This window comes from Miniopterus natalensis, chromosome 14 (genome assembly GCF_054644295.1).
Source record: "Miniopterus natalensis isolate mMinNat1 chromosome 14, mMinNat1.hap1, whole genome shotgun sequence".
NCBI classification, from domain to species: Eukaryota; Metazoa; Chordata; class Mammalia; order Chiroptera; family Miniopteridae; genus Miniopterus; species Miniopterus natalensis.
The window spans coordinates 22,465,089-22,606,455 of NC_142094.1; the positions used below are offsets into that span (position 1 = coordinate 22,465,089).

Genomic DNA, 141,367 nt, shown 5'->3' on the forward strand with positions numbered 1-141,367 from the left:
TATAGCAGATTGCTCACTGCAGAGGAGTTCATTATAGAATGGGTTATTGTTATTATTTTAAAAGTTACAAATTTCAGCCAGTCTTTGCTTTTAACTATTGTGAAATTTCATTTCTCTTTGTAGCACCTTTTTCATTTTCAGTTACAAAAAGCAACTTTTGCCTCATAAAAGAGTTGAGAACATCTCTCATGCTGTCATATACTGCCTGTGTGTCAGTTGCTTTTGTACAGATTTTAAGGGGGATTTTTCTGAATAGGAGAGTCACACAGGACAAAGTTAACAGCTTAAGGGCTCTTAATTCTGTGGTTTAAGAACTTAAAAATCTGGTATTGTAGCAACTGGTTGAATCTGGAAAAGATTTACTCAGTGGACTTTAAATTTTCCACTTGCAGAATTTGGTCTCTGATTGGACTGTTCGTAAGCTTTTTTAAAAATCAGTTATCAATTTTTTTGGTGTTTAAAGGTTAACATCTGTATCTTTTCCAGAGTTTTTGTGTGTTTTTTGGCATGGAATTGCCTTTCTCCATTCCAGAAGTAAGTTGGGGAAACTCTAATCCAAGAACTTTTTGTATAGAGCTATCTGTTTTGCCAGTGTCACTTGTCAGTAAGCACTGAGTATAAAAGCCACCACATCCCCAGCAGTGTGATGAGGATTATTTTTATAGCTTTCCATTTTCTTAATGCCATGTGTGAAATTCGATTTTCATCATCTTAACCAATTTTCTACCCTTGCAGTGAAAGATGATGAGATGGGAGGTGGTCTTAAGATGGGAGAATATCTTCATTCATTTTTCCTTTAATGAAAAATTAGGGGTAGTTTCCTCAAAATTGAAAACAATTGTGATGATGATGGATGCCAATATGCAGAGGATTGAATTCAGTGGATTCTTGCTTCTAATGTGAGGGTAGGGAAAATGTGGATAGCACATATTTGGGGTGAGAGTCTCTTATTCTTTAGTTGGATTTCTCATTGTTAGGAATGTCTTCAGTACTATTAGGAAAGCATACTTTTTCACTGCCAGGTACCAAATGCAGAGGCTCGGTGGAGTGTAAGTCTGGGATGAGCATGACTTTCGTTTATGAGCAGGCATAGCTGGATTAGGTAGTTGTTGGTTTGGAAAGGGGTTAAAGCCTTAAGTGAACAGATCTAATGGTGAATTAGTTAACTTCATACTTTTAATTTCCTTTGGCTAAAGGTAATCCACACTCTCTGTCCAGAGACATGAGAAGTGTGACTGCTTCAGTGTTAGTTTTCTTGTTTTTCTCTTCCCTGTCTCCCCAGTCACTTTGTAGCAAGCTGGAAAACTACGGATTCTGCACAGGGCAGCTCTTTGTGAAAGTGGCTTATTTTCGCCACTGGAGAAAGAGGGGATTGAAAAGTCAAGCGGCACCAGTCTTATTTCTTGCCCCACATAAAACACTGTTCCTGTAATAATAGCAGAAAGAAGCAGCTGTGAGGAGCTTGGCTGCTAATAGTGAGGATCAGAGCTATTACAGGAACTCCCATCAATTGAGACTTTTCATTCTGTTTTATCAGAGTGCATATATGTCCTATTTCAGGAAAAGTAAAACAGTCATTTACAAAAGAAACTCAATCTGTAACCTAAGCATTTTAATAAAAAGTTAAAACAAACTTGTCATCTTGCTATTTTTTGGCATTGGTTCTGAGTTTGAACATATCATGGCATTTGTGCTGGGGAAGGCAAAAATTCTTTCCTACTTATGGGAAGAAATACATCCAATGGATGTGAGAGACTTAAATTTTGCTACCGGGGAAAAAAGGCTAAGCCAATTACACATCCACTATAAATAGTAACTTTAGTACTGTTTGAGAGCCTCGGTCCGAGGATTGGCGGTCGTTACTGTGACAGGATAGGGCAGACTTGAACAAAATCTTATATTAATATGTAGCTGTGTTTCATAATTTTATACAAAATGGGAGAGAGCCAGTTGAATGCTACATTTGGTAAAATAGAAGGAATGAAACCTGTGCTCGTGCATTTACTACACTTGTAGGAAGACCTGCTTTTAGAAAGTCCCAAAGGAGATTCTAAAACCAAAGTACCTGGGTGAATAGAATGGGAAGCAAAATGCAACAGGTTCTTTTTTACTGAATATTAAAATTCCTGGAGGCATCCTGTGATTGAAACTAATATCCATGTTACTATGACAGGAGGCCATGGGTTCTATGTTCACATGCGTTTGTGTTAGAGTTGGAGTAGAACATGAGAATTAAAGGCTGAGTCATTGAGCCCAAATATTCGAGGGGGTCTCATCTTGGCTGTTGGCTGTGACTGGGGACTCTGTACTGTGATGTGCCATAAACATAGGAAAACCTGACATGTAACATGCTGGAGGCTTAAGCATCATTAAGGGAGAATCACAGGACTAGAGTCTTTAATTGCTAGGAAGTTGGGATAGTTGAGAGATTCTACTGTGCTCAAGCTATGTGTGTCACAGAACCAAAACAAAACTAGTGCTTGCTATGGGAAGACTGCTAATTTCAGTCCTGCCTCGTACTAAACTGGATCACTGTTTCCCTTTCTCAAACAGCTTTGTTACTGGGAACACTGTGAGCATTACCCTGTGTTGTACTGGGGATAAATCAACCAGCATTAATTTTATTCAAAAATTTGAGGCACAGAAGTAGTATTTTAGTAGTTGAATATTTTTCATCAATGCTGACAAATATGTACAAAAATAATCTTATTAAAAATGTGTATTTTAGTGATACAGTGATAAATGTCTAGTTTGTGGTGACTGCTTTGGGTGTGTTCTGAACCACCCCCAAAACACTTATTCATGTTCTTCTATCCTCAAGGATACTAATTTTGGAAAAGCAGGGATATTTTGTGTTTGCTTAGATCAAGGATGGCAAACTATAGCTCCTGAACTAAATCTGGCTTGCTGCCTGTTTATGGCCTATGAGGGGGAAAAAGTTATTTTATGACATGACAATCACATGGAATTCAAATTTTAGTGTCCGTAAAGTTTTGTTGAAACTGCCACCCTATTCCTTTGGCTTTTGCATGCAACAACTGCAGAGCTGAGTATTTGAGGCAATGTATGGCCTATAAAAACAACTATACCCTGGCTCTTTACAGAAAAAGCATTTGGCCCCTGACCTAGATAAATCCGGGGTGGGGGGGTGGAGGGAGGTTATTATGTGAAATGTGCATACTGCAAAATATTAACTTCAACTACTGTTCATAGCCCATTTTAAATGGCAATTTTATTCTTAGCAAATTCAGTTTTCATGGGATTTGTAGTGTTAGGCTTTGGCATCAAAAGACCCGAGGTGTAATCTTGTGAGCCATGCCCCCTAGTGGATTGCTGTAGGGTTTACTTAACAAAATTTAAAAACATTTAAATGGCCAAGGATTTCTTTGCCTTATCCCGTCAGAGGTCGAACGTTGCCCGGACCTAGGCAGGCGCTGACAGGTGCTGTCATGCCCTAGGTAAGCCTAGCCACGTTAGCGCTTGTTTCTATTCCTTTTTCTGCAGCCCAAAGAACAGAGAGGAGACGAAGGCTCCTAAGAATCCTCGTCCTGCCCCTCCCCCAATCTCCCGGTCCAGCTGCTGGCCGGCCACTGTCCTTTTGGCTCACCTTCGGGGACTGTTGCGCCCCCTACGCCGCCCAGGTGGCATGACCAACAGAGGAGGAGAAAGGAGGGGTCAGCCTCAGCAGCCAATCAGGGCGTGGCAGGTCCAGCCAATCCCGCCGGGCCAGTCGGGCTTAGCCAATCGCGCCGGATGAGGAAGACCGGAGGAGCGATTGCGCCTCTCGCTCCCGCTGTGGGTGGCGTTGTGCGGGGTCCGCAGGCGGTGGTTGGGGTTCTCGCTAGCTCCCCAGTTCTCCGGGACCCCGGGCGTACCGTCCTGGAGGCATGGGGCGACAGTGGGGGCCCGCCATGAAGGTAGCCGAGCAGGCGGGCTGCGTGGTGAGTGCCTCCCGGGCCGGGCAGCCCGAGGCGGGCTCGTGGAGCTGCAGCGGGGTGATCCTGAGCCGCAGCCCGGGTCTTGTGCTGTGCCACGGGGGCATCTTCACCCCCTTTCTGCGGGCCGGCAGTGGGACGCTGACCGCGGCCGGCGTCGCCTTCCTGCCGGGCGACAGTTGCAACGACGACCTGCGCCTGCACGTGCAGTGGAGCCCAACGGCCCCGAGTCCCGTAGGCCGCGCGGAGCGGGGCCGCCCCGGGCTGTGCACGCCCCAGTGCGCCGGCCTGGAGCCTGGCCCGCCCGCCCGGCCCCGCGGGCGGCCCCTGCAGCCCCCGTGCCCCGCGGAGCTGCTGCTGCTGCTGAGCTGCCCGGCCTTCCGGGCCCACTTCGCGCGCCTCTTCGGGAGCGAGCCGGCCGAGCAGTGGCGCTTCGCGAGCGCGGCGCCGGACGACGAGCTGTCTGAGGACGAGGAGGAGGATCAGCTGAGAGCGCTGGGCTGGTTCGCGCTGCTGCGTGTGAGACTCGACCCGGAGGAGCAGGCGGACGAGCTGGGGCCGGCCGTGGCCGTGGCGCCTCTCGGGGCCGTGCCCAAGGGTGCGCCGCTGCTGGCCTGCGGCTCCCCGTTCGGCTCCTTCTGCCCGGACATCTTTCTCAACACGCTCAGCCGCGGCGTGCTCAGCAACACCGCGGGCCCGCTGCTGCTCACCGATGCGCGCTGCCTGCCCGGCACCGAGGGCGGCGGCGTGTTCGCCGTGCGACCCGCGGGGGCGCTGGTGGCGCTGGTGGCGGCGCCCCTCTGCTGGAAGGCCCGGGAGTGGGTGGGCCTCACGCTGCTCTGCGCCGCCGCCCCGCTCCTCCGCGCCGCCCGTGCGGGGCTCGGCCGCCTGTGCCCCAGCGCGGCTTCCCTGGCCGCCCTCCTGCCGCCTGAGGTGGGCTCCCCGTGGGGCCTGCCCCTCCGAGACCCTGGGCCCCCGTGGGCAGCCGCGGCCGTGCTGGTGGAGTGTGGCACGGTTTGGGGCTCCGGAGTGGTCGTGGCGCCTCGCCTCGTGGTGACCTGCCGGCATGTGGCCCCCCGAGAGACGGCTAGAGTCCTGGTGCGCCCCACTACTCCCAAGTAAGACCCGCAAGGATGCTCCCACTCCACCCCCTCACCAGGTCTAAGGTCAGGATCTTACGTCTCAGGTCTTACTCCTCAGGATCATGGAGGCCTCTTAGCATCACGCTGATGATTTGGGACCCTCCCCTCATCCTTGGCATCCAAAACTCCAGTGTAGGGGTTTCTGGGCCTCCTGGCACGGACTGAATAGGGCTTGAGCAAGATGCCAAGCAATTCTAGATTTGGGAACTATGGGGCGCCCCTGCATCCCTGCCTGGGCATCTTTGATCTTCCTCTCCTGGTATGATTTAGTTCTGGGCAACTCTCTGCACTCACACACCATTAGGCCCTTTGAATGGAGACGTCCTGACCCTGCTCCCATTTCCCTCATAGTGGTATTGAAGCCCCAGCGCCCCAGGATGCTGCCCCCCCCCCCCCAATGAGTTGGGCCTGTTCACCTTATTTATCTTGTAGACCTTAACCAGAGCTTCCCTCTGGATCAAAATTATAGGTGTGGAGTTCCACCTAATTAGAATGCGGGAGTGGAGCCCAGGCAGATAGATTCTGAACAATCTTTGGGTGATCCAGCCAGGTTGGGACTTTAGACAGTCATTTGTTTCCTCTCTGCAGGGAAAACTACCCTTGCCCTCCCACCTGCTCTGGCAGTGGAGACAGTGGCCTTGGCTTCCTGGCTTGATTTTCCACTACATGTTCTTTCTATTTCCTCTGTAGTTTCAGGTGCTTAACTTAGGCCAAAACAAAGCAGGATAGCACCTTGGTGTTAATGCGTGATGTTCTCCTGTATCTGGCTCTATGCAGCCTGGCAGCCCAGGCCTTTCAAAATCCTTCTACTCAGTTTCCCAGGTTAACCCAGCCTGGCTTTGCCATAGAGGTACCCACTGGCAGCCAACAGGACAGCCATGACTGATGAGAAATTCCCTGTCTGTGTGGTCCCAGTTACCTCAACCCCCACCCCACTCTTGCGCCTAAGAAAACACCAGGTCTGCTGGAAGCAACCCTTGCAGAGTGTGCAGCTGGAAGCCCCTGTGTGATCTTGGGCAAGTCACTTAATCTGTCTAAGCTGCCTCACCTTGAGTTGACATGTATAGTCTTGGAACAGAGCCTGGCACATAGTAAGTGCTGTTGAAGTGCTGCATTTATGTAAACAAGGACCCAGAGGGTTGAAATTATATCATGCCTGCCCCACCAATTGACAGGATTGTCCATATCAAATGAGTCTGAAGGAAATTGCTGGACATTTTGCTCTGACTTCTACCACTTATGTGATCTTGGGAACGTTATTCAGCCTCTCTGGGTCTTAAATGCACCATCTAAAATGGAGATAATATCAGTGCCTAGTTCATAGGGATGCTGTGAATGAATGATGTCTATAGAGTGTTAACACTAGGCCTGGCCCACCATGCTTGCTAGGTATCAGGTGTCTGTGATCATGGTGACATGCAGGAAGCTTTGCAGTTGGTAAAGTATGTTTGGAAACCTGCAGAAGAGATAAATGGCGTGCCCAGAGTTGCTGGCCTGGTAGGTTTCAGGGCTGACACCAGATCTTTTGACTCCTAAATCCATGGCTTTTACTGTCACTCATCCCCTAGCTTCTTCCCAGCACTGCAGGGTCAGAAAGCTAGCCTGAAATTTTGTTTCCATTGCTCCTAGGAGTGCCAAGATCTGGGGACATGTAGTGTTTGCCACTCAGGAGACATCTCCATATGACATAGCTGTGGTGAGCCTGGAGGAAGAACTAGAAGGTGTCCACGTGCCTGTGCCCACTAAACATTTCCATGAAGGTAAAGGACAGAGGGCCTGCTGATCTGGGGTGGACCTTAGGAAGGAAAGTCAGTGTTGGACACTCAAACCCTGCAGATGAGGGAGCCAGTCCCCCAGGCCAACTTCCCACTCCTGCTAGACTGATAAGTCAGGGTGGCATCAAGTTGGCATGAAATCCTGGTAGAGTGCTTTGAGCAGGGATGTTCTTGGAGGCTTCCCTTGTGCCCTGCATGCCCAAGGTGCTGGGAGGCAGGTGGAATTCCCAGTGAAGCATAAGGTGTGCCTCCATCCTGTACTTTGAAGCTGTGTAGCATGGGGGTGCTGAGCCTTGGAGCTTCCTTATAACTGCAGGCTGGCCAGAGAGGTGTGCTCTTTCAAGGCTGCAGTGGCGTGATATGAATAAAAGGCTTTGTGATGCTGCCATATAGGTACCAGAGGTCCCACTTTGTGTATGCAGTGTGATATAACTACAAAGCACAAGCTCTCTGAGCTGGCATCTCTTGCCACTTACTAGCCCTGTGTCCTTGGACAGGCAATCTAATGTTCTCTGCCTCAGTTTCCACATCTGTAAATGGGGATAGCTTTCTACTCCTGGACATTGTGAGGCTTGAGTGAGATGTTGCCTGTAGAACACTCGGCCCCATGCCCTGTGTGCTCAGACAGTTGGTAAAGGAAGGTTTCACCAAGAGACTTCTTAGTCCCAGGAGGAGGTGGATGTTAATTCTACAAACATTTATTGAGCACCCAGTAGGTGCTAGAAACTCCAAAAAGCGACTACCCAGTCTAGCAGGGGATGGAGGGCTGGGGAACAGCCTGACGCTGAGAAATAGTTGAGTGGGTGCAGTGCTGGGAGCTCAGTGGAGGTCCCAGCCTCTTCCTGTGGGGACCTAGGGAAGGCTCTCTGATGGCAGTATCTGAGCAGAGACTCCAGGGCCGAGTGTTGGGAACTTTGGGGAGGGCAGGGATGGGGTTGGGGAGGGTGAGTCCTTCCAGACAGGAGGAGGCTTTGCAGCTTCACCCTCCTTCCCTCTCCGGCAGGCGAGGCTGTCAGCGTGGTGGGCTTCGGCGTTTTTGGCCAGGTTTGCGGGCCCTCGGTGACCTCAGGCATCCTGTCAGCTGTGGTGCAGGTGGATGACACACCAGTGATGCTGCAGACCACATGTGCTGTGCATGGCGGCTCTAGTGGGGGACCCCTCTTCTCTACCTGCTCAGGGGACCTCCTGGGTAAGCAGCTCCTTGGCCTTCTCCCAGTCTTCCCCTTGCCAGAGCCTCAGTCCCATTTAGTGAGTGCTTGGTGTCACCCCATGTCTGGGAAGATGGTGTCATTATGCCTGGGAAGTAATTAGCCAAGGTTTTCAGGCGATTCTGCTCCTGAGGGTAGAAAGGGACAGATGCTGAGCTGCGAGGGAAGACATCTGGGTTCTGGTTCCTTCTCTGCCACTAAGCCACAGTGTGACTTTGGGTAAATCATCTAATCTCATTCAATCTGTGAGACTCAGGAGTTGGATTAGTCCCAGGGTGACAAACTCCAAAGCTTACAGAGGCTGGGCAGGTAAAGAGAATGAATAAGTGAGTGAAGACAATATGGAGTGGAAGGTCAAGGGTGAATCGCGGTAAACACCACTCAGCTCCAACACATTGTTTTCACATTATGAAGGAATGGGAGCTAACACTGGCTGACCTCCAAGTTTTCACAAGAAGCTGTGAACCTTTTTAAAAATATATGGTTGTTAAATAAATTTTAAATTTTTGGTAACTAATTCAGGTTTTTAAGAAAAGGTCTGTTTATTTAAAAAAACCAGCCAATATGAATCCATATAGATACTCCCAACTGCCCAACACAGGGTTCATGCATGCTTCCCCCTCTCTTCTTCCTGGCTGCTTTCTGCCAAAGTGAGGGACCTTGCTCTTGCTAGCTACAACAGATTTACTTATTTCTTCAGCCGTAGTATACAAATAAAAGTCAAGCAACCATGACTTTTAAAAAATATATACAGATAAGTGCATACAGAAATAGACATATATGTGTATGTATGCATGGGTTAATATAAATATATATATCCCAGCTCTGCTCACTCACTATGACACCCCAGTTGCAATGAGCACACCAAGAGCCCAGATCTTGGTTTCTAAGAGCCATTCTCTAATAAGAGGAACTGGGAGCTGGCTGATACCAGGACTGGGACAAGGAAAATCTAAGATGAGCCTCGTGTGCCTTATGGTGCTGGAAAGGAAGGAATTGCTAACAAAATTATATGATGGGGAATGTCAAATGTTGAAGGAACCAAGAGCCGACTTGAAGGAGCTCCTAGGGAACAACTGGAGCAACAAAACAAATAGCAGTAGTACTGGATTATAACCCAAAGAAAAGAATGAATACCCATGTGTCCACACTGCTATAAATAAATAACCAAATAAAATGGAGACAAGCAACAGATCTGCAATTAACAAATGCAGAAGAAATGAGGGAAATAGGAAATCACTTGGATCACCACAGTAGGAATTGCTGCAGACAGGATCTACTGATGGATGCTAAAAATCAGTGGGCAATGGTTTAAACAGAAACAGGATATCTGCCTAACCCTAAAATATTTAGTACTTTACACAGGGGAATATAGTGAGTCTACAGTGGAGGAACCTGGGAGATAACCCTTAGCCAAGTGATCAAGGTTAACATCACAAGTCATTCTTACAGACATCATACACCTCCTGATAGGAAGCACTGAGGACATGTTGATTCTCTGGTATTTTCAATAATGTATAACCTCAGTCTTATCCTGAGAAAACATCAGGTAAACCCAAATTGAGGAACATTCTACAAAATAAATGACCTGTGCTCTTCAAAGTGCCAAGGCCAGGAAAGATAAGGAAAGACTGTGGAACTGGCTCAGATTGGAGGAGACTTAGGAGAGGTGACAACTAGATGCTGTGTGGGATACTCAGTTACATCCTAGAACAGAAAAAGCATTAATGAAAACATTGGTACAATCCAAATGAGTTCTGTGCTTCAGTTAATAGCATTGGTTAATTTGTTGGTTTTGATCTATATTTTATGGTGACGTAAGATATTAACAGAAGGGAAAGCTGGAGGAAGGATATACAGGAACTCTACTATTTTGGCAAGGCTTCTGTAAGTCTAAAGTTGTTTGAAAAATACATGCACACACATATGTGCACTAAGCAGGCCAAACAGTGTGTTTGGGTTTGATCATTGATTCATCCACTCAGCAAGATTTTTGTGAGTGCCGCCTCTGTGCTGGGCACTAGTCTAGGTCTGGGAGGCTGCGTGAACAAAACAGGAAAGTTTTGCTCTTGTAGACCTGACACTAGTTGGAGAGAGAGAGAACAAAATAAGTGAAATATACAGCAAGTGAGATACTGATAGTGTTAAGGAGAAAGTTAAGGCAGGAAGGGGGACCAGGGTTTGGGGAGCTGGTGTCCATGAAAGAAAGTCTGGCATCTGTCACTATGAGGGGGCTTCAAGCCCCCAGTAGGCCTAGGGTTTCCAAGGTAGAGATGGGCCTTGCTTCCCACCCATCTGTCTCTGTCCTGGCTCACACCCTCTTTTCCTCTCTGACTCAACAGGGATTGTCGCCAGCAACACCCGGGACAATAACACAGGGGCCACCTACCCGCACCTGAACTTCAGCATTCCGATCACGGTGCTCCAGCCGGCCCTGCAGCGGTACAGCCAGATGGGCGACCTTGGCGGCCTCCGAGAGCTGGACCATGCTGCTGAGCCAGTGAGGGTGGTATGGCGGCTGCAGCGGCCCCTGGCGAAGGCCCCTCGGAGCAAGCTCTGAGTCTGTGTCACCCTCTGGAGAGAAGAGCGACCATTTTATGCCATGGGAAGTGCTAAGGCGATGGCAGCCTCAGGATCCCGCCCCAGCGGTGCGCCCCAGCCGGGCAGTCTCCTCGTCACCACCTGCCTTGTTTGGCTCTGGAGTCCAGATCAGATATGTCTTCAGCCTCAGGGGCCTCTAAGCCGGTAGCCCCTTTCGGGGTGCTTTCTTCAGCCCCCACCTCCCTCTGCCCCTGGCAGTAGACTCAGCTCTGTTATTCCCCATCTGGGGAGCCCAGCACAACTGCACAACAGCCCTGGTCCTGACAGACATGTTGGCTGGAAGGCAGGCTCAGCCCTGGGTTCTAGTGTGTGCCCTTTCTCCCGATGGCCACTGGCCACCTGGAGCAGCTGCTTCACTGGGCTCTGGCTCTTCCACTCTCCGTCAGGATTAGCAGGTGACAGCACTGGCGCCTCCTCAGGAAACCTCGGCAGAGGCCCCGCTCTGAAGACCAGAGAGAAGGGAAGGAATACCTCCCTGCCCTGCCAGACCTACGGGGCGCAGAGTCCTGAGAGGCAGGGCTCCCGGGTCTGCATATGTCAGGTGTCGCTGACCCACAGGGGCACTCTGACACAGTGCCTTAATTTTCCAGCTCAGACAGTGGGTCTCGGGGATCTTGGCAGGGGTGGGGGTGGGGTTAGCATGTGTCTGTTTGGGGTCTGGGAATAAACGGGACCTATGGCAGGAACTCGTGTAAATCAGAGTCTTTTTCTTCCTCTTTTTTTTGAGACTTGAATCCAGACTAAACAGGCACCAGGCACAGAAACACCTTTTCTGTCCCACTTTCTCAGTGCAGTGTGATCTCACAGGATGTTCTCACACCAACTGGTCCTTCCACGACCTCTGGCTCCTGGAGATTCAGACAAAAGTCCTTTGGCCCTAGTGGGTTTGGCCCAGTGGTTCAAGTGTCGGCCCGTGGACCAAAGGGTCCCAGGTTTAATTCCGGCCAAGGGCACTTACCTTGGTTGTAGGCTCGATCCCCGGCCCTGGTTGGGGTGCATGCAGAGGCAACCAATCGATGTGTCTCTCACATCGATGTTTCTCTCTCTCTCTCTCCCCACCTTCCACTCTGAAAAGCAAAGGAAAAAATATCCTCGGGTGAGGAATAAAAAGAAAAAGTCCTTTGTTAGGCAAGGAGCCCTGAAGTTAAGTTCCAAAGCCATGGGCACCGTTGAGTGCAAGGAGAGGAGTGACGTGGAGTGACCTGCCTCAGAAAGCACACAAGAGGGGTGCACCAAGCCCCTCTTCCCTCTCTTGGATCAAGGTGTCCTCTGGTGGCCAAGGTGTTGAGAGACAGACATCTCCCCTGATTTTCATGGCTTGGGGTAGGTCTTTGGAGATGGCTAGCAGCTCTGACATGCTGTGCCCCAAGCCTGCCATGGGGCCACTGCACACCTCTGCTCTCTCCTGGCTTCAGGTTTGTGCTGTGATTTTTAGTCCTGCCTTTGCATCCTGCCCATTGGAATCCGTTTCATCTGTTGAGGCCCAGAGCTTCCAAGAAATATTCCTTGACTTTCCCAAGCCCCAGGGCAGGCTGTAGCCCTCTGTGTAGCTCTGTCTCCCACAGGGCCAGGGCATATGTCCAGTTAAATTTCCAATGCTTGCTTGACTCACAGTTGAGACTCTCTTTTGCCTGCTCAGTGACCTCTGGCTCCCTTGGGAATGATGCCCTGCTGAGGGATTTTCTGGCTTTAGGGTCAAAGCCCAGCTCCTTGGCTTTACCAGCTGCGTGAATTTGCCTAAGTTCTTAGCCTGTGAGCCTCAGTTTGCTTATCTGTGAAATGCAGAAGAATAAAACCTTGGAGGACCCGTGGGAAAATAAATTTCAGAAGCTATCCAAAACACTTTGTTTTCAATAAATATTAGCTATTATTTTTCTAGACTACTGGTAGGATTGTTTCATCAGAAATGCAGGGACAAATCCCCGGGGAGTGATGTCCTGGAGTTAGAAATTGGTGATGGGTGCACCACCTTCACATTACTGAGCTGCACAATTTAGAAGAGTGAATTTTCTGATAAGTAAACATTAGTGACCTCCTAGGGCCCCAGGTGCTGGGTGAGGGCCAGATGCTAGAGACCAAAGTCCAGCAGAGTGAGAGGTCTTTGCCCCAAAGAGCTAGTCAAGGGAGGTTGTTGGCTGTTCTCGGTGTCAGAGTTTAATCCCCACCCTACTTTCATGTAGGAGTTTCAGGAGGAAAAAAAAGATAAAAACTATCTGGAAGTTTGCAAAGTCCAGGGAAAATGCAAGACTTGCTGTGCCTGAAGCATCAAATCCAATCTCTGGCTCTCTGATGCTTTCCTAGGAGATGGTTTAGGATGATAAGGGCCCACAGGCTCTCCGCACCCACACTCTGGCCATTGCTCTTCTGGATCCCCATAGGGCTGAGAGAAGGAGGTGGAGACTCCCGCACCTATCACTGTACTCCCTCTATCAGTCTGCATTCATGGGGCAGAGTGTCAGCTGGGATAGGAGGAGAGGCAAAGATTCCAGAGAAGTGGAAGATGCAGCCTGGGCTTCGTAGGTTAATACTGTGGTGCTCACAGTACGCCAGCTTGTCTCCCAGCTCGAGATAATTCTGGGCACCACCTTCTAGATGGAATTGATTGCAATGCTCCCTATGCCAAGGTCTTTGACCACAGCTTTTGGAAGAGGTACAGAAAGAGCCACTTCTAGTATAAACATTTGTGAAAACTTGAAGAGGTGAAGGGCAGTATTCAAAAGAACATTAGGGTGGGAGCCAGGAAGCTGCCAATGCAGTGTGTAGCCTCGGGCTAGCTGACTGCTGTTCATTCCTTGCTGCTATGTGCCAGACACCACACTAAAACACTTCACATACATGATTTCATTGAATCTTTTACAAAACTCTTAGGGTAGGTGTTACTTATCTGCATTCAATAGAAGGTGAGTTATCTGTCACCTAATTAGCTTGATCCTACTGCCAGGTTGTAGTTTGCATCAGTTCATTTCTTTACATTTCCTACTTGGTCCAAGCTCCTTTTTTTGGTGTGTTTTGCTTCCTAACTAGTTCCCCCAATTTCAGGCAGCCCTCCCACTCTCCCATCCTTTGACCACAGAACATAACTCAGACCTGTCACTCTTCTGCTTAAAATCCTGCAGCGGCGAATCCCACTGCCCTGGGGCTGACGGTCTTCACCAGGGCCTGCAGCCTGTACGCCCTGCCCGCCCTGGCCTCTGCAGCGCCCCGCTCTCAGCAACAAGTCCTGCCTCCGGGTCTCTGCACACGCAGAGCACACGTGCCTCCTCTCTGCTCAGGGCTCTCTCCTTCTCATCCTTGGAGAAAGGCCTTAGCACCCTTCCTTTGCCCCCAGTTTTTCTTACTTCCATGAGCGATACACGTTTAATATATTGTCTCTCCCCAGACTATCATCCAATCGGAGGGAAAGCAGAATTCGTGCCAGTGTTGTTGCCCATTTTATCCCCCAGCTCCCAGCACGGGGCCAGGCACACAGACGTGCTCTCCCGGGTTTGCGGGATTGTTACTTATGTGCACGAAGCAAGAGGCTGGTGATGCGCTCGAGGCGGCACAGCCAGGGCCCGAGAGCCCGCGCCCCGGAGCCCCGGCGCTTCCGGCGGGAAGTCGCGACAAACTTTTAACAGGGTCCGAGGGGCCAGCGCAGGGCCCTGGCGACACCGATCCCGGGGGCCGTCTGCTCCACGGTGCGGGGGCGGGCGGGGCGCGCCCGCCCCGCGGCCTCCCCTCGCCGCCGGGGGCGTGGCGGGGGCGAGGCCACAGGTCCCGCCGAGTCACGTGGGCCAGGAGGGGCCGGAGGGGCCCGGATGCGACGCGGCGCCGGCCCGAGCCGGGCGGCGGCGGGAGGCTAACGGGGCGCGAGCGGAGCGCCGGCCGTGCCCTCCCGGGTCCCCCGCGTCTGCAGAGCCCCGCAGACGCCCCGAACGGGGACCGCGGGCGCCTGGAAAACGCGACGGACTGCGACGGAGGTCGGTGCGCTCGAGTTTGTGACCTTGGGCGGAGGGGACGATCGTCTGGGACACGGGCTCCCGCACCATCCCACTTGCCCCAAAACACAACGGGGAGGTTTACCCCCGGCGAGGGCGAGGCAAAGTCACCCCCTTCCCGTCCGCCCCCGAAATCACGGCAAAGTCTTCGCTGGTAAGACGGGTTCCCTCACTCACCCCGCCCCCCCCTCACCCCGCCCCCCCTCACCCACCGGCCCAGAGGGTCGCTGCTGGTTGGAAGCTGGCGTCACCGGGCGGGAAGAAAGCCTCCGTCCCCGGGAGGGAAACCGTGGGTTTCTCAGTGCCCACGGGCTCTGGGTTGCCCGAGGAGGTCCACTTCTCCCCTCCACGAAGCCCCCGTTTCCGCGGGGCCCGAGGCCAGCGGGCGCCGAACTAACTGATGGGTCTGGGGAAGCCCAGGAGCCTGATCCACCGGGAGCTGCTTCTAGCGGGTGATCGTGGGCGCCTTCCTTCCAACGCCACCCACTAGACACAGCCGCCTGTCCCCTCAGCAAGAGCCCCTTTGACCCCCGGATGGTGAGGGCGGGGAAGGGAGAGGCGCTGGGGAGCTGACGCTCTCACAGGAGGCCGGCCCAGGACGGGGGGCAGACATAGTTTGGGGGTAGTGTGTCTTGTGTTCAGAGGCCGTTTGTAAAATATGTAAATGTGTAAACTATCAAGGAGGCCTGCTCAGATTGGGGTGTGTGTGTGTGTACTGGAGTATGCCCCTGTGCAAGCCCCAAGCTCTCAGACCCCACCCACCCTCAACCCCCCTCACCCCAGAACCTAGAGAAAAGCCCTGTAAGGGCACTGTGTGTAACTGCAGATCTGGAGGGCCTCTATTTCAGGGGGAAGACTGCCGCCCATTTGGGCCTGGCCTTGCTCAGGACACCCAGCAGTTAAGCAGTAGAGCTCACCAGGGCTGGTGTGCTCCAGGGCCAGACTGGTCTTTGGCTGGTGGTCAAATAAGAAAGCCAAGCCTCAGCGAGTTTGGCTCAGTGGTTGGAGTGTCAGCCTCTGGACTGTAGGGTCTTAGGTTCGGGTGGTCAAGGGGACGCACCTCCGTTGCAGGCTGGATCCATACCCCCGTCAGAGGGCCTGCGGGAGGCAACCAAGTGATACGTCTCTACCACATTGATGTTTCTCTCTTTCTCTCTCTCTCTCTCCTTTCCACTCTAAAAAGCAATGGAAAAAATATTCACTGGTGAGGATTAAAAAAAAAAAAAAAAAAAGAAAGCCAGGATCCAGACAGGGGCAGCTAGCAGACTGAGAGTGTTCTGGGAATCACAAAGTGACTGGCTCCCAAGAGGAGGTACAAGTTTTGTGGCCTCCGTTTTGGGTACAGGAGTGTGTATGACACTGGAATGAGCCTGTCTGCCCAGAGCTGTCCTCTCCTGGGACATGAAAGGATAGCCCCTTTATAAGATTTTTGAGTCCTTTTCAGAAATTGGTCTTTTTTTGGGTTATATTCAGCATGTGTTCCATGGGGAATGGGCCATGGAATGCCTACTTTAAAAAAAAAAAAATTGTATTGATTTCAGAGAGAGGAAGGGAGAGGGAGAGAGAGATAGGAACATCAGTGATGAGAGAGAGTCATTGATCAGCTGCTTCCTACACACCCCCCACCAGGGATCGAGCCTGCAGCCTGGGCATGTGCCCTGACTGGGAATCGAACCTCAAATCTCCTGGATCCTAGGTCAATGCTCAATCTCTGAGCCACGCCGGGGCGAGGAGTGCCGACTCTTAACCTGCCCCTAGTGTCCAGTGAGTGAGGCTGATGGCCCCTCTCCCTCCCCCAGGTGGATAAGGGACATTCATGGTGCTTGGAGTCACACCCTAGTGGCCCTCTCATCCAGGATGGCGCCTGTGGAAACATGGCTGTAGAAATCTATCCTGGGCATAACCAGTGAGGACTCGGAAAGTTGCGTGTTTTATTTGTAATCTCTGTGAAGCAATCCTGGACAGTGTTCTTGCATTGATCAGAATCCATGTGGTTCCTGCGGTATGTTTTCTGAGGCACGACCTCTCTACAACGTTGGCATAAATGTAACTTGCTTGTTTTTCAGTAGATTCCTGAAAGCCTCAGTATTATTAGAGAAGAATCCCCCTGGGGTCACGCTGGGTATCTTTGGTAGAGAAAACAAGATTTACTGAGAAAAGTCCAGTGTAAACCAGATTTGTGTATGTGTGTATGTATGCATATTTGTGTGTGTGCGTGTGTTTTGGGGGAAGGGCAGAGGTAAATTTCCTTGGGAGTTGCTGGACAATTAGAATTTGTTCTCTTGGACCTTCTCTTATTCTAATCTTCCTGAATCTAGGCAGATTTAGTTAAGATTTTCTGTGCTCTCTCCTTTGGCTTGATGTTCAGTTCAGAATCAGATGGTGGGTTTGGCAGTTCCTCAAAAAGTTAAATCCAGAGTTACCACAGGACCCAGCAATTCCGCTCCTAGGTACATACTCAAGAGAATTAAAAACATATGTTCAGCCCAGCCGGGCGTGGCTCAGTGGTTGAGTGTTTGACCTAGGATCCAGGCGATCAGGGTTTGATTCCTGGTCAGGGCACATGCCTGCGTTTTGGGCTCGATCCCCAGTTGGGGGCGTGCAGGAGGCAGCCGATCAACGACTCTCTCATCATTGATGTTTCTATCTCTCTCTCCCTCTCCTTTCCTCTCTCTGAAATCAATAAAGATATATTTTTAAAAAACCCCATATATGTTCACAGAAAAACTCGTGCATGAGTGCTCATAGCAGCTCTATTCACAACAGCCAAAAGGTGGAAACAACCCAAATGCGCATCGGCTGATAGATGGATAAACAAAATGGTGTCTCCATACAGTGGAATATTAATCTTAAAAAGGAATGAAATACTGATACATGCTACAGCTTGGGTGAATCTTGAAAACATTATGTTAAGTGAAAGAAACCAGACAAAAGGCATGGAATGGGCAGATCTGTAGAGACAGGTAGAAGATTAGTGGTTGCCAGGGCCACAGCGGCGATTAGTGGTTGCCAGGCCCACTAGGGAGTGACTGCTATGGGTGTGGGTTTGTTTCGTTTTTTTCCTTTAGGGTAATGAACATGTTCTGGTATTAAACCGTGGGGATGGTTGTACAACTTTATGAGTGTACTAGGAACCCCTGAATTGTACACTTTAAAGTAGTGAATTTTATATGAATAATATTTCATTTTAAAAAATTAGACGGTAGGAGGTCTGCCTTGTTTTAAAGATTTTATTATTTCTGTAAAAAGGACACAATTTAAAAATATTCAGACAACACCTAAAAAAAGCTCAAAGAAGAAAGTGAAAACATCATCTGGGACCACTGTGAGCATTTTTTTTAGAGTGCCGATCTATCAGACTATGAGGATTGAACTTGGGGAAGTTAGTGACTTTCTTTCCAAAATGGGAAGAACAACTCCCACCTGTTCAATGCACAGATATAGGTAAAAGTGCAGTGAATGCTAGCTGTTGTGATCATTACATGTATGTGTATATATGTAGCTAGGTACGCTTGTCTGATTGCCTGTAAGTAGGATTAGGCTGTTCTATTACCTTTTTCATGGATAAAGTTTCTTTTTTAAGGGCTTTATTTTTTAGAATAGTTTTAGTTCACAGCAAAATTGAGGGGAAGGGTCAGAGGTTTTTCATATACCCCTTGTCCTCACACGCACGTGGCCTCCCCCATTATCAACAGTCCCCACCAGAGTGGTGAACCTGCTACAGATGATGAACATGCATTGACACAATCACCCAAAGACCATAATTTACATTAAGATTCGCCCTTGGTCTTGTACATTCTATGGGTGGGGACAAATCATGGACAGACTTTTCATGTAAAAATTATCCGCTCCAAAAATGAATGGCTCCAGAATATCACCCATTGTATGGGTGTATAACAGTGTATCCTGTAGTCTTCCACTGATGGAGTCTTCCATTGATGAGGCTGCGTTAGAACATATAGTTCAACATCGTCAATTGCGCATGTGCTTTTTGAGCACCTGCAGGGTATGTGGCTGGGAAGCAGGTCTATGGCTTAAGTCCGTGGTTTAGGTAACTGGCAAAGTGGGTCACCGCCGAGCAGAGGGGAGTTCAGCTATCCTCACGGGTCAAGCAAGAATTGGCACTGGGCCCTGGCCGGGTGGTCGGTTCGTTGGAGCATTACGCTGTACACCAAAAGGTTGTGGGTTTGATTTCTGGTCAGGGCACATACCTAGGTTGTGGATTCGATCCTCGGTTGGGGCGAGTATGGGAGGCAAGAGATCAATATTTCTCTCTCACATTGATGTTTCTCTCCCCCTTCCTCTCTCTCTAAAATCAGTAAACATACCCTCAGGAGAGGATAAAGAAAAAATAAAGAATTGGCACTGGAAAAGCCAAGGAAGAGTAGGCGTGTGCAAGAGTATTGGGTAAGGGAGGCTGCTGAGGAGGAAGGGTGGAATTGGCTGGAGAGCCACCTGCCCACCATTCCCCAAGTGGGAGTGTTAGAGGTCAGTAGAGGAGAGAGAAAAACAGATTCTAGGAGAGGCTTCAGGCCCTCCCCTCAGTCAGCCCCTCATTGGCCTGGGTGTGCCCTCAGGCCCCAGGTCCCCCACTGGAACTCCAGAGAAGCACTTTGCCTTCATTGAGGGTGTGCCTGGTTGAGTAGGCCAGGGTTTGCCCTTTGGGGAAGCCCGCTGATCCTGGGTCAGTTCACTGCCCCCAGGCCTTACTGGGCTAACTTTCCTTCCCAAGAGAGTAAGGGGCCCAGGGCAGGCCTGGTGGTTAGAACTGGTGAGCATGTGGGCCAGAACACTGCCCTGGTGTGACAGGCACTCTACCCTGTGTGTGCTGGCCCCTGTCACCTGCCCTCCTAGCCAACCCACCTTGTTCCCTGAACGTGTCTTAAGCCCTCCTTTCTGCCACTGGACTTCTTGGCCCAAGCTAGGTCCTCTGTGGAGAAGGTCCTTGGCCCCAGGTATTTCCTAAGGCTCCTCCTTAAGCTTCCTTGGGTGGTCCAGTGTGACCTGACCCATGTGGACTCCCTCTCTCCAACAAGCTGTGTAGCTTTTCTGGGTGTGTGCCCAGCCAGCTTGGAAGTGGAGCTCTGGGTTTTTCCCTGACCTCCTTGCTGGCTGCTGGACCCAAAAGCAGGTTGGCACAGAGGGAGCCCTGCTGAGAGCAGCAGGTGAAACATACCCCTTCCATAGCCTGCCTCACTGCCTGCCACATTCCCAGCCTCTGTTGAGCTCTTGGTGTTTACTCCTGACCTCTGGCTGGGCCCCTGTGCCCTCTCAGGTTTTAGCCCCCAGGAGACATTCTCCTTCTGGCCCAGTTGGCAGATTCAGCCTGACACTGGGGGGCGGGGGCGGGGAGCGCCTCTGGACAACCTTTCTGAGCGCCTGGAGCCGTGAAGGTGGCACTGCCTGCTGGGGACTCGTCCTTGTTCCAGCCCTGCTGAGGGCTGTTTCCTCATCTGTAAATGGGTAGAATGCACAAGCCTCAAGGAGGTGGGGACCATTTAGCCACTGAGAAACAAAGTTAAACCCCCTCCAACCTTCTCTGCCAGATCTTCCTCCCCCACCGTGTTCTCCCACCCCCACCATGTTCTCCCTCCCTCAGCAGATCCTCCCTCCCTCACTACATTTTCCCTCCTCCAGGGGAGAAATTAGGCAGTGGGCATCTGAATACCAACGAGAACGGTGCTTGAAGGTCCAACCATAAGCTGCCCCCATACGTGTGGGGACCATCTTGGGGGCCACCATGTCTTGGAAACCTTTGTGTGCAAGGACATCTTAGGGTACCCATTATAGGGGATAAGTGGAGGCCTAAAGAGGAGAGGGGTTGTGCAGTAGGCCACACAGGGTGCAGGACAGAGTGGTGGTCTTCTAGCTGCTGCGGTGCCGCTGCCTGAGAGGGTCCCCGATGGGCTGGAACACGCTTCCTCCTCAAGCCTTTGGGCAGCTTGCTGTCCGTCCTTCAAGGATGACCTGAGCCCACTTCCTCCTTCCTCACCACCCCCTGTGCCCCCCGTGAACTGCCCGTCCCTGAAGCCCACAGCCGCTGCTGGGCCTCTCTTGCTGTTTTCTGTGCAGTGTAAGCTTTGTGTCGTCCTTCAGCGTCTCTCCTTGGCAGCCTGGTTTATTTCTGCCTCTCAGAGCCGGGCACAGGCAAGGAAGAAGTTCAGTCACCAGTTGCCTCTAGCCCCCGTTCCCAACAACCCCTCCCTGCTCCCAGGGTCTCAGCAGTAGTCGAGATTGCTCCTCACATAGCTGGGCTCCACGCTGGAGACCCTGAGGCCCTGCACCGTGAGCATCCTCTGGGGTTAAGCTGGGCTGGGGCAGGCCTCTGACTGCAGGCCCGGGCCAGCCTCTCAGCCCTCGAAAGGGACAGACTGGGATGCACCAGATGACCTGGGCTCCTTGGAGGGCTAGCCTGGCAGGTAGCTTCCCAGGCTGGCTGGAGGAGCCCAGGAAGCTGCCTCGTCTTCCTTTTCCCTCTGTGCTCGGCAGTCCCACTCTAGTGACCCAGCCCAATGCTGTCCTCTGCCTCAAATGTCCGCCAGTGTCCAGCTCAGGGCCAAGGGTTTTGAATTTCAGCTCCTCAGGAACTCAACCAAAGTTTGTTCAGTTTGCTGGGCACCTGTCCAGCTGTACCAGTCCATGTGTGAGCCTGAGCCTGGGGCACACTTGGCCTGCAGTCCTGGCCCTCCACCCTCTGCAGACACTGTCATCGGTGGCAGCTTCCCTGTCCGTGGGGTCAAGCGAGACCTTGCTCCCCGCCCCCCCGGAGCCTGCATGATCAGCACTGCTCCCCACCATCTTTCTTACCAGCGAGCATTCCTTCTACATCTTTAACCAGCACTCTTTCTCCTCACAGCAGACGTTTCTTCTTGCCCCATGCCTCCTGGAGGATGTCGCCCAGCAGTTCCAGTGTATATCCACTGGCCCAGGAATGCTCAGGGGAATGACCTGCCCACTGCAGGCCTCTCCTCCCCACCCCACTGTCATGGCCTCGGTCACACTGCCTCCTGTTTTGCAGGTTGATCGTGATAACCTGTCCATTTATCTCCTTAGACTTGGGGCTCAAGCTGATGACCTGTGAGTGGGCAGAATCTGGTCATAGTGTTTGCTTAGTGTGGGGCTTAAAGAATTTTGTTTAGTTCCTCTGATGCTCACAGTTCCCTGCAGGTGTGCCCACCATTCCTGTTACTATGCATCTGACCAGCTTCCCATGTACATGCCCGTGTCCTCCAGCTGGCCCTTTCAGTTTGTCAGCCTCTTCTTTACAAGGACAGGGGCTGTATCTGTCTGTCTGTCTGTCTGTCTGTCTTTGACCCCAGGATCCATGGCACAGGGCGCTCTGAAGAGCAAGTGTTCATTTAAGTTATGTTGATGAGTAAGCAAATACACTGAGTGGGACAAAAGTGCAGAACAGTTTAATGTGCGCAAAAACAGTTATGATCGTAGGTGCACAGAATATCTCTGAAGGATTCATATAAGCTTGGTAACAGTGATGCGGTGGAGAATGGAACTGGGTGGTTGGGCGATGGGTTGGAATCATGATACCCCTGTTCTTTGGAATTCAGGTTTTACAATTAAAATCTTAATGATGACATTAATGTAAAAGATCAAGTCTTGGCATTTGAGACCTTTCTTGCTGTGGGCTCATCTCTGTCCTCCCAGCCTTGAGCCGCCTCTAACTCTGATATGGTCTCTCCTCTATTCCTGCAGTGCCTGGTTTGAGATGGGGTCCCAGGTCTCCATGGAAGTGAGAGGTGTGCATGTGGTGATCGTAGGTGGAGGCTTTGGTGGGATTGCAGCCGCCAGCCAGTTGCAGGCACTGAATGTCTCCTTCACGCTGGTGGACATGAAGGACTCCTTCCACCACAACGTGGCAGCCCTCCGGGCCTCCGTGGAGAGTGGTAACAGGCTCCTTTCTGGGACTTTCTTGGTGGGAGTGGGCTTTTCATGCTGTGGGGGTGGGGGTGGTCTTCTCAGCTTAGGGTGAGGTGCCTAAATTCTACCACTAGACAAATTCTGGAGAATCTTAAGGTTACTGGCCTTAAGCAGCTTCCATATCAAGGCCCCAGAAGAGCCTGAGCTTCCTTGAACACCCGAGGCCCAGACTGGCACCTTAGGGGATAGTGGGTACCTCGGGTATACCACTGGCCCGGCTGTTTGGGCAGAGGTACCCTGTTGGTATGTAGCTCAGGAGAGGTTCTGAGTTATTCTGGCTTCCTGTGGGGCACCCAGTTTTACACTGTGATCTCCTCTGTGTCCGTTCCCCAGGGTTTGCCAAAAAGACATTCATTTCCTACTCGAAGAGCTTCAAGGATAGCTTCCGGCAGGGTCGGGTGGTTGAGATCGATCTAAAGCATCAGAAGGTGCTGCTGGAGCATGGTGAGGTGAGCAAGGGCTGCCAGGATGCCCTTGGGGGAGACCTGGGCAGGTTGCCTCAAGAGTGGAGCACCGCCTCTGGCCCCCAAGCCCTGCCTGGTGCTGATAGCAGCTTTCTCATAAGCAGAGGCCTGACTACAGCAGCCACAAGAGTGGTGGCAGACATTTCATGAGCCTTCCCTGTATGCCGGGCATTGTCTTCAGCCCTCCATAGTCTCATTTAACTCCCACCATGACTCTGAGGGAGGTGGTGTAGCCTCATTTTACAGAGGATAAGTGGCTTGCCCAGGATCCCACAGCTGGGAAGAGATTCAGCTGGGACTTGACCTCAGGCAGTTTCACCCCAGAGCCCATGCTCTGAAAGCCACTGTCCTGGACCAGCCCCAGGCCTGGCCAGCCAAGAGGGCCTCCTCACCTGCTAGAATGAAAGGCTTAGGCACGTCCAGGACCCATGTCTCTGGATTGGGAGGTCATGGGGGCAGAGGTTTTCTTCATTCCTTGAGTTCCTCAGCCCGGTATATAGCGCGGTACCTGGTACACACCTGCAGCGACACGAGCTCCACCCATGAGCAGCCACTAGCCCACTCGTCATGTTGAGAGTTACCTCCAGCCTTCCCCTCTGCTGTATTCAAAGTTAAAGGGGGATTAGAAAAAGGGGACATAATTTTCTGTTCTCAATGAGTATGTGATTTAGTGTGGATCAGTCCTCCTTGAATTGATTTTAAGGCTGGGAATCTCTCAGTTGGAAAGATTGCTGAGAGTCTCCTTGTTCTGTGGTTTTGGGCCAAACTTTTCAGAGCCCTGGAAGGGTCCATGCGGGCATCTCAGGCCTCCACAGGAAGTGGGGGCTGAGTGGGACACAGACCTCCCGCTCCCGGTCTTCTTCCCATCAGAGCAGCACTGATTTTGTCAACTTGATATATGTAGGCTGCAAACAGGACCTGTCCTCTCCCTTCTTTCCTTTCTGTCTTTGTGGGCACAGGGGGTAGTTCTGTCTAAAATGCCTAGGAGAGCCTGAGCTAGTTCCATGTCAGAAGCTGGAATCCTGCTTATTTCCCACAAGTAGTTTCCTGTTTCCTGCTTACCTGCCTCCCACTGCAGGGAGCTCACCCCTCTCATTTCCATGTTGGGTGGCTCTGGGAGGAAGTAAATCTGCTTCCTTAGGTATTCTAGTGCTGGATTCTAGTGCTGTCCCTTGGCCTAACCATGTGATGGTTTTGCTCCCCTCCAAGGAGGGCTCCCTCAGAAAGACCAGAGGGCCTCACTACCAGGTGCTCCTTGCCCTGTGGGCCTAGAGTTGGATGAAGAACCCAAGCCTGTCCTCACCCTTCTTTTCCTTGCCCCTCACAGGCACTGTCCTTCTCACATCTTATCCTGGCCACGGGTAGCACTGGGTTCTTCCCTGGCAAGTTGAACCAGATTTTCAGCCAGCAGGATGCCATTCAGGCCTATGAGGACATGGTGAAGCAGGTGAGCCACCCCCTGGCCAGGGGCCGGGCAATGAGAGCAGACTGGGTGGCCCCGGGAGAGCGGAACAGCTGTGGGGACAGTTGGGGCTGCAGTAAGGAGATCCTAGGAGGTGCTTGGCTGTGACAGTGGCTACAAAGATGGAGAGTTATTAGAGAGACTTTTGGGAGGGAACCTTTGGATCTGTCATCAAAGTCTGGACATGAACACCCAGACCTGCTCACGTAGTGGTTGGTGAGTACCCAGCTCCTCTCTCAGGGCTCCTGGCTGCACAGGGCCTTGTGATTTATAGAGCAGGCTTGGATCCATGACCTCAGCCAGCTTTCCCAGGGACCCTGAGAGATGGGTGGGATTGGGTCAGTCCCCTTTGAACTGATGAGGAGTGGAGATCAGAGGAAGATTGTTAGGTGAGTGCTGCTCCATGGTTCAGCCAGTCCTTTCCTTCTCTGCAAAGCTTCTGAGAAGCCAGGGAGAACAGACATTAGTGTATAGGTTAGGAGCCCAGCTTTGAACTCAGACAGATCTGGGCTTTAGTCATCTGAAGGGTGGGCAGGTATGATACCTGCCTTTTGGGGCTGTTGTGAGAATCAAATGAGAAAATGCAGGAAGACACCCAGCAAGTGCCATGCCCCAAGGAAGCACATCTGGACCCCAAATTTGGAGAGTTCTCTACTTTTTTGGCAAGCCCTCCCCCCAGTGCTGCCCAATGAGGCAGGGTGAATTTGAGGGCGCGCTTTCACATTTGCTTCTGCTCTAGGTCCAGCGCTCCCAGTCCATCGTGGTGGTGGGCGGAGGCTCTGCAGGAGTGGAGATGGCAGCGGAGATTAAAACAGAATACCCCGAGAAGGAGGTGGGCAAACGGCCTTGGCTTTGAGCTCTCGGTGGCTGGCTTCTTTCTGTGTTGTCTAAGGATAATCAGGAATCTGTTCAGGTCCTGGGTGGCAGAGCTCCCTTAACATAAAGTGGGAGCCTGGGGGCTCTCTGCACTGAGGGGTCCCCTAAAGTCCCTTTCTGCTGGGAATTTTTCTGGAGAACCAGGGTGTGTCCTAGTTCAGTGAGGGGTCCTGTCTTCTGGTCCAACCAGGAAGATTAAGCCTAGGGGAGACACCTTACAAAAGATGAACTACTGTGTCCTAACACAAAGCGTCCCAGCTTTGTGATCTAAGCCGAGACTTTGATTGCCTCTTTTTGCTGACACCTAACTTGGTCAAAGGCACCCTTGGTTGGTTTTCTGTCTGGGGCAAGCTGTGGCTTTTTTGGTCTTTAAGAGAGGTAGCCCTTGCCCTGGACAGCCCCATGGGGAGCCAGCAGTGCAGCCTCTCATTAAGGACTGGCTGGCACTGCCTTCTGCCCACGGGAGGGTGTCCCTGTTCCCTTTTAATGATGGAGGGATAGAGCATCTGCCTGGCACCCTGGAGAGAACAAACACATCCTGGCAGCTGCAAGGGCTCAGCTGAGGGCTGAGTGATGATTGGTAATTATGGAGGCAAGAGCATGTTTGCAGCTGATGCCAGATCAGCCTCTGAGAGCCACATGGAGCCTGTGGCTGGTTCTTTTTCCCTTGGGAAAGGCACGTAGGTTTTGAAAAGTGAGATCGATATGGGCTAATTTAATTATACGGTTGTTCTCTGACAAATTGTTGGAAATTATTATGAGTAACTGACATAAAAGTTCATTAATTTTGATTTATGGGGTAAAGACCAGTCTGAAGTAGGAAATGACTCAGTATAACTTCCGTATGTTTATGATTAATAGACAAATAAGAGTAATAGTAGCCACCGTGCTGAGTCATGTGCTTTATACACATGTGCTCACTTCATCATTACAACATTTCTCTGAGTGGGACTGTATCCCATCTTACTGAGTTGTCAGGCAGTGTCCGAGTGAGTATCCGAGATGGGATTTCAACCCAGGCTGTCTGATTTGAAAGTCCAAGCTTTAAACATCACTCCAGGCTGCCTCCCACTTTCCTGTGCTGACCCAGGCAGCAAGTAGACATGCCTGGAAGCTCCAATTTTAGAACCAGCTTTAATGTAAATGTGAGGTTGATTTACAGTTAGAATGTCAATGAGTTACATATATAGACTGTACAACCATAAGTGCCTGAGGATGCTTGAAAATAATTTTCCACGTGGTGCTCCGTGTGGTGATGGTGCGCTGGCACATCCTGAGCGTCCTAGACTAGGTGACGTGCATTCCAGCCCAGCTTGCTGTTAACTGGTTCCAGTGTTGGGCAAATTGCTTTACTTGGGCCTCAGTTCCCAAACCTGTAAACTGGAGGTAGGGGAGGAGGTGGGGGAGACAGACTGGTGTGTCTTAAGCCTCTTCTTGTGAGCAGAAGCCTCAGTGGCTCCTTCTATGTCCTATGGTTGTTTGTCCCCAGGTCACTCTTATTCACTCACAAATGGCCCTGGCTGACAAGGAGCTCCTGCCCTGCGTCCGGCAGGAAGCGAAGGAGATCCTGCTCCAGAAAGGGGTGCAGCTGCTTCTGAGTATGTGCCAGTTCCCCTCTGCCCTGCCCCTCTCCCTGGCCTGGTGAGATTGGGCTCAGAGACTTGGTCACTGCCCCCAGCTCTAGGGTGGCCATGCTCTGAGGCTTGGGTTGAGCATCAAAGCCCATTTGAGGCCTGCTGTCCAGTTGGAGGTTGTGTCTGTCCTCGGGCAGGGCAGAGGCCCTAGTACTTACGGGATTTCCATGTGACAGAGGTGGCACTGTCCTGGCTATGGGTTTGGATAAAGTGCACATGGTACTTATTTGTTGAATGATTTAAAAAAATCACCTAAAGGATTTGACCTGAATTATGATGTCTCTGTGGTGGAGAGAATAGGGTTGTTTGGTTTCTGTTTTGAGGGTGGTGAGGAGTGTGAGTTTTGTCCAGAGCAAGAGAGAAGAGAACCCCCCAGCGTGCTAGACAGTGGGGCTCTAACCCCAGTGGTGTCCTACATACTTCACAGGGCTCAGCCTCTTTGTTTTTTTCAGGGAGGTGTGAGGCATCTGCTCTGTGAAAGCCCGCCTTGGCTCTTGGTCTTCTTGTACCTGCCTTCCAGTACTGTGGTCATCTTTACTTTTAGGCAGAGGGGACTTTTAGGCAAGGGGCTGGCTCCTTGACTGTTCTTGCTTCACCTTTGTCGGTGTGTCTGGAGGGCTCATCCTGCCTGGTCAGGTTGGCATAGCTGACAGTCAGGGAGGCATGTTGGAGGTCTTCCTCAAATAGCTTTCCCCACAACTTGAAAAACTCAGCTCCAAACTGCATCTTGGAACTTCCCTTCCATTGTATCCCTTGGGGCCCGATATCCAGGTTATACTTCTTGGGGCAGCGAATGGACTGGAGAAGAGCAGGGAGGTAAGTGGGGAGTGGAGTCATTGCCTACTTGAGCCACAGTGTCCAGGCCTTTCCTGGGGCCTTTATAGATTTCCAGATTTCCCCAGTTCAGCCTTGGCCCAGACCTTGGCCTTGATGACCCTCTGCCAGCCTCCTGGTCACAGACCTCCCTTGACAGGTGAGCGGGTGAGCAACCTGGCGGAGTTGCCTTTCAGCCAGTATCGAGAGTGCATCAGTGTACAGACTGACAAAGGCACCGAGGTGGCCACCAACCTGGTGATTGTCTGCAATGGTATCAAGATCAACAGCTTTGCCTACCACAGTGCATTTGGTAAGTAGGAGGTGGAGCCATTGTCCTTTCCCCAGATTGTGTCCAAAAGGCCCCTCAGGCCTTTTCCCCAGGAATCAGCACCACCCTACCTTTTTCCTCCATCCCAGCAGCTCATTTGTGTCTTCTGAATGATGACTTCAAACTTTAAATTCAGGTTCAGGCTCACTTTTGCTGTCCTTTCCTCAGCTGTGATGATGACGACTTAGCCCAAGATGTCCAAAATGACGAGAATCTTCCAAAATTGGGGCTGCCCCCAAGGGGTGAGAGATGAGAACAGTTTTCAGAGAGCCAAAAAAGATCTATTTTCTGTTCCTTTCCTTGGGTCACAGATGCAGAGGAAATTCTGGGGTCAAGCCTTTCTCTATTCACAGGTGTGCTGCTCCCCAAACCATGATCCAGATGTTTAGCCACTGGAGCTTGGAATGACCATTTGGGGAGTGGGAGCAGTATTGTGGCTTCATGTTCTTAAAGCTCAATATTGAACTGTCTAGCTAACTGAAACGTGGAGCAGGTGGACTGATGACCTCCATGTGTGAACTGGAGACTCAGTGGCTCCTTGTCATCCCTGTGATTGCTGTGTCCCCAGGTCCCCATCATTTATTCCTGAGTACCATTCCTGCATAGGGAGCTCCTACTTTGTGCTCTGCAGGAAAGACTTATCTGATCCCAGAGGAAGGAGGCTAGTCCAGGCCAGGCATGGGGGGTGGAATCAAGGGCATACAATGGACAGAGATCCCAAAAATTTAACACCTAATTGTTCTAATGTTATATTTCAAAGATAAACTCTTTTAAGTCCCTTAAAGTGAAAAAATTATCATTTATTAAAGCCCTGCATTTATTTTAAAAATCTGATCCACATTCAAAAGAAGATCCAAGACTTTGCAAGTTGTGAACTTAAGCACTGTCAGTCAGTCATGGTAACGTATCGAGTTATGCACATTACATACCATGACACTTGCTGTCTTTCTAACCACTTTCCACCCTGGAATAATAACCTTGCCTTTGCAGGAAGAATTCTAAAGCAGGGACTTCAAGCAGAAATTAGGTGGGAGGCTTGCCTCTGGAGGATGTGCCTTTGCAGGGTGGCTTGATCAGCACCAGAGCCACCCAGCACTGTTCTGGAGGCCACTTAACATGTCAGCTTAGCATCTTGGTTTTGCCTGGCAGATAGTCGACTGGCCAGCAATGGTGCCCTGAGGGTGAACGAGTACCTCCAGGTGGAGGGCTGCAGCCACATCTATGCCATCGGCGACTGTGCGGATGTGAAGGAGCCCAAGATGGCCTATCACGCCGGCCTCCATGCCAACATTGCTGTGGCCAACATCATCAACTCTATGAAACAAAGACCCCTCAAAGCCTATAAACCAGGTAAGGGAGCCTCACATGCTTCACAGTTTTAAGAGTTGGGGTTAGACATGGTGAAGCCTTTGAGGTGACTGATCCATTAGCACAAATTTTCTTTTTTTAAAAAACACGTATTTTTATTGATTTTGGGAGAGGGAGAGAAACATTGATGTGAGAGCAAAACATCAGTCAGCTGCCTCTGCAATCCCCCTACTGGGAATTTAGCCTGTAATCTGGGCATGCGCCCTGACTGGAAATCGAACCAGCAACCTTTCGGTGCACAGGACGATGCCCAGCCAACTGAGCTGTAGCAGCCAGGGCCAGGACAAGCTTTCAAAGCTGGCTATAGACACACTCCCTAGATTGCTTTAATAATTGGGAATTAATAAATAAATCTGAGAATTGCAGGCCCACAGATGGTGAGCAGGATTCTAGTTTGTGCCTCTGCTCCACAGGTGCACTGACGTTCCTCTTGGCCATGGGGAGAAATGACGGTGTGGGCCAGATCAGTGGCTTCTACGTGGGGCGGTTCATGGTCCGGCTGGCCAAGAGCCGGGACCTCTTTGTCTCCACAAGCTGGAAAACCATGCGGCAGTCTCCACCCTGATGAGGAGACTGGGCGGGAGACGAGGTACCACCATCGCCTGGTGAATGGATTGCTTGACAAGTGGTACCTGCCTGACAAATGCCAAAGGGCACTCTTTCTGGAGTAAGATGCCAGTGATGTACTCACCAGAGACAACTTACAGAAAATCAAAAATGGAGAGGAGAGGAGAGAGGGAAAGTGAGAGAGGACAAAGGGAGAGCGAGAGGAGAGGGAGAGTGAGAGAGGAGAGAGGGAGTGAGAGGAGAGGAAGTTAGAGAGAGAGAAAAAGAGAGAGAGAGATACATTAAAAAGACACCTCCCCAGAGGGTTCCTTCTGGGTTTGGCAAGGCCTGCTTGCCATGTGCTGGCCAAATGCTTCGCTTGGTCCTGGGGAAGGCAAAGTGGCCTTCTCTGCCGTAGACTCCTCTTGGATGTGTAACCATGAGCACCTGGGGTGTGGCATTCAGAGCTCGGAATGGCGGGGGGGAGCTGGGTCTCCTGATGGCTGGTACCCTGTCTGTAAGGGCAGGAAGGAGGGCCTGCAAAGTGAGACCAGCAAAGGAAGGGGATCTGTACCCGTCTTACCCGTCGTTCAGAGAGGGGGAAGCACACGCATCCTGTAATACTGTGGTTGTTAATAGGAGCCTGATTTTAAACTGTTAGTCCCTACAGCCTTTAATCTTAATGAAACTTTCTATATTTCCATTTTTAGACCCTGATTATATATCATAGGTTACATTTAAGAAAAGATAAAAATATCCCTGTTGGTTAGTCCATTCTAACAGTGAGTTTTTACAAAGCTAACAGAAGTGAAGACCGAAACCAGGGCTGCCAGCCGCTGGAGGAGTTTAAGGACAGGCAGCCGAGCTATGTGACCTTTGGATGGGTCACTGGCTGGTGAACATTCAAGGAGCAGACGGGGGTCAGCAGGCGAACCCGTGTGCTTCCAGGTTGCTGTCAGGGGCAAATTTCTAAGTGACAAAACTGATGCTAGGGGACCCTTTGAGGTTTTGTGCTTCTGGTTTCTTGGCCAATCCTAATGTCACTTACCTGGAGACCCAGCCATGTGGCAATAATGCCTGCAAGCAGCTGGATTAAGGTACATACATGACTCCTCTACTTGGGAGAGAACTTCAATCTGGAGGAGCCAATATTAGACCATGTAGGTTAACTCTCTACAGCAGAAGTGGTTGATGAATTCATCTGAATAAACTCAGGTTCTGCCCCTGCCCACCCTGTCCCTCCCTGCTTACTTTGGATGGTGGCTTCTGGATACTTGGCCAGAATCCCTGGACACCAGCCTCCCTGGGGCTGTCACTCCATCATGTCTGGGTTGTGGCCTGGGCCTAATGAAATATGCCTCTCTCCCAAAGCATGGCCGCCCCACTGGAGCTTCGCCCCGGGCTGCATTCTTGGGGACCAAGGCCAACTAGGTCCCCCTTCTGGAAGCAGGACCTGATGCCTGAGAAACACAGGCCAGTTGTGCTATCTGACCTGGGCCTAGCATGGCAGGAGTCAAAGCCCATTAGAGACAGGACTTGTTCCATTTATAACATTCTAGACGTGTCCACCACACCCACGGGGACGGTTTTCCAAACAGGAAAATGTTGCAATAAAAGAATATGTTGTAAGAAAGACACTGGATCTTTTATTTTTTTCTTTCATTTTCTTTTTCTTTAAAAAACAAAACAAAACAGAAAAAAGCCTGAAGCAAAACCTTTTTAGGAGTAGAGATATTATAGGGGTGCGGCGGGGGCACTAAAACAAGAGAAAGCACCGGTGAGATGCCTAAGTTTCTCTTCTCCGGCACTGAACACAGCCAGCCAGCAAAGCCCGGGTCACTCGGTTGCCATCCTTCCTTGCAAAAGGAGAAACAGAAGACTTAAGAATTTTGAAAGGATTTTCTTTGTGTGTGTAAAAGTCAATGCTATAAATCTAAAATGAAGTCTGTTTTTTTTAAAAAGTTCTAAAACAACAGGAAGAAAACACAAGGAAAGAACCCCTCGCGGAGACCTGGTTTTTGGGACTGAGGCTCTTTTTAAGGAGAATATAAAATGCAGAGGGCTCCTTCCGCGGGCGGGACCTGCTCCCGAGGCCGCCCAACACTCCCCTGGTCCCCCTTCCTCTCTCCTTTTGAAAAATAAAACCCGCTCCTGGGACGATCCTCCCGCAACTCCGGGCCGGCAGCGGCGGCTACTTGGTGTCGAGCTTGGCCATCTCCTGCACGTAGATGCCGATGCTCTCGCTGTCGAACAGCAGGAAGTAGACGTTCTTCAGTGAGGACGCGCTCGAGTCGTCGAAGTGGGCCGAGATGGCTTTGAGGGTCACCTGAGCGGCCGTCTGTTTGGGGAAGCAGTTTCTGTGCCAAAGGGAAAAAAACCCATGTCACTTTGGTCCCCAGGACCATGGAATAACAGCCCGGGGTGAGGGCAATGCTGGCCCTTCTTATCTTGGCGCTGGGCCCTGGTTTCTATGGCATGGGGTCTCACCATGTGCAGGCTGGCCCACATAGGATCTCCTTTGATGCTAGTCAGAGGGACAGCCTGGGGGATGGGGGGGCGACAAGCAGGGGACTGGCATCCTCACATTACAGGTGCCACACTGGCTCAGAGGCACAGTGGTTTTAGCCAGGGTCATAGGGCTGGCCAGCGGGTGGCGCCCTGTGCTTGAATATGTAGCCTGACTTAAGCCAAACTTGGCTTTAAAAACTACCAATTCAGCATTTCAAATACCTGGTCTTTAGAAAAGCACATATAGTTTTCTTTTTTTTTGGCGGCCTCGAAACTGGTTTACATGGTAAATTGTTTATTAAAGGGAAAATACATGCTTAAAAGCTTGTCTTCATGATTCCTTTTCATGCACTTAATGTTCCTCTCATCAGCCCATATAGATGTGCTGTGTCATTTCAGCAGCAGTGACTCTGGGCTGGGCCCCAAGCACCAGGAAGCTGAGACAGCACTGTCTGCCAGGGCGAGCCATGGCACCAGCCTCTAGGGCCTAAGCCATTGTGGGCATGTGGGTCACCAAGCCCCCCTGGGTGATCCCAGGATAGGCCTGTCTAATGAATTCTGACTGATATGTAGTGTCTGTCCAGAACATCATGGCATGTGGTCCGCTATGCAAAGAATTCAGCCTGCAGCCTCTGGGCTGGGCTGGGCTTTGGAGACCAGCGCCTCTTGCTTAGGTTGGGATAGGATTACAGCAGCAGGAAGCTAGGCCTCTTATTTCCCTCTTAGCCTTCCCAGAACCCAGATTAACAGAATGTCTTTAGAGTGTAAGTCATATCTGTGTCATCAGGGCATCTCCCAAGAGACGAGTTCAAAATTAAGGCAATAACTTGCTTTGGCTCCAAGCGTGAAGAGAGGGGACATGCTGCATGTGAGGACAGATATCCTTGTTATTTACCCAAAATACTGTTCTCCCCCCCAGCTGGGGTCTCTGACAATTAGAACAGTCTGTTCTCCAACCCACCAAAAGCAAACCCTAGGTGACAGCCTCTCAGTTCTCTGGGTGTGCATGTCAGAGCCTCAGCCTTCTGGGCCTCCTGCCTCCCAGAGCCCAGGAGTCCCCTGGGGATTCTGAGGCAGTAGGCCTGGAGCGGGTCTGAGGTTCTGAATTCTAACACAGTGGGGTTGCTGCTGCTGAGCTGTGGACCACACTATGAGCAGCAGGGCCTTCAAAGCCTGGTGTTTTCTGATCACGTGTCCTAGACAGGGACAGCTGGTGGGAACCTGGCCTTCGAACTCTCAAAAAAGAAGTCTGCCTCTCGATACTCCCCGCTGCCCCCTCCGAGTGTTCTGAAGGATGGAAACTGGGTTTCTTGCCCTATTGCCCAGTCAGCATGCTTGGCTGCGCTGGCAGCCTTTGGTCATGTCATCTGGAACTGCCAGAGTGGAGGAGCACTGGGTCCCAGGGAGAAGGCTGGCCTCCAACCTCCCCTGCCCGCCCGCCTGGAGAGCGCCTCTCACCTGCCACTGGGGAAGGGTGGGAAGGCCACAGACTTTAGCTTCTTGTCCTCTGCCGCCGACAGGCAGTTTTTGATGGTCTCTTCAAGCTGCTCTTCACATTTGTCGGATCCCCACTGAGGGATGTGACAGTGGATGACAAATTTGGCTGCAAGTCCGCTGGTTTGGCTGACAGCGGCTGGGACATGGGAGAGAAACGCTGCAGGTTATGTCCTAGTCTCTACCTTTAACCAGGGGGTTAGGCTGAACCCCACATGTCCCTATGAGATGTGTGGGGGACAAGGAGGTGACAGAGAAGTTGGCCAGAAAGCATTCATTCCATGCTTTTGATGGGGACTACATTTACAGAGCAGGCGCTGTGCTGGAATTGCTCTGGATAGTCGGCACAAGCTTTTTTCAAGGCTGATGTGACAGCATGTGACTTTCATGTGGTCTGCCAACTAGTCACGCGGTGAGGCTGCCTACTTACCATGGTTCCTGATGGAGGTACACACCAGAATCATCTGGGAGGCTGTAGGAGGCTGAGGAGTGGCCTCCCCACGTGTCCATGCCCTAACTCCTGGACCCTGTGAGTATTGCCTTGCATGGCATAAGGGGCTCTGCAGATGTGATTCAGTGAGCGATTTTGAGATGGGGACATAGTCCTTTTAAGAGGGAGGCAAGAAGGTCAAGGTGGGAGATGATGATGTGACAAAGCAGAGATGGGAGAGAGGCGTCCCGGAGCCAAGGAACATTGCAGCCGAGGATTGGCAGAGGCAAGGAACAGCCCCCCTGGGAAGGAACCAGCCCTGCCATCATCTTAAGTTTAGTTTTTTAAACACTGCTTGTGAACTTCTGACCTCCCGAACTCATGAGAATAAATCTGTGTTGTCTGAAGTCACAAAATTTGTGGTACTTTGTTACAGCAGTGATAGGAAGCTAATACAATGGCTTTTAGACTTTTAACAAGCAGATGTGCCTACCCCCCACCCCGAGATCCTGACTCAGCAGGTCTGCTGTGAGAGCCACTGCACTTGGCCATACACTCCCCCAGATAGTGACTGTCTTTCTGATCATCGCTGAGGAGCCTGCAGGGCGCAGGGAGCAGGCGTTCACACTGTTTGTGACATGTGCCCCAGGCCCAACATGTGCTCAACAAAATCACTCATCCTGGAAACCAGATTCCTTTCTCCCTCTGTCCTTGGAACACCGGTCAGTTTTCTGAGACTTGTCTCATTCCAGGACCATCTTCCTCATCTCCACCGCCACCTCCCACTCATCCCATCCAGCCTTCAGGCTGATTAGGACTCACTGTCAGCCCGGACTGAGCTGAGCTTTCAGAGAGAAGGTGCATTTGCTTCTGTGTCACCTGGGGACACTACCAAACCAAGGTCATGTCCCACTAACTTCCCGGCCTGAGGTGATTGGGCCACCCTGGACTTGGCTGCAAGTCTGCAGCAGTACCGGCTTATGGTTCAGATTCTCTAGTGAGGCTTTTCCCTCTTGGTCAACACAATGCCAAGGTCAAGGCACACACCTACTGCCCTCGGTGCTCAGTGGGTCCATGCCTTGCTTGCCCTTAAACTGAAGGTGTCCTGGCTTTACATGGGGTCTCCTACTAGATACCCATCTTGGAAATCTATTCTTTCTTAGTGGAATATAGAACAGGGCATATCTTACAAGTGGTGGTGTTTTTAAACTAAATGAAATACGATGTTAGAACTTGATGAACTGCCTCCCCATTCCAGACTCACCCTCGCCAGTCCCTTCTTCTCAGGGAAATCCCATCCCAGGCCATAGAGACTTGGACCTAACAGATCTGTACTGGTTTCTGAGCTCAGGACTGTGCTCTGCAGCCCTCTCCTGGGTTCACTCGTTTCTCACAGTGAGGCCTCCAGCAGTTCTTTCAGGGAGCAGCTGCGGATTTCTAACAACTCCTGAATGTCTGACATTGTGCATCCTTCGCCTTCCCTTTTGAATAATAACAAAGTAACCTGTGGAATTCTCCATCAACAGATTTCCCCCTCAGGGCTTGGAAGATATTTCTTTCCCATCTCCAGCATCCTTTGTTTCCGAGAAAAATCCGCTCTCAGGAGAACTGTCTACAAACCATCTGCCTTTCCTCTTGGGTTGCTTTTCAGGTTTCTCTTCAGTTTTGAACTTCTGAAGTGTCACCACGATTTTCATTGATTATACTCAACGTTTTCAACCTGAGGACTCATGGGTTTCATTCTGGAAATGTCTCAGCCATGATCTTTAAAAATCCTGCTTCTTGCCCAGTGGTTGAGCATCAACCCATGAACCAAGAGGTCACCAGTTTAATTTCTGCAAACTCTCCTATCCCTGCCCACATGAATATTTGTCTTATATTTCAGTGCGGTTCTGTCTTAAAATTTAAAAAAAGAAATTCTATCATTGCTATATGTATGGGGAATGGTATGTGCAGACTGTAAAGTGTGGATTCATGTTCTTTCTTGACTTGAAACCTCCATTACTTTTCCAGCGATCTGATCTGATCGTGACAGTCCCCGGCTTTAACTTTCAAAGGTGCCCCTCTCATCTACCAGGGTCTCCTTCTATCTGCTGCTCCCTGTTGGCTCATGACCAAGCCTTCCTACGCACAACGCCCTTAAGGCCATGATGACCTGCCCTCAAGTGGGTCTTATACCCTCACGGGGCCTCCCCTTCTCCCTCAAGCAGAGGGCGAGCGCTGCAGTCCTGTTCCCATCTGTCTGTGCCCCACTCTTGTGGCTGTCTTTCCTCCTAGGCTGTCCAGTGCTTGAGGGCAGGAGTGGGATTTATTGTCTTTAGAGCCTGAGCATCGGGGCAGCACCTGGCACTGACTAGACAGATGATCACTGCGGTGGCGTGGGTGGGGACACAGATCTGAAGTTGGACACACCCATCAAAAAAATTACCCAGTAGTCTCAAAAACAGGTGTTCAAACAAAAACTTGTGCACAAATGTTTCTAGCAGCTCTGTCCACAATAGCTAAAGGTGGAAACAACCCAGTGATGAATGGATAAACAAAATGGAATATTATTCAGCCATCAAAAGGAATGAAGTTCTGATATATGCTACATGATGAACCATGAAGAAACTATTATGTGAAAGAAGTCAGACGCAAAAGGTCACATATTGTAGGACTCCGTTTATATGACAAGTCCAGAAGAGGCAAATCCATAGGCACAGTGGTTACCAGGGACTGAGGGAAGAGAATGACTTAAAGTTACCCAGTAGCTCCAGGCCATTTTTGGGTGATCTGATGCAAATTCACTTGAACTATCCAGATACTTTATAGCCCCCAAAGCACATGAAATGATCTACCTAGTTTAGGATCTGGGCCGCTCAAACTAAAAACTAGCTTTCTGATCAGGCATGGCATCTTTTGCTTTGCACAGAGTATGTGGGAAGCATGCAATGCTGGAGAGGGAGGTGGCAAGGCTGTGCTGGGAATATGGGCCCAGTTCCACACTTACCTTCAGCGACTTCCAAAGGGCCTTGGGATTTGCGGAGCTCCTTTACTGTTTCCAAGAACTCTTTCCCCCCAGCCTTTTCCAAGGCTTTACCTGTGAAGGAGAACAAGCGGAAGCCACCACAGTTGCTCTTTTCAATGTCATTAATTACACTGCTTGACATACTTTTACTAGGCCAGAAAAAACAAACAAACGAACCATACCCAGAAAGTCAGAATAAAACTTTGCAACTGAAATCCTGGTTTGCCAGTGGTCACCCATGACAGGCGTCTCTGGCTTCTGTCCATCAGGACTTAGATTCTAACAAACACTTAAAGGACCTTTTCTGAGGAGGTGATGTGGCCATAAAGTGTCTCATGACATGAATCCTGAAGGTGGTGCTTTTGGGTTTTTTTAAATTGAGGTTCCAGTGTCCTGTTCTCTGGGCTCAGTACCTATTGTGTTGATTTAATTTGATGCCTTGATTTGATGGCAGCACCCTGTACCGGGGGCATCTCACTGACCCTCTTGTCACCAGCTTCTAAGCCTGGTTCCAGAGCCACCCTTGGGGATATAGCCACAATGGCCAGCCCAGGCCTGAAGTGACCGATGGTGCAGCAGAAACCTCTGGGTGGAGTACTGGGGTCTTGTTCCCCTCTCACCTCCATCAGTGTGCTGTAAGTCCTTGGCATCAAAGGACAGACAGGCCCAGACAGCCTGGAATGTTACTCCCCAATGTGGGCCTTGATTTTCAATGGAAAAATGCAGGTTTCTGCTGAGAGATCCTTCAAGTCTTTGATGTTAGGACAATTCCCTACTCAATATTTCAGGGTTGTGCTTCTATGACAAGCCAAGTAGAACCCCCGGGAGATGGCAGGACTCTACCTTCTGCTATTTTTGTGTATACTTGACTTTTCTGCAATAGCAGACAATGTTTTAAAAAGGATAAATCAGGGTTTTATTTGCACTGGGTTATTGGTTCGGGTGATGCTAATGGAGAATGGAACATGATGAGAGGGACCCCTTCGAACGACACAGCAACAATAAGAAGACTCATTCATCAAATGCTTTTAAGCCCCGTACTGTGCTAAGCCCCATCCATGTGTTATGTTATTTGATCTTCACAGCACCCCCATGAGCCACAAACTACTGTTACCCTCACTGACAGGTGAGGGAACTGAGGTTCAGAGTGTTAAGAAACCTGGCCCGGCCGGTATGGCTCAGCCGTTGAGCATCGACTTATGATGCTGGTATTTCTTCCAATACCAGTGCTCTTTCTATTCTACCACCAACCCTGCCACTTAAAAAATTGGAATATCTTTATTGTTTTCCTAATACAAAAATGCAAACTATAGAAATGGTAAAATAGGACACTGCCGCCTACTGGGGATTGAGCCCGCAACCTGGACATGTGCCCTGACTGGGAATCAAACTGGCAACCTTTGGTGCACAGGACAATGCCCAACAACTGAACCACACCGGCCAGGGCTAAGATGGTGACCATTTAGTATGCTATTGCTTCTTGTGCCCTTGACAACTTACCTTCCCGAGCTTTCTGCCTAGCCTAGTAACATCTCCCGCCTTAAAGACAACTGACTTTTCCTAGATGTCCATTTCCTTTTTACCAATGGTGTTCTCAATACTTAAGCTTGAAATATATGTAGAGTTTTACCCCACACATGAACAGCAATGTTTATAGCAGTCTTACTCATTACCATCTAAACTGGAAACTACCCAAATGCCACCAAGGTAGAGTGGATCAACAAATTGTGGTATATTCCTACAGCGGAATACTATCCAGCAGATAAAAATGGACAGACTACAAACACACTCAACAATATGAATGGATTTCACAAACATAAAGTTGAACAAAAGGAGCCAGACACAAAAGACATACTGCATGGTTTCATTTTTATAAGCTCCAAGACAGATGACAGCATTTCTGCTGTTAGGAGACAAGATGGTGTTCATCCGCGGAGGGAATGGTGACCGGGACCAGGGAGGAGGGGGTTTCTGAGCTGCTGGAAGGTTCTGCTGCATAGTCAAGGTGCTGGTTACAGAGATGTACTCACTTTGAGAAAAATTCCCTGAGCTTTGCACTAATGATCTGTTTTTACATAACACTTCAATAAAAGCTTCAAAAATATATGCAGATTTAAAACAAAATTAGCTACTCTCTAGTAATACTGCTCAGCTACACACAAAGGCAGAGTCTGGCACAGCACCCCAAGCAGGGGATATCCAGTTGACAATGACCCACCTCATGAGAACTTGCCCAAATAGTGGGCTATTCTATGGCACCTCCGCCAAAGTCTCAGGACCTTACCTATATCTTCTTTGAGGTCAATTTCAGCTGTGGTTGGGTGGACAATGCCCTCCACTCTCATGGAGCCAATATGGCTGATGTCACTCTGGGTCAGGGACAGCTGCATTAGGAAGAAAGATCGAGAGTGTGGAAAAGATGAAATCCTATTAAACATCTCCATATTTTACAACATGTCTGTTAATTCAATTATTAATACTGAATGTCAATACAAAGGGCTGTACACGGAGCAACCGTCCCACGTTTCCCAGGTGTTTGGTTTTCAACAGGCTCTTTTGTGCTCAGTGGATTTGATTTTCGCTCTGTTAGCAGCAAGCAACAAATCTCTTCCTCCAGAAGCAGAAACGGGACCTCCCTTTTCCCTTTTCCTACACCCTATGCCTGCATTTCCCAATCCTGGCAGCCTTGCTGTTCAGTGACTTATTTTCTGAGTAGCTCTTGCAAGGGAAACCCAGGGCTTGCTCTCTCCTCTGCCTTCTCCCCAGAGCAGCACAGGCCTCTGGGGCAAGGATGCGAAGCTGATGACCTTGCCTGAGAGCAGGGACGGGCTCCAGGACTCTGACCCGCCTCTGTCGGGCCCCCTTGCCTTTAGGGAACCCCATTCCTGGGGCTACACTTGTGAAATGCTGCCCTATTATGCTCACACTTAGTGGGATGGAGGCATAATCCATTGTCTCCCCATGTGAGCAAGAACTTGGCGGTCCCCTCAGGAAGTGAGAGGAAGCTCATCACCATGGAAGTACGGACGGTCCCCAGCCCGCCTCTTTGCTTCCCGGCTTCCATCAGTGGTGAATTGGGAACCTGCCACATTCACACTCTTCCTGTGACACGCTCGTCCCAACTGCTTCATAGAGGTCCACACTATACTGTCAGGCTGCAAACATTCCTCTACCGGAGATACGATTAGCTGTTTCCTTGTGGATCTTATCTCAGCCCCAGTTGAGTTGACAGATAAATCACCTGCTTGGTAAACTCTGATGCTGTGGGAATGAATTAGTTGCCTGTCTGCCTGGGCCGCCCTTGTGCTGCTGGAGACCGTTCAAATGTCTAGCCCTGTTTATTTCTTCCTGCAGTCGAGAAAGGCAGGCAGACTAAATTACTGGCAAATAATTCATCTTACACCAGGGGTTTTCAGGAAACATATCTCTATTTCCTTTCTTTGATAAATTACACTGAGCCATGGAGGGTGGGCCTCCCAGAGCCTGTCTGAGGAAGTTGGCTATAAGTTCGGGAGCACAGAAATAACTGGGGCATGGGCATTTCCAGCGAAACCAGTAATGCCACTCTGTCTACTGCCCAGAGGGATTCTCCATGCTTACCTCTGGCTGACTAACATCAGCATGAAGAATTCCTAGCACTGAAGAGCTTGTTTATGCTTTAGTTTAAAACTGACTAATTCAAGACCTGAGTAAAAGTCAGATTAGGGGAGTCGGGGATGAAGGAGGCCTCGCTGCTTGTAAACAGCGGGTTATAAAAATGTAACCACGGCCTTGGCCTGGTGGCTCAGTTGCTTGGAGCATCACCCCACACACCAGCAGGTTTCGTGTTCGATTCCGCGTCAGGGTGCACACTGAGGTTGCAGGTTCGAGCCCCGGTTGGAGCACGTACAGGAGGCAACCGAGAGATGTTTCTCTCTCACATCGATGTTTGTCTCTCTCTCTCTCCCTCCCTTCCTCTCTCGAAAAGTCAATAAACATATCTTCAGGGAAGGACTAAAACAATGCAATCATGCTTTCCTACAGCACAGCGCAGTTAATTTTCTGTATTACCTTCTGCCCTAGAACAAGGCTCTTGGAAGACAAGATGGTGAATCCGTCCCCCGGCCCATCCTCAGAGGTGGAATTTGAAGTTCCTTCTTTATCACTGTCCTTTGGTTTGGACTGTGGAGAGAAATCAGAGGGACAGGCGGGAAATCATCTAGAAAAAGGCGAAAGTGGCTCGATAAAGCTCTTCCCGCGGCCGCCGCCGCGGCGGATGTGAAAGGCAGTGGCTATGCGCTGTGTTCTGCTCGTCTCCACGGAGGGAAGCAACGGACAATACCAGGGAAAGGAGAGGGCGCTGCTAAGAACACCGTTAAAGCCTTCACGGGCACCTGCGGCCCTCACTCAAGCCTGGACGCGGACACGTTATCCTTGCTCTTTTCAACGCCTGCAGCTTATGATGACAAGCATCAGAACCAAGTGGGGTGACTCTGGCACACTGCTCGCCCCCCACGCTCCCCGGGATTTCCGGGGGCCCTGAGGCAGCGCAGCGAGCTCTTATGTGCTGTCACGGGGTCGTGGAGTGGAGCTGACACCCTCTGAAGCTGCACTTCGCTGCCCAACAGAACTAACTGTGATCATGGCAATGTGCTGCTCAGTGCGACTGAGCACTCAGCTGGTGCAACGGAGGAAGAATTTTTAAAATTTGACTAAGTTTTAATTAAATTAAATTCAAATGGAAATAGCCGCATGTGGCGAGCGGTTACTGTGCTGGGCAGCCTATGAAAGTTTTACTCAGTAAATGGCATCTCTGAGCTGTAGCTGCTTAGCGTATTGGGTTATCTGAAATACCTGAAATCCTGGTGGTTGGACTTAGGTGATTATCTAGGGAAGACTGGAGATATTTTAGTGGGCACCACGGAGCGCTGGGGAAATGAAACGCAGAGTTCCAGGCTATTGCTCTCATGTAAGATTTCAGTGGGGGCAATGGAAGGGATTAGGAAGCATGAAAAACACCTACGCTTTGGGTTTGGAAAGGTCTAGTAGACCCTGCCTGCTGATCTGAGTTCATTCTTGTCATTTTCTCCCAGCACCAAGCTGTGGAGAGTCCTCAGTTATTTGGAGATGCAGCTACACCTTCACCTTTTGGTTGTTCAACCTTCCTCCTGTTTTGAGAGTCCCCGGCTCACAGATGCAACCTGGCTCACCTTTTTGGAAGCCCGTGGTTTGGCAGCCTTGGATTTCTTGCCCCCTTTCTTGCCCGACGTGGCCTTCCTTCCTCTTTTCTCTGGAGGAGGGGAGAGGATAGTTTCCGATTTGCCTTTGGTCCCTCGCTTTTTGGCCAGCAGTTCAGGGTGGATTCTGGGCAGGACGCCTCCGCTCGCAATGGTCACTCCTTTTAACAGCTGAGGAGAGAAATGCATCAGTTCAGAGCTTGCTGATCCTGGATTTAATACAGTTCTAACTGCTGTCAAAACAAGGGCTAACTCTGGCCTTCGCTTTCCCCTCAAAACTGAATACACAGTCTGACTGGCTGTCCCTGTCTCGCTTGCAGAGTGTGTCTCTGCAGGTATCAAGGCCTCCCGTGATCTTGCGCAGAAAACAAAACAAGCAAAGTGAAATGAAAGGGCGTAGAGGTTGAAACCAGCAATGCTGCCCAGGGCTCTGGAATTCCAGAAGATAAAGAGCCTCAGGCGAGCAGAGAGCAGCTTGACAAAGTGAAGTTCAAAGGTCAAGGCTGGGGCGAGACCCAGTAAAGAGCAGACCAGCGGTCTCCACATTCCTTTGAGGAAAAGCTCTGGTCAGAATATATAACAGGATCTAGTCCAGATGCAATTTGATTCTGAAGCTGAATGATGTGGCTAGCCGAATTGGTTCTTCAATGGTATGATCTAAGTTTTTTGGCATGAATGTGCCTGGGCGGTGTAGAGGAATGATTTGCAGCCAGCCGCGTTCATGTGCAGTAGCGTGCTTGGCAAACCATTCGACGGCAGGTGCCTGGGCGGCGGAGGTACCTGATTGAGCTCCTCATCATTGGCCACGGCCAGCAGGATGTGTCTTGGGGCTATCCGGGCCTTCTTGTTGTCCCTCGCGGCATTCCCAGCCAATTCTAGAATTTCCGCTGAAATTACAAGGGGGAGTTAATAGGCCGTCACAGAACGGGCTCTGAGCTTTCTAAAGCTTTTCTTTGGGAATGGTCTTTGAGTTTGATCACATTAGTTCGTGATTTTTATATCTGGGCCTGGAAAGAAATCTAGGAAGCTGAAAAGAATTCAGGTCACAGACAAGATATTTTAGCAAGACCTGATATAAGATCCTGGAACAAAGTCTTCTAGTCTTCCCTTGACATTCATTCTTCCCTATCCTTTTTAGTATATTCACCTCTGATTTTTTTTTTTTTTTGCTGAGCCCATATCCATAGGAAGGAATGAAGAAAGTTTTTCCCAACCTCCCTTGTCGATAAGTGTGGTCGTGTGACGAAGCTCTTGCCAATGAGAAGCAAGCAGGTGGACCAAGGACCTATGGCTGGAGTTTAGCAACCATCTTTGACCAAGGGATGTGTTCTATAGATTTTTGTATGAGAGAAATAAACTCTTGTTTAAATCACTGTTGGCAGAAGTTAATCCTGACCAAAACAAAACCCTAACATAGGACCTGAGCTTCTTTCAGCCTACAGACAACAGGACATCACTGAAGGGAATAGTGATGTAGGTGACGCCTGCCTTTGGTACCCACTGGGACCCCTTTCAGAAGCTCCTTTCCCTCTCCACTTGGTGCCTCAAGTCCCTCCTGTCCTAAAGGAATGTGGGTGGGAAGGACTGACTTACACTGCGGGATGAGGCAATGCTTAACCCAAGAAGTGAATTCCTATGAGATGCCTATGAGATCTGCAAAGGGGGTGTGCTGGGGTCCAGGGGTTTCCCACATACCCCCAGAACCTAAGCACGGCTCTGAGTTTGGTAAATGAGGAAGAATTGATAGAAAGGAATTTTCCTAAAACTGCTTCACATGCTATCAGACTTTCTGAGTCAAGATTTTGACATCTACAGAATTGTTTTATACCATCTGTATGCTTTCTCCTTCCTCCTTTTATTATTTTTCTTTCTTCCTCAATTTTAGAAGGCCGTTCTGCTAAATCAAACTTGTCTGCCTGCAAAAGTATGAATGAGCCTATGAAGAAAAATTCCTTCCCTTGAAAGCTAAAGGCAATGTGCCAATGAGTTGTTTCACTAATGTGTGTGTGTGGGGGGAGTGTATGTATGTGCAAATGTGCGTACTTTTGTTGTGTGATGTGTTTGTACAGGCGTGTGTGTGGTGGGGATTTGCTGGCACAATGGCATAAATACTAAACTCTGAAATTAATAGGTGTTTCTGTACATCTTTGCAATCAACCTAATTTCAAATAAAATAACACATGAAATTGCCATCATTTATAAAATCTATGGCAATAAAATAAAAACTTGGCATAAGTATGCCATATTAACTAAGCAAATGTAATTAACAAAAAATTAGAATAAAATAAGCATTAGAGTTAAATATTCATATGGCATTTCCATAATGAAAAGTACTAAATCACTGCAAATTCATCTTGCAACATCCTTTCCAGGTTATTAAGCAATGAATATTGTGTTTACCAACAATCCATTTATACAGTGGTCATGTTTTCTGAATCAAAGATTGGGGGGGCACTATAGTTTGAGAAGTATATTTGTTGGGACAATGGGACAGAGTATTTGAAATTAATGCCATATTAGGTCATCTGATTTGCTGCATTCAGACTGCTCCCCAACCCTTTATCTTAAAAAGTGTACCCATCCAAAATAAATGTAGTCATAAAGCTTTCACGAATAGGTTCTTGGTTAAAATGTGCAGCTCCCCACGGTTTGCAATAAAAGGGAGTTTCCTGCACTTGGTCATCTCAGGGGCCCCATGCCTGGAAGGAAGGCGAGCTTCACTCACCCTTTTTTTTCTAGATGGGTGTAAAGGCCAAGGGGCCTCCCAATTTTAAGCTTCTGAGCAATCAAATTTAATTTAGCATCTTGGACCATCACTCTCCTGCCTCTGTCACCTGCATTTAGAGGAAAAAGTTAAGCATCCTCCCAAATTCATTAACTTAGCCGTCAGCATGAGAAGCAGGGCTAATGGGAAGACCTACATGCTTGGAGCCTTCAAAAAGCCCCTGAAGGTCAGGTTATTTTCAGCTTGAGAGACAGATGCGCAGACGTGAGATTCACAGATGGGAAATCTGCCGGAATCTAATGCAGCACAGAAGGGGAGTAAAGGCAGCGATTCGGCAGATGGCACAAAGCAGGGCACAAGGTGAGGCTTGCGTGCGACTGAGCTCCCGGACTAGCCCTTCCAAAATCAGTTATAAGAAAGAAAACCTCGATCATGTGCTCTAGTGCAAAAGCAGAGGTGGAGCTTTCTTTTTCTTTAAAGAGGGAAACTTCTTAATGATACACAGAAGAAAATCTAGACCAAGGAGTTCTTTTCCCTGTGACTGTTTCATCTGAACATGCCTTGGGACAGGGACTTCACCATTTAAGTGTGTGAAATACCATTAATCATTCTTAATATTTTCAAATGCCGTTCTGACAAATGCATTCATGTGAACTATAAAATAAACATTAGAATTAAATATTTATATGGCATTTCCATAATGAAAAGGGCTACGTCACTGCAAATTCATTCTCACATCTTTTCCACGTTATAGTTGCTACATTCTTGAGTGATTTTATTGATCTTGGGAACATAAGTACCTTTCCATTGGCAATCAGTAGGAAAACTGGATTTATATAGCACTCATTTGTTTCACTGGAAATTCTGTGGGGAGATCATTATTCCGTTAAGTGGTGGAGACGCCTATAGCAGTTTATAGACTTCCATAGCAAACCTCTCACTTCTTGCAAGTCTCACTTCCAGCAATGGTAACCATCTGGAATGCAGCTGAGTATCTGGTAGTAAAAAAAATGATTTCTGGCCCGGCCGGACGTGGCTCAGTAGTTGAGCATCGACCTAGGATCCAGGAGATCTCGGTTCGATTCCTGGTCACTGCACATGCCCGGGTTGCGGGCTCGATCCCCAGTCGAGGGTGAGGAGGCGGCCCACCAATGACTCTCTCATCACTGATGCTTCTGTCTCTCTCTCTCTCCCTCTCCCTTCCTCTCTCTGAGATCAATAAAGGTATATTTAAAAGAAATGATTTCTGTAGCCAAAGGGATGTTGGAAAGCTCACCATGCACATTATTTCGGAAGAGCCTGTATCCTCTTATTTCGTATACAAAGCGAACCAACACGGGATATCCCAGCCCGCAAGAGATGGAAAATACCACACTAAATGGAGGGTTGGAACAGAGGACAAGGAGTGGCCACCCCTTCAAGACTGTCTCCTTCTCTTGCACCTTCTTGCCTGTACCCTTGCTCACTAGGTGACGGTGCCCCCGGGGCTCTGTCTGGGCCCTTTACTCTGCTCAGGCCCTTTTGGGGGAACCCCATCCATTCGTGACTCCAGCTTCCACCTGCCTGCCCACGTGGTGAGATCTGCACCTCCAGCTCTGCTGTGATGTCACCTGGGACTCCTCACCTGGGCGTTCCACAGGTAAATCAAACCCCCCAAATCCAAATCACTCCCCTCCCAAACCTGCTCTTCCCAGCACCCTTGGGACTGGCAGCTCCACCCACACAGACCTAGGAGTCGTTCCCTCCTCGCCCTCCCTCCCTCCTCTCAGCCTCATCACCGTCTTCTCCGTGCTTGTTGCCATCGTCTGACTTAAGGCTCTCCTCTTCTAGCCCAGAAAATTGTAGTGGCTGCCTGAATGGCTTCCCTGTCCCCTGCTTTGTTCTCCAGATCCATGCCAACAAGGCCACCGCTAGACCCTACGTGCCTTTGTGCAAATTAGAAAAAGATGCCCCTTCCTCAAGACACTGTAATATCCTGATTTCATTAGGACAAGACTCTTTACTGCCATCTGCTGGAAATGCTCATAATAAATCTACAGTTCTTCGAGGTCCACTGTGTGAATGGTACTCTCCTGAATGTGTGTCCTTCTGTAGTGTATAACCCGCACAATCACACATGTGGCCCTGGCTGCCAAAGTGATATTTTCAAAACACAAATGTAATAAATGAAAATCATTAGATAAAAAAACGCTTGGTGTTAAATGGATAGATCCAATTGCCTGGAAATGATGCGTAAATGATGGGTTTCTAAGTTACATGATTTCATGAGGTACCTTGAAATTCAACCCTGTTTTAAGACCCATTTGTCCTTTCAATTAAAAACATATTACAAGCCCGGCCGGGCGTGGCTCAGCGGCTGAGTGTCGACCTAGGATCCAGGCCATCGGGGTTCGATTCCCGGTCAGGGCACATGCCCAGGTTGTGGGCTCGATCAATAACTCTCTCATCATTGATGTTTCTCTCTCTCTCTCTCTCTCTCTCCCCCTCTCCCTTCCTCTCTGAAATCAATAAAGATATATTAAAAAAGTAAATAAGCATGTTTATTAAAAAAACCCCCCAAAACAAAACAAACATATTACAAGACATTCTCTCACCATAAAAAGGGTAAAGTATTCGTTCTCAACATCTCGAATTTACGCTAAATCTATTGCTGATGAATACAAAATTCCTTTCCAAAATTTGGGGCTTGATTTTCAGTCCATTTTCCTTCACTTACGTTGGCGATGTGAACTGGGTTAAACATTTGGGTTGTCCCCATTTTCTGGCTATTATGTATAATGCTGTATGAACATTTGTGTGTAAGTATCTGTTTCAGTCTCCGATTTAAATTCTTTTGGGGCATGTACTTAGGAGTGGAATTGCAGCATCATATGATAATTTTTATAACTTTCTGAGGAACCGTCAAACTGTTTTCCGCAGCCATTATACCATTTTTCATTCCTACCAGCAACGCACAGGGTTCCAACTTCTTTACATCCTCACCAACGCAGAGCAAGGTTTTTTGTTTTTTGTTAATTCTCACCTGAGGATATTTTTTTCATTGATTTTTAGAGCAAGTGGAAGGAAGGGAAGGAGGAAGAGGGAGAACCATCAATGTGAGAGAGACTCATCAATTGGTTGCAGCCTGCACGCGCCCCAACTGGGGCCGGGGATCGAACCTGCCACTCAGGTACGTGTCCATGATCAAAACTGAACCTGCAACCCTCCGGGGCGTGGGGCGATGCTCTAACCACTGAGCAACACCGGCCACGGCCACAGAGTAAGGTTCTAAAATACACAGGATGACAAAAAAACTGATTACACTGAAACATAGTTTTCAAAGTATTCAAATGTCTGGGCTACAGCAGGCTACATGCTTCTTTATTAACATTAAGTAATAAGATCTAGCGGGAGGTCTAATAAACTGTGCTTCTGAAGTCATGAGGAGTGTAAATGATATTCTGCATAGCTGTAACGATGGAAATAAGAAAACGTCAGTGGTTTCAATTGGCGAGGAAGCCCCAGGTGTTGCTGATGCACTATGGTTTGCTGTGCACGCTCATAAAGGAGGGAAATGCTAAATTTCAGGTCCGGTTAGTGAAACTGAAGATAGAATCTGAGGACACCAGGCTCAAGCCTCTCTTGTGTCATATCCCCTCCCACCTCCAGCTCACCAGCTGTTGTCCCCTCTCATTTCCCTTCTTCTGGGCCAACCTCCCTAGAAGACTCCCCACCCCTTTACTCTCCCTCCCACACCTCCCACTTCTCAATCCAATGCGATTTGGATTTCACCATCCACACTGTCCTTGCCATGGTAGCCATGACCTTGAGGCGGCTAGATCTCTTGTCCTTGCCTGGTTTCATCGGCGTGACCCCTGAGGGTTACCGACTCCTTCTCCTTCCCTTGATCTGTAGGGCACTGCCTCTCACCCTAACCCCTGGCTGCCCTCTCAGCTCCTTCGACACCCATTCCCCTCCACCTGGCCCATACGCCCAGGCACGCTGGTGCCACTCAGTTGATCCTGGGCTCTCCAGTCTTCTCGTTGCGCATTCTGGGTGACCTCACTCACTCCCACGGCCTTTACTGCAGTCTGCCCAAGATGCCCCAAGACAGCTCCAGCCTACAGCTCCCTCCTGAGTCCCGCATACGCTTAGTAGGTCTTCACTCAATTGCAGCTGCATAGGCTAAGTTGCTACCATGCGCCTGGAGAGGTGCTAAGCACTTTTCATATATGATCTTACATAATCCTCACAATGACCCTGAGAGTAAAAGTGACATGCCTAACGGTTCTTGGTTGTTAAGGGACAGAGCCAGAATCCAGCGTCCCTAACCACTCTGTCTTCCTGGGCATCTTGTAGACACCAAAACCCTACGGCTCCCACACTGAGCCCCTTACCCTGCCTCCTGCTGCTCCTCCACTGTTTCCTACTTCGGCTACAGGCAGCATTCTCCACGCACCAGCTACTTGCCTTTCTTCCATTCCCCTTGGCCAGGCTCCTTATACAAATTCTCCATCCTCTTGTCCCCCAGGCCACATCTCAACGCACCCAGCCTGGCTTGAAGGGAAGCAGCCACACAAGGCTGAAAGACCTGTGCCGACCTTGACGCCCCTTCCCCCTTATCGAATCCATTGCTGAGGGGAGCTCACTCTACCCTCCAGGTATCTCCCAAGTTTGTCCATTTCTTCCCATCGTCCCCATTACGCACCCCTAGTCCTGGCCATTGTCAATTCTCAAAAATGACACTAAAACAGCCCCACTGGTTTTCCTGGACACGGATCTTACCGTTCTCCCTGCCAACCCTTCTCCACCTAAAGCCCCAATGATGTCCCTAGAATGCCACCTCCTCTCTTTGAAGCCTTCCCTTGGTGTGTGTGCAAAACATGCACATTCTCACTGTGGTCCTCAAGGGCTTCACCCCATCGCATTCCCACCCCCAACCCTGGCCCTGCCACTTCCCAGCTCTTTCCAGGTACACAGAACTTCCTCTGGTTTCTGGAAGGGCTACATACTTCCTCTAAACTTAAGGTCTTCACCCTTGTTCCTCCTCTCCCGTAGCTCAATCCCCCATCTGAATCTGGTAATTCTTAGTAATTCCCCACTCTGCTGCCCATCAGAATCATTTGGGGGAGGTTTGAAAAACACTGATGCCTGGAACATACCACAGAATCTCTGGGGGTGAGACCCAGGCATCAGGATTTTAAATCAATCAATCTGAGAAAAATCAAGATTTAGGTCTTAAAACCCTTGCTTTACATTAGGAAGCCTCTCCTGTGCCAGCCCCCCCTCCCAAAGCTCTAACTTCTCTGCCTAACATGCATGGTGTCTCGTGCTGTGTTCAACGCCTACCTGCCCCGCTAGAATGAAAGCCCAGCGAAGGCAAGACCAAGTCTGTCTGTTTTCTGTTGTATCTTCAAAGCCTAATCCAAAGGAGAATCTCAGTCAATATTTGTGTCATGAATGTTGAAGGTCATTTCAAGGACAGGAGGTTTTCACGTTGTGAATGTCTTTTCCTAAACAAAATCGATTGACACCTCCTCCAAAACAACAACAAAAACCCCCCCCTTTTTCTTATTCAACAACAGCCTACAATTCCACTAATGATTCATTTCTTTGGCTTAAAACTCCTTGTCTAATTAAAATGCAAACAGAGCCCCAAAATACAACACCTTAATAGAATTAGTTGTTATATTTTGTCCTGAATGATTTCATCAGCTCTTAATGGAAGGGAGAGAATTACCATTTACTGAGTGCATCCTGTGCACCAGGCATTTCCACATCCCTGAAGCTCAGAGAGATTCAGGAATTAGCCCAAAGTAACAAAGCTGGTAACCTGATGAACCAGACTTAAACTGACATCTAACTAAGCCTGTGCTCTCTCAACTCCAGTTCAGAGGGGGAAATGCACAAAAGAAAGGGAAGGGGCACAGAGAAAACGGGCCTGGGCCTGAGAAGAACCAACTTCACCTTCTCCACTTGACTGAGGAAGGTGCTGGACGCTGGGACCGGCTGGGGAGGAGGGTGGGGATATTAATGGCTACAGCATCCTTCCCGGTGCTCATCCTCTCTTCTATTTCTGTGTAGCCCATTAGCAAATCCTCTTGGCTTTGCCTTCAAAACGTATCAGTGCTCTGATCACTTCTCGGTGCCTTCACTGCCCACTCACTGCCCACTCACTGGATCTCTGCAATAGCCTTCCAGCTGCTTTCCCTGCCACCACCCTTGTATTCCCCCCCCAGGATCAGATCACTTCCGCCTCTGCTCAGAACCCTGCAGAGCCCCCACTGCTGGCTCCTGGGCCCCCCCCCCCCCCCCCCCGCCAGCCCCTTCTCCCTTGGGCCTCATTTACAGTCCAAGCCCCTCAGTCAGCTCCAGCCCTCTGGCTCCACTGCTGTTCCCCCAACACTCCTAGCACCTGCCTTCCCTCAGGCTGGGGTGCCCCCCCATATCCGCAGGCCCACTCCCTGGCCTCCTACAGATGCCACCCCCTCAGTAGGGCCTTCCTGGACGAGCTCTATTTACAACTCTCCCCCCTCCCCTTTGGGGATCACCCTATGGGCTTTAATGGCCCTGGCACTCAGCACCACCTGGCGCAGCACACACCCTCCAGAATGCATTCTGCCCGAGGGCAGGGATTCCTGTCTGTCTTGGCCTGCGCTCTATCCTCAGCATCTAGAACACTTGGCATGTGGTAGGTGTTCAGTAACTGTCTGTTGAGTGAACGGAGGATTCTGAGAATTCCACTGAGAAATAGGAGAACTCTCTACTTTGGGAGATACTATAAATCCTTAAAGACCTGCTGGCTCAAAGTCAGAGTGTGATTGCTAGGGAGGCTGGGGGCTCTCATCCAAGCCAAATTAAAAATCATATCAAATGTCCAATTCTATTACCAGAGAGTAGTCTGAAGACTTAGTGTGTGGACTGACATGTAGATGCTTAACAGATATTTGTTGAATAAATAGGAAAATGTAATCTTTTATCCAAACTAAAAACTAACAGAGGTGCCAGTGATTCAAAAGGCCAAATTTTGTTTTATTACGCACGAAGTTTAGACTTTTGCCAAGTGGAGACACAGGAAGTACTTCTTAATTGCCTTGATTATACAAACATTATAATATAATGGGGCAGTTAGTATATTGGAAAGTGCACAGCTTGGGGGTCGAAGGGGCACAGGGAACCCCAGCTCCTGGCTTGGAGGCTGAGGATCTCTGGGTTACCCAAGTGGTTTTGTCTCAGTGGGTGATACAGGCCTAATAGGTTGTTTCTAAGTTTCATTCATCTTTCTCAAAGTCTCTCCTCTCCATCCCGGAACCAGCAGATTTTTCAATCAGATTTCTGGGTTTTACCCCAGACCCAATAAATACCACTGGGGAGCAGTACAGCCAGGAACTTGCATTTTAAACAAGCATTCTCCAGGCCTTTAGGCCTGCTGCTGAAAGACTGGCTACCATTCTGCTCCTCTGAGTAGTCGTGGATGCAGTAGCATCAGTATCACCTGGAGCTCCTTAGAAATGCAGAGTCTCAGGCCCTTCCCCAGACCTTGTCAACAAGATCCTAGGGGGTGATCCTACTTTGAAAAGCACTGCTCTATCACACTTGATGTGGTCGAACTACAGAGCCCTCCAGCCCCTCTCCAATCTCCTAAGGATCCTCCTGAAAATCTCTTAGCCCAGAAATAAGTCTTTCATTTCACGATAAGGAACAAGCTCATGATGCCGAGGTCTGTCTGCCTGAATGAAGGCCCAGGGGGAGGTTCCCACGGGTGGATCAAGGCAAACTTTTTGTTAGTAACACTGTTCGGTGAGTGATGGGAACCAAGAATAGGACCATGTATTTAAAGAGGAAGAGATTGATCTTGAGGGAGAAACAGGAGGGGAAGAGGGACCTGGGACAGAAACTGGGTCCAGCCCTGCCCGCCTGGGGGTTTTCACGTTGTGTCTGCAAGGGGCTCAGCTTCTGGGTGGACGGTTTGGGGAGGTTTCTGGGGAATTTGTTAACCATGGGCAGAGTCAGAGAGACATTGTTGCCAATGGCTAAAAGGACCCCTTCAATGAACTAATCACACTTATTTATATAGATTTTTATTTTTATTTTGGTTTTATTATTAATTTATTTTTATCTTTATTGTTGAAAGTATTTTTATTTTTATATATTTTATATACTTATATATTTTTAAAGCATCCTTGAAATCGTGAAGCATGGTTTCTGTTTAACTACAACGTAAGAGTACAACAACAACAAAAACGAAACAGAAAGTTACTCAACTATGTAAAGAACACACACAGCAAAACTCACATCAACCAACATAGGGAACTATTTCCTATGTACCCAGTGTAGACAGAGAGCCACCTCTGTAAAGGAGCAAAACCAGAACATTATTGGCTTCATGGAACCAGCTGAAGATGCTTTTGACGCTCTGGTCAACGTTATTTATGGACACTGAGTCCTAGTTTCATACACCAGGAGAACCGATGTTTAATGAGGACTTTACGTATTTCACAAAATGAACAGCAACCCCCCATTCTCCCTGTAGTTTCTCTTCTTTGGGAACCTAGATTTTTTTAAAAATTAATTTTATTTTTCCCATCACCTTTTATCCCCTCTCTGCACTCTACCACCTCCACCCCGCCCTCCAGCCTTCAATCACCACACTGTTGTCCACGGCCATGAGTTCTCTCTTTTTTTCTGTCAATCCCCCCAATACCCCTCCCCCCCCAGCTGCCTGCCTGCTCCCTGTCTGTGAGTCTGTCTCTGTTTTGCTTGGTAGTTCCGTTTGGGGAACCTAGATTTTTACACATTGCTTTGCTTAAACAAGGCACACGTTTTTCAGGCTGGTCTGGAAACGGAAAAGCCACTTCATCACGGGCTCTCTTCCTCCGTGCTGATCATCTGTCCGTCTTAAGCCCTCTTCTCTCCCCTAAAGCCTGCAGAACCTGGTTTTGGCCAAGCAGGCAAGTGGCGACCCGGTACCACCCACAGCGGCCTGGAGACAGCACCCCTCCCGGCCTGCGTGAGGGGGCCCAGCGGAGGCTGCAATCTGGGGGGGTGACCTGCGCCTCGGGGTCACATTACCTGCCAGGTACTCGATGACTGCTGCCATGTACACGGGAGCCCCCACGCTGATCCGGTACTTGAACGTCCCTTTCTTCAGGTAACGCATCAGTCTCCCCACGGGGAAGATGACACCGGCCCTGGCCGAACGGGACAGCTTGGACATTTTCTTCTTCCCGCTCCGGCCCGACATCTTGCCTCAGTTTCCCTCTCAGCTTGCAGTCACAGTGGTCTGTCTCCCGGCCCTAGCACAATGCTGAAAAGGAAAGAAACAGGGTGAGGAGGGGCGGCTGGCGAGCATCTTGGGAACAGCGCTGTGATCCTAGAGCGTGTGCGACATGCCTGAGAGTCCCGGGGGGACGGCCGAGGCCTGGCAGCTGGCGCGGGGTGCTGCAGGCAGGAAGCTGGGCATGGAGTCTTTGCAGGCCATCAGCAGGCCCACCCACAAGCCTCCCCCCGCCCTACCTCAACAGGCCAGGCCAAAGAAACTGCCATAGAGAGAGAAGCCGTGGTCTTTAGCCAGCTGGAGAATGGCTTCCCAAGGTGTCCGCTCCATCACCCCCAGAACCACTGTGAGTGTGTAACCTTATATGGCAAAAGGGACTTTGCAGATGTGATTAAACTGAGGATCCTGAGATGGGGAGGTTATCCTGGATTATCTGGGCAGGTCTAATGTCATTGCCAAAGGCCTTCAAGAGGGAGGCAGGAGATCAGCGTGAGTAGCCATGTGACCGAAGGACATGAACTCTCCCCTCAGAGCCTCCAGAGAGAACCAGGCCTGCCGACGCCTTCATTTTAGCCCAGTGTCACTGATTTTGGACTTCTGACCTCCAGACTGTGAGTGTAAGTCTGTCTTGTCTTAAGCCACTAAATTTGGGGGTAATTTGTTACAGCAGCAATAAGAAAACTACCACGATTCCGCTTTTCTCTGATTTGCTTCTGCCTGTTGTAATCCATGGTGCTTCATTATTGGCTTTGACCTACAGTTAATTTCTCAGACGGAAACACTTTTCTAAACTTCCAATAATTCTTAAACACAGAAACATGCCAGAAGAGGCAGTTTTGTTGAATATGCTAATGCACAGTAACTAAACAGCAAATTAAAAGTCAGAATGCTCCTTGGGATGGGGAATCCAGGGTAATCTGGGGGAGAAACTCCAGAATCAGCACGAAGAGGCGGCTTCGATACAATGACCGAGAGACTTGTATTTCAGGAAGCTATCTTTTGTGTGAAGATAAAATAATTCTCTGCTTCTGAAAGAGTCTCTGTAAGGCTAAAACTAATTCAGAGAATTGTAACAGAGCTTAACTTGTTGGTTGAGGGAGTACTGTGACCAAAAAATGGAATATAATTCAGAATAAATAAGAGCAAATTGCAAAGGACAAGCAAGCAGGACCAAAGAAAAGGAACCAGAAAACTTCTAGGAAATGGGTTAATGAATCAAAGTCCTCTGCCCCAAAGGCAGTGTCATTCTCAGTGGCCATTTTTTGGGGGATGGAAATGAAAAAGTAAAAAGTAATCTGAAACTGGTTCTACCTGTTGAGGCAGCCATTTCAAATTTTGGCGAGGTCAGCTTACCAACAGCCAAGACGGCAATGAAAAGGCCTCAGAAAGCGGCTGAAAATAGGATGGGAGAAAGTGCTAAATGAATGCACGGCTACTGGGAAAGACACAAAAGTGGGATTTATTTAATCCGGGTGGAAGAATGAACAGAGAGTTCAATTTTCTAAAGTATCTGATTACTCTATTATGACTGAGGAGTTTTATACAAAACTATGGAATTAGCAGCAAACCCCATTTTCAACAGCCTTCTACCCCCGAGCTGAAGGATGCGAGTTTGAGGCATTTTATTATATACCTCAGATACATTAATTTTAAATGCTTATACGCACTTACTATGCTCCCATTTTATGTGTCATTCTGTCACCAAAAGATGTAGGTATTCATCAAAGTTAAGTACAAACAAAGACAAGCAAATGGCCTTAGAATATTATCTCTTTCACAGTAAGGCGCAGGGATAAAACAATATCACTGTTTTCAGAACTTCTATATTTCCTGTGCTTCTGATGCCCAAGGCTGCTAACTCTCCTAGACTTACAGATGTTCCATCTCAGAGGAAGCAAGCACCTGCATATTAGGATTATAACCACTGATTTATGTTAAGGAAATTCAGGTCAGGCATCAGTAAATGTTCCGAGTACCTGTTGCTGGTCATCATTGTCCCAGGGGCCAGGGACACATAAAGCAATGTGAAATGGTCCTTGTGCGCAGAGAGAGCTACACGGCACATGTTTGCTAGCCGGTGGCGCTGTTCCAGTTGGAAGTGGCTCCTGGTATAGTGGAAACAGCCCAGGACTGGGAACAGGAACCCCAGGGCATGGTCCCACTTCTCTATAGCCAGCTATGTGTGAGCTCTGGGTGTCGCTGGTGGGGGCCTCATCTGTAAAACTGGACAGTGAAGATCTTGAAGGTCCTTCTGGTCTTAAACATTCCTTTTTTTTTCCAACTTTCAAATGATCCTGGAAAAGAAGCTTAGTCCTTTTAAGAAATGAGTTCTAGAGTGCAAAGAGCCTGTGCATGTTCATAAAAAATGTATTAGTATTGGTGACTCCACTAAGCCAATTATGTGCTCTTTTCAGTTACTGGGAAGTGGAGGGAGGGGGAGGATTAGTAGGCTTGGTTGCCAAGGAAACCACCTAAAAAGCCCATCTCAGGGTGGACATGCCCTGTGGATACATGCAGGCTGCATGGTCACGTCTCTCCTACCAACAGAGAGAACCATGCACAGAGAACAAAGGCCGCAAGGGCAGGACCCTTCCTTTCCCCTCCATTTTTCTCAAATGAAAATAGCCAGAGAATGAGTAGGTGTGCAGGATGAAGCTACCTAGGGACTTCCCAATGCCGGTCAGGAGGTGTCACAAATTTCCCGAAAAACTGGAAGTTAGGACCAGCAGTAGAAGAAAAACAGGTGGCTTCAGGGGGTTATGCCTAAAACACTCTGAAGATTAAATAGTCAAGTAAGGAAAACCAGGCTTAGATCAAACAAACGTATCAGCTGAATATTGCAAAATGTAAGGATCACCCCAAACACAGCATTTGTAACAAGACTGTTTTTGGCTCCCGGACTTCCCTCTATGTTAGGGCCTTAAGACAGAGCTGAAGATGCAGCTCCATTTGAAGTCCAAGTGTGGCACTAACTTGTATGTGCTTTAATACCTGGGGATCCCACCTATTCGGACATTGCGCTGAGTTTAAGGAGCCAGGAGCTTAACTCCTGGGCTCCAAGGGCTGCGAGGTCCCTGGACACTAAGAGCTGGACCTATCAAGGCTTCCCCAGGGAAGCGGGGAGGAGGCTGGGGGGAGCTTACATGTCCCGCCACCCACTGGAACCCACAGATGGAAGGAAGTGCTGTGCCTCCTTACCTCCTGGAGCCCCTCGAGAGAAGACCCTGCTTTCTAAAGACCGCCCCAGCCCCCCAGCCCCCCAGCCTGTGCTGGACTCTGCCTGGCGTTGAAGAAATTAGAACCTCTGACTTCTTTTCCAGGCCACCCTTCCCCTTGACTCTATCTGTTCTTGAGGAGCCATGTGATAAAAACTTGAATGGATATTTATTTACTTCCTGTGAATTTGAATCTGTGTAGGGCCACTCATCTAAAGAGAAGACTGCTGCAATGTGAAATTTCTTTCCATCAGACGTTTCTTTCATTCCAAACAGTGATATTTAAATGTTTGCATTTATTTACCTTCTGCTCTGAGACAGATTTTACTCTAATTAAGCAAAGCTTAAGGACTCTAGTTCATTATGTTGGTTTACATATTTGAAAAACAGGGTGTTTGAGAGTGGTTATAGGCACTATACGGGCGCCCCCCGAGGCCGCGTGGCCATGCTTGGGTGGCCCCATTCTCCAGGCTGCTTTGGGGTTCTTAGGAGGAATAGGGGACAAGACCAGAAAAATACAACCGAGATCTGCAACCTAGCTGTCCTTTCATATCTGAGAGACCGAGAATACTAAGGTATAAAGTCTCATAATTACTTGCAAAGCGAGTGGGAGAGTTTTAAGCTGTTAACAGTGGGGGAAAGGAAAATAAAACTCAAAATTCAGGGAAGAAAGGGGGAGAAGGCAGTGCTGACTGCTCATTCCCTCCCACCTCCAGGAGTGGAGCAGTGGGAAGGCCGGTTTGTGTGTGCTGGGGCAGAAGACATACTCGAACTCCGTTCTTTTAGGATTTATTTCTATGATCTGGTTTTAAGCCCATAAAGACACCGATGAATTTGATTTTACAGCTATCACAAGGGTAAATGTTAAACTACAGCACTGACTCAGACATGGTCAATAAACTCACACCAGTCTATTCAAATAACTACTGTATTTTATTGATTTTACGATGCTCTTTTTTTTTTTACATTTTACTATTTCTAGAAATCAGTGTGCATCTTATAATCTATGACATCATAGATTCCATGAAAGTATTTATGGAGCATTTATTATTGAACAAGTAACTACATTAGGTATTGTAGAATATACATGACCCTTGTCCACAAATATTTTCCAATAAAGTTTCATGACAGAACAAAATATAATTTCAAATTGATGCGAGAGACATGGTTCCTAAAGTGTGTGCCAAGGCACCCTGGGACACGTCGGCGAGTGTTGAAGCTTTCAAATAAAACACAGTGATACTTTGCCTCTGCTGGACCTCACAACTACCAGCTCCTAGTGGTTTTATCAGTGGTTCATGGTAGTTTGCACGACCTTCCTTTGGATGATGCCATGTCTTGGCAATGCTGAGGTTTTGGCTGTCGTTCTGATTAAAGGCAAGTGTCAGGTGAAAATCAATGAGGAACAGAACATGAGAGTGGCAGTGTCCAATCTGAGCCGCAGGTTTGAGAAACTGTGCAGTGTCCAACAGGTGTGCATATCCTACTGTAATTCATTGTGGTTATTTAAGAATGGGCTATAAATATTCTTTTTTTTCTAATTGATGTGTTAATATTTTTTTGAACAGCTACTAAATTGTTAGGACATATAAACTTATTAACTTGTTTGGACCTAATCACTTAATAAACAAAACTAATAGGCATTTCTTCTGGCCTAGGAGCTCCCAGAAAAAATGACTCAGACACTTAGTTTTCTGTGGACTGAGAAAGCTGGGAAACTTCTTTGTTAGTGTCCACCACCATCAGCCTAAAACATACAATTATGACTTGCTTAAGGTCACCCTGAAGCAAAGAAAACAAGTTAAGAAGTTATTTAAAAACGTGAGTATATTTTATTTTTAAATGTAAGTAATACTTGCATATAACAAAGTGAATCAAAAAGGTAAAGAAATGCATAAAATGAAAAGCAAGTTTCTCACTTCACTCTTTCTTCCTCCAACTTTACTTCCAGAGGCCATTTCATGTAACAATTTTTAATTTTAGTTCTGGTGGTTACCTCCCAAACTCTAATGTTTATACCTCTTCTTCCTGATTTAGTTTCACTTTTTTGAGTGTCTATCAAAGATGAGAACTTAACTCACTTTTCTCCTCCCTTTTCCAACTGTTGACAGTGTGTTTTCATTTTTATTTCCTCCATTGATTACCTTGTTAATACACTTCAATCTCTATTTCTCACTCCACCAACTTTAGGTATTGTCTCCATCCACTGAGATGTGGATGTGTGTGTGTCATCTTTCCCTGGCCCACTCCTCTCTATCTCCTTACTTCTACCTCTGTCTTCTATACTTTAGATTGTCCCAATTCATAACATTTATATTTTGTCCTGTAATCACAATGAAATCTTCATTTCTGTCTCTAGGTTTATTTTGGAAGTTAAATGCCCATAAGCAGCACTTAGATGATTATGACTTTGTAAATACTGGTCTCTTCAGAACTGAGTGGGGTGCTAGCCTCACATTTCTTCCTCTGTGGTCCAACGCCAGGGTCTCTGTGTCTTAGTATCAAGAAGCTTGTTCTGAAAACATATTGCTTAAAGTCAATCCACATTTTACTTGGCTTCATGTCTTCCTTGTATAGCACTCCACCTCCGAGTTACTAATTGCAGCTGACTCACGTTATGTGTGATACAGTAGCCCTCCTCCTTCCGTTTCTCTTTCTGCAGTTTCAGTTACCCATGGTCAGCTTTGGTCCAAAAATATTAAGTGGAAAATTCCAGAAATAAACACTTCACAGGGCCCTGGCCGGTTTGGCTCAGTGGCTAGAGCTTACGCCTGCAGCACGAAGGGTCTCGGGTTCGATTCCCGGTCAAGGGCATGCCCCTCGGCGGCAGGCTCACTCCCGGGCCTGGTCCCCAGGCCTGGTCCGGGCTCATGCGGGAGGCAACCAACTGACGTGTCTCTCTATGTGGATGTTTCTCTCCCTCCCTCCCACTCTCTCTAAAACTCAATGGGAAAAATATCCTCGGGGGAAGGTTAAAAAACACACAACAATTCACAGGTTTTAAATTGTGCGCTGCTGCGAGCAGTGTGGTGAAGTCTCGTGTGGTGTCCTGCCTTCCTGCCTGGGATGCCAATGACCCCTCTGTCAGCGTCTCCACGGCGACACACGGCTCCCCGTCTGTTAGCTTCCTAGTGGCCGCCACCTGGGTTATCAGGTCCACTGCCACAGTGCTTGTGGTCAAGCACCACTTATTTTACTTAATACTAAGTAAATCTACGTGCAAGAGTAGAGATACTGGCAAGTCAGATACACCAGAGAGAAGCTGTAAGGTGCCTTTTTTTTTTTTTTTAAGTTTTTATTGATTTTAGAGAGAGAGGAAGGAAGAGGGAGAGAGAAACATTGATCGGCTGCCTCCCACGACACCCTACTGGGGACAGAGCCCACAATCCGGGCATGTGTCCGGACCTGGAATCAAGCCAGTGACCTCTTGGGGCCTGGGATGACACTTAACCAACTGAGCCACACTGGCCAGGGCTGAAGTGCTTCTTTTAAATGAAAAGGTGAAAGTTCTCAACTTAAGGAAAGAAAAAAAAAAATCGTATGTTAAGGTTGCTAACATCTTTGGTAAGAATGAATCTCACATCTGTGAAATCGTGAAGGAAAAAGAAATTCGTGCCAATTTTGCTGTTGCACCTCAAACTGCAAAAGTTATGGCCACAGTGCGTGGCAAGCGCTTAGTTAAGATGGAAAAGGCATTAAATCTGTGGGGGGAAGACGTGAACAGAAAACAGGTCCCAACTGACAACATGTTGCGTGAGAAAGCACTGAGCTTATACGAAGACCTCGGCAAGGGTGTTCACGGGGAGGAAAAACACAGCAGCCCTTGAATATGGTGTTTCATTCGACGGCGTTTCGTTGTTCAAGTTGATGAGAAAAAATTCCCAGCCCCAGGCCACTATCTGTGCGGAGTCTGCACGGTCTCCTCGTTTCTGTGTGGATTTTCTCAGGGGGCTCTGGTCTCTTCCCACATCCCAGAGGTGTGCACATGGGGTGAACTGGCGTGTCTACGTTGTCCCAGTATGAGTGTGGGTGGGTGTGACAGAAGGTGCCTGCCTGCCTTGCGTCCCTGAGCTGCTGGGACAGGCTCTGCCACCTGTGACCTTGAACTGGAATAAGCGAGGTGGGAAATTATCTCACTTCTTTTCATTTTCTGAAATGTATCTAGAGCTCACATTATTTCAAGTGTTCTGGTCTTTGTTTAGAAGTCTGGTGATGTTTTTGTGACCAGAAAGATGCTGTAGGAACTTCACTCTTGTTTGTATCAAGTAGCCTGTGGTGAAACTGGTTGCATTATACGTCAGTGCCCTTAAAGTTGCACAGTTTTCAAGAACCTATCGACAGCGTTACGTGGGATTTACTGTATATACAGGGGTCAGTACTATCTGTGGTTTCATGCATCCACCAGGCCTTAAAATCTATCTCCTGTTGATAAGTGAGGATGGCTGTAGTTCTGTTTACAAATTATCCAGAAACACTGGATCAGTGAACAGTGAACTACTGCTCCTGGGGGAGACGGGGTTAGGTCGCTGTAAGTCTCTGGTCACAACTTTTTCATCAATGGATCAATACATAAACTTGTTTTATGTGTGTTTCTCTTTAAAGACACCTTATTTAATATGTATTATTGACTTATTAACACTGAACTCACGGAAAATAGCACTATCACTTAGGCCTGAGCAAACCTTAGCTAACAGTTGTATTTTCTCCAGAAGGCACATCACTGCCTTCGTGTGCTCAGGACACGAGACAGCACTTCAGCACTACACTTGGGGGCCATTTTAAACAGTGAGATCACCAACAGAAAGCACAAAAATGTGAAAAATGTGACACTAAGTAAACCATGAACAGGACACTAGTTTACAGTGTCAGAGATGAAACAAGGCAGAGAGAGAGGCCTTGTTCGGCCTCCGCTGGGAAGGTGCGCGATGGACTGCTCAGGTTTTTTGCTTCTCTGTGCATATCACTGAACAACAGTAAAAGCACCTGGGTGATGTATTGATTTGGGGGTTACGAATAAATTTTAGCGAGTAGGTGAATTCACGAATATGGAATCTGTGAATCATGAGGATCGTATGTTTTTGGGTTTTTTTTCAAATATATTTTTATTGATTTCAGAGAGAGGAAGGAAGAGGGAGAGAGAGAACATCAACGATCAGAGAGTCAATGATCGGCTGCCTCCTGCATGTCCCCTGCTGGGTACGGAGCCCGAGACCCGGGCGTGTGCCCTCTGACCTCCGGCTGGGCTGTGGGATGGCTCCTCTACCCTGCGGTCATCCTGGGACTGTCTTCCCTGCTCATCCCTGACCCCACGACTTCCTCTTTCTTGGTTTTCTCCATTGTTTTCTTGGTATCCACTTCATGAGACAGTCCAGAGAAGGAAACTTTGTTTTTTTTTTTTTACAAAATGGAACTGTCTTTATTGAATGATCTTTGGATTATAATTTGGTGGGCTATATAATTTTTAGCACCAAAATCATATTGCTTCAACATTATTAAGCCATTGATCCATTATTTTCAGCAGCCTGATTTACAGACAAATTTGGTGCCCCCACCCCCCAAGCTTTCAGATTTTCTCTTTATGTTTATAATTTCACAAGGATATGTCTAGGGGTGGGTCCTCCCCACCCCATCCATCCTGCTCAGCACTTGGCAACAAGCCTGTTCAATCTGAAGATTCACTTCTTTCATAACTCCAGGGACTGTGTTTTTGTATTTATTTCCCCTCATCTCTTTATTTCTCTCGCTTCTCCCTTTACTTGTCTCTTACTGGGATGCCTGTAAACCACGTGTTAGATCTTCTGGATTGTTCCTCGAAGTCTCATACTTTTCCATCTATTTTTTCAGTCCTTTGAATATCTAATTCTGGTAATCATATTATTAATTTCCAAGAACTCTGTTGTTCTTTGTTCCATTTTCATAGCACTCTGTTCTATGAATGTACTGTATCTTCCAATCTCTCAAACTAGTTAAGATGTTTATGCTATCTTCTGTTCTCGCAATGATTTTATCGAGTCAATTGTCCTATGTATTTATTCTCATCTTTCTCTTTCATGTTGGCTTTCCTTAAATGTCTGGTGATCCCTGGTCATGCACGCATATTTAAGAATGAATGACAAGGTCATTCCCTCAGCTGTTGTTGGGCAGGCACGGTTCCTGTCTGGGACGCCTGGGTGCTTGTGTAGGACATGCGAATAAGGTTATCGCCTTAGAGTGCCCCATTAGGAACCAAGAGCCCCCAAATGCCAGAATGGGGGAGCTTTACTTTGTGAGCCCTTATCCACCATAGAAATTCTATAGTTGTTCGATTTCTTTAGAGAGGAAACCTCAGATTGTTAGTTTGGGGAATAAATGCCAGACATGCCAGATTGTCAGAAACTCTGCTAGAAGTAGGGGGGGAGAGAAGCCAATTTACTGAGCTGTCCTGCAGGCAGACCTTCAGTGACTTCCCATTTCCCACCCTGCCCACCCTCAGTGCAGCTCCCTCTTGCCTTTATTCTTAGTTATGGCTTCCCTGTGACAGTGTCTCCATGGTTCTGTGCACTTTCAGTCTTCCAGAAATTTGTAAAAATCTCCCATCTGCTGCTGACCAACCCCAGCACCTAACTCTTTTGTAAGCATTTCTTTTCTTGGGCTTCTTCACCGTTACTCTTTTTTTGAGGGGGCTGTAGAGATGGAAAGCACACGTGTTCAGTCCATCATTTTGAACTGGAAACGGAAAGTGTCATTTTAATTTAACATCTTAACAAACATCATTTGGGAATTAGCCTGGAAATGAATATGCTGGCAAAGAGAAAATACTCAACTGTTTTATAATTGAGTAATAATGTCATATTAAAAAATTTAGATCACTTTCATTACCAGGTGAGTCATTGGAAACTAATTGGTCTTGAGATAACTGAGGAATATAAAATTTTGTATCAAGAGATTGTATAAGACTCATTAATATAATAGAATCAAATTCAGTGTCTTTGTATTTATATGATTATAGCGGATGGTATTCCTGTAAACAATATTTAAAATTATACTGTAATCCCAGAAGGGAGGAGAGAAAAGAAAGAAAAAAAAACTTAAGCATTTGCCATGATTGAATGAATTGCTGTTTGTGGGAAACAGCATGAAAAGACAGAATAGTTTCTTTAGACCAATATTTTCTTTTAATTTAAATAAATTCTTTCTCAAGCATAAAGAGCTGATAAAGAGTAAATAAACCATTTTTTATGCCTCAAACAACTTCTTGAAATTTTTATTCTATGTTAACTGATAAGAAACTTGACAAACTCTAGCCAATCAGCAAGATGGTTTGTTAGAAGCCGCTAGCAAACTTGATTTTGTTGCTGTTAAGCTTCACCCGAGGATATATTTTCCATTGATTTTTAGAAAGGTGGAAGGAGAAGAGAGAGGAACACTGATGTGAGAGAGACACATAGATTAGTTGCCTCCCAAAAGTGCTCCCACTTGGGCTGGGGATCAAAACTGCAACTCAGGTTTGTGCCCTTGACTGGGAATCGAATATACGACCCTTTGGCGCTCAGGCCGACGCTCCAACCACTGAGCCACACCAGCCGGGTCTACCAGCAATCTCGATTTAAATGACCATTTTTCTGCTGTCAAGCTTCTGAAAAGTGGCTTTAAAAAAACGAGAGAGCAGCCAGTGATTTGAGACTGGGAGTCATGATTATAGGCCAGGGAGTCACCGGTGAGGTTTAGTTGGGCTGATGGTGCACCTTGACAAAGGATCTGGAATTACAGGATGGCTTATTTTAAAGCACTCTTTGGGATCATTTTCTTCAGAAGGATATGAATCAAAAGGCTTTCATCTACAGGTATACATTATCTTAAATCTAGAAATAACAGGTCTTATAGCTTTTTAATAATGTAATGAATTTAAAAAGAACTATACTGCTTTCTGAAATGTATATGAACACGAAATTCGTAGTGTCATCCCCTAGTGGATTCGTGTACTGTTTTAAAATTGTTGAAATTTATTCAATTTATTTATTTTTAGTCCCCATGACATTTCCCTAATCTGTACAGTACTGTGTTTCGGAATATTTTATATTGTAAATATTTATGAAAAAATGAAGTAGACACTGCAACGAAGTATCTTTACTCTGTCAGTTGAAAATTATCCTTGGGGAGAGTAAAATGAGATGAAATAAAACTAGGTAGGACATAAGGGAATTCAATATAAATACATTGACTATATGTAGAAATATAGGGTACGAAAAATCTCTTAGCCTCACACCTAATAGAATTCTAGTATATTTTGGTGTGTTACCCTAAGTGCTGTATTAAAATAACAGTTTGTTAGTATTATTTTGTAGCTGTAAAAACCACTTTCAGTAATACCAGCTAAATCACTTGCTCTATTACACTTCCATTTATGAACTCCAAGGGCAAATCATTATTGCACAAGTAATACTTTCCAAACCATTTTCTTCCAAGGCCACCTTTAAGTGAATGAGAACAGTCAATAATTTTATCGTCATATCTGTTAAAGCACATTAACAATTTATAATGTAAAGAGCTCTATCAAATGCAACTTCATCAAAATGACATGCGGATCAAATGAACCAAATTAACCATCCATGAACGTTAGGACCAAGCATTAACCCAATTTATTTAAATTATACCATTGGATTACAAATCATTCCCTTTTTAAAAAGTATTTCAAGTCATGTCTTGGAATAATCTAGCAGGAAGCTCAACTGCCAGCACACTTTTTCTAATATGGAGGCAGAGAATGTGTGGCTGTCTCGGGGATGGGCATTCTGGAGGGCAGCAGAGCACAGGATGGCAGATGTGGGCCGGATGCAGGCCCCCTGGGCTCCTGCGGCACGCAGTGTCTTTAACACGTTTTGTCTTCCTTGAACCCGAGCTAAAGTGTGTGTTTTTTTTTAAAAAGTACAAGTTGTTGATATATACTGTGTTTCCTTTTTATTAGCCTTATATAGTATTTTCTAATATAAATATATTTGGCCACTTGTGGTACTGGCTGGATGGGAAATGAATATAAATGAATGATTAACTTTAGTCCTTGAATCTGAGTTATAGTAATGCATCCCAGAAGAAAAGGAACTGGTTTGCCTTCCTGAATCCTTTTATTCATGGAAAACAAACAAACAAACAAAATCCTTGTCTTTTTGCTTTTTTGGGAATTGGCAAATAGGAACAGTGAGCAAACTATCTTGTTTCTTCAAAAATCAGACTTTCAAATTAGCAGTGTGGTTTATTGTTATAAACGGTGGCCTGTCTTGCTTCTCTGAGCCAGGGGCCGGCTTCGTCTGAGCCAAGAGGAGCATCTCAGGTGGGAGTGAGGGGATCCGGGAGCTCCCTTTGGGGATGGGGGTGAGAGTAACAGCGTCAGGCAGCAGGCGGGCTGCAGTCCAGACACCCATGACTGCTGGGCAACGAGGACACAGCGGGGACCAGTGTGGGCTCTCAACGCTAGAACACACTGCGCTCTAAGCAGAGGCAGCTGCCCCTTTCTCCACCCCTCCCCCTGCCTGCTCCTTCCTCCCGGTCCCCTGACCTTCACTGTGGAGACAAGAGGCTGGGGGACTGTGGCTTCGGCTGCACTGTTTCATGCTAGTGACAGGCAGTGTTGCTCCCTGCCAGTGGCTGTGTGGGTGTCCCATCGGCCCTGGCCCTGGCGCACTGTATCAGCGGCACCAAGCAAGCAGCAGCTGTACCACGTCATGTCACCTGTGGGTGGAACCGCCTAGACATCTGGGGGCATCATGGTGGTAGAGCGGAAGGTGCCCTGGACCAGAGGGTGTGTGCGTGGGGGGGAGCGGGAAGGGGTCCAGTTGGGCATAGACCAGCAAATCAGCTGATTTTTTAGAACTTCCTTTTTGCTCAAACCAAACCTTTTAGGAGCTTTAATATATAAAACAGATGGAAGAAAGGGGAGCTGTGCTGGCTGGAGTCAGGAGGTGCCTGGGAACCTCAGTGGCTTAGCCCCCCCTTTCCTGCCTTGGGCCTCTGAGGAACTGAGCTCTGTGGAGCTGCACCTGACAGCTACTGCACCAGCTGATCTCTGAGGGCCTTTCCAACCTGAAAATGATGCTTTTCTACAAAGATGCTCAAAATGTGACTCCTTCTGACCCCCTATCTGTTACTTACATTCATAGAGATGGAACACACAGGTGAATTAAGTCACATCCAGGTGAGCTTTCCTTTGAAGTCACTATTTCATCACCCATGATAACCCCAGAAAGGAAAAATTGGGCCTGAAAACTCTGCTTTATTTTGTTTACGGGACTGCCTCGTCACCACCTGAGACAATAATCTTCATTGTTTACTACAGAACCACTGGGGTGAAAACCCACTGCTGTGGACAATGCTTGAGTTCAATGAGTTTCTGGAAGATTGATCAATTTGGAAGGTTAGCACTCTGGTGGGGAACCCAGTGAATTATCATCTGATCTAAAAGTTTACGTGTGTATTTTATAAGCTGCTGGAATTCACCTTTTTGTAGTCTACCACCACTATTTAACTTTAATGGTTTTATTGAACAACGAAGGCAGCACAAAACCCCAGTTACATAATTCTGTGTATATACCATTTGCCATGCCAGGCCAGTAAACATAGGGCCTGGGTTTTCAGGGTACATTTGATTTTACTTTGTTATATTTTTGTCCTGTAGTCATGGAAACACTCCAAATCTAGGCATCTAAACTATACCATCAGGACTGCCTCTCATCCAGAAACCACCCCGAAGTCTTTGGTCAGGCCATGTGTTGCGATTTTGGGCTAAACAATATGGTCGCTGTAGCTAATTCTTCTGACTTCACAGAACCAGCTCAAGCAAACGCCCCTGTACTGAGCCTGGTGGCCCTACCCGTATCTGTGCACACACTTCTGTCAAAGCGTGAGAATTCTGACTTGAATTACTTTCTCTGTTCCAAGTCCAAATTGGCAATGTCAGTCAAATAAATAGGGCAAAGAATGACGGATGGTGAAATGGATAAGTGAACATTAAAGGCTTCAGAGAAACCACCAAATTTATCTTATTTAATACTTTGTGACAAGACCGCTTAAAGTAAGCGCGATGTGGCTTAGTCTGACGCTCTTTGTCTTTCATTTGACATAGGTAAGACAGTGACGCAAGTAAGGAATTTTAAACCAGAAGTCTGCGTAATATTAACATGAAGAGAATTTGAGAGTCACTGGAATGCTGGCAGCTTGTCCTCACCATGCGGACATAAGGGTACAGGGCTGAGAAGTAAGGGTGCCTGGGCTGGAGTCCCAACTCTACCACCCACCAGGTGTGTGGTGGGTGACCTTGGGCACGTTCTTAACCTTTTTTCTGTAAAATGGGTATAACAGTATATGCTTATTGGACTAGGTATTATTTAATAAGTATCTTATTTAATATATGTAATAAGAATTAAATAGGTTAATACATATAAAGTGCTTGGAACAGTACCTGGCAGGTAGCAGGCCTTTAATAAACATTGGCTATTATGACTTATTCCCACAAAAGAAAGTTTTAGAGAATTATTTTAATGGAATGCTAACATTGTCCCTCCATTTCAAAAGCCACTACAGTAGACCCTTGAATTCCAGGGTTAGGGTTGCTGACCTCCCCAGCACAGTAGAAAATCGAGTATAACTTTTACTCCCCCAAAACTTAACTACTAATAGCTGACCGTTGACCGAAAGTCTTACTGATAACCTAAGAAGTTGATTAACACGTTTTGTATGTCATATGTAATACATACTATATTCTTATAATAAAGAAAGCTAGAGAAAAGATAATGTTATTAAGAAAATCATAAGGAAGTGCAATCAGAGCATTTTCTCAGTCTGTTAAGATCTTGCTTCCAGGCATGTCCTCTGTTTGGCTCGAATAAACTCTTATAAAAACTCTCTGCAGCTTTGGATGTTCTTATGTCAACAGAAGAGAAAATACATTTACAGTATTTATTGAAAACAAATCCATGTATAAGTGGATCCCCGCAGTTCAAACCAGTGTTGTTCAAGTGTCAACTGTACTATAATGCCATAGTGCCTGATGTTGTGTGTATTATGACAACATGAGATTTAAAATTCAGCAACATCTTTCTACTTCATTGATCTTAGGAACTGGTGTGAAGGGGTGATAATGAAGCTTGAACCCTGGATAAACTCCGAGAGACACATAATCCACTGAGAACCTTCATGACAGCGAATATTTTGGTTCTTCCCAAGGCTGGGCACTTTTGGGCCCTTCCTCATTTAATCCTATGTTCCCCAAATTCCATCTGCCTGAGACTTCACCATCATTGCAATGTTAAAATCCTAGGATTTCATAAAATCATAATCTAATAACGAAAGGGACTTGAGTGATCAGTTGGTTCTCCATCCTAATTTTGGCCACAATAGAAGGTGAGGCAAGGGAGGGGCAGTGGTCATTAAAGGACTTGCCAATGGCCACACAGTCTGTGTGAGATCAGATCTAGAGCCAGCACACTCCGTCTGGGGCTGTTTTTCCTGGACCCTGATGCAGGTTTCACTCCCCCGTGGCACCTAGCACAGTGTTCCGTACACAATCAACATTCAATAAATATCCCTTAAGCGAGTGAATGAATAAATGAAACCAGCTTTAAGTTTTGTTTCAAAGCAGTTTTGGGTTCCTTTTGAGATTTTTTTGTTTAGGAAAATGGAATTATCTTCTCAACACTTATCTTTCTCTCCAGCCTAATTTCTGATACACATCCCAGTGTGCATCCCGGAGAAAAACAATTCCCCATCCTCAAGTTTTCACTACATTCCTTTTAAAAATCATCACCTTCCAATACCATTGTTAGAATTCACATTCTCTATGGGCTCGTTGTTTCTTCTAAAGCTAATTTAAGATATTCATAGATTCATAGCAATGAAAGAAATTGTGAACTGTTCATTTAGTTCACTCCTCAATCTGAACCTTGGCAGGGCAGAAATCAGCCTTGCAAGGGAATTTACATAAACCCACTGGAGAAAGTGGAGGAACAAGCGAGAGCTCTGAGTCTGCATCAGGCTCCCTTTTACCTGCCTTGCCCCCTTCCCCTTCTCCCTCAAACCCACTGCATTCTCTATGAAGCTAGAGCAGCCCAGAATTGTCTTCTCCCTTCAAAAATTGTTGAAGCATTTTACTTGTGACTTTTATTACACATTATTAATCACTCTTAACTTTTTAATTGCATTTTGTTATCCAATCAACTTATAAATTAATGCAAATTTCAAATATTATAACCATGGTTATGGATGGATATGAATAATGATATGACTAAACGCCTCCTTCACAATTCCTCCAATTTTTGTCTCTTAGTGGGTGTCTGTTTTCCACACTCCCTTATCCATTTATATATGCAGTTTTACTTATAGAAATGCATAGTTTTGTTTTTAAAATGGTACCATATAGTACGTATGGTTCTGCAATGTGCTTTTTTCATTAATACTGTATGTCTTGGTGACCTTTCTGTCTTAATATAAATAGGCTTACTGCATTCTTTTTAACTGCTGCCTAACTTTCCAGAAGATAGATGTAGCAGTTTACTTAGCCCTTAGATGTTTTCAATTTCAGAATTACCAAAACTCTGCAATGGAAGGGAATTACATAATCTTTGCATGTGTGTGCCTGCTTCTCTAGGATACATACCAAGAAATGGAATTGCTGGGTCACAGAATGTGCACATTAATTTTCATAGTGCCAAACTGCCCTCCAAATTAGCTACATCAATTCACACACCTGTCAGCAGTACATGAAAGTACCCGTTTTCCCACTAGCTTGCCAATATTAGTAACTTTTTACTTTGTTTTACCTGCATATATATTTTATCTCCTAGGCTTGGAGTTGAAAGCTCTCTGAGAGCAGATCCATGACTACTACCTCAGATCTGCATATCTTCCCTCATTCAGGGGTGTTTAAAAATCGGTGTTCAATAAATGCTTGTCAAAGGATCTCTGACCGTAAGTTTTCTGATCATCTCTGTGCAATACACACTTTTCCAAAAGCATTTACCAAGATTGCATCTAACTTTGAGGTTTCTTAAGAATGAAAAACATTCTTAAGAAAGTTGGTTGGATTTTTGCACATCCCTCCCCTGAACAAGTTATGGATCTCTCTCAGTTAAAGTTGCCTGAGACAGGATTCCCTCCTGCTTTGCTGGCAGGGGGCAGTGAAAACAGACTTGGTTGGCTCAGACAATAGCTGGCAGGGTGTGCCACCCGTTGGGAAAGAGCAGACTAAAGGCGCCTTAGAATTCCTGGGAATCAGACAGAAGATAGAATGAGGGAGCAAGGCCAGAATCTTGGAAACATTCTAGATCCAAGGAAATAAATTCTGTTATAGAGTTTTGAAATAGAGGAAACTATTAATAATGTTTAAAGCATGGTAACAAATGGATGCAGGTGAGGCGGAACTGTGACGGTAGGAAAAACTGGAGTGGAGAATTGAGCATATTTTTAAAGGAAGTTTAGAGGGAGGTCTTTAAAGATGTGAATTACAGGATTCAAGATAATTTTCCTCCAGGAAGTGCCTTTATTATTTATTTATTTATTTATTTATTTATTTATTTATTTATTTATTTATTTATTTATTTATTTATATGAGAATCTTGGGCTAAAGTATTTCTAAAAATTCACGAGCGTGGTTCCAAATCACGGCACTCTGAACGTTATTTGAAAGTAAGAGTTTTCCAGAGGGCTAAGAGGTTTAACTTTCAGTGAAATCTGAACGAACTGAGAATTATGAGTAGCTCAGTTTGTTTCACAAAGGACCTGGTTCTAGATAAGAAACAACCTAAGTGAAGACGCATTTCCGCTCTTAAGAATGTTTCTTTTTCTCTCACCAACTGCGCAGCCCCGTGAGGGTCCAACTACATTTTGATACAACGCAACTGAGGAGCGAGGACACCCTGCGCCGGGGGGCGTCGCTGCCCCAGGGGCCGGGCTCCCGGGGTCGGGGCGCCTGCGCCTGGCCCCGCTCGCAACGCCCCGGGCCCGGCGCGGGCTGGGCGCCAGGTGCCCCCGTCCCCGGGCGGCTGGGGCACGGGGGCTGCACCCCTCAAACGCAGGGGCCCGCGCTCTGGTTCCTCGGCCCGTTTCTTCTCGCACTTTTCACCAGCTCTCTCCATAAATCCCAGCAGGGAAGGGGCCCAAGCCAAGCACGTGGTGGCCCGTGTCGGCGACTGGAAACTCCCGGAGGAGGTACATTCGGCTTTTGGGGGGCTCAGTGCCCTTTTGGCCATTGTTGTGTGGAACAAAAGAGGGCAGGAGCGGAGGGCGCCCCCACGAGGAAAGGCGGGAAAAGACACCCAGGGGCGCGATTTCGGAGGCGGGCGAGGCGGTAACTAGGGTGCTCCTGGGGAGCGGCCGGGAGCCCAGGGAGGCAGGGCCGGTCCCGCCCGCCGCGCCCCGCACGCGACGCGCCCCGCCGCCGGCGCCCGGCGCAGCCCTTCCCCGCGCCGCAGCCGCTTCACTTTGAACCCGCCTTTCCTTATTATTATTATTTTTTCCCGCGCAAAGCCGGAACCCGGGGCTGCCCAAGCGAGCGGCGCAGGGGCCGCCATTTCCCGGGGAAAGCGCGTCGCGCGTCGGCACCGGGCGCCCCGGAAAGGGAACCGGAGGGGAGTGCCCGGCCCCGAGCCCTCCTCCGCGCCCGCCCGGGCTCCCGGCTCCCGCGTCCTCGCGCCGGGGCCCCGCGCCCTTCCCTCCGCCCCCGCGTCCCTTCCATTGTCAGCCGGAGCGGCCGGCGCCCAGCCCAGGCGCCCTCGGAGGCCCCCGAGCGGCCCTGCCGGGCGCCCCCGGCCCCTGCGCAGCCCGCTGCCCCCGTGCCGGTCCCCTCGGCGGCGGGGCGCCTCCCTCCTCCTCCTGCGCCCCAAACTCCGCATCCCCAGGAGCCCTCCGCTCCCTCCGAGTCGAGCCTCGCCCGGGGCCCACCGCCGGACCCCGCATCCCTTCTCCTCCCTCCCTCTTCGCCAAGATGCCCCCGGCTCCTCACCGGCCGCAGGAATTTTACCGCTTCTCTACCAGCCCCCCTTTTCGATTTCCCGAGGAAGCAAGTTGGGCAGCTTGATTGATTAATTTCGCTTTTTGCTTTTTGCGGGTGCACCCGCAGGGGCTGGGCGGCGGGGAGAGGCAGGGGGTTCCCTCCGGCCCCTGCGCTGTTCCCGCGGCCGGTTTTGTTCCCGGACCCCGGAGACCCCCGAACAATAATGCCACCGCCATGGCGGGCTCACCTGGTGCTGCGCCGCCTGCTCCGGGCGCCGGTGCCCTGTGCGCGCCGCTCCCCGCGCGCAGCTTCGGCCGGCGCGGCGCCGGTGCGGGGCAGGACTCTTCGCCTTTCTTTAGGTTCTATCTGTGCGTGTCAATGGCGGCAAGCAGCAGTTCTCCGGGCCGCGGATAGTAGCGGGGGGAGGAGGAGGAGGGAAGGGATTGCTCCTTCTCCACATAACCACCTCTAGGAGGAGTTGCTCAGCCTCATCCCCCGCCAGCCCAGGCTCCGCCGCGGGTCCAGGGCTTTGCGTGGGGCTTGATGAGCTATTGTCCTTCAGGAGCATTAATGATGAAACCGCGCGGCCTCCGCGTCGCTGGCGGATCTGCTGGATGCTCTGAGGGCCACTTGCTAGGATCAGGCGTTCCCCAGAGCTGGGCACCGAAGGACTGTGGTCGTGATCCAGAGGCTGCAGGATCCACCTTGGGTGGCAGAAGGCGTGGGCGATCACGGGGCAGTCCTGGGGAAAGCCTTAGCAGGCGAAAGCGAAAAATGGCCCTTTCGATGCTCTCGTGTCCTTAAATAATAATAAATACATTCACGTTTTTGTCCACCACTGGGACCATAGCATAGGATGGCCACAGCCACAAGAACTGAGCATTTATATCCATGCCTGTGGGCTTTTTATCAAATAAGACCGACTTAGAATCCAGCGTTGCGTAATATTTGGAGTAGCAGATGTATGTTTTAAGGTGGTTAAGACTGTGCCTGGACATAATTTTTAATTCAGTTGCTTTACGGTATGCTAATTTGTAATATCTCAGCTCTTACTAAGATTAACACGAGGCTATTGTCCTCAGGATCAATTTTATTAGTTTCTAGAAAAAATATTTTTACAGCAGTGTGGTGGACAATATCAGGTGTGACAATGGGGTTAGTAGTTGGTGTGTTCCTACTGGAAGCCAGATCTGTTCTTTGTAACCCGAGATGCTGGCCAGGGCTCTATGGCTGGGGGGTGAGTCAAAGGAATTTGTTTAAATTTCAGTGGAAAGTGCTACCTTGCTATGGGCTAACCATGCTTCCTCTGATTTCTTCCTGATGACCCAAAGGATTGTGAGAGGCAAAATTTTGATGCTTCCACAAAAGAGAAACCCACAATTCTCCTGTGTTGGCCAAATGTGTGTGTGTCAAAGCTTCTCCCATTTGGTAGTATTGTGTATATTTGCTCCTATACATTTATAAATGTTTAGGCAATGGGAATCTTGGGGTGACCAAGAGCCTCCAGTTGCTTGAATGGGAAGAACCCAAGTGCCCACTGCCTTCTGGATTTATACTTAATCAGGGCTGTTGATGTATTTAGTAGATAATGCTTTAGACCATGTGCATTTTAAACAAGTGTTTGGGAAGTCAGCCGACTTCCCAAAAGATCATGGTTGTATCACAGAGGTATAAATAAACCTCTCTGTTTAAATCATATGGTTTCTCAAACTCTCCTGGACTCCATGGCCTCAGTTTGTTGAGGCTTCCTTCACTCTTGTTCCTACACTTATGACCTCACTGTTCTTTGTCTTTGAATGTACTCTCCAGGCCAGAAATCTAGTAAGGATAAAGTCCTCTTTTCCCAAGACACATATTTAAAGGGTTTCAAATGATCCCCTGTGGCGTCTCATAATGGCTTCAGTTTCCTCTTCCTATAGGAAGTGCCTATCTCCCTTCTTATAGAGATTTCTGGTGTCCATTCTTGATCGGCGTTAGCCTCCAGGCCAACATTCAGCGGAGTTCAGAAGCCTCCTGGGAGTGCCTGAAAAATATTCCCATCTTGTGATCCAGTGAGCCAGGCTGACTGAGATATAGTTTAGTAATTTATTAATATATATCAGATTCACACTCTCCCTGTAATTTCTCAATAAAAATGGTAGGTGTGGTCATTTTTATGTGCATGTTTTGTATATTGTTTCATCCTAGCATTTAGTTATGTACTATTCTGAGAAAAGCTGGATCTAAGTAACCTGTTAGGATTCTCCTATGTCCTACAGGCCGGTTTCTTCAAATCGATGATATAGTCGCAGCTCAGAGAATTAAGGAGAATGTCAGCTTCATGATACTCTTGCTCTTTGAAGGGATCACAGAGTTCAAACACTTTATGTTATAGAAAGAAATCTGGTGTTCAGGTGGGTGACGTGACTCACCCAAGGCCACGTGGGTAATTAGTGGCAGAGACGCTGGTGAATTTCCTTATACGCAGCCTAATGCAGTTTCCACCAGCTCCAAACTTCCCAGGATGTATGGGGGCAAATATGCAACCTAAGATGCAGTTGTAGTTAAATTATAGCTTTTTAATATTGAACATTTAACACATGAACAACATTTAACACAGATAATATTATGTAGTTAAAACACATTAAAAATAGTCAACATGACTATCAGTTTATCAGTAACCTTGAGTTCTGTAGTGGCTTCCACCTCAGGGAACCTCTGACAAGGTGAAGAATAATGATGATAGGAATTTGCACATATTGAATACTTACTTGTGCACTAAGCTTTCCCTTTACTAACTCATTTAATCCTTAAAACAACTCTGTGAGGTGGGCACGTTTTCTTCCTTTTACGGATGGAGAAACAGGCAGAGAATGGATGAGAAACTTGTTCAGAGTTACAAAGTTAGGAGTAGCAGGTTCATGCTCTTAATCCCTGCCTTAGTCTGGTGGGATGGATGTGTCTGTTCTATTGAAACAAAGGAACTTTGTGATTTGTCACATTATTGAAAGTCCCTTGGACCATTCCCAATACATATCCTCAAGGAGTCAGTGAAAAGCCTAATTACAGGAGGTTTGGTTGATTACCATTGCACTGGAAATATTTTCTTAACCTTTGACCTGTATGTGTGCATAATATTATGAATAAATGTATTGATCGTGTGTTGACTCCGTTAGTGACAAGGATGTCTGGTAAACATTTCATTGGGATGCAGGATTAACTGCTTCTCCACTTAGAGACAGACATGTAGCATGATTTAGATATGAAAAAAAGTAATTAACCATGCAACTAGATTCATATTCTATTAAGTCTACTAGTAATTCATCCCCCAAATCATCTATTTTAAAAATAGCTTAATTTTACTTTCTCATGATCCAAATTTATGATGATGCGTGAATTGAGTGGGTTTTTATTTTCCATTAGTTCTAATCTAGTTTATGACACCTATTATAATTTGTGATCATTTTATCCTTTTGAAATCTTGGTATGCAATTACCCTATTAATTTCCTGACCCTTTGCTCTTCCGGAAAGACTGTGTCATGTAGGTATGTATTTATATATGACATATGTATATAAGATTTATATATCCAGATTAATTTTATTTGAGATTTCTGATCTTCTTTGAAGTAACCGGAGATTCCCTGAAGTATTATAAAAGCAGATGGAAATCATTGGTTTAAGCTCTTCTTTGAATGTACGTTAGGCCATTCTAGATGCTGTATTAATTCCATCAAGGCACCAACTGGCTTAACTCTAAACAGCGAGCTGGGGACCTGAGGTTATGAATGCAAACAAAGCACTAAGCTAAATGGTACCCTTTATTCTATAAAGAAATACAGCTTCAAATGTACCAAGTACTAGGCAATCTTACTTTAAAATTTTTTATTAGCTAGAAATATGCAAAGTCTTTCCTGTTGTTTATATACGTATATATTATATTAACCCTAGGATATGCTTTTTTAATGATTTTAGAGGGAGAGGGACATAGAGAGTGAAACATCGATCCCACATGCTTCCCACACAGGCCCCACCCAGGAACTGAACTGGAAACCTGGGTATGTGCCCTGAATGTCTGACCGGGAATGGAGCCTGTAGCCCTTTGGTGCACCGGGCAATGCTCTAACCAGCTGAGCCGCACAGTCCAGGGCTCCTGCTGTTATATTTTAAATAGTGAGCATGATCAATGTTAAACATTTATTTCCTTGATCAGAACTGGTGGCTTTAGGATCTGAATCATTAGTGGAAAGGAATAATGCCCTTAAAGATAGGACACATAGGCAGCCATTATGCTAAGAAAGCCCATTCTTAGTATCTCTGGCTAAAATAAACATCTCTAACAAAAGAAACTCTTTACTAGTCTTGGTTCTTAAAAATAACAACAACAACAAAATATGTCCCTTTGGATACTAAGTCCAGACCTTTTGGCTCTGGAAAAAGGAATTTAAATGAGTGGGAATGTGTGTGTATAGATGCATATCTGTGTATATGCATTTGTATATGGATAAATAAATATTTGGTGTGTGTTACATGTGTGTACATTATAAGATGGGTAGTGATTCAGACTTTAGTAGGCTCAGAGTTAAGGCTGATTTGGATTTTAAAGGAATCTACCAAATGTTTAGTGTTTAACCGATAACTGTTGTGTAAAGGAAAATGAAATGTTTCAGATTTTTAAGAGAAATATATTGTCAGCCCCAATCATACAAAGTTGTGGTTAGGAAAATAAGGCACATGGTGTCATTAAATTTAATGGAAGCAGAACCCAGAGCTGAGGGGAGTGTGCCAGTTGGTGTCTTGGTCTGTTTGGTGCCAGAGCTCTCTGGGAGATCAACCCCTAGGCAGAGCTGTTTGCAACAACTGTGATGGGAAGTGGCAGCATGCGTCTAGGAGTTCGGACCTAGCATCTGTGTTGGGGGATCTGTGCAGTGTAGCCTCACACCTAAACAAAATTGCTCTTTACAATTTAGATCAATTCCAGAGAATAGGGGTATTGATTTTCCAAATCTACAAAAGCAGAATACCATAGTAAAACTATAATTTATTTATACAAATGGTGTGTTTTCACAAAGGCCATCTGTCAGTTGACTCTCTGATCTAAAACAAATCTGTTTGTTCCCCAGAAGAAATAACATGTCTGTTGAAAAACGATTATGGACGACAGGCTGCCCAATCCACCAGCCATTGTATAATAGTAACTATTTATGATATATTTACTTCTTAGGGAGTACTATGAGTGGAAACTATTACTTGTAAAGTATGGTAATTAATTTTTCATTACCTCAAAGCCAAGAAATAGAGCCCAGTTGCATTTATTAAGACTGCTGCACAAGAAACATGTTTCTTCTGGAAAAAAATATCCAAATAAAAGCATTCAGAGAACTTTGGCCACGTGACAGCTCAGTGCTCTGTGGGTGGGGATAGGAGCACGTGCTTGAACTCAAGCCCTGAATTCACTTTTGGAGGACTAAACGGCAGATCACTATTGAATGACCTGGCCACTTGATCTCTGGACATCACTGACGGCCCTTATTAAACATTAGATCTTGCCATTAATGCCAAAAGAAGAAAGGACTCTAGGCTGGAAGAAACAGAAGTGGAAGAGAAGGGAAGGCTCCCTATCCCAATCCCCCTACACACAAAGGAGACACTCAAGTGAATGTTTATTTATTTTTTAATAGTTATTTTGTAGTGGAATCAAATATTTCTTAATATGTACTCTCATCAAGAAACTGGACTAGGTCACATGAGCGGTACAAAGAGGCATGTACTCTTCTCTCAGGAAACTTGTATCTACCTGATAACTCAGGACATGGCAATAGGTATAGTAATCACCTTAAAATTAACAATGAAAGATAGTCAGCAAAAGTCAGGAGTCATCACTTAACACCAATTCTTACATTTTGGTTTTCCAAAGCATTAAAACTAGTTTAACCAGGCTCCCCACCCCACCCTACCCCACCCCTCCCCAATTTTATTTTATTTACTTTTAATTTAATTTTATTTTTCAAACATTTAAAAAATAGATAATACTTGAGTATGATACACAAGTCAAAAGATACAAAAGTAGATGGTCTGAGTGGTCCTTTCCCGTGTCCCCCGGGTGGGTGGTTGCCCTCTCCAAGGGAGCTAAAGTTAAGTTTCTTCTGTGTCCTTCCAAGCACGTACTTTTCTCCCGGGTTTCTCTTTGTGGATAGAGGCCTTATTGGTCTCTTCCAGGGGACTCTGGAGGAGTCTTAATATTCAAATCCCAAAGGCGACAGATTGAAAGGCAGCACATGCACTCCTGTCTGCTGAGCTCTCAGGCGGTGAGTGGACTCAGGGGCTCAAAGGCAGGATGCTGATGAAGGTATCCATGTGGGATCTCCCAAGTCTGGGGGAGTCCTCACCTGGCTTAAGTCAAAGCCCAGGGATACTGGCACTGAGATACATTCTGTCTCAGGCTGACAGTTCAGGATCCCAGCTCTGGAGCTAAGAGGATCCTCCCTTTACCTCTTGATGGATCCTTGAAGGTGCCCACGGGCCACTCCGCTTTACTTCCCACAAAACACCTCCCAGCAGTTAGATTGAGGACCTACTATGGGGAGCCATGGAACAAGGGGGAGGGCTTGGTACTGACTTTGGTTAGCAGTGAGGTCTTGGAGCTTCTTGTGGGTAGGGGAAGCAACAGTCTGAGGGCTATGCTTTTGGGAGATTCCTGACGACTGTGCATGCACAATGGATGGTTTGGTGGGGAGAGCCTGGAGCAGAAAGACCAGCCCTTCCCCACCTGCTGGAGCCGGCTCCCTTGGCTCCACTCAACAGAATCACCTTCCTCTTTATGCAGGTTGCATTTTCATTTCCCCTACAGTACAACAGGACAGCTGATCACATTTTAAAAACTAATGATGTGCATTAAAATCAGCATTTTGAATGAGAAAAGGTGAAGAACAGCCCATCACAACAAATCATTGAAATTTACCCGGGGCACCTTCCTCTCTACCTCTCCCTGTCCTCTCTGCGAATATCTCTGGCAAGAGGCACACTTTACAGCCTCAGAGACACTTGTCTTCCAAGCTTGTCTTGTGGGCCTCAAGTCACACAGCCAGTGAGAGGCCTGGCAGGCGTCAGAACTGGGGCTTTGTGAGAGATTCTAAGTTTTTTTCCATTCCACCTCATTGCCCCAGTTAATCTCACTTACCATCATTGCGTGTGTTTGTGTGTGTGTGTTTGTGTGTGTGTACATATCATATCATATCATAGGCTAGAATGGACTCCCAAATATTTCAACATAAGAATTTTTAGAATTGGTTTTATGTGGAGAATTAAAAATGGCCCACTCTCTTTATTTACATGTTTATTTTCATAAAAGGATACTCTTCAAAGAGGCATATTAAATAGACTTATTTAGAATCTTAAGGTATATTCATAATTTATGACTGATGGATTGTGTCGTCACCCATTTCCTGATGAAGTTCCCTGTGCAAGGTCGCAGCAGCCTGTCGTTTGAGTCCAGTTTTGTCAGGAGGCCCAGTTCTCTCTCCGGTTCACCACTCTGCCTCTCTTTTTGTTCCTTTCATCCAGCTCATTCGATGAGGGTTTGCTCCACTTCGTTCCGTGTCAATGATCATAAAATTAAGTTCTCAAATAATCAGACAAGAAGAACCTTACTTAGAGCCAGAGGGGATGGTCACAATTTAAGATCTTTAGGAACTTTCAAAATGATGTCCCTGCAGAGTGGCTCTGATAGCTGCTGCTCATCCAGATGAGAAACCACTGGCTCAGAACCAGCCAGCTCCGAACAGCAGGGCCTCCTGCGCTCCTCCAGAGTGTTTCTTTCTTTCCATGGTGGCTGCTGAAACGCAGGCTCTAGGAATCCTGCCCTAAATGTGCCACCTGGGACCCTGGGCTATTAAGGGCTATTGCTAGTGGTCCTCTGTCTAGGAAATGATTCCAGGACTACATTATCCATCTTTGAGTCAGCTTAAGGGACTGCATATGTTACTATAGAGTGTTGCAGTGATATATATGTTTGCTTTGGTAACCCATATGGTCATTTGTAATGAAAATTATGTTCAGGACATTATAGTACATAAGCCACAGAAGCAAATGTTCACCCCTCGGAGGCTCTTATTCTTTAAAGAATAAACTCTGGAGGCTAACAGTCACATGTACATATTTCTGTTTTCCAAGCAGAATGAATGCTCAGATTACCTTTAGCTCACACATATGTAGCCTTAAAATGGTTATGTGTATTAATGATTCAACTGAATTCAATTGGAACTATTTAAAATTTTCTTATGTTGCTTCAAGTTTAGATAAAATCCCAATTTTTGAATTCCGTCATCATGAAATAAGCTCTGCATTATATTTAGTGAGAGTACATGACATCCCATTTTCTTCACGTTTGTAAATTTAAAAGAAGGAATAATCAAACTAGGCATTCTTTTTAAAAAAAAAAGTGCACTGTAATTCCTTTGCTAATCTTTTGAATGCATGAGCTGTTTTATTGGGAAACGCTGTAAGGCTGATATTCTATGTGGTTAATCTTACTTGACCCAACCCCAGTCATTCACAAACAGCAGATGTGCACGGTATATTTTTCACTGTCCTGCTTGCTCTGTGAGCAATTAAGTGTGTAGTACACTGTGCACTCTTCAGGGCCTCGGGTTTCTAGTCAGACCTGGTATTTTGCCGGTGTTGATTTTCCTCTGTTGGTGTACAGCGTTCGGGTGCCGTTAGAGGCTGCTTCATTTAGGCTTGTTTTTGTCTGGGGGGTGCTGCTAATTCAGGCATAAGGTTTATGTCAGAGGAAATTCAGAGGCACTTGATATTTCTGCTTGGAATACTGAAAGCACAGGGGGCTTTCTGCAGAATTTGTAAATGCAAAAGCTCAGTCTCCCTGCTTACAAAACAATCACAAGATGTTTTGGACAATATCAGAGCCTCCTAGAGAAACGTCCAGGGTAGCTGATTGTCAGCTCTGGCTTAGCCCCAAGCTCTCAGCCAAAATTATTATTAGTTAGAATAACAGATTCATAAAATGCGATTTTAGCTGTCTTTAATTCAGTCCTGTACCTGAAATGTTTTGAATGCCTACTTCCTGTTGTTAGCACAAACCACGAAGCAGTGTGGATGGGAACGGGCAGGGCCAATGCAGTCACATCAAAGACGCGAGTAGTGAAATGGGTCCAAAGGTGCGAATCTTGTTCCCAGTGACCATATATACAATTTGTGGATAAAATATTTTTATTCTAAGTATTTGTTCGTTTAATTTATTTTTTTCCTGATTATAAAAGTAAATAATATTCATTGTAGGCATTTTGGAAAAAAAAGGAAAGTAGACATTATTCTTAATCTCAGCATAAATAAAATAACCATTGTTAATACTTTTTTTCATATCCTTCCTGTCTTTTTAAAAAAGTACTTCCGAAAGGTTCACAAAGATTTTGGACATAGAGGATATCATGCTAAGTGAAACAGAGAGAGACAAATGCTGTATGATCTCACTTACACATGGAGCTTAAAAAGAGAAACCAAATGAATGAACTAAACAACATAGAAACAGACACATAGATACAGGGAACAAGCTGATGGCTGCCAAAGGGGAGGGGCCAGGCGGATGGGAATACGCATTTTTAACTTTATATTGTTTTAAAAAACTTTATGCTATAAAGTAAAACATACATAGAAAATGACACAAAAGTATGGCTTAATATCCATTATTACAAGGTGAACATTCCAGTATCCAAAGAAAGAAACAGAACTTGGCCAAAAGCACCAGAAGGCCCTCGGTCAGCCCCATCACCATCTCGACTCCTTCACTCCCCACAAAAGTAACCACTGTTCTGTCCATTATCATGAATAGCATCGTTTTCATTTATAACTTCTACATACTTTATAAGCCGCAGAATACATTGTTATTACTTTTGCATTAAATTATCAATGATCTTTAAAACTTTTTTTAAAAATAAAAAAAACACTTTTATATTTACCCAAATACTTACCATTTATGGTGTTCTTCATTCCTTTGTATAGATTCAGATCTCTATCTGTTATAATTCTCCTTCTGCCTGCAGAACTTTCTTTAACATTTCTTGAAGTGCAGTTAATAAATTCCTTCAGTTTTTCGAAATATTGAAAAATATTTTTTCTGCATATAGAATTATAGGATGGCTAGTTGTTCTTGTTTAGTACTTAAAACAAAATTGGTCCAGTGTTTCTGGCTTGCATTGCTTCCATCCAGAAGTCAGTTGTTTCTTATCTTTGCGCTTCTAGCTGCTTATAAGATTTTATCTTAATCACTGGTTTTAAGCAATTTGATTATGATATGCCTTGGTAGAGTTTTCTTCTTGCTCACTTAACTTCTTGCATCTATGGTTTAATAATTTTGATAAAATTTGGAAAAATTTCAGCCAGTATTTCTTCAATTGTTTTTTGGCCCCATCCCTCCTCTTTCCTCCCCCCGGGGGACTCCAATTGCACATTTTTAGGCCACTGGAAATTATCTCACTGCTCACTGATGCTCTGTGGGGTTTTTTTTTTTCCTTCAGTCTTTTTTCTCTGTGCATTTACTTTGGGTAATTTCTATTGCAGTGTCTTCAAGTTCATTACCTTTTTCCTCTGCAATGTCTAATATGCTGTTCCTTCTGTCCAGTGTGTTTTTAAAATCTCAGATATTGAAGTTCATTTAGGTCTTTAAAATATTTTTCATATTTCTACATGCTCAATCTTTTCTCAATGTTATTGAATATATAGACTGTAATTATAGTAACTTTTTATGTCCTTGTTTACTAATTCTATGCAAATCATCGCTGTACCTCCTTATCAAGGATCCTAATTTCCTGTTCCTTTTTGTGCCTGGTAATTTTTTATTGGCTCCAGATATTGTGAGTGCTGGATAGTTTGCATTTCTACAAATATTCTTGGGTTTATTCCTGGGGTTTAGTTAAGTTACTTGGAAAGAGTTTGATTTCTTTGAGACTTGCTTTTAAGCTCTGTCAGGCAGGATCAGAGCAGCTTTTGTTGTAGGGCTGATTTTGCCTCATGAATTACAAGCCTTTTCCTCTCTGGTCTGTGCAACCACAGACTTCTCCTGGTACTATGTAAACTCTAGATGTTGTTCACTTTGCTCCTTTTGAGGGGTTCTTTCTCCAGATTTGGGTAGTTTCCTTACGTCCATGTGCTTATCAGTACTCAAGGGACGCCCTCTGCAGATCTCTGGAGCCCTCTCTGTGGGCCCCTCTCCTCTCCTGTGCTTTGCTCTGTGGATTCTAGCCACACAGCCTCCTTGAGCTCCTAGCTTTGTCTCCTCAACTCAGGAAGACTGTGGGTTCCTCTTCTCTGTGGTTTGGCCTGGATGTTTTCTCCAGGCTTAAGTAAACTGGGGCAATTTTAGAGCCCACTTCATTTGTTTCTGCTCTTTCAGGGATTATTGTTCTGTGCAGTCAGACAACCAATATCTAAAACCAGGTGTTTTAAAATACATTTTGTCTTGTATTTTATTTATTTCATGCAGAAGGGTAAATCTGGTCCTGTAACTCCTTCGTGGTCAGAAGCAGCAGTTTTATCTGAACTTTTATAATGATCACTTCCTTATGTCACTTTGTAGTTTTATCACCCAAATATACATCTCTAGAAACTATAGGTTAGTCTTGCCTATTAAAAATTATTATACATCTTTTAAGTATTTTTTAATGTACAAAATCATTTTCCATGCCTCTCTTTTCATTTTATCTGTGAAAGAACGGAACTGTTTGACTTGCGGTTTCTCGTGCTCTGGATTTTGCTGGTGAATATCTGTGATGCAGTTCAATACATTGCTTTAGTCTCTTGTATTTCCTGCCACTGGGTAGCAGATCCAGAGGTCTGATCAGATTTGGGTTCAGTGTCTTTGGTAAGATTATAGTGCTGCTGCGCTCTTTCACCAGGAGGCACATGACATCTGGTTGTCTTTCTTTTTGTGATGTTAGCATTAATGCTTAATGCCAAAATTTATCAATTGATTGAGGATTGTAAAATGGTGATATTCTAATTCTTTAATTTCTTTTTCATTCATTAGATGGAGTACCTTTATGAAAAGACACATTACCTCATTACTATTTGATTACCCATGATACAGTTTATATGGGAAAGCAGAATGAATGATTCATTTAAGATAATGAATTGGTTTCATATTATTCTCTCAGGATGACCCATTCATTTTTTAAAAAATCATTTTTAATATTTTAACTCATAGACTGATGGGTTTTAATCAATTATAGTTATTATCCTTTTTGAAGCTCAAATTGTCCCTTCTCTGGCTTGGGAGAGCCTCTTCAAGTTGGCTCTGAGTCCTTATAACACCTTAGTCACTTGATAACTGCTTCTTTATCTAGTGTGAAGAGATGTTCCAGGCTCATTTTATACAAATTCTGCCTCAAACCAGGAAGAGCAGCTTCCCCAAGAAGCCCTAATTTACTTTTGTGGAAAATGGTATTTCAAACAATCTGAACGCTAGGGATGATCCTTACTATTAGGTTGTCATTGTTTTCAGGCTTCTTTATGAACAGAGCTAAGATCTTTTAAAATTGAATTTTATTGATTTTTAGAGAAAGAGGAAAGGAGAGAGAGAGAGAAACATCAGTTTGTTGTTCCACCCATTCATGCATTCATTGGCTGACTCTTGCATGTGCCTGTCCAGGGATCGGACCCGCAACCTTGGTGTATAGGGAGCTACCCAGTCAGGGCCCAGAGCTAAGATTTTATATGTGTGCTTATGTGTGTGTATTTTTTTATTTTAGAAGATAAAATCTCATGAGTTTATATTGATACTTTTAATTCATTACCACAGAGTTGTAAAATTCAACCTCTTCTATATTGCATCTGTATCTCCTCTCTTCTACACCAGGAATCTTGATTCTCCAGGACACAAGAGATGATAGAATTAGAATAACCCATAATCACTCATTTTACTTTATCCGTCACTCACACAAAACACCCTCAGAATAATAATTGCAATACTACCACCACCAATGTTATCACTAAGAGCAGTTAAATACTTTTTTTGCATATGGTCTCCCCATTCTACCTCCATTTAAAAATGATTAACTGTACTTACCTTGTTTGAAATTCACAGTAAGCCACTGCATACAATAAATCTCTTCCTTTTAGGCCTCATTTAGTGTTATTTCTATAAATAACTACATGTTCATTACTTATCGCCAGTCCTTATGTTAAATATTTTGCTTGACTGAAGCTCATTCATCAGTATATTTCTCAAGGAGGGCTCGTAGGACCAAAGTTCTCTGTGTTTCTGCATATTGATGACATTTTTTGCCCTTTATGCTTAAATGTCACTTTTAGTGCTTATAAAATCCTTGGCTCATATTTTCCGTCTTTTAGTGTCTTAAAATTTTTCTCCATTTGCTTCTGGAGGAACATTAATGCAGAAATATTTTATGATAGTATAATTCTTTCTCTTATAATTCATCTACAGTTTTAACTAGACTCTCAAAGTATTTTTTTTCTTTTTAATTTAGTGATTTCATTAGAATACTTTGTGATATGGGTCATTCTGGATTGATAATCTTAGGTACATGGTGTATTCTTTTAAAATCTAGTTTCAAAACTAATTTTATTTCAGAAATGTGTTTTTGAATTACAGTTTTTGGCATTTATTCTGTTTCCTTGTTTTAGTTTTTCTCTTGGAGACTCTTATTACTTCTATATTGAATCTTCTTTTGAAAAAGTATTTGCTACTTTTTCTCTAATCTTCTTTAACACTTCTGAAATTTCTTGCTGTTATTAAATAAACTTGATTTTTAGAGAACATTCAAGGTCACCAACAAAATTGGGTAGAAAGTACAGAGTGTTCCCACATGTTCCTCCCCCCGCCCCCCCAGACACATAATCCCCCGGCGCTATCAACATCCAGCAGCGAAATGGTGCGTCCATTTCAATTGATGAAACTACCTTGACATGTTGTTACCCAAAATATAGTTTACGCTGGGCTTCACTCTTGGAGTTGCAAATTCTATGGGTTTCGACAAATGTATAACAACATGTATCCACCATTTAGTATCATGCAGAATAAAAATATTAATATATTTGGATTAATAGCTACCATATTTATTACTGTTTTTATTGGTTGCCCTTACTCTTTGTTCCTACTTTTCTCTTTCTGCTTTTTTAAAAAAATAATTTTTTAAAATATATCTCTGTTGATTTCAGAGAGAGGAAGGGAAAGGGGCAGAGAGAGAGAGAGAGATAGAGAGAGAAACATCAATGATGAGAGAGTCATTGATCGGCTGCCTCCTGCAGGCCCCTCACTGGGGGTTCAAGCCCGAAACCTAGGCATGAGCCACATCTGACTGGGCTCTTTCTGCTTTTTGTGGTTTTAATTGAGCATTTTATATGATTTCATATTCTCTCATTTCTTAGCACATCATTTACACTTTAAAAAAAACACACCTTCTTTAGTGGTTGCTCTAGAGTTTGCAATATACATTTACAACTAATCCAAGTCCAGTTTAAAATAGGACTAGACAGCTTCATGGAGAGTGCAAATACCTTATAATAACAAAATAATTTTCATTCCTCCCTCCCATCCCTTATATCATTGCTGTCATTTATTTTACTTATACATAAGCAAATTTTTATATATATACATAATTTATATATATAATTATACATAATGAAATACATTGTCATTATTTTGAACAAATTGTTAGCTGTTATATCAATTAAGAATAAGAGAAATAAGTGTTTATTTTAGCTTCACTTATTCATTCTCTGATGTGCCTCCTTTCTGTATGTAGATGTGAGTTTCTGACGTGTATCACTTTCCTTCTCTCTGAAGAACTTTAAAAATTTCTGTCAAGGCAGGTCTACTAGCAACAAATTCCCTCAGTTTTTGTTTTGTTTTTTGGTCTGAGCAAGTATTTCTCCTTCACTTTTGAAGGATAATTTTTCAGGGCACAGAATTTTAGGTTGGCATTTTTCTTTTTCTTTTAACACTTTAAATGAATATTTCACTTCGCTCCCTATTTGCTTGCTTGGTTTCTGAGGAGTCAGATGTAATTCTTATCTCTGCTGCTCTATAAGTAGGGCATTTCCCCCCACTCTGACTTATTTCAAGATTTTTCTCCTTACTTTGATTTTCTGAAATTTGGATAGGATATGCCAAAGTGTAGTTATTTTTTGCACCCATCCTGCTTGGTGTTCTCCGTGTGTCTGGGCCTGGGGTTGGAGTACTGAGTAAAAGGAACAGCAGTGCATGGGCCTTTAGTAATGTAGCGGTGAGATGTGGGGGGAAGGGGAGCGTCCTGTCTTCCATGACTAAGTCTCACTCTGTGGGGAAGCCTGTGTCCCTGGACTGTGAACTTCCCTGGGGCAGTTCCCCCCACCCTCAGGAGGTGGGACAGGATGCTTAGAGGGAACTAGAGTCGGCTATCTCCCTTTCAGTGGGCTGGGTAGGCTCTGAGAGAACCCCAGCAGGTTAGGCTTTGGTAAAATAATTTCCCTCAGGGCATGGCTTGTGAACAGAGTGTTCTAGCAAATCTCAGCCCGGCTCCTCTCCCTTCTCCCGCCGGGAGCACAGGGCATTTTCCTCTGATACACACGCTGAGGACCTTCTAGGGCTCCTGGAGGTAAAACTCACAAATGTGAAGGGTTACCCTGGGCCTGGCTCCCTGGAGTGCCTGAGTCTCAGGCTTGCCCGCAGGAGCCTCCAGCGACTCATCAGCGCCAGTTCAGGTTTCCCACAGGCCTGCTTCTCAGGGAAGATTCGCTCCCGCACAGGACTCTCTGCAGCCGGCCGCCAGCGTCTCCAGCTTAGGGCCTCATTCTTCCTTTTAGGCCTGCAGGGTCTCATTTGAAAGCTCTTTCCTCCTTGGTGGCTCAGCTTCAATTTTTGTTCTCCCCAGACATCTGTGAGTCAGCGAGTCACCTGAGAGCCCTGCTCCACTTCTCAGCTGTTGTTTTCAGATCGGCAAGTAGTTAAGGGGGGCGGAGCTGGGCCCAGGGGTTATATGGCCCTTTCTGGGCCTTCCTTTATTCTGAATTCTTTGCTCTGTAAGTGTGAACTACTTTGATAGCTCTCCAACACCTTCATGTAAAGTTAAAAATATTTAGTCTAGCTTTTATGGCTGTTCTCAGCAGAACAAAACAAGCTAGCCTATCATTTTCAGAATAGAACCCGCTTCAGTGGGTTTTAACTTAGGTAAATATTTAAATGATTTTTCTAGGATTTCTAATTGCTTTTTAAAAAAATGGTCCGATCTATTTCATAGTGTCTTGTTCATTCAAAATAGTTTCTGCACTTAAAATATCTCTAAACATTTTAAGCAGATGGTCTTTATCGTTCAGTGTTCTATTGGCTTTGGTTCTTAGGATATTATTTCTCCTCAGTGGAGCTTTGTGCCTTGTATGTTCTTTAATTTTTAAAAAAATTTTCTTTATCTTTGAAAATATTACAGATGTCCCCTTTCCCCCCCCATTGATCCCTTCCACCCTGCCCCCACTCCCTGCCCCAGGTCTTTAGCACACTATTCTCTGTGTCCATGGGTTATGCATATATGCATATAAATTCTTTGGTTAACCTCTCCTCACAATGTTCTGTAATTTTTTATTGCAAACTAATCTTCACCAAGAGTCATTACTGTTGGAGTTCTCATATGATTTGTAGAAATTTTCTAATAGCCAAGTCTGCATTTGCCTCTGGTAATACTTAAGGGTTTTACTATCTCCAGCCAATTTTAATGTTAATTTCAGGTTTGTAGGTAGAGGGGGAATGGGAATTGCTACTAATAGTAATGGGGTTTCTTTTGGGGTGGTGAAAATGTTCTGAATTAGATAGTTGTGATGCTTGCACAACTTTATGAATAAACTAAAAACCACTGAGTTGACACTTTAAAGTGGTGTGAATTTTATTTTATGTAAGCTATACAATAAAAACAAAAAAAATCCAAGTTTATATACCACTCAAATAATGTAAATTCAGACTGTGCATCCGTCCGAGGCCCAGGTGGACAGCAGATTTCTTTGCTGCATCCCTGGGCCTGTGGATGGTGTGTTTTAGTCCCTATTTTAAAGACAAAGCAATTCAAGGGGACTTTATTTTAACTCTTGCCTCATACAAACCTTAAACCTTTGTTCTTGCTATTAGTGGGCATTAAAATCCCAACTTCAAGCTCGTATGTCTTAAGTCTAATATCCCTTAATGCCATCGTACTTTTTCTTCCTTCTTACCATTCTAATTTGAATTCTCTTTTTATTTTTGGCTCTGGGAGCTTTTTTTCCCTTGCTTTAGAGCTGTCTCTTTGGGTTAGCTAATTATTTTAAAAGCTGGTTAGTATAGCATACTATAGTACATACATTTATTTACCCCTTTCCCTATTTTTGCTACTACAAATACTGCAAGAAACATTCTTGCATGAATGTTTTTATGGGCTGAGCCTTTTAGTTTTTTTGCAAGGTAGAGCCACATAAGTGGGACTGTTGTGTCAAATGTATGAACATTTTGAATGTCAATAGCTATCGCCAGCTAACTTTTCAAAAATGTTGTGGAATCCCCCAAGCCCGACAGCACGTGTGAGACAGCGCTGGCCAGAGCTGCCGGTGGCTGCAGCCCTCTCAGATGGCGCGAGAGGGACCGAGCGCCTTTCCCCGAGGGAGCTCTCGTGGGGGTGATGGGTGGTGGAGGCGGAGGAGACAGAGAGGACACCTCAAGAGGGCTATATCGGACTGCTTAGAATTGGGCAGGCGGTTGTTTGATTAATTAATTTTGAAAAGGGAGAGAGAGAAAATTTATGAAGTTTGTGAAGCAGGTCTTACCAGTTGTAGAAGGTATAATTCATACTAAAGATTAGCCCTGTTCATCCTTTAAATAATATGCTTTAAAGTCAGGCCCCATGACCCAGTTGGCCCATAAAGGTAACTTCCAGGCCCCCCTTAAGGTGGTTCCACTATCTGTTCAATTGTTCTGGAATTACTGGGTCTTTAATTCAATTTTGTTCAGTCTTACTCTTTGGATACACCTCTCAATGTTTATCCCCAAAGAGACTGACTTTGGCAACTGTTCTCTCGGGCTGAAGGCCCCCCCTCCCCCCACTTTGGATGCTGGCTTTAGTCTTCTCTCCCAGCTTTTGACTGTTTGGGAATATGGTCTTTGCATGCACTCACTTGACCACTCTTAAATTCAACCCCTGGCCCACCTGGGGTGGGTTGGAGTTGGAAAAACTAGCCATCTAGTCGTTGAAACTTCTGATTTTTTTTTCTGTGATGGGAGATAGCATTGGGAGTTAAGGAGAAGGTGAGTTGTAAAGATGAGTGTCATTTTGAGAATATTCATATTTATAACTAACATTGATGCTTTTGAATACATGGTAAGGAGATGGAGAGAATGGCTAATGAGTTTCAAGCACAGAGGGTTTATTAGGGAAAACAGTTTGATCAGGCAACATTTTGTAGCTTATTTTGATAGCTTTCAAATTAGAGGAGATGCAGTAGATGTGATATGCATAAGTGTTAGCAACACATTTCAGTGTTTGAAAATTTTACTAGTAAAATTTAAGATGTCTTGGAATTACAAACACAGTCACATGGTTTGCAATCTGTTTGAAAGACTGTAAATTACAAATGATATTGTTTAGCAATTGGCTGAGAAGTTTAACAGAGGTTGTAGAGTGAAAATTATTGCTGGAATCTATAATTCGTAAGAAAAAATGTCTAGGAATTTCAGGAGTTTCTGAGCAGGATATTCATGGGAAAAGAAATAATTTCAATTCTGTCCTCTTGGAAATCTTGAAGTGCTGGGTGAGCTGACTTTTCAATACGGTGGCAGAGGTGGATAGTGCTTTATGGAAAGGGGCTGTGTTAACCAGCATGGCCCACGGCTTGCTCCATAGGAATTCATTGTCCCTGTGGTGGTTGCTGGTTTCCTACTCTAAGTGTTGTAAGGATTTAGAAAGATTTTTCTTAAAAATTAAGATTGTTTGTATTCCAAAGCTTATGGTTTGATATAAATTATTACATTCATTTTCTTGAATAACTTTTGGGATTCTTTGCCTATTGTATTGCTGTTATTTTCAATGATAAAAACCCCACACTTTTGTTATTCAGGAAGAAACTACATTGTGTTGTTTACTTTCCCCTAGATGCGTAAATGTTTGATTGACTTTCTTTCGGAATGCAGTTAACCTGGTTAATGTGGGTGTGTTATTGAAGGAGTTTACAAAGCTTTTTTAGATCTTGTCTTAGTCAGCTTCGGCTCTACAACAAAATATTGTAGCCTGGGTGCCTTATACAAGAGATGTTTATTTTTCACAATTCTGAGGGTTGGAAGTCCAGGATCAAGGTGATGGAAACTTTGGTTCCTGGTGAAGCCCTCTTCCTGGCTTGCGGCCAGCTGCCTTCCTGCTGTGTCCCTCTTCCTCTTCTTACGAGGACCCTCCACTCATGTGGACCCCCCCTCATGACCTCATCTAAACCTAATTCCCTCCCAAAGGCCCCGTCTCCAATTGCCATCATATTTGGGGATAAAGCTTCAACATATGGATTTTGAGAGAACACAAACCTTCAGTCCACAACAGATCTCATGCCTCTAAATTTGATCCTAAGAAAATGTCTACCAATTACACATTTGTAATGGGAATTTTTTTTAATATATATCTTTTATTGATTTCAGAGAGAGGACAGGAGAGGGAGAGAGAGAGAGAGAAACATCAATGATGAGAGAGTCATTGATCGGCTGCCTCCTGCACACCCCTGACTGGGGATTGAGCCCGAAACCCGGGCATGTGCCCTGACCGGGAATTGAACCACGATCTCCGGGATCCTAGGTCGAAGTTCAGCCACTGAGCCACGCCCAGCCTGGCAATGGGAAAAAATTTATATACACATATTATCTATATCTATATTTTTACCTATATCTATATCTACATCTATCTGTAGAATATATAGATATATATAATAATGATATATGATATATAGAGGATATGGAAAAATATTTTGAAGTTGTACAAAGGGCAATTTCTGAAACCAGATAGAATTAATTCACCAGTGAAGCCATCTGGTTCTCTGCTTTTTCTTTTGGGAAGTTTTAAAATTACTAATTTAATCTCTTTAATTGTTATAGTTATATTCAGGTTCTCTAATTCTTCAGTCAGTTTTGAGGTTTGTGTCTCTAGATTTGTCCATTTGATTTAGGCTATCCAATTTGTTGGTATACAATAACTCATAGAGTATCTTTATAATATCTTTTATTTCTGTAAGGTCAGTAGTAAAGCCCTTCTTTCATTCTGATTTTAATAATTTGAGTTACCTCTTTTTATTCTTTGTCAGTCTAGCTAAATCAACTTTTTATTTTTATTTTTTAGAACAAGCTTTTGCTTTCAATGATTTTTCTCTATTGTTTTTCTATTCTCTCTTTCATTAGTTTCTGATAGAGTCTTTATTATTTCTGTCCTCGTACTTTCTTTGGATTTAGTTTGCCTTCTTTTTCTATTTCATCAGGCAAAAATTAAGTTATTGATTTGAGATTTTTTTCTTTTTTTCTTTCCTTTTTTTTTAAGCATAGGCACTGCTTTAGCTGCATCCTATATATTTTAGAATGTTATATTTTCATTTTTATTCAAAGTCTTTTTCTAATTTCCTTGTGATTTCTTCTTGACCCATTGGTTTTTTAGAGGTGTGTTGTTTAATTTCTTTATGTTTGTGAATTTTCCAAATTGCCTTGTGTTATTGATTTCTAATTTAATTCCACTGTAGTCAGAAAACATAGTTTGTATTATTTTAATCTTTTAAAATTTGTTGATACTTGTTTTGTGGCCTAACAGATAGTCTATCTTCAAGAATGTGCCATGTGGCCCGGCCCGCATGGCTCAGCAGTTGAGCATCGACCTGGAATCCAGGAAACCGTGGTTCAATTCCCAGTCAGGGCACGTGCCCGGGTTGTGGGCTCAATCCCCAGTCAGGGGTGTGCAGGAGGCAGCAGATCAATGACTCTCTCATCATTGATGTTCCAACTCTCTCTCTCCTTCCTCTCTCTGAAATCAATAAAGATATAACAACAACAACAAAAAGAATGTTCCATGTGCACTTGAGAAGAATGTGCATTCTGTTGTTTCTGGAGAGAATGTTTTATTAGGTCTGGTTTGTTTATGCTTTTGCTCAAGTGTTCTAGTTTCTTGTTGACCTGCTATCTTGTTTTTTTATACACTATTGAAAACGGGGCATTGATGTTTCCAACTCTTATTTTATAATAGTCTGTTTTTCTTTTCAGTTCTGTCAGTTTTTACTTTATGTATTTGGGGATCCGTTGTTAGGGGATACATGTTTATAATTTTTATATCTTTTTGATAGATTGACCCTTTCATCATTATAAAATTCCCTTCTTTGTCTGTAGTAACAATTTTTGTCTTAAAATTTATTTTGTCTGATATTAGTATAGCTACTCCAGTTCACTTTTGATTACTGTTTGGATGATATGTCTTTTTTTCATTCTTTTTTGTTCAACTTATTTATGTCTTTGAATTAAAAATGTGTCTCTTGTAGATAGCATATATTTAGATTATATATTTTTTATTCATTCTGATGATCGCTGTGTTTTGATTGGCAAGTTTATTTACATTTAATGTAATTATTAATAAGATATTTACATCTGCCTTTTTGCACATATTTCTTTAACTATTTTTTCTCTCTTTCTTCTTCTGAGACTCCTATTATGTCCATGTTGGCATGCTTGATGATGTCCCACATGTGCCTGAAGCTCGTGTAGTTTTATTCTTTGTTTTTTTCTTTCTGTTTCTCAGGGTGTATAATCTCAATTGACCAATTGTCAAGTTTGCTGACTCTGTCTTCTGTATGCTCAAACCTGCTATCAAATGTCTTTAATAGATTTTTCATTTCAGTTGTATTTTAAACCCCAGAATTTCTATTTGTTCTGTTTTATAATTTTCTATCTTTTTTGATATTCTCTGTATGATGAGACACTGTTTCATATTTTCATTTAGTTCTTTAGCTATGGTTTGCTGTAGTTCTTTGAACATATCTAATATAGTGGTTTTAATGTCTTTGTTTAGTAAGTCCAAAGTCTGGGCTTCCACAGGACAGTTTCTATTGCTCACTTTTTTTTTCTGTGTAAGGGCTTCCTTCTCTCCTTCTTTCTTTCTTCCTATCTTTTACTTTTTTATTGAAACAGAACACTTTAAATAATATTATATATCATCTCTAGAAATCAGATTCTGCCTCCATCCCAGAAGTTGCTGTTATTGCTCTTTCTTGTTGCTGTTTCTTTAATTAACTTTTATGAATGATTATGTAAAGAGTGTATTCTTTGTCATATGTGGCCACTGAAGTCTGCTCAGTTAGCTTAGACATCAACTAATGATTAGACAGGAATTTCCTCAAATGGCCAGAACCACTAAGTCTTTCATCCTTTGCCAAGTGTCTCTGTGTATGTGTTGAGGCATGCCTTCAACATTCAGCCAGGTAGTTAATATCTCTGTCTTAATCCTAACTTGCTCTACAGGGCCTCAGGGTCAGTCAAAGGTGATAGCCTAAGATCTTCTCAGGTTTTTCCTGGATATGTGAACTGTTTTATGCATGCATGTGACCTTCTACATTGCCAGGAATATGTTGGAGCTTTTAAAAGTCTCCTATGGATGTCTCATTTCCCAGCTTTACTCTTTAGAATTTTTTGGAAGGACTGTTGTTTGTTCCAACTTTTATCTACCATTCAGGCAGCCACAGTGTTAAACAACCACTGCTAATGGTTTTTCACAAATGCCCCTGTAGAAGAAGCTGTATACAATGGGATAATTCTGAGTCAGGTCAAATAAAGATAAACCTGTGAACAGAGCCTCCAGGGAATAACCAGACAGGTTAGGTAATGACCATTCTCTGCAAATGTGGCCTCAAATGAATTCCATTCTGGTTCTGCCTCCCACTCTTCCCACTCCCACCTCAGAAAATGGCTGCTAAGCTGCTCATTTTCATTGTGATTTCAGGCTGTTCATTTTCAAGGCCACCACTGAACTGGGGATGGGATATAGGGCAAGTCAAGTGTCACCCAGTTTTCTTTAATCAATGCTGTCTGGATTGCGATAAACTTTTAATTAATTTCTAGAGTTCTGAAAAAGTTGATTCTGACAATTTTTGCCATTGTTCTAATTGCTTTTATGGGGAAAAGGATTTTCAGAACTCCTTAGTTCACCATTCTTATTGTTGATACCATGGATACCTTTAAATCTTTAACACACAGCATCTCCTGTGTATGTCCACATTTAATCAGTAAGTTTATCTTCCTCCTTATTCAGAATAAGGACCAACCTGGGGATGGTTTTACTTTCTCTTCCTCTAAGTCTCTGACACTTTCTTTGTTGAGAAAAAAATTCTCAAAAATGATAATTCTGTTTGTTCAATTGCTATTAATAAAACAACAACAATTATTTAGGATTAACTATATATTTTACTAATTTCTATGCACATACCAGTTTCTTATATCCCATGCTGTCTTTTTTGCTGGAGTACACTTTCTAGTAATAATTTCGGTAAGAGTTTATAGTCTAAGGAATATTCTGAATTCTAGATATCTGAACACGTCCTTAGTTTGTTCTAATACTTGAATAATAGTTTGGATATAGAATTTAGGTTCAAAATTATTTTGTCTCAGAACTTTGAAATTATTTCTACACTATTTTCTTTTTAAATATATATATATTTTCACACTAGCCCATTTTATTTATTTATTTATTTATTTATTTATTTATTTATTTATTTAATTTTTTAAATGTTTCTTTACTTTTATTGTTGAGACCATTACAGATGTCCCCCTTTTAACCTCACTGATCCCCTCCACCCCACATCCATCCCACCCCCAGGCCCTCCCCATGCCAATGTCCAGGTCCATGGGCCATGCCCATAAACGTACAAGTTCCCTGATTAATCTCTCCCCACCCACACCCTCTTCCCCGCCTTCCCTCTGAGATCCCTCAGTCTGTTCCATGCTTCTAGGTCTCTGGATCCACTTTGTTCATCAGTTTATTTTGTTTATTATATTCCACATATAAGTGAGATCATTTGGTACTTGTCTTTCTCTGACTGGCTTATTTCACTTAGCATAATACTTTCTAGTTCCCTCCATGCTATGCCAAAGGCTAAAAGGTCCTTCCTCTTTACAGCTGCACAGTACTCCATGGTGTAAATGTGCCACAGCTTTTTTATCCACTCATCTACTGATGGGCACTTGGGCTGTTTCCAAATCTTAGCTATTGTAAATTGCGCTGCTATGAACATAGGGGTGCATAAGTTCTTTGCGATTGGTGTTTGGGGTTCCTTAGGATATATTCCCAGAAGTGGGAACACTGGGTCAAATGGCAGGTCAATTTTTAATCTTTTAAGAAAACTCCATACTGCTTTCCATAGTGGCTGCACCAGTCTGCATTCCCATCAGTAGTGTACTAGGGTGCCCTTTTCTCCGCACCCTCGCCAGCACTTGTAGTTCGTTGGTTTGTTGATGGGACCCATTCTGAAACATATGAAGTGATACCTCATTGTGGTTTTTAAATATATTTTTGGAAATTTCAAACAAAGAAAAATTACGATAGTATAAAGAACTCCTCCATACCCTTTACCCAGATTTACCAAATTTTCACATTTTCCCACATTTGTTTATTACTTTATTTTTGTCTTTATCCTTTCCTATTTTTTCTAAACTATTTGAGAGCAAGTTGTAGATACCCATATTTTTTTAAAAATTTATTTTATTTTATTATTATTTTTTATTATTTTTCTCCCCATCTTCTTTACTTCTAAATACTTCAGTGTGTATTTTCTTACGGGCAAGAATATTCACTTATATAACCATAATACTATTATAAAATCAGAAAATTTAACATTGATACAATACTACTATCTAATCCTCAGACCATATGCAAGTGTTTCTAATTGCCCTATAGTGAAATTTATAGCAAATGGATAACAAATGGACAAGGATCCATTTGTTTCTTATGTCTCTTTAAAGGATTAATCTTCATTAATCTGAGTCAGTTCCTCAATTTTTCTTTGTCTTACCTGGCATTGATATTTTTGAAGAGTACAGTCCAATGTTTTGATTGAAACTGCATTACACTGTATTTCTACATCCAATGTTGCTGATCAGAATTTGAAGGTAGAAGGACTGAACAAGGATGCGTTTAACTCAGCACAATTCAACCTTACTCTTAAAAGCCAGGGAGATAAACAGTCTACTTTTGGAATATCTAGTACCCAAACTCCTCAAGGCCTGTTCAAGCTCAGAATCCCTGGAGATACCATTTAACAGCTCATTTTGGGGAATTTACTGCTCTTTCAAATGGAACATGAGCTGGGAAAGCGATCTCTGTGTGTTGGTGCTATCTCAACCAATCTCTTCTCAATTCCCACTTTAAAATCTAATCTCTGAGAGGTGTACACTGACTTTTTTCAACCACACTTATAGCTGTCAACAGCAACTCTGGTCATATCACATAGAAGATACCAATGGCCACAATGTATCTCCAGTTATCACTGTAGGCCACAACAGTATCAGAAGAGACTTAGAATTCCATGACTTGACTTTATGAAGAGGTAGAAGTCTTGGGAGATGAAGAACTAATGAAAGCCACATAACTTGTTAGTGCCACAGCCACATCTTGAATTAATATTCTGATTTATTACTTAGGCTTGAAATGATCCAGCAATCCTAAGGAAACCACTATTCAGCAGTGGCAAAAATACAGGGGTCACGTTAATTAAATTAATACTAGAAAAAGGGGGCGGGGAATAGTTCATGTTTCCATGAGTATGTGAATTTGCCAGCATTAAAAAGGCCAGGTGGGCGATATGCATGAAATATTATTGAAGGGTGCTCTGTGAGGTCAAAGAAAGAGACTGCATGCAATTCATTATTCTAAGAGCATCTTAACTGTCAGCACATTAAATTAAGAGGCCAGTAGCAAAGAGGTCCTTCCCAGTTAACAGCCCCAAATGTGAAGGGTCAAGGGTCTTTAATTCAGAGGAAAGACTCTAGCCATATAATCGTAGAGATTTATTGCTCTTCCAGCGATGAGTGTTATGAGATCCAGGGTCAACATCCTTCACTACATCTGCTTTTGATAAGCTCTGCAGAGTTAGTTATTTATGTCAAGAGTTCTTAGCCTCAAGCAAAGTGGGGGTGGGGTGGGGTGAAGAGACAGTGAACAGAGAGAGGGGAAGGGCACAGAGCTCACAGGGGTCAGAAGGTTAATACTCAGATACAGTGCTCCATCAGTATCTGCCCAAGGGTTTTCCTGGCTACACATTTACTAGCATAATGTATGAGTTGAAAATGATGATGGGCTTTAACGTCTGTGGAATTGGTCTGGGAATTAAATAAAGCAGAGCATTACTTTGCAACTGTAGAAAATATTCTTCTGTTTCAATGGAAAATGATGCCTCATCTGTAGCACATCCTTTGGGTTGTCAGATTCTAGATCTTTTCATGGTCTTTGAGCTATTTTATGCTTTGTAAGTTGTAGGTAAGTGATAGATATGTAAATTCTGTCCTGTGTGATAGTGGTTATTGACTCTGTTCTGTTTGCAATTCTCTCAACATTCCTTTACTCCAGATAAATTTGTGCTTCTTTGACTTTTCCCCTGGACTGGTTAAAACATCTGTCTGGTCCCCCCATGATATGAGTCAAATAAAATATTTAAAAGGTGTTCATTTTTATACCTATATGAAAGTCATGATTTTACTTTTTTCTGACTACTGTCTTTTGACACAAAATTCTTCTTAGCTTGCTTGTGGAAAAGTTCAGCCATTCTCCTCCTTCCTGTTTTTCTGAGGTTTGGTTCTGCAGATTATCTCTCTGGAGATTTCTTTACTGGAACTTTTAAACATCAGTCATTTAAAACAAAACACAGCTGAAACCTTTATTTTTCTTTCTTGAAGCTGTTTTTTGGCACTGTTGGGTTTATTAATTAAAAAATCACAAGACTGTGGATCTAAAGTACTTACCTGTTGAACCAGATTTGCATCCAAGAGCTCATAGAAGTTGGTGGTGGTAGGAGAGGACAGTGGGACAGAAAATGTCAGGAAACAGAAAACAGAAGAGGTTCTTTATATGCTTCACCCCAATGCCAGCATTTCAGAGCAGGAAGGGCTGGTGGTCACAGTTCATGGCAGACCCAGACCTGGAACCCATATTTCCTGGTTTGCAAGTCTGCCTTTTTCTTCAGAAAAAGAGGAGAGGTAGAAGAAGCCTTAAGTTTTTAGAAGGCCCCTGTCTTGAGCAAGGGAGCATCCCCGAAAGCAGTTCCTGAAACACTTTTGTGCCTTTGCACAGTGCCACAGGGGAGACCTCCCCAACAAGCCAACAGAGTCACAAGCAGGTTGCACACAGAGAAGGGCAGCTTACAGGATAGAATTGAACAGAGTGAGTGTGGGACGCGAAGTCCCAGTCACCGGCAGCATCCACAGGTGGAGAGGTAGGTGTCCGTCTCAGGCCAGGTGCTACAGTGGTGGCACCCATCGGTGGAGTGGAAGTCCAGCAGGAATTTGAGAGTGACCCGTGGTACAGTCAAACTCAAGAACTGGGCGATCGGAGCTCTGAGTTCTTATAGCCCGGAAAGGGTGGAGGTCCCACTCATATTGGCCTCTGGATGGAGTCTTTATCCAAGTGTCCAGACTTGTGGTTTGGGGCATTCCTGGCCCCTCCTAAGGGCGTTCCCATTGCACCCCATTACCCCAGTCTTGACAAAGCACTTGACATAACTGTCATGGGTGACAGTGACTCCAGATTGGATTGTCAAAGGTGTCCAAGAAGTTCACTCTTCTCTAGCTCTAGCTCTATATGCCCCCACTCAGACCCCCAAACTGTACGCTGCAATGACTGTATTTGTGATGCCTTAAACTGAAGACAGAAGGCCGTAGGTGACTGAAGATGAATGCGGCAAGTTCCCTTTTGCCTGCCCCCCACGTGCACCGTCCTGAACAGCAGGAAGAGTGGGAGGCACGAGAGCTCCAGAGGAGGGCCTATGGGTGAAGGGCCCTCCCTTACTCCCTGTATTTCTCATGAGCTGGAGGAAACATGATATTGAGTGACCTTGGGTGAGTCACAGAAGTTCTCAGTCTCTTCTACACAGGATGACGGGGGTCACAGATGATCTTAAGGCTTGTTTCTATTCAGACATGGTAGGAAGGAAGTCGAGCCTTTTGGCCTATTGAAGTGGGAAGCGATCTGCTATTCATAGTGGCTTTCTTCTGAATTATATAACCCCAGTTTGGTCATCCACAAGGGTACTGTGGCACTGTGTAGTGTGATGGAGTTAAGTGCAGAATTCTCCTGGCTTCACAGTAGAGTCTGCATGGGACATTCTTCGGGGTTTCTGCCCACTTTAGCTGGATTTTCAATTCCACGTCTTTTGATTATATTTCTGGCCTGGTAAAAATCTTCTTCATGGGATGTTAGACACAAATGAAGACTTTTAGTGTCTAACCAAGATCGTATTCAAAGTTTGAATATTTTGTTAAAAATTCTTGAAACTTATTTCTTTTCTAAATGCTCTTAAAACTAATAAAGTAATTATGGTTATTAATCATAGATCTTATAAGTACTAACAGGAAAAGTTAACTTCATACTCAATTTCTTTTCATTTTGTCTCAAAATAGAATTCAAACAAAATACAATCTCCCTTATATAAAAATGTCCATCTTCCAATGAAATGACATAATGAAAATTAAGATTAAGTAATTCCATGCCTTTGAGTACAGTTTTTTTTTTTTCTTTTACTTTCAAAGTATTTTGCAGCTGTTACCTTTTGGATTTTAAAACAACTGTGACAGCTGTTTTCATTTTTAGATGAAGCTCCAAGAGGTTAAGTGACTTAGTCAGTCCCACATCTGTTAATGAAAGAGTCAGAACTAAAGCCCACTCCCCTGACCCCTAATCTTTTCCTCTTTATATGGCACCATCTTACTTCCATTAGTTAGGAATGAGGGTTCCCTTTAATCATGAAACTCTCCTTCCCTTCTGAAAGATATTAAAGTAAAGGTATATAATTTCTAAAAAAACAAACCCAAGAAACTCCAAAAACCAAGATGTAGATGATTTGTAATTTATTACTTAGATCAACTTCCATTTTAGAAAAGACAGAAACAAAATATATAATTCATATTTACATTATTTACATAGGAAAGTATTTACACCATAGATATTAAGTACAAAATAGCATATAAAACTCTAGGACAACACAGACAGTAAGGACCACAATTTCAGCAGAGAATGTTCTGGTTACATTTCCCCTTCCACGTCAAAGTGCATTAGGCCAACCGTTACGTAACCATTTTGCTAATTGAGCCAGTTGCTCTTTCATCTTTTTTAGCTTGATGGTCTCTCCTAAAGAGCCCTTGTTTAGCATAATTAGTAACTAATCTTTCCACGCCACTCTCTTGGGTTCACCTCTGATCCTTAGGATACCTATTCCATCACTGTGGTTCAGGCCCACGGCCCTCGTGGGTTTCCAGACCTCAGGGCCTTAGATCTACTTAAAGGAGCAGTTGTACTTGTTTGCTAAAATCCTCCCCATTTGGGAGTAGCGAAGCTACACTTGAAGGAATAGGCTGATTTGTTCAGCTACACTGATACAGAATATTCAAGTTGTAAAGAATACCTAGCGCTGCCTTTTCCAGTGCCAAGGCCCAGAAAGGGTTGACATTTAGTGCACCGGTAGCAGAACTGAGGCTGGAACCTGGGTCTTCTGAACCCCACACAGGGCCCTTACCCTGGTGTCACGCTGGCTGGGATGGAGTTGCTCAGAATTCCAGGTTGCAGGCTACCTGGATGCATCGAGGAGGGAGGCAAGAAGTTTCAAAGAGATGTGGGCACGGGTTAGCCGGGGGCTCTGCTCTCTGCTTCAAAAACTCTTGCCACTTGTGAAGCCATCTGGTCACAGGTCCTTAGGCAAATCCCAACCACCTGGGATGTTTTCCCTGTGGTTCACTTTTAGCCCGGAAGTCAATGAAATGAAACAAGGCCCTGCCATTAAGGGGAAAAAAGCTATCTTTGGCCTGGTATGTTCAGGCACTGGCAAACTGAGTCACGGGTAATTAAAAGTCAAAGTCAGAAATGGGAAGGACAGAATAATCCAACAGAAAAACAAGTTTTGTTGAAGTAGCACCTGATAATGGGGAGAAAGCATATAGGTAGCATTGAAAAGGACCCATCTTTTAACGTCAGTCTCTACCAAAGACCTTGCTCACTGCTTAAGCAAAGCACTTTCCTGTAATTACTTAAGTAACTAACATCCTTCCAAAATATCAAAGGTGATTAGGAAAATAAATCGAATGCACCAAAAAAATATCCAAAATTAAGAATGATAACAGAATAATAGTGACAATGGTCACAATAAAAAAGAGACAGTACTTAAAACACCCACATAAAAGGTATTTACACGTATGAAGTTAGCAACTATAAAATGGGTATGTAAGGTTTAAACATTTCTGAAATTACCTGAAGGCTACGAGAAGCAAGAGAAACTGTTCCATCATCAAATTCATCACGGAAATAAAATACTGTGCGTTTAAACATTGTACACCAAATGCACCAAATACCAAGAAAAAAAGCTTAAATGAAAGTGTAAAGGTAACAAATGCATGAAATCCAATCACTTCAATAAACTGGCTGGAAAGCTCAACTGGAATTGCCATGGAAGTTTGTAAAGTACAGCTGGGCAGAAGGCAAGCGTTGGGAATCAGGGAATCAGGTACCTTGCCCCTAGTGTTGTTTTTCTGATAATATGGCATTTTACTGAATCACTGAAATATGATATGGGATTCTATAATCTTTCTTATAAAGGTTGCTCTCAGACTTAGAGAGTCATTCAAATCCTTAGGAGCCCTTCTTCAGATCATTCATGGGAGGCCACAGTGCTCAATGGAGTCTGAGGTAACAGGGTTTTCAGACAAGAACCATGGTCTAAGGCACAGGGATTCTGTCCAGAAGGGGTCTCTTTGGTCAGAAGTGAGAGACGGAGGTTGAGGGTGGGACCCCGGGAAGCCTACAACAGCCATCACGCTCTTGAGTCACATCAGAAGTGGAATGCCTTTCTGAGGCTGGTGGTAGAAGCTCAAGAGGCCCCAGGTCTCCAGCTGCCCCAGAAAGGCTTTCCCCTGCCATGGCCAGCAGTCTGGAGTGGACAGGCTGAGAGCTGTGAGCTCTGATGGTCAGAGCCACACGCATTTTGAAGAAGCCGATGTGAGTGCTTCAGGACTTGGGGAAGGACACTCACAGGAGTGGCTATTTCAGAAAAGAAAACTTAAACAAACTTCAACTGGAGACACCAGACTTCCTTCAGGGCCCCCTTCCAAAGTGGGACATCTCGGTTTACGATCAGGTTCATGTTTAGACTGGGGGTCAGAAGGCTGCGCCCCAACATGGAACCTGCCAGTTCCTCTGAGTCTGTGTGCCAGGTGAAAGCATGTTTCTTGGCCAGTTGGTACAGTGCAATGTTGCTCTGTTCTCCTCTATGCATGACACATGTTTTTATATAGTTCATGAGCAGTCATAGTCCCAGAGACAACACCGCCTCCTGGTGAACCTGTGGTAACGCCTTCCAGTAGCACATACACTGCAGGTGTTGATTTTCTCTTCAACACAGTTATTATAAACCCTTTTGGCCACATGTCAGCAACAGAACCACTTAGATCCTTTACAAGTGATCATTCCTAGAGCGCACACACTGAGCTCTAAAGGCCATAGTGGCAGGAACCCCGCAGACCTCTGCTCATTCATGGGAAACACTGGGCGTCTTCCATGGGGGTCTTGGATGGCCAGGGAACTGGCTTGCTTGATTTTTGGCTATGCCATTAAGCAAAGAGTTGGTTTTTAAGAAAAAGATTAGTTCCTCTACTTTATGCCACAAATACCTGGCACTGGGTTTCTCTGAAGGTCTCATCTCATGTTAGAGACCTCATCCCAGATACCAAGGATCCATGAACAGAGCGAAACTGAGCAGATTTCCAAAGGAAAAGGAAAGAACCAGCACAGGAAATTTAGCTCTTCCTTGCTCACTGCAACTTTTCATCAGGTTTGGTGGGGAGGGGCCTTTATCAGCTCAGGCCTGAGCCAGCACACATCTTTAAATTAGAACAAAATAGTTACCTGTGCGGTTAAAAACAAAACAAACAAATCCCTGGTAGGCATAAGGAAAAGTGCACTTGACCTATGAAAATCAACAAAGAAGTTATCAAATGATAGAATCACAAAATATCACACTTAGTCTCACTCTTTCATTTTAAAGATACTCTTTGCTCTACAGCCCCTGCCTTCCTCCGAGATGGAGCATTTCACGGGCTCTGCACTGAGAAGTTCGCTGAGGCAGATTGAACTTAAAACCAGTAGGAAGCCCTGGAGACTTTGCTTATGACCCTGAAACCAAAACACGAAGAAAACAAAGCATTTCTTCACCAATAGGTCTTCATAACAATGTTTTATCAGGCTGAGAATAGAAACAAAAAGAAAAGTGGCTATTTCTCTTCTTACGGGGAACATAATAAGATAAGTGATACATCCTAAGACTCTATTTAAACGCAAGTCACCAGGAGTGTTTGGTAGGGAAACAAAACTATCGCACAAGTTGACAAGACTGCAGACCTTTCTCCCCAGGGGACTCGTTTTGGGGAGGTGAGCTGTAACCATGCTCAGTGGGAGAAATGGGGAGGGACTAAGACAGAGGAGGGAGCCAAGTGGTCTGAGGGTGAGAAGTGAATGGAGAGAGCACTGAAAAATAAATAAATAAAAAACACAACAAGGGCAGATGCAAGAGAAGGAGGTGCGAAATCCTCAGGGGGAGCCAAAGGAAGAGGGGAGGGAGCTGGGAAAAGGGGTGGCCAGGGAGGCCATCTGAGCTCCTGGGCTGGGGGCTCATCCCTCTGGAGTTAGAGATGGCTCAGTGGCTTTGGGAACCATTTGGTAAAGCGCCAAACGGCAAGAAGGTAGACACCTTCCAGACTCTCCATCTGCTTGATACGGCGGGAGATGGAAGGATGAGGCCCCCTGGAGATCAGTGACTATAGCCCAGGAGAGGTCCTGGGTTGAAAAATGACCTCTTTTTGGTACCAGGGTGAAAGAGATTCTGGAGGGGGTCAGGATGGGACAGCCATGCATGTTGCTGGGGACACCTGGGGTGAAGAGGCGGGGCTTAGCACCAGGTTGCCTTCACGGGAGGCACTTTTCATCCAAAGGAGAGCTCAAGGGAAATAACTTTTTAAAAGTCATAGGAAAAATATAACAGTAAAAAGAGTCTGTCTTGTATAACATGAAAACAGAAATGATAGAAAAACTTAAACTAATAGCAAACTCTATGCAGGTAAATGTTTTCTTTCCCATAAAAGACCCACTGCCTGCAGTATGGACAGGTCCTAACCAGAAATAATTACCACAAGGGGAAAAAGTAATTAATTAGTGCTTTTATCATCTAGGGATTACTCTGGGAAACTCTTTTCCTACTACCTAGTCTATACAATCAGATCAGATGAGCTGTTGACCTTCCTTAGGCAATTCTGAAAATTAGGTTCTGACTTACTTTTAAAAAATACCTTTAAACCTCAATGAACTGCACTGAAGTTTCCTGCAAGACACAGTGAAACAGGACTTTTTTTATTGAGGTCATGATGGTTAAACTTAAGATGAAATGGTGACCGCAAGGGGAGTCTTGCCCAAATGCCTGAGAGGGCACAGGTGGGGAGTATAAGGAAGGCAGGAGGCTGCTGGGGGGATGGAAGCAGGCCCAGGGTACCCCCCATCTCGTGCTGGAGCCAAAACGGGAAAATCCTCATTCAGCCAGAAATGTGGGTAACTGGAATTTTAAAGCAAGATTTTAAAATTGTTGATTTTTCTCTTTTAGGGAAAAGAAAAAAGCTCCTACAAATGTTTATGGAATTTAGTTTTAAAAAGCAACTTCCCAAGGCCGTCCTCATGTATCCGCATGTCCCACCCCAGGCCGGCCACCACTGCCACGTCTTTATTCAGGGTCCACAATGTTTGTCAACAAGACCCTCTGTGTGGACACAAGAGAGCCTCCTTTGAACCTAATTTTGCCAGAAATTTTAATGAACTGTTTTTCAAGTTACTCCAGCTAATTGAGGTTTCACTGTGAAAAGCAAGTTTGTTTTTCAGACCAGTGCACACTAACCCTCACATTGTCCAGCCTCTGTGCAGTTCTCTCCCGAGTGCCAAGTCATGTCACTGAGATGGTGTCCCATCACCTGTGGACAGGCAGAACCTGCCCCAGGCTGCAGAGGGGGGAATGGAGGCTTCCAGCGCCGGAGGCCTTGCCCCGGGTTGCTCAGCGGGGAGGGGCACCAGGGTCCGAGTGCAGGCCTCCTTCCTCCAGGCCAGAGCGCTTTCCCACTGGCTGAGGGCATTGCAGGCACATTTATTTTGGCCAACATTTGCAATAAAACACTTTGTCTTTGGAATGAGTGGAGTGCAAGAAAAATGTCTTTGTAGCAGGCGGTGTCACTGTATTTCTTACAGGGAAGTGAGCCCAGGGACCGGCAGTATGCTCTCTCAGAAGGGGGCTGTGATGGGTCTGTCTTCCTCTATGGCTGTTGGTCCAGAGTGGGTGGCTTGCTGGCGGGTGATGAAAACCGTTTGACTGTATACATATGTCCAGGATTCTGTGAGTCATTGAAAGTCCTCGAATCCATTCATTTGTGTGTCATGTCATATAAGGATGTTTTTAAATTTCTCCCCTGCCCCGGGGATGGTAAGGAGAGTTGGGCAGCTGGTTAACTTGGCTGTAAAAAGCCCAGTGGTATCCACTGAGCCCCACCTCATGTCTGGATCGCCATCTGGGTCCATTAGCTATGACTTTTGCTATATCCAGTTATGCACATGTGCCCTTGGCCCCAAAGGGGGCTGAGATGGACCCATGCCATTCATCCGCAACCCTGGATGAGCCACTCCTACTCAGGTAAAGAGGCTGCTGTTCCTACTTACAATACACATCCAAGGAGGGAAAGAGGCGGAGTTGCCAGGGAAGGTGGGGCTGTGATGGACAAGCTTTGTCAATGGGAGAAATAATAAACTTGTTCTAGCGCATTTTCTGTAACCTACAGGGCTGAGGAAAGATGTTACGGATTTAAAGTGAGAAGGTGGGCCCTGGTGACCCAGTCTCTCCAGCTTGGAATCCTCTTGGAGAGGAATTCCTCTGAGATGTCAGTTCATTCAACACCCTGCTTTGCTCTGAACACCCGCTTCCCTGCGTTTCTGCCTCCTCTGGCCTATCTTCCCTTTTGATGCAGGTGTCAATGGAGTTCTGATCTTAACTCCCCATCAGTGTGATTGGAGGTGAGAACAGAGGGTTTTACCTTTGTTGCCCAACAGTGTCTACCTGGCCCTGACTTCTCAGGCCCTTGGTAAATGGTTGTAGCTCTAAGGAGGTGTTGAGTCATTGCCGGAGCTTGACCTGGGGGCTGGGGGTGACTGATGTGTTGGGTCATGGTTAGTGTGACCCCACCTCCTGGTTTGCCAGGTTGATTTCTGTTGTCAGAACATAATTATTAATAGTGCCTTCTTCACTTTCGAAGTGTCCTGGGCTGAACAAGAGAATATGGCCACCCTATGGAAGAAGCAGGCAGTGGGGTGGGTGATCTGCCTATGGTGACCACGGGAGAAGGCAGGCAGCGGGCAGCTAATTCCCAGGCACTGTCCCTTTAACAGTCTTGCTAAAGGAAGACGGCTTATTCCAGATCCTCTTGAGAGTATGTAGCTTGCTGCCCCTCTCCATCACTGGGTGCTCGCTACTGGCTGGGGCATCTCCGGGTGCCTTGGATGCATGAGGCCCTTGGCTCTGAGGACCAGCCCAGGGTCCAGCCTCATCACCCAGGCATGGGCTTCTTTCCTCGACAACGTTGTTGTCTCTTCCTCTCAAAGACAGATGTCTGCGTTGCCAGCTCGGTACACACGTCAGTTTATGACATTTGAAAACCCCCAGGAAGTCAAGGGTTAATGGTGGCGGCACCAAAGGGAGTGAAAGGAAAGCTGTTGAGAAGGAGCTGGGAAAGGTGGCAAGTTTCTAGCCACAGTCTCCTGGGAGACTTTCCAAGGTCAGGATGTGACATGCTGGCAGCCCTTTCTGCAGAGAGGTTGCTCAAAGAAATGCAATTTTCCAGAAGAAAGGGGCATCCCAGAGCCCTGGAAACTGCAGCAGCAGCAGCAGACCCCAGCGGTGGGTGGGGCAGAATCCCCAGCGGAGAGCAGGGGGAGACAGGTGCGCAGCTTTGCTCTTCTAGCTGGGCTCTGGCTCTTGGTGAGAGCAGACAGCCGTGCTCTCTGGTGGTCACCCTCTGATCACCTCCTAGAGCCAGGCCCCCGGGAAAGGTTCAGCCTGTGACCCTCTGTCCAAGGGCAGCTCCGTCTTCTCCCTCCTCCAGGGAAAGGCGCTTTCCCCAAGGCTCTGGGCTGGCTGGCTTCACTTCTTGGCGACTAACCATGGACTCTGGCCCTTGAGGAGGTATAAAGAAGGGGATGTTTAAGACAGAACCCCGTGGGCGATTGGCACAAGGGGGTGCCTCCTGGACCGGGTGATCCTACAGAATCAGCTGACCTTGGCAGAAGTCCAAAGCCCTCCCAGTTTGGACCTGCCCTCTCTGCCCCCTTCCTTCCAACACAATTCCATTTGCCATCCCCTGATTTAAGAAGCGAGTGTGGCCCAGGATTATGCTCCCTGGAAGATTCTATCAGGGAAAGGAGAATGCGGCAAAGGGGGGGACTGCCTGTGTGATTCAGCCAGCTCCTCCCTCTGGGTTCTCTCTTCATTCCTGCCATGCTGGCCACCACAGCGTCCTCATTAAGCACATAGTCCTCGCACTGCTCGGCATCCCTGTTAGCTCCTGTGCCTTACAGTCCTTAGCAGTCCTTAGTAGCCCACCCCTCCCTTCCCACTGCCTGTGCATAGTAGTTGTTCAATAAAGTGGGTTGATAATTCATCAGGTCATAGATGTTTACGAGCCCGGACCTTTGGCCGGGGTGGGGGGGAGACCTGAGCTAGGTCCATAGGGAGCCTAATGAATAAAAAAGTCCCTCCCCTCTAGGAGTTCACTGTCTCATATGGAAGACGACTTTCCCACTTTACTGGACGGTGGAGGGAGCAAAGAACACAGAGTTCCTGCTTGTTCCAAGAAGGGCACTCATCCAACTAAGGAGCCCAGAAAAGTCTCCCCAGGGCCATAGTGTCTAAGCGGGGCCTTGAAAGGAGGGTAGACTTTTGACAGGTGAGAAAAAAGGGCATTCCAGGCTAAGGCCAGGCATGGGCATGGGTGTGGGGATGGGAAAGCAGAGGAGGCATGTAGGGGCCAGTGAGTGGACCCTGGGACGCCCCTGGGAAAGGCCCAGCCTGTGCTAAAGCCTGTTCCCAGCTCAGTTCTGCCTCTGTCTATGCTGTGTCAACAGATCTTGGCTGTTCTTCAGGGGCTGGGCTTTTCTAAGAACCAGAGGATCCCTTCGTGTGGAGAATTCTGACTTAGTATGGAAAACCCAGCTCCCTTCTCTGCCCCCCTCTGCCTACTGCCACTGGAACGAGGAGCCTGCTGCTTCAAAGGAGCTCCATGCTTGACAATTCTCCTTGGAGAAATGAGCAGCAGGTCCCCGCCCCTGCCTGCCTTCCTGCTCTCCATCTCCATGAGTGTCTCCTCCTTTCTGATCCACACACCAGCAGCCTGTTCTCCTCTCCTTTTCTAGGATGTGGAGTCTTATGTGCTCGATGTCTCAAGTTGCCTGAAAATGTGCCCAGGTGCAGGGCAGGGGGAAGCCAACCTGTGGAGTGTGGGGTGGCGATGGGGAGGGGTGCAGAGAGCCTGAGATGAGGGAGGCTGGGAGAACGGACCAAGCAGCAGTGTCCCTGACATTGGTAGGGCTTTGGGGACCCCTTGCAAGCCAGGTGGTTAGACTTGTAGTAGAGCTCAGTCTGATGAATTCAGCAGCCAGACACCAATGTGAGAAGCACCCTCTGCCACCATGCCTGCCCTGGGGGAGCTGACCCTGTCACTTCCTCCTGTGTGGCCAGGCCCCTTTGGGATGCTGCTGTTCAGAGTTACGAAGCACACGCATGCCACACAGTTTTGCAATGCCAGCTCCATGCATAATACCAACACAGCCAGGTGCTCTAGGTGGAGGGGTGGGGCATGCTCCAGCATCCCGATGCTCCCAGGAGCTGACCGTCAGTGGAATCAAAAGGTTTCGGTGAGTCAGAGGTCATTAGAGATAACTTCCTTATTGGACACTCAGGAGTGTGACACCTGGAGGAAGTTGCCCTGCTCCAGGTAGTGGAGAAAGGACTAGAAGCTGAGCCTCTTAACTACTGTCCCACCTTTTTCATGGTCTAGCCTGACCCTCCCAATGTCCGTGGCATGATATTCTGCCATGTGAAGTCAGAACCCCGGGAACGGAGGCCAGTGTGGGCCTGGCAGAGAGGAAGCACAGAGGGGCTGAGATAGTGTGCGAGTGTGTGAGTGTGTGTGTGTGCAGGGGCCATCTCTTTCTTTGGCTCACATGACTGCAGAGGTACAAGTTGCCAACCTTGGCGAGAGTCATTATTCGGGCCCAGATCACACTGTTACACTGTCACCTACGGGGCACTGGCTCAGTCTTTGTCAAGCCAGGTGTTTGCAAGTCTCCAGGTAGAGAGTGCTGGGCAACAACATGTCCCCTGTGCCAGAGCACAGAGCCCAGGACCAGGGAAAGAACCAGAGAAGGCAGTGCTCTCAAGACCAGGGCCTTCCAGTTCACAGAGAACGGTCACCAACAGGGCCGTAAGTTGGTAATTTGTCCCACCAGGCAGGGCTGGGCGCACTGCTCACTCCTGGGCTGGCAGTTCTCAACAGGGGGTGCTGCAAGTCCCCAGGAGGGCCTGAGGGTCTTTCCCCTCTGTGAGCCCTCTCTGGCCACCAGCCCCTCCAGGTGTCCGTCCCTGCTGCCTGCCCCCTGCCCCCCACCTGCGCCTCCCCTCCCAGCGCTGGATGATCCCTTATCCGCGGGGGCTGCCGGCTGGGCTCTGAGCCCCAGCCTCTCCGCCAACTTCCTGACGTTTGTTTCCCTATTTCTAATCTCCTCGCACCGCACTGGATGCAGAGTTGAGTTGAGGTTCCAGTGGAGAGGCCCAGGGGCCCCCGGGGACAGGAGGGTGGGCATGGGGGCTGCTGCTTGAGCCTGTGATGGGAGGTCCCGGCTGAGGGTGCAGGAGGCCCCGGGCTACTCGGGGAGACAATGTGCTTGCACACGCGGGGCCAAACCTCTGGGAACTGCCACCTTCCTCAGGAGGGCAGCGTGGGCGCTGAGACCAGATCAATGGTTTCATTTTTTCTCTGAGCACCGGGCAGATAAATGGTTTCATTTTTTCTCTGAGCACAGGGCAGCTTGCAGTGAACTGCGCCGAGGCCCTTCCGCTGATTATCTGGGGCTCTCCTGCCACCTCCTCTGTACTTATTTTCCTTGACTGAATTTTCAACTTTTCTTTGCACATATTTCTATTTTATTATCTATATTATTGTGAGGGACTTCAGGCCCTCGTAGGATTAGCTGAGGTGTAATAAGCAAATGGATAACAGCGGGACTGAAACACAATAAGAGGTTTCTGTTGGCCGCAGTTACCCAGGGCATGCAGCTAACACACAATCTCAGCTTCCGGAGCCTTCCAGTGGATGCTGGGCTCTATTTCCAGATCATCAGTGGGTTCTGATCCCTCCAACGAGAGCCTCAAAGGAAATGAGGCGGTGGGCCTAGAAGAGCCAGGTTACGCTCTGCCTCCGCAGGATCTCAGATGGGGTGGGGAAGCAAAGGAAGTGGCGAGGGGGGTGCCGTTGGAGGTGGAGTTAGTTGGCAGAGCCGGGTGGGGGCCAGGGGAAAGCACATCTCAGGCAGCAGAGGACGTGGGCAGGGCCTCTGTAGGCTCCTGCCATAAAATAGAGAAGAAATTATATTTTATGACTGCTGCTCTGCTAGAAAGGTGAATCTAACCCTGCCTGAATTCATGATGATATATTTTTTCTTCTGAATTTAAAAGAAATGAAAATAAAATATTTTCTCAGCTCCCGAAAGTACTTGGGCCTGGGCTGTGCTACTGGAGAGGCTGGCCCTGGACGGGGTGGCGGGAGCTGGCTCGGGATCGCTGGGAAAGTGCAGCCTCCTGAAACTGTCCCTCGGTAGGAAAGCAGCTTATGCCAGCTGGCGGCTTGGGCCTGGGTCCCTGACTTGGGGAGGGGGTGGATGAGCTCCATTCGGTGACCGTGGAGGTCAGCTCTAGTTCAAGTGCTCCACTTTTCAAAGGAGGAAGCCAAGACTCAGAGGGGGACGATGTCTATTTCCAAAATATCTGAGTGGACATTTAGAGTAAGGACGCTGGCACGGCCCCCGGGGCTTTGGGCAGCACTGGCACAAGAGTTCGTGAGTGAGACCTCGCCCTGCAGCGTGGCAGGGGGCTCAGGAGGTGAAGCCCATGAATTCAGCGTTCCTGGGACTGCTTGTGGACAGAGTCTGAGTGAAGTTTGCCTGTACTGCCTGCCAAGGAGGGTACAGAAAGAAAAATGAAATGTAGGCAAAGCGAGAAGGGTATTTGAACTCAAGTAGTTGTTATTGTCAAGACCTTTAGAAGCACCGATTTATGTTGTAAAGTATCTAACAATAAACTTGTGTGCTACACCATAGTTAATTCTTTCGTCTTTAAAATAGGTTTCCTGAGACCTCTACTAAGCAGGGTACTGTGAAGAGACAGCAGTAAAACTCTATTTCTTAAAAAACAAAAGTAGCTTCAGGTTGACCCAGTCTGGCCCAGATTCCTGACTGTTTTCTGACTGTTCTTTGTTGGAGTGAAATGGCAGGTGAGGCAAACTTTTCAACTGCTAGTTGTGAGTGGACCTTGCAAATCTATATCAAATGACAGCCACCAACAGCAATAGCTGACACTAGTGGCTGTGGCTCAAAGGAAGAAAAACAAAAAAGTACCGAAAAAACCAAAGCAGTAGCAAAGAGCCCTTTGTAAGTCTAGGGGCTGCAGGGGGCGGGCGTTCAGCACAACTTAACCCTAAGTGCTCAAAGGACGCCGTAATGAACTTGGAATATGTCACCGCAGACTTTGCTTAATGTAGCCCCTCCCTCCTTCTGTTGGACTTAACATTTCAAAACATTACACTTCAGAGAACTCTGTCGGGGACTTCCTGCTTTCATAAGAAATAATGTGTTTAATTTAATGATTAATCAGGATCATGAACTGCTATGTTTCACTTTTTTTAATAATGAAATCCATCAGAGTTTAAAATATTCTTAGACACACCTGGTTTGGCAAACACCACGGATCTTCATGTTTTTGTGGATTCACACACAGCCTAGCCAGCACCTTCGTGCTGGTTGGCTCCCTTTGGCACCACAACACAATAATTTATTAAGTTTCAATACTTAATAAGTGTGCACAAATATCATGCAAACATATGACCGTATCAGAAACAAAAAGTGTATTAGAGTCACAGACTTATACAAAACATCTTGTAAACAAAAGAGGAGAGGTTGGTATTTTCTGTACAAAATATGCAGGTTTTTACTTTTTTAATAATCTGTAAGATGCATCATACTTCGGGCATTTTCAAAAAGTAAAAACTGTATAAAAATAAATATTCTATGTACAAACACACACACAGGCCAATCCCAGGTTAGAGGCATCACTGCAAAACAAAAACAAACACAAAACAACATGGAGTTAATGTCAGTGGGTCTCTGGATGTTCATTGCCCTTGTGTGAAAGGAGGCAGATCTTGTCCTGGGTTGGATGGGAGTTCTGGATGGGCTGACAGTCTGCACCCTGAGCGTGGGAAACCATTTTCTCCTTCCAGTCACTCCCTTTCCTGGCCACTAGAGGGCACTTTCTGTCTATGGTGCCTCTGGAGGCATGGCAGTTGAATTACTGAGCATCCTAGACTGGATTTATGGTAGGCACCAACAGGCGTGAGGCTCTCTAGTGCTTCTCCAAGACACCGTAGCTCTAGATAGTGGCTGTTCTTCCCCTGCAAAGCGCAATCATCTCTATTCCCTGACCATCAGCAACCTTGAAGAAGAAAATCTTGTTCTCAGAGGGCAAGGGGTCTCATTCGACACTCCTCTTACCTGCCTCTGTAGCTTTAACTTGCCAGATGGCGAGGCACAGCTGGAGGGATAGATTCTTGGGGAGGCATCTGCCTTGGGTGCTGAGCTCTCCTTTCTCTGGCGAGGGATGCCTTAGGTACCTGGGTAAGTAGGTGCTCCAAGAGCCTGGGGTCTTGGTGGTTTCACTACTTTTACACAACCCCAGGAACTAATAAGATTCTGGGCATTTAGCCTATTATCTATAGGAGTATATTCATCTCATTGGCGGTATGACCCTGCTGTCACTGGGGCAGGACCGGCTTAGCTAAGCACAAACTCTGGGACAGGTTGGGGTCTCCAGCCCTGTTATGAGGAAAAGTCTTTGATCGGGGGGGGCAGGGTGGAGGCAGGCTGTGGTGGGACAGCATGGCAGTTGTTACCTTGGCTGGGGACCTCGCTGGGCTCCTGGATTAGCAAACCGATGGCCCAGGTCAGGCTGGGGAGCCCTGTGTGTTGGGGGCTGTGGCTGAGTGGGGTGGTTGTGTGCAGGGGCACAGCCCTGTGGGGTCAGATGTCTTGGATGATGGCAAATACCAAGGCAAGTGTGAATAAATGAAAGCTCATTGTTAGGAATTCTGGGCTGCAGGTCGCATGTGTGGAAGCATGAAGCTCTGACAGCTTACGTTCAAGGGAAGGGTGGAGCAGTGAGCTGGCCAGTCTCTATGTGGAGGGATAGGAGCCATGTGGATTTATAGTTTAAGAAATTTAGATTTCTTGCATCTGGATAAATGTCATCATACGGATTAAATGACCTCAGATGAACACTATGAGAATAGCTAATGACTATTAATTTTAAAACAAGGTCTAGAGCTCCTTGGAAGAAAGGTACTGTATAGAATCACACAAAGCACACAGATGTCATCTGTGTGGCTACATGGAAATTCCATACACTGGGTTTGCTGATGCCTTAAAAAGCATTTTTAAACATTCTCCAAGTGTGTACAGCGCGTGGGATGTTTAATGGGAGCCTTGCCTTTGGGATCTTTCCTTTTTCGACCCACGTCTTACTGCTTCATCTGCAGAAAGGCCCAGGATGGAAACTGCATGCTTATCACACTGTTGAGAACAGAGCCCTAAGGACACCTGCGCCCCTGAGGCACAGCAAGCCACTGGGAAGCCTTACCTTGTTCCAGCAGCCCTGGACTGGTAAGCCATCTTCCCCCTGCAGCGAGGAAGGAAAGCACATGGTAGCTGGTCAGGACGCGCCCACCTGCTATTGGCTATTTCTTTTCTATTTCTATTCCTTTCAGGTCAGGGCCTTGGAAGGATGCAGGAAGCAAGTCCATCTGTCTTCCCATTGGCTTAGGTCACATCAAGTTACAGTGCGAGGCCAAGAGGAGCTGTCCCAGTCTGCTGGGTCGGCGAGCAGAGGCGACCTGAGTGCCATGGAAGAATGGCCTGGGCCCTGCTCTGACTATACTGGGAGCTGTGTGCTCAGGGGCAAGTCACTCAGCACCTGGCAGCCTCAGTTTCCTCCTCTGCAAAACCTGGGGAAGGCGTGGCTGTATGAAATGACTGCTCAGGTGCCCCCCAATTCTCCCATTCTCTTATAGTTTTCTCTTCCTTAGCAGTGGAAGGAGGAGATCTAGGCAGTTCCCACCTGGTGATCAATAGGAAGGAGCAGGTGTGCAAAAGGACATGGCCCTGAGGCGCCTTCAGCGTGGTGACAAGGGCGTGCTGGGAATTTGGGAAGATGCAGTGGCAGGATGGGAATGAACTGTGTGCTATTGTCCCCTTTACTGGTGGCATCCACAGAGCACCTGCAGCCTTCGGATGTCCCACCTTTTGGGGCCCTGATGGCCTGCCTCGCTGGCACACCCTGGGGGAACCTGGGGACCTCTGAGAGACACGGTGGGAGGGGGAGGCTGAGCTAGGGCAAAGATCGGGCTCTCAGTCCACATCTGCTAGAACTGAAACCCAGATTCTAGAATTCCAGGCTCCAGGGCAGAGGGAGAGATGGACACGAGGTTCCAGGGAACCAGAGCAAGTAGTCAGCCCCAAGGAGATTGAATGGAAGCCCTCTGTGCCCAGGCCAATTTCATCCACCCACGAAAGTGCCTAAACCTCTCACCTGGCATTCAGCAGGCAGCCAACCCGCATGGAGGGCCGAAGAAGTCTAGTTATCTTGTATTAAGAACCATGATCAATAGCACCCGCTGCCCCCACGCCCACGGTAACACAATGCAGGACCCGGGGTAAACGGCAACGAGAGATAAGGGGAAGTTAGGTGCACTTCACAGCAAAATTAATAGGCAACCGACATGTCAATATGGAATGTTACTGGGTAATATGCTGGTTTGCATTAAGGGGCAAATAAACATGACCTTCATTGTCCCCTCTGGGTGAGGGAGGGTCTGTAGGGGGAAGTGGTACATTCCAGGGCTTCATGAAGATCTTGTGCCCCCTTCCCCAGCCCGCCACAGAGCGCATTTCACACGGACTCTGGAAGGGAGAGGAGCCTCCGCTAGCCACAGTGGCATTTCCATTGGCACATGGAGGGTGGCAGGGGGGACAGAGCAGGATGGGGCAGGTGAGGAGGATGGCAGTGTGTGAGCGGAGCAGGGATGCCAGGGCTGCAGCTGACAGAACTCAAGGTGTCAGGTTGTGGATGGGATGTGGCAGAGGGGACACCTGGCTGTTTGGAGGGATGGAAATTCCGCAGCTGAGAGAGGTGCCGTGGGTGCTGCAGGCCAGGTCGGGGAAGGGGGCAAGCAAGGGTGTGAGAAGTGAGGGCCAGGCGGCAGGCCGCAGTGTGTGCCTGTTCTGCTCTGCTTCATCGCTGGTCTTAAAAAGCCCCGAGAAAGCCCCTCGAAGGGGCTCTATGGTCATCTCTCTGGGTCACACACCGTAATTTTAAAATAACTTTTTCTCTTCTGTTTAAAGATAATTCCTGTGTGACCCCAGGGTGGGGGTGTGGGGCCAGGAGCTCTCATCTGTCACAAGTATGAAAATAGCTCCATGAACTCCAACCCTGTTGGGGAATTTAGGAGAGCAGGAAGCCAGTTGCCCTGGCGTGAAGAGCCATCTTCTGCCCTTGGCAGGAAGCGGAAAGGGCTGCCGCAGAGGTCTAGCATGTCCCCGCCTGGGGCCTGGGCCTGGCGGGAACAGAGCTGCGGCCCTAGTCTGGGACACGCTTGGGAGGCGGGTCCTGAGTGTCTCCGCGCCTCCCTGCCTGCCCGGCTCTCCTCTTCTCTCTCTAAACTACGTTCTCAATCTTTCTGCGCTCTTTCAGACTTTTCAGCTGTGAACCAGCTAGAAGAAAGGAAGGGAAATCAAGGGAGGGTCTTGTAGTGTCTTTTGGGACTTAAGCCAAAAGGACGAACCCTTTAGCGCCTAAAATCCTGACGCTGGACCATCCCCCAGACCAGGCAGAGTCACCCCGCAGCCTAACAGAATGGCCAGGGTGGCCTCCTTGTCTACCTTGGTTCTAGGACTTCTCAGTGTACCCCGTGTTTATAAGTGTGCCATCTGTCCCCGGCCAAATCGTGGGATACTGGAGTGGGGGGCTGTGGGGCTGACGGTCATCTGATTCAAATGCTGTGCCAGTGCCCAGCCAGTGCTTGCCGAACTGACTACAGTGTGTGAGGGAAGAGAAGTCCCAGTTCCTAAGAACCTTCCAGAGAATCCACTCTCCTAGTTTTCTCTCTGGTGGCACGTTTGTCTAAAAGCAGTTGTGGAAAGAGGACCAGGTGCAGCCAGTGCTGGCTTCGGGTGGGCAGGTGGTGTGCTTTCGAGGCAGCTGCAGGATGAAGCCAAGAAAACATCCCGGCAAACTTTGCATGCAAGAGGTGGGTGCAGTGGGAGCCCCTGAGGACCAGCCAGGCAGGGCGACCCTTGGTGTCTACGGAGAAGAGGCAGGAAGTGGAGACTAGATGGGTGGAGCAGGCGGAGGTAGAGGGTGGTTGGAGAGGCACGCAGGCACAAACCACACGTGGGGGAGCCCAAACTGGCCATGCAGGCAAGGAAGGGTGATGCCATACCAATGGGCACGGGGCATCCAGTCCGTCCAGCCCTGGTAACCCCGGCTCCCCTTTTTCTCCTTTAAAACCTCGGTGTCCCTGTTCATGAAACCAACCACGACGATTATTTAGGTCAAGGCTGGCCAGCTCCGACTGTGGAGTGGAGAGGCCCAGTCCTACCCTGGCCAGGATGCAGGACCCGTGAGGCATCCGTAAGTAGGGCCCCAATCACAGTCGATGCTCATGTCCTAAATTCAACCTTTACACTGTCTTTGGCTTCCAGAAGAGTTTAGTTTTGAAACGTGTACAGCAGCCCCCTCTCCCTTTGCAGACTCATTTAGAGTGAACACAGATGAATTTCAGCGTCAGTGCGTCATAGTTTTCAGAACCTTCGAATGGACGGGGAAGGCACTTAAGAAGCCCGGCCGACGTCCATGAGTCATTCCTTACTGGCTCGTTTGGGAAGTCTTCCTGGGGGTGTTTGCTTACTGATTTTGGTCTGCAGGTTTTAAGTTGGGAGACTGTATATTAAAAGCCCCTTTCTGGCCTTGTTTTGCCCGGCTAGGGCACAGGTGGCCCTCTGCAGACGCTAATCTGGGGGTCCTGCATCCTGATCGAGGGAGGATTCCAACAGCTTGGACTGCTGGCTACAGAGGTGGCCATGAAACAAAGAAGGCAAACGCATGGCTCACAAAGGCTGCACTGGCTTCCAAAGCCATCCTGGAGCTAAGAGCTGAGGCCGTCTCCAAAATCCCTTTCCTCGGGTCTTTCCACGTCCACCCATCAATTGCTCTGCATCTTCAAAGGAAAGGGATTTCCTTTGAACGGTTTGCAGCTGTGGTTTTAAGGCAAAACCAACAGCAGGCGAGCATCTCACAGGCCAAAGCACAGGTAGATTTGGTAGCATCAGTGTCGTCATTCGGATCTCCTCTTAGTTCATTTGCCTTCTTTGTTTCCGGCTTGCAAACTTCAAGGAGAAAACCAGTACAAGGCAAGTGATAAATGAAAACATACCAACGGACAGGGGGCATCTAATCCAGGCGCTCCTTGGTCTCCCTTATCCCCTTTAGGCCCTCTAGAGCCTTTCTTCCCCCTCTCCCCCTGTAAATAATAGTTTAGTCCGAGAAAAAAAACACATCATCAAAACTTTAGGATCATTCATGTGTTAAGGTTAGAGATAGAAAAAGAAAAAATTAAAGAGGAGAAAAGTAGCTTCTCTCAATTAGGATAGTCTCTCCATTAGGATTTGGGGCAGGACTCATGGCCTGAGGATTTGGCTGAGGCAGGTGGGGGGCAGGGGAGGAGAGCAAGGCTTGGGAGCAGCAGGCAGCAGGGCTCAGAGGTGGAGGTGGAGGGAAATGCACATGGAAGACACCGGTGGACAGTTCTGCTGATGCTGAGCCCAGAAGGGGTCTGTGGTAAACAGGGATTCACTTCCTTCTATTTGAGAATCCAGTTTTGAAAGACTTTGGCTTGACAACTTTTGTCCTAATTGGTTTTTATCCCTTTGATATTCTATTAAGAGGCAAGGTGATTTTTGTTTAGAGCCGTGGTGTGTGTGTGTGTGTGAATACAGCATGTATGAATGTGTGCATGTATATAGTTGTGCACATGCATGCATGAATGTGTGGGTGTGTGCTTGTGCATGTGTGTGTATGCATGTGCACACACAATTGTGTGTGAATATGTGCTTGGTGATGTGTATACAAGTGTGTGCATGTATGAGTGTGTGCTTGTGTGTACAAGTACACATGCATACATGTGTGTTCAGGGCTCATGGGTGGCCCCTGGTTCTCAGCTGGGTCCTTCCATTCTGTGTGTCTTGTCCATCTTGGTCTGAAGCCATAGGCAGCTATTTGCATATGGACAAGTTGGTTCAAGGAATTCATTTGTTTCTGAAAAGCTTCAGTAAACACTGCCTTTCTAAATTGATCCCTATTTTGCATGTGTCAGTCACTCTCCATTTAAAGAAAGGCTGTGGGAATTCTTTGTAATGAATTTGAATTTGATTTTCACAGGTTGGGTTTCCTTATAAAGGGGCAAGAGTGCCTCTGGGAAGTCCTCCTGAAAACTCCTGTCCTCTACAGAAGGCCGATTGTCTACTGCTCCACAGCGTTACTCCAGGGCCACAGACCTCAAAGGAGGGCAGCCTACTGATCAGAGCAGAGGCTTAGAGCCAAAGCAGGTTCTGCCTGTTATCAGCAGTGTGACTTTTGGGAAGTTACTTAACCTCTCTGAGCTTCAGTTTCTTCACCTGTAAAATGTGGATAATAACACCTGCCTCAAAACTTTGTTTGAGGTCTTTGTGTACATTAGGTGCTTAATACTGGCACATAGTATGTGCTCAGTAAATGACAGCTGCTTCATAATGCTAACAACAATAATTATTGTTTCTTGTTAGCTAGTATAAGGGCCAAGGCTGCCATCAGTTATGGCCTTATCGTGTCTACTGTGTTCCCGAATCGGAAGGCTAAGGGTTTGTTAGAGGGAGGCAAAGGATAAGAGTGTTTTTGATGTTTCCGAGGATCTTTGGAAATTACTCGAATCTCTTGATTCCCGAGGTTCCCTGTAATTGCCAATGCATTGTCCTTAGCGAGTTTTCAAAAGAGCAAATGCTTAGAAAGTGATACGTGTTTAAGGGGGAACATGTGTGGGCATAATCCCATTGGCTCTGAGATACTCCAACCAATGAAAACATCGTGGTGTGGACAATCCCTGAACAGTGGACAAGCAAAACCACTCGCTGTTGGATGGGAAGCCCCACGGTAAACTTTCTCAGGAGTGTGGCCCCTCATTCCCCTTGGGCCGGGCGGGTATAAAAGCCAGCACAGTTTCCAGAGTTCAGAGGGTGGGCAAAGCTCAAGGACTGAGGGTTTCAGGTCCCGGATGATTGGCCTATGGTAACGGAGGGTCAGCCTGCTTTTCAGGATGGGTGACTTGCATTATGTGGCTTCACGTTCTAAGGGCACAGGAAATGGCTTTACATTGGGTGCCCTTTGGAGACATTAGGGTAGTAGCTTTGCCTAATCCTTCCTGCTCCCAAAGAGGCCCCGACAAAGAGAGAAACCCAGCCAGTACAGGGAAAGGGGCAGATAAAGCCGAGCTGCAGAAGCTTCCTTAAACAAAGTAAATACATGTATAAAAATTGATTTTAGAGGAAATAAATTGAAGCTGGGGGAGTGAAAGGGATAGGATGAGGGATAGGGGATTGTTATAATGTACTGAACAACATAGGGGGAGAAATACTGGAGTAAAGGAAGGAAGAGGCAGGCCCAGGCCATTGCAGGTAGCAGAGGAAGGACTGGAAAGGGGGCAAGGGCGCCTGGGGAAGCAGGACACTTGTGCACGCACACATGCATGTTTGCATACACACATACACATGTGCACATACACAGGCACAACCCCCCCGCCCCGATGCTGCTTCTGGGAGAGTGACAGTAGCCGCAGTGCATGTGCGCAGATCTTCCAGTTGGCTCCAGCTTGCAGGCAGCTGCGCCTTCACACCCAATTTTCCTGACCCCCGAATTGCCAAATTCACACCCCCCTTTATCCTTTGAAGGACATTTTTATCCTAAAACTGACTCTTGGGCCAAATTCACAGGGCTGTGAAGGGACAAGAAGAGCATCTGTAGTGACAAGGACAGAATGTTCTTTGCACAGCCATGTGCATGTCCTCAGAAAACTGCCCATTTGGGGCTCTGAGCCTTTCCCACTGCTACGAGGACCTTCCTCCTTCCACGAGCAGGAAAGAGGCTACAAGACCATCCTCAGGTGGCACACGGAGGAGCAGCGTTTTAAGACTGTGTCTCAGGTCACTGCAGGATAGAACAACAGGCTCGTGGTGCGCCCGCCGGGCCCTCTGATGGGGTCCCGGCATGAGGCGTGGTAGAGTTTGGGAGCGGCCCTACAGCCACCCTCCGCACCTGGAGGGGCGGGAGTTTAGAGCATCTCCAGCTTCACCTTCACAGGCAACAACGACACTTCTAACCAGACTGTCATCTAAGCCCTTCTGGCCTCTTACCTTGACCAAAGTGTCAATATTCTGAGTTCTAAGCATCAGAAAAAAAGCTGTCCATAGCAAAGTGCTGACTCTATTTGGAACTTCCTTTGTTTTGGAGGCTTTGTTTCCAAGTCCTCACATCTCCCTGCAAAGTCCTCATAGGCTGGTGGTATAAAGAGGTCTGAGTGAGGAGGTGAGGTGTAGGGAGGACCCTTCCAGAACATTCCTGAGAGTCCATTCCCTTGGAGGGAGAGAATAGCTGTTCCCTGACTCGGTAACCTGCTCTGTGGAATAAGTCAGTTGTTTTTTTGCCACACTCAAAAGAAGGTTCATGCAACTTGACTGCTTTCTGGACTCTCCTGAGTGACATACTGCTATTTATATATGGGAAGGGGGAGAGTGTGTAAAACCTTAGAAGGGGAAAGTGGAGAAGAAATATTTTCCCACTGATTCCTTATTGGCTCGTTCGATGGCCTTGGTTCCTTACACATCAGCACCTCCAGCCTCCACCTCTCCTCCATCTGTGACAAGGGTGTCTGCCTGCCCCGCCTCCACCTCTAGAGCCTCACAGTCCCCACTTGGACTGGTTTTGCAGCCCTCAAATGACTCAGTGCCTCAAGCCAACTGAAATGTCTTGAGAAATTGGTTTAAAAAGTATTAATTGAATATAATAAAGAAAACCAGAACACTTTAGAAATAAATTAGAAAGGAGGTTAGTATGCCAACTAGAAGGTGGAATGATCAATTTTTTTAGTGGCCTAAATTCTTTGATGCCACAGTAATGAGGGTGGGCTTCCCAGACTGCCCCACCAGGCCTGCGCATTTCTGGAAGGAGGCCTGTATTCCTGTGGTTTCTGGACTTGGTCTTCCCATGGACAGTCTGGTATGGGCAGCTCCTCCTGCTCCCTCTTGTGAGTAAAACATGTGGAACGAATCGAGCTGCTTTTGACCAGCTGCCAGAAAGGAGAATTTAGGGATATAGACGTGCTCAATAAATACATCCTAAATTGAAGAGACTGGAATCAGTGTTAGATTTAAGCATATGGATTCTGGCACTTTCTGTTCATGATCGTGGTCATCAGTGTTCAAAGATCAGCTGGAAGATTTGGGTTCTGGAGCCCACCTGCTCTGCCTTCAGCTCTCTGGGAACTCGGTACATTTTATCATTGTCTGGGCTTGTTTCTCTGTCTGTTCTTCCCACTCCTCTTCTACTTCTAGGATCCTTGGATCTTTTGACCCACTACTAGAAGATGCCCTGGGCCATTAGGGGGCACGGTTCACAGTGTGAGAATCACTGTGGTGAAGGGGCAGGTGAGATATTCTAGAAAGGAACCCAAAGGTCCTCTCTTGGTCAGATGGAATTAAATGGTCCCTGCTGGGACCAACTATGTCATGTGTCATATACCAGGCACGTGCCATATACCATGACATGTCTATGGGTGCTGTGGACATTTAATAATTGTGTCCTGGTGAAGATGGCCGAAACCAAAGGGAGAGCAAAGGGCCTCTGAAGGCGTGAGTCGTTTCACAGTCTGCTGACGCTTTCCAAGAGAAATACTGGTTGTGCAAGGGCTGGCCGCTTACAATAGCTGCCTGCTTGTTTTCAGAACTGGAATTTATTTTCTTTCTCACCAGTGGCCTGGGATGCCTGGCAAATGAAGTTTCAGAGGCTAGGACTAGGCAACGATGGATTTAAAAATGTCATTTAGGGGCCCATTATCAGGGCACCAGAGAGAGAGAGCTGGGCACGTGACTCCCATCACTGAATGGTAATGCTAATCTGATGGCCACCGTGGGATTCCATCTCCCCCTGTCAGGCGGAAAAATACATGCTTCAATTTCAGGATCAGGGCCCAGGCTCTCTGCGTGCCACAGATTAAGCCCCCAACGAGAAAGCCTTTTAATTTGCAATGATTTATCAGGAAAAACTGTATTTGCCATGTTGGGTCAGGAATCCCCAATTGGTCATTCCACCACATCATGAAGACATTAGTAACCAGAGCCAAAATGTGAGGGGTCAGACTCACCCGGTTTCCTTTGTCTCCGGGTGGTCCATGTAAACCCTGCAATAAATCAGAGAAATGGAAACACATTAATGAGAAAACACAGGATGGCTGTACAGTGCTTCCTTCCAGGCTCATAAAGTTCTTCTCTGATGCCTAATTTACCCAAGACAGATTTAATTATCCCCATTTTACAGAAGGGGGATAAAGGGGCTCAAGGAACTTAACCTAGGGACAAATCAGGAATTATGGGCAAAGCCAAGAGCGTGGTTCTGGTTTCCTTGCTCCCCAGCCAACATCCTGCTGTGTTCTTCATGATCACTCAAGCTGAGGAGTGGTGTGTGCTGAGGACAGTCTGGGTAGAGAACTCTCCTGGCAGGGGAGGTGTTTGCATGACTCTCCGGACAGGTTCTGGCTAGAAAAATGGCTGCAAAGCTCCTCAGACCCTCTTTGCGAGGTGCATGCAGCTCTTCATGTCTTCAGCAAGGGGAATGAACATAAGCTAAGGCTGGCGGAGGCTGCCAACTTAGCCAGAGCAAAGCCGCCTGGGCAGCCAAGCATGGAACCCGTGCACAGATGCATAACCTTCAGGTGGGAAACAAAATTCTGGTTCTATCAAATTCTGGTTCAATCAACTTTTTTTAAATAATGCAATGGGAAAATCTTCTCTGATTAGGAAGCCATCCCTTGGGAAGGCTGCCCCTTTCCTTCTCCCCCTGCCATTGATCCCCTCCACCCCACATCCACCTCATCCCCAGGCCTTCCCCATACTATTGTCTGAGTCCATGGATTATGCATATATGCATATAAGTTCTTTGATTAATCTCTTCCCGCCCACTCCCCAACCCCCACCTTCCCTCTGAGATCCCTCCGTCTGTGCCATGCTTCCATGCCTCTGGACCTATTTTGTTCATCAGTTTATTTTGTTCATTAGAATCCACATATGAATGAGATCATGTGATACTTGTCTTTCTCTGACTGGCTTATTTCGCTTGGCATAATAGTCTCCAGCTCCCTCCATGCTGTCGCAAAGGGCAAGGGACCCTTCTTTTTTACAGCTGCATAGTATTCCATGGTGTAAATGTCCCACAGCTTTTTTATCCACTCATCTACTGATTGCCCCTCTCTTTCTTGCATGATAGTGATTTGGATTTGATTCTGGCCTCCCTTGAGGGCAAGGGCCACGGCACATTCATCTGTGAGACCCCCGCTGCATTGGACAGGGAAGCTTGCGGTTGAAGGGGCTTGTGATGTGTTTGCTACATCCCATCAGATGGTCCATGTGGCTGAGGACCTAGTTCCCCAGCAGGGATATTCCAGTGCATTGACCAGTTGGCTGTTGGCAGCTTCCTGTGTCACAGATATGAGAATTCTCACTTGGCTCTAAATTTTTTGCTGCGGGCTCTGAGGATTCTGTTTTGACAGTGTCCCTGGTGGTGCACAGGGGTGGGTGAAGAGACCCTCTGACCCCAGGAGACTTACAGGAAGCCCAGCTGCTCCCGTTGGTCCTGTCATCCCAGGGTCGCCCTTGCTGCCCTGAAAGAAGAGAAAGCAGCCCATGAGCCCTCTGGACATAGTAAAAACCTTCCATCAACTGTTTGCTGTTTTACACCTGACGCCGCTCCAGTCCCCTCAACAGCTGTCTAGGAAGCAAGGTCTGAGCGGAGGGTTGGGGCTACTCGTGTGGACTCTGTGGCAGGAGGTGGTTGGGGGGCCCCTCACCCTCACTCCAGCAGAGCCTATTCCCCAAGGTCCCCTGGAAGGACTGAGCAGTGTCCTGGGGCCCTGGCTGGCCAGAGGGGGGGGGGGGGAGGGGGTAAGTGAGGAAACGGAGTCACCATGAGGCAGGGAAAAGAAAACAGGAGAGAGAGCGGTTTCTCCTTTGAAGCTGTGTCACCCCTCAGCAACCACCTGGCTGCGGGATGGCACTTGTTCCATCTAGGGGGGTGGGTAAGGGCTGAGACTGCGGGGTTGACATGGTGACCCTGTGGGCCACACACAGGTGTCAGGGCTGAGGACCCGAGGCTGAGGAAGGTCCCCCAGGGCCCCAGCTCGCAGAACACTCACCCTCTCACCCTTTGGTCCCGCTGGGCCTGGAACTCCAATTGGTCCTGGGGTACCCTGGGGGGGCGAAAGGAGGCAGAGGTGAAGGTTCTGGTGCTGAGGGAGCCCTGGGCACCCCGCCCGACGCCTGGAGAGCAGCAAGGTCCAGTGGCCAGTTTTCAGGGTTGGCGAGGCCAGGCTCGTTCAGGGCAGTCATTCGACTGAGCCGTGTTCCTGTTTGGGTTTGGGGGCGTCGGGGAGAGAGAGCCTCCCCTGCCTCAGAGCCAGATTCCAGGACGAAAACCCTTTCACTTCACAGCCAAGCTTGCCAAGGCTGAAAACGGTAGGAAAACGGTTGCTTAGTTTGTTCCCAGAAGCGCTTGGGAGGGAGTTGACACCATCCCAGGGGTGGGGGGCCGGAGGTGGCACCCCTTTGCTGTCACAGCTCCACATGCAGCGGGAGGGTCTTCATGCCACAGAGAGCGATGCAGACGCACACACAGAGGCAGGCGTGGGGGGGTCAGTCAGCCAACGCCACCCACCCGCCCCACTGCGGGCCTGGCCCGGCCCAGCCTTTGGCCGGACCTCTGTCCCCACACCCAGGCCAGGGGGACAGACTGGGTTGGAGAGTGAATTAGTGTGTCTCGATGTCTGCTGACACTGGTGGGAAGGGAGGTGTGTCAGAAGCGCTCCTCGCCCAGGGCTGGGGGGGAGTCGGGCAGCTGGAGCGATGGGAGCCCGTTGCTTGGAGACGGAGCTGGGCTTGCGATGGAATAATTAAACATCCCCCCAGGTCCCCCACTGCGGCTCGGCTAGGTGGGGCCTCTATTTCAGAGCTTCCCATCGCTCTGCCTGTGACTGTGCTTCCTGCTCAGACATGAGGGTGTGGGCTGGGCCTGTGGCCAGTCCCCAGTGTCTCAGGTGTAGCTGTGAAAGGGGGGGCGGGAGCAAGTGGGGAAATGCTGATTTACATTACCGGGGGGGGGGGGGGCGACAAAAAGATATTCTCGGGGCTCCCTTTGCAGCTACGAGGGAAGAAGGAAAGCTGTGGGCGTGGGTGACAAGAGCACGTCAAAAGTGAAAGAGGCCAGATCAGAATAAAGAGGTCAGAACAGGACTCCAGAGTCACTGGCTGGCTTCCAGTTCTGCTTGAAGGCTTTTAACTCTGCGATATTGCAGGAGTTTCTTGGCCTCTCTGAGGGTCAGTTTTCCTACCTGTATAATGGGGAATGAGAACATGAGTGACTGCCTCTCAAGCTGCTGCTGGGCTAAAATGGATGAACACATGCCACACATTTGGTGCCCAATAAATGTCAGTATTGGCAGGGCAAGATTATTTTTCCCATAAAAATTTTCCTTTAGGATTGTGGTATCGATTTTATGAAAAAATAAACCCTCAGGTCCAAGGGGACAGAACATGTGACTTTGCACTGCTCCCCTCTGTCCAACATAAATGGAATAAGCAGTTGAGAGAGAAATCTCGGTTTCTCTGATTCCAGCCACAGATCGTCTCCCCAGCTCTGACTGGTCACCTAGGAAACGTGCGCAAGGTGCGAGGAGGCTGGAAATGGAGGGACTGTGGTGGAGCAGCAAAGCCGTAATGATGCTTAGAAAATGGGTATGTTCTCCATTTATGACAGTTTACAGTATCAACCCCATAAACACATAGTGGGGAGAGGCCCCAGCAAGGCCTCCTGCAGGTGTGACTTGACATTTCCCTCTACCCTGGCTGCATGTCCTCCCCTCCACAAGCGAGCTCTGCAAGCTCTCTTCTTCCCCCGAGTGTCACTCCAGCCAGCTCCTTAGAACCTTGTCTTCTGGGCAGACCAAGCACCTATGGCCTCAAAGTGTCCTGCAAGGGCAGAGCTGAGATCACTGGCTGGAAGGGGCTTGGCGCACATACAGCTCTGGTTACAGCTGCCCCAGAGAGGGAAGTCCAGCTTTCTGGCTCTTGATGGCCAGTGGTCCCAACACCATGGGAAGGGACAGGCTTTAGTTGGGAGTGTCACTGCCCCGAAGACCTTTTGGGGTGCTCTGGGAGGAGGACTGGAAGGTGGAGAAGAGGGACTTTTTTCTGACGCTTCAGTTGTTTGTTAAAAAAGAGAAGGTTCAGGTGCTTTCTAGTCATGAGTAGGTGATGTGTGTTTTCTAGAATCAGGAAGAACACAGAAAGAGGGGACCCAAGTGTCGGTCAATTAGCTCTGTATAAACCCCTGACGGGATGGATGACTATGCTGCAACAGGCAGTGAAGGGTGCGGTTGTAACATGCCCCCAGAACACTGAGCTGGGACTGGCCTGTGTGCTCCTAAATGCTACACCTGCTCTCACCCGTCCACGCTGTCCCCACCCCCTATGCATTAGACTGTGGCTATGCAGGACTAGGAAGCCTGTGTGGGCAGACATGGGATGGACAGAGCTCACAGCATGAAGACAACACAGCATGACGGGCACATACAGACACTGTTGTTTGGTGGGGATGAGTCATAGCCCAGATCCTCAGGGCTGGGCTCCCAGCCTGAACTCAGCATTTATTTAGGGAGAGTCTGTGCTGCTGGAGTGGTACTCCCACTGCATGTCCAGAGGTCTGGAAACACAGATTTGAGGATGCTGGGTGCATACCATGAGCAGGGAAATTTAGATGAAGGCCAGCCATCTTTGGTCAAGAGGCCAGGATAACACTTCTGAACAGAGCACAGATGGTACCTTTCTAGTGTCAGTCGTGGGATAAGGCAAGACTCGCTGGGAAAACAAGGCCACAGTGGGACAGACAAGAGGGATCACAGGCCGGGGTGGGGTGGGGTGGGCTGAAGGGTAATGGAGAAGTGACACTCACCGGTGGCCCAGGCCTGCCGTCCAAACCTGAAGCTCCCTGGACGAGGGGAACAGTTTGACCAAAAGAAGGGTAAGGGAGAAACGGGAGGGAGAAAAAGGGACCAGGGAGGGAAGAGATGAGTGAAGCAGTGACTCTGGACAGACACAAATGCTGGTAATCAAACAAAACGGGAGAAGTAAGCTTGGGAGGACAGGTAATGGTATTCACATGGAAACCAACAAAACATGGAGACACTGAATGCAGTGTGGTCGACCGCTGAGCAGGCTGGATGGAGATCAGTGCAGATGACTGTTCTGATCCTCTGTGTCCCCAGCTCCCCTCTCTCCTTTTAGCCCCTCTCAGAAATCCCTCTCCCAAAGGGTTGCAGCCCTCTTGGGAAAGGGGTATGGAGAGCAGATTCATGGGGCGGCGTCCAGAACCTGAGCTAGTGCTTCCTTCCCAAGGCCAGTCTCACTGGGGAGAGACAAGATACTTAGAGGATGGGGACCTGGTGAGGGTGGCCTTCCCAGCCTATTTTGCAAACCTGTTGAGACTAGGCCACATGGGGGGACCCTGAAAGGCTTGTCACTGAATTACAGCACCTGGCTTTGAAACCTGAGTTGGTCCTTAAATGATAATACTAATGATGCCAATGTTGAGAAGTCAATGGGACATGCTTGGAAAAACATGCTGCTAGTATATGGAATAAAATATTGAGGGAAAGCCTAAAAACAAAATATTAGCTAAATATCCACAAACTTTGTCTGTTTATATTAATACTGAGTTACCTTGAGAGGTCTGGAGTACAAGGTATGAACTGGAGGTTTTCAGGCCCCATGTGGGCCACTGACATATTTTGTACGCTCGGTAGTATTGCAAGTAATTTTGATTTAATGTAAGAAAATAGGGAGGTTTCAAAGAAAACCCCAGATGTCCAGCTTCCTTTTAGAAGATTCAAAAATACTGGACCCTCATTCTCCCAAGGCAACAGTCAGCTGAACTGAGAAGGGGCTTATCTCCTCAAGAAGGGACACATGGTCTGTGGGTGCCACAGTCCCTGCCACTCCCTATTGTCTCTCTGAAATCCATATTAATTGCCATTTATGAATATGCTTGCTCTGCTGTTTTCTTAAGCTAGCAAAAGTATTTCTCCATACCCATGTCTCTATCAAAAGTAGAGAAGTTAAAGACAGACTGGGTACTTTGTCTTTCCTCTGGCATTTTCTTCGTTGATATTACTTGTTTGGCCTCTGTGCCATTTGCTTTTCACTAAGGTAGGTGGGGCCATGTTCACTAAGGTAGGTGGGGCCATGACGGTGGACAAGGAGAGATTCGTGGTTGAGTGGGGCCAGGAGGCTCTCTAATAGGAAGGAGTACTTAATCATTCCAGACTCAGCTTAAGACACGGGAAAATGTCTGCTAAAGTCATCAGTTTTCTGCAGTCTGTCCAGCGAATCAGCTCTTTAAATGTTCCTACATTTGATGCACTAACGAGGGTGCAGTTGTATCTTTTGCTCCTGCTTTTTGGTTGCTGTGATTATATTAAACAGACCTCCAAGTTCTGCCAAGCTTGGGTAATTGGTCTTCCCATTGTTCCCCTGCTCTTTAAGGCTTCCTGGAATGGGAACTGGCCTGGTGCCTGGGACAGAGGAAGCCCCAGTGGCTGGAAAGAGCCCCTTGCAAGGCTGTGGCCTCAGTGGAGGAGCAGCCTCTGGCCTGGCCACTGAATTAATATGTGACCTCAAGTGAGTCACTTTCTTCTCTGGACTCATCAGTGAAATGATCAGATGGGTCACTGAAACCCCTTCCAACTCTTGAAAAACAAACCGAATGGCGTGCTAGCCTCACTGGGGTGTGAAGAACGTTGGGGCCCAGGGTGGAGGGATCTACTCTCCCTGCCAAGGTGACCAGGCCATCAGCCCACTGAAGCTTGGGACAGAACGACTTGCCCAGGCCAGGCCCCACACCTGGAAAGGCCTTCTGAGTAAGTCAGCTGCCCTGCCCTGGGGCCTGTAGCTCTGGGCAGGCTGAGATCAGAGATCTCAGGGAACTGGGATGTAAGTGGCCTTAGCCTGGGGACAGGAGAATCTTACTTTTTATAAGCTTTTCTGCTGTGGCTAGTGCTTAAGAACAGAGATCAGGGGTGCTCTTGGGGCCCCTCTGGGGAAAATAGAAGAGTGATGGAGCAGACTCCAACTGTCCTGTTGCTCCCAAGTTCTCCAGTGTGGCCTCTGTGAAGGCAAACTTTTCTTGCCTCGAATCAGGAATGCGTAGGGCCTGAGATTGTGCTCAAGCCACCTCTGGCTCTCTAGCCAGGTGCTCTTTGAGGTAGGGGGCCCTGTCTCATTCAGCTTCACATTCTCCCCACACCAAGGCCAGGACCTGGCCCAGAGGAGGCCTCAGTAAGAGAATCAGAGCCTATGGTCTTGCCCAGGTGGGAAAGCAAAACCACACTGAGCTCTGGATGCCCAGCACCTGTCAGGACCACCCGGCTGGGCTCCTCACAACAGTCTTGCTGGGTCCACGATACTTACGGGTAATCCCAGAGGACCTCGGTCTCCTTTCTCTCCCTGGACACCCTTCTCTCCTTTTGCTCCATCTAGTCCTGCTTCCCCCTGAAGGAAAGGGAGATGGGGGAGATCACAGAGGGGCTTGTCTCAGACCATTCATCTTGAATTCTGAGGTCCTGGGGATGGGAGCGGGTGTGGGGGGCAGGTAGGGTAGAAGAGGTGAATGTGACTGGCCCAGGGGTGGCAGGCTGGGGACTCCAAGGATCCCTGACTTAGCCTGTCTCTGCCTCAGCTGGAGTCCCCTGTACCCCTGTAGTAACTTTGAGGTCCCCCAAAGGGAAAAGAGATGGAGTGGACACAAGCCCACAGGGAAGTCACAGGTCAGGCTTTGGCATAGGTGACTCTTTGCATGGCAGGAAAAGGGGGACCCTGCAGAGACTGGCTGGCAGAGGTCTGAAATGCCACCACTGGAACTCCGAGGCTTCCAAACTAATTGGGAGAAAAACTGCCCAATAGTCCCCTGAAAAATGTTAAGGCAGGAGACCAGGGCTGTTGTGATGCCAGCAGGCTCCAGCTCTGCTTATCCATTTGAAATGCTTCCAGGGGGTGATTGGGAGCCTGAGGCCAGAGTGCAGTGGGCTTGGTTCCTGGGAGGAGTCCCATGCCATGTGGCTCTCTGTCTCCAAGGGTCTGGGGCAGACGACATGGGAAAAGGATTTCATTATTTGCCAAGTGCCAAACTTGCCATTCTATAGGGTCGATTAATGGGTGGGAAAATTTTAAAGCTGAAGCCTTCCCGGTGTCCATGACGGATGTTAAACACCTTGCTGACTGGTCACGAGTATACTTGTGTTTCCGTGACTGAATGTTGCTGACTGGTCACGAGTTAACTCATGTCTGCATTTACATTAATTTAAGTAATTTTAAGGCCTGAAGGCAATGTCGAGTTTTAAAAGAGCACTCTAGACTGTTTTCTTAGTTATCTTTGTTTAGGCTCAGATTATAAGAGGTGCAAGATATGAGCTCTTCACTGCTCAGCACTTATTTTGGCCATTCCTATAAATATAAGATACGACAAAATAAAGTACATTTAAACTTAATCAGATGCTTTCATTTAATATTCAAGTGCGGAAAAGTAGCTGGCCCCATGGGTGAGTTCAGGCTCGAAATAGCTGGTGAGCAAGTTAAAAGGACAGCAGGACTTCATTGTGTCCTGATCATGTGTCACATGATTCCATTAGGGAAGGGGTCAGCTGGGCCGCCCACCTCTGAGCTCTTTCCCTCTTTTCTGCCCTCGATGACCAAGTCCCCTTCCCCCACCCCCTCACCTAGCACCTGTCACATGACCTGTGCTTACCTTTGGTCCAGGAATGCCTTGGAGCCCCTGCATTTGGAATCAAAACAAGGCGCCTCAGAACTGCATTTCTAGTTAAGTCCAAAAATCCTTGCCCACAAGTTGGACACAAAAGTGCAAGGGCTTAGGGTGCAGAGCCTGGCCTGGGTCCCTCCAGGGGAGGCAGAAGGGGGTGCTAAGGGGGTTGTGCTTGGGGCTCCCTAGGGTGGGGTCTGAGCCAGGGTTCCCCAGCCAGGGGTGAGAGAGGACCTTTCTGTGTCCCCCACAGCTGACAGGGAGTCTAATGAAAGGAAGACCGAGAGGAAACACGGCACAAGATGAATCAAGTAATATATGCAAAGTGCTCAGAGCCGTATCTGGCACACAGTAAGTTACAGTAAATGTTGGCTACTATCATTATTACTGCTACTACTTCTACCAATGACAGTGGGTGACAGTGCCACAGGAACATGAGCCCCACAGAGGTAAGAACTAGCACCTGTTGGTTTGGGGTGCTTGGGGGCCCTCTAGGTGCAATGCAAAGGGATCTTTTTAAAGGCCTTGTCTTATCTGTAACCATGGAAAGGCCCACCCAGTGGGGCTGGCATTAAGTGGGACTAGGCCTCAGGGCTGCCGTGCCAGTCGGCTCTTTCCAAGAAACCAGGGAATGCCCCAGCTCCTTAGTGGCACTGGAATGGTGCCTGTTTAACATGGGCGGGAAAAAGGGGGATCTGTGGATGAGAAAACCCCCACCCTGGGAGGAGGTGGTGACAGTGACCTAGTGTTGAGGCTGAGCCCAGTGACTACCATGGGGAGGGGACATTAGGGACCCAATCACCATGGACTGAAACACTGATGAGCCCTCCAAACTTACCGGAGGTCCAGGAGGCCCCTCCGGCCCTGGTGGCCCAGGAACCTAGAAGTCAGAGGAAGATGGTTAGCTCACCCTTGTTATGCTCTAAGTGGTCCTGCTTTCTCACATGGCCTGGGGTCCGGCTGGAGACTGCAAAGCTGAAGACAGAACTGCCCAGCACACAGTCTCCCAAAAGAAGGCTTAGAACATGTCACAAACTCATGGTAGCTCTTTAGCCTTTACAATGTTGCAAACAAACAAACAAACAAACATACAACAAAAAACGATTGCTGGCAAATGTCCTTGAAACATCTAACCTCCCAGGTTTTTAAAAAAAACAAACAAACCAGAAAATCTGGTAGCACTAAGCTCTTTTTCATGTGTGGCAACAAATGCCTGGAGCTGAATGAGGGCTTTCCCCTCCAGGTGGGTCATAAGATCTTTGGGTTGCTCCAGTCCCCACTACTCCCTATTGTATTTAACCTATAACTTTGTGTTTGTTTGTTGCATGCCTGGTCCTTGTAGGCATTTGAATTTGAGACCTTTGGCTTAGAGGAACAGAGATTGGTTATCTGGAATGGGGGAGACTGAGACATTCCTGAAGAATATTCCTCAAGTCCCCCCCAAATTTGTAACAGAGACTGCTGGTCTCAGTTTCCCTTGAGGGGAGGTTGAAGTAGAAGAGATTTGAACTGGACAGTGAAGATGGGGAACCCAGGGCAGTCTTCCTCTCTATGGAGGGTGGTATTTATTGCAGGTTCAGTCTCTGATGAAGATGGACACCCATTTGCCTACAGCAGCCACCAAGAGGTGGAAGGAGATCTGCCTGCTCCTCTCTGAGCTGGTCACCCCACCTCAGCTTTGGGGCTCTTCTCACCTTCCCAGGGATGGAATCCCATGGGTTTGGGGACTAGGGTGGGGACCCTTTGCCAGGCCACTGTAGAGAGAGCCCATGCACTGTGCAGATGGAGACCTCTAACTTCTCTTGGACCTATGGACGATTCGGCTCCATAACACAGAGTCCCCTTGCAGGGAACTCAGTCTTTGGAAACTTTACTTAAGCAATAATTACTACTTTTTTCTTATTATAAATAAGTAATTCATGTATTCTGACTGTGGTTATACAAATCAATGCATGTATTAAAATTCACAGAAGTGTACACACACTCCCCCAAAAGTCAATTTTACTACATAATGATTAAAATATAAAAAAATAAAGTAATACAGACCCATTACAATATTTGAAAAATTAAAAAGAATTGAAAGGAGAAAAAGTAATGAATATTTGAGTACTGCTAATACTTTGCTTTATTTCCTTCCACTCTTTTTTGATGCATAAAAATATTTGAATATATGTGCACACTTATGATATTTCAATTTGATCCTCTGCTCTTTTTCATTTAACACCGAACCCATTTTCCATGTTTTGTATGTTGCCCACCAGCCTCCTTCGTATGTCAATATGCTATTCATTGAGTGCAAGGAAAATGAGTTCCTACTGAGCCAGGGCTCGGGGCAGCGCTTGGCTCGAGGAATGCTCTCCAACATGAGGACTATTATTACCACCAGTATTATTACCAGAAGTTATTTAATCATTTCCTTCTTGTTAGAAATGTAGGCTGTTTCCAATTTTTACTTTAAATACATCTGGAAGGAACATTTTTTGTATAATGCTTTTCCTGAGTTTCAGAGCATTTCTTTAGGAAGCTATCCATCTCCAAATAAGTAACATGTTATATAATCAGGTCTGTTTCACTAAATGCAGATGGGGCTTGGTGACACTGAGGGTGACAGGAGGCAGGGGACTTCTTCAGGGACTGAGAAGGCTTGGTGGTCTCTCCCTTAGCTCTGTGGTGGTGTCTGGGTGGCTCAGGTCTTCCCACCAAACTCTTTCTCCCTCATGTATCCTTGACCCCTTCTTTCCTGGCTTTTTCCCTTGAACCTACAAATACGCCAATTCCCTCCCATTTTAGGTGAACCTGGCTCCTATCCTGACTACCTCTTACTCCACTGTTCCCTCTTCTTTCCTTCACCACCACACCTCTCAGAGAACAATGCCTCTCTCTCTGGAAAGCCCAGTTCTGGAGCTTCTAGGCAAACTCCTACAGAGTCTTCAAAACTCTGCTCAAATGACCCAACTTTGGGATGCTCACCCCGACTCCCTAGGCTGCTGCCATTCTAGTACCCATTACTGGGGACTGTTTGCTGCACAGGGACAGTCTATTTATTTTCTTATCTCCAGGCTCTAGGCCCAGGAATGAAATATGGTGGGTGCTCGGTGAAATGTCATTGAGGGACTTGATTAATGGGGAGACTGTGGAGCAGGCAGGGGGCTACATGACTAGCCACTGCGGTGCTTGGTGAATGTTCACCTTCTTGCTGAATCGGGCAGTTGTGAGTTTCATTTTAGATCATGGAAATTCTATGCACACTGGAGAGACTGTGGTGTGACGAGGTCCCTGTCAATTAACCCCTGTGACACAAAAGGCAGTGCAGGCACCACCTACCTCTACTCCTGGGTCACCCTTTTCCCCAGGTTCTCCTTTCTCTCCCTGTGGGCACAAAACACCATGGCGTGGATGCCAGCACTCAGGGGAGCCTGGGCAGACACACCCTCAAATCTGTGACAAACCAGACTGGAAGTAGACTAGGCCTAGGTGTTGGCAGGGGACACCTCAGAGGCTACGGGGTGGTCAGCCTGACGGACAGAGATAGGGCAGGAGGCATGTGAAGACTGCTTTTAAGAATCGGAGTTTTCAGCATGTGGGAGGAGAGGCTGACATTTCATATGGATCCTGCAGGGCTCAGGCCCTAGGGACCAACAGAATATGGTCTATGGCGAAGGAGATGGAATGTCATTAGGTGATTATGTGATGAACTTATGTTACAAACTACAACAAACTTGTAGTATACAAGCGATAACATGACATGTTAAGATTGTCACAAATAAGTTACACACACACACACACACACACGCACACGCACACACACAGCTCTGTCTTGCTAGCATGAAGGGCGAAGGCGGGGCAGTGGCCTGTGATCACGGCCTTTAAGAATCCGAGAGACTGCCGCTGGCCTTGGCCTTGAAGAAGTAGCTGCTGTAACGTGACCTGCCCGCTGTGGGGGAGGCGTGGGGCCGGGAACTCTGGGAGCCTCTAGGAGCTAAGGGACTCAGTCCTGCTACAGCAAGGAACTGAACGACGCCGCCTGCAGTGAGCTTGGGAGAGGACCCAGCTCCAGATGAGAATGCAGCCGGCCCACACCCTGACTGTAGCCTTGAGAGGCCCTGGGCAGAGGACCCGGCTGAGACGGGCCTGGACTCCTGACCCACAGAAACTGTGACATCGTAAGTGCGTGCTGTTTTAAGCTGCTAAATTTGTGGTGGCTTCTTAAGCAGTTACAGAAATGACTAAGGCTCCAGAGGCAGAGCGAGGGCCAAGGGGGGTGGGAGGTGTTGACGAGGGAGCTTGCGCGCCACACCCGGGAGTGCTCCCTCCAGCTTGGAGCTGCTCCACCAAGAAGGGGACCTGTCAGAGGTGGCGAGCTGCCTCCTGTCCTAGCTGAGCGAGGCAATCACAGTCACAGGTGGGACTGGCTGACCTCTGAGGTTCTTCCCACTCATACGTAAGAGGAGAATTCTGAGTGTAAGATCCTGGCATCTTTGCACTATGTTGGTGCCTGAGACAGAGGCCACCATGCTGTGAGTTGAGGAAGCTGGCACCCTTGTTTATACTCAACTGCCCCTCAGAGAGTATCTGTTCATCAAGGGGACCCCCCTCCCCAGGCAGGCTGGGGGTTAGGGTGGCCTCACCGCAGTGCCAAGCACCCGCTAGGCTGCCGACTGCAGTGAGAGGTGCCCCTGCTCATGTGCCCTTGTCCACAACTGTCTGCTGACAACCTGGATACCCAGCCCTCTGGCCTTACTGTAAATCCCGGGAGCCCAATTGGGCCAGGCAATCCTGTCGATCCGGGTCTCCCTTGGCCACCTGGTTCTCCTTTCTCCCCAGTTGGGCCATCTAGACCCTAAGGACCGACAAAGATCTCTGTTAGTCAAGCGCAAGGCGTCACGCTGAGCATCTGTGACCAAATGTGGCATGCACGCATGGCTCCCTTCCTCCAAGGGCAGGTGTCTCGGATGGTGACCATTCACAGACGGGAACCACTGATGCCAGAGAAGGCTCCCAAGTCAAGGCAGCGGCCCAGATGGAGTGGGCTAAGGCTCCTTTTTTCTGTACAAGCAAGCACTCCAGGGCAGAGGGTTCCTGCATACTTTCCCAAGAGGTGTTTTAGGGCCATGACTTCATCACTTTTCCAACAACCTGGTGAGGTGTCCAGGGAAGGCATTATTACCCCCACCTTAGAGATGAGGGAACTGCCAGGCTCAGTGGCTCTCATGAGGATACACACAGAAGACAGAACAGAACCCAGGTCTCTTGCAGTGGGACACTGGCCCTCGTAAAGTAGGTGGCTAGAGGGAAACCCGGTGAATCCCCTGCCCCCGACTCCTGGCTCCAGGTTCGCAGCCCAGGCGGCAGGGTGCGGGGCAGTGTCATGCTGGGGGTGGCGCATGCGGAAGGGCAGAGCAGGTCCAGCCAGTCCCAGCACTCACCGGTGGGCCCGCCTGCCCTGTCTCCCCTTTCTCTCCCTTCTCTCCTGGGCTCCCCGGCTGTCCGTCTTCTCCCTTGATTCCTACAGGCCCAGGCTTTCCTGGGGGGCCTTGGGGACCAGGAGGGCCCATGTCTCCTGGTTTGCCTCGAGGTCCCTTTAGAAAATATCAACAATACTTATTAGATACACTAGTGGAGAAAACAGGAGAGAGAACACGAAAGGATGGGTGGCCTGAAAGACTTGGCTGTTCTGTGCAGCTCCCTGTGGGAATCGAGGAGGCCTCAGCCACCAGCCCCTGCCCGTCCCAGGGTGGCTCTGCTGGCTTCTCCGAGGCTAGCAGTGTGGGCTCAGCAGGGCCTCTGCAGGGGGGGCCTCCCCTCCCGTCCCCTTCTCCCTTCCCCACAAAGCCCACACTTTGGTGTCTTCCAGAGCCTCTGCCCCATCACCCCCCGTGGCAAGGACCATCTTCAGAGGTTTGGGAGTGTCTCTTTTTACCTTTTCTCCATCGTGTCCTGGAGGGCCTGGCAGTCCAATCTCCCCCTGTGGCCAGAACAACTAAAGGTTACCCTCAGCGCGGAGGAGAATGATAGCTGTCACTGACGCAGTGTTTCCTGTGTGCCAGGAGTCCCCAGGAGGCATGGGCTTGCACTGTCTCCGCTCTACAGGTGAGACCCCCAGTGCCAAGTGTATGCTCAGGCCTGCAGTTGGTGAAGGGTGGAGCCAGGATCTGAGTATGAGCACCCTGGATCCGCATCCACGTTTTAGCCTGACTTCGCACAATGCCACCAAGGACCCTGGGCACTCACTCCGTGGCTCCGTGGGCGGGGTGCCTGCCTCCCTGTGCCCTTCAAACCCGGCCCTCCTCTCCTGGCTGCCCCACAGGGAGCTCCTTTCATCTTCACATCAACCCAAGCCCCTTCCTCAGTTCAGAGAGGGAAGTAAGGAGGCGTGGCCTCTGTCTTTGAGGTCAGGTGACAGACAACCAGCTGCACCACCAAGGTAAAATGATGTAGGTGCTATGAGCGGAGCAGAGAGGAAAGGGCAGCGAATTCTGTGATAGGTCAGGGGAGGCTTCAAGGAGGAGGCAGACTTTAAAAGGTAGGGAAGAGGGGAAGGGATTTCAGGATAGGGGGCTTCATGAGAAGAGGGCAGAAGAGCAAACATACAAGGCCTTCTGGGAAAAATCACAGGGTTTGGGGCAGAGTATAAAAGGGAGCCAAGGCAGGGAGCGAGGGAGGAGTGAGATTGGAGGTGGGCTCAA

General features: G+C 47.0%; 5 protein-coding genes across 9 annotated transcripts in view; 3 read left to right on the top strand and 2 right to left on the bottom strand.

The window, feature by feature from the left end:
• The window catches only part of SAR1A (secretion associated Ras related GTPase 1A), a 15,279-nt gene extending 13,646 nt beyond the window's left edge, over positions 1-1,633 (top strand). For both annotated transcript variants that reach the window (XM_016198351.2, XM_016198353.2), the window contains one exon: positions 1-1,633. This exon is cut by the window's left edge and continues 814 nt beyond it. The gene's annotated coding sequence lies outside the window, so the exon portion shown is untranslated.
• Positions 1,634-3,817: 2,184 nt separating this feature from the next.
• On the top strand, positions 3,818-11,279 carry TYSND1 (trypsin like peroxisomal matrix peptidase 1). The gene is made up of 4 exons (XM_087824141.1): positions 3,818-5,053; positions 6,707-6,837; positions 7,856-8,041; positions 10,403-11,279. Exons 1-4 carry the CDS (start codon positions 3,888-3,890, stop codon positions 10,618-10,620), a joined length of 1,701 nt encoding a protein of 566 aa, XP_087680267.1. The 5' UTR covers positions 3,818-3,887; the 3' UTR covers positions 10,621-11,279.
• Positions 11,280-14,548: 3,269 nt separating this feature from the next.
• AIFM2 (AIF family member 2, ferroptosis suppressor) lies at positions 14,549-41,747 on the top strand. 4 transcript variants are annotated; one of them, XM_087824376.1, is made up of 10 exons: positions 14,721-14,792; positions 22,349-22,539; positions 22,907-23,022; positions 24,365-24,484; positions 25,239-25,331; positions 26,865-26,973; positions 27,983-28,135; positions 29,303-29,503; positions 29,935-30,110; positions 41,569-41,747. In XM_087824376.1, the coding sequence occupies exons 2-9, from the start codon at positions 22,362-22,364 to the stop codon at positions 30,084-30,086; spliced, it is 1,122 nt and encodes a 373-aa protein (XP_087680502.1). In that variant the 5' UTR covers positions 14,721-14,792; positions 22,349-22,361; the 3' UTR covers positions 30,087-30,110; positions 41,569-41,747. The 4 variants fall into 4 exon arrangements, with proteins under 4 accessions (XP_087680501.1, XP_087680502.1, XP_087680500.1 ...); XM_087824375.1 differs by lacking the exons at positions 14,721-14,792; positions 41,569-41,747 and adding an exon at positions 14,549-14,620 and having other exon boundaries at positions 29,935-31,829; XM_087824374.1 differs by lacking the exon at positions 41,569-41,747 and having other exon boundaries at positions 29,935-31,829.
• Positions 31,689-74,692, bottom strand: MACROH2A2 (macroH2A.2 histone). The gene is made up of 9 exons (XM_087824378.1): positions 74,124-74,692; positions 54,499-54,733; positions 43,503-43,609; positions 42,696-42,893; positions 41,557-41,667; positions 39,791-39,890; positions 37,489-37,578; positions 34,034-34,208; positions 31,689-32,424 (listed from the first exon to the last, which is right to left on the bottom strand). Exons 2-9 carry the CDS (start codon positions 54,668-54,670, stop codon positions 32,259-32,261), a joined length of 1,119 nt encoding a protein of 372 aa, XP_087680504.1. The 5' UTR covers positions 54,671-54,733; positions 74,124-74,692; the 3' UTR covers positions 31,689-32,258.
• Positions 74,693-115,170: 40,478 nt separating this feature from the next.
• Positions 115,171-141,367, bottom strand: part of LOC148091515 (uncharacterized) — a 27,111-nt gene continuing 914 nt past the window's right edge. Inside the window, exons 2-14 of the mRNA XM_087824380.1 lie at positions 140,602-140,646; positions 140,108-140,260; positions 139,423-139,521; positions 135,520-135,561; positions 134,670-134,696; positions 133,337-133,417; positions 130,824-130,859; positions 128,014-128,067; positions 127,429-127,482; positions 125,971-126,006; positions 120,958-121,044; positions 117,108-117,146; positions 115,171-115,527 (exon numbers count right to left, since the gene is read on the bottom strand). Coding sequence (XP_087680506.1) covers positions 115,525-115,527; positions 117,108-117,146; positions 120,958-121,044; positions 125,971-126,006; positions 127,429-127,482; positions 128,014-128,067; positions 130,824-130,859; positions 133,337-133,417; positions 134,670-134,696; positions 135,520-135,561; positions 139,423-139,521; positions 140,108-140,236 — 687 coding nt within the window. The 5' untranslated portion in view covers positions 140,237-140,260; positions 140,602-140,646 and the 3' untranslated portion in view covers positions 115,171-115,524. The remainder of the gene's footprint in view (positions 115,528-117,107; positions 117,147-120,957; positions 121,045-125,970; positions 126,007-127,428; positions 127,483-128,013; positions 128,068-130,823; positions 130,860-133,336; positions 133,418-134,669; positions 134,697-135,519; positions 135,562-139,422; positions 139,522-140,107; positions 140,261-140,601; positions 140,647-141,367) is intronic.

Excerpts from the sequence above, each read along its gene's own strand:
- TYSND1 (XM_087824141.1), top strand. The coding sequence starts at position 3,888 with ATGGGGCGACAGTGGGGGCCCGCCATGAAGGTAGCCGAGCAGGCGGGC. Across the intron at positions 5,054-6,706 it reads GTGCGCCCCACTACTCCCAA|GAGTGCCAAGATCTGGGGAC; the intron begins GTAAGACCCGCA and ends CATTGCTCCTAG. Across the intron at positions 6,838-7,855 it reads CACTAAACATTTCCATGAAG|GCGAGGCTGTCAGCGTGGTG; the intron begins GTAAAGGACAGA and ends CCTCTCCGGCAG.
- AIFM2 (XM_087824375.1), top strand. The coding sequence starts at position 22,362 with ATGGGGTCCCAGGTCTCCATGGAAGTGAGAGGTGTGCATGTGGTGATC. Across the intron at positions 28,136-29,302 it reads TGCCTACCACAGTGCATTTG|ATAGTCGACTGGCCAGCAAT; the intron begins GTAAGTAGGAGG and ends TTTGCCTGGCAG. Across the intron at positions 29,504-29,934 it reads CCTCAAAGCCTATAAACCAG|GTGCACTGACGTTCCTCTTG; the intron begins GTAAGGGAGCCT and ends TCTGCTCCACAG.
- MACROH2A2 (XM_087824378.1), bottom strand. The coding sequence starts at position 54,670 with ATGTCGGGCCGGAGCGGGAAGAAGAAAATGTCCAAGCTGTCCCGTTCG. Across the intron at positions 39,891-41,556 it reads GCCTTGTTCTAGGGCAGAAG|CTGTCCCTGACCCAGAGTGA; the intron begins GTAATACAGAAA and ends TTCCTAATGCAG. Across the intron at positions 37,579-39,790 it reads TGACCTCAAAGAAGATATAG|GTAAAGCCTTGGAAAAGGCT; the intron begins GTAAGGTCCTGA and ends TCTCCTTCACAG.